Source organism: Cornus florida, unplaced genomic scaffold, assembly GCF_030987335.1.
Source record: "Cornus florida cultivar Cherokee Brave unplaced genomic scaffold, ASM3098733v1 CherokeeBrave_3.0.0_Hap2_Chr05, whole genome shotgun sequence".
Lineage (NCBI taxonomy): Eukaryota > Viridiplantae > Streptophyta > Magnoliopsida > Cornales > Cornaceae > Cornus > Cornus florida.
In genome coordinates, this window is record NW_026775575.1 from 81627204 (window position 1) to 81752564 (window position 125361).

The 125361-nt window shown below is 35.2% G+C and overlaps 9 protein-coding genes across 23 annotated transcripts; 3 read left to right on the forward strand and 6 right to left on the reverse strand.

Moving 5' to 3' along the window:
- Positions 1-9952: 9952 nt before the first annotated feature.
- LOC132309561 (uncharacterized) lies at positions 9953-11357 on the reverse strand. The gene is made up of 3 exons (XM_059807855.1): positions 11300-11357; positions 10881-11210; positions 9953-10260 (listed from the first exon to the last, which is right to left on the reverse strand). The coding sequence occupies exons 1-3, from the start codon at positions 11355-11357 to the stop codon at positions 10070-10072; spliced, it is 579 nt and encodes a 192-aa protein (XP_059663838.1). The 3' UTR covers positions 9953-10069.
- A 968-nt stretch (positions 11358-12325) lies between these two features.
- LOC132307155 (uncharacterized) lies at positions 12326-17622 on the reverse strand. The gene is made up of 3 exons (XM_059804837.1): positions 17155-17622; positions 17031-17073; positions 12326-12863 (listed from the first exon to the last, which is right to left on the reverse strand). The coding sequence occupies exons 1-3, from the start codon at positions 17446-17448 to the stop codon at positions 12694-12696; spliced, it is 507 nt and encodes a 168-aa protein (XP_059660820.1). The 5' UTR covers positions 17449-17622; the 3' UTR covers positions 12326-12693.
- Positions 17623-31881: 14259 nt separating this feature from the next.
- Positions 31882-33215, reverse strand: LOC132309562 (uncharacterized). Its single transcript, XM_059807856.1, has 2 exons — positions 32919-33215; positions 31882-32853 (listed from the first exon to the last, which is right to left on the reverse strand). The coding sequence occupies exons 1-2, from the start codon at positions 33213-33215 to the stop codon at positions 31882-31884; spliced, it is 1269 nt and encodes a 422-aa protein (XP_059663839.1).
- An 11170-nt stretch (positions 33216-44385) lies between these two features.
- Positions 44386-50965, reverse strand: LOC132307156 (tubulin beta-2 chain). Its single transcript, XM_059804838.1, has 3 exons — positions 50463-50965; positions 49617-49886; positions 44386-45226 (listed from the first exon to the last, which is right to left on the reverse strand). Exons 1-3 carry the CDS (start codon positions 50854-50856, stop codon positions 44556-44558), a joined length of 1335 nt encoding a protein of 444 aa, XP_059660821.1. The 5' UTR covers positions 50857-50965; the 3' UTR covers positions 44386-44555.
- A 2410-nt stretch (positions 50966-53375) lies between these two features.
- LOC132307157 (uncharacterized) lies at positions 53376-72921 on the reverse strand. Of its 12 annotated transcripts, none has more exons than XR_009482181.1 (10): positions 72697-72921; positions 70034-70269; positions 69735-69950; positions 66296-69638; positions 65392-66164; positions 65012-65196; positions 64766-64927; positions 64635-64687; positions 61222-61311; positions 53376-57733 (listed from the first exon to the last, which is right to left on the reverse strand). XR_009482181.1 is itself a non-coding variant. In XM_059804839.1 (7 exons), exons 2-7 carry the CDS (start codon positions 70238-70240, stop codon positions 64846-64848), a joined length of 4806 nt encoding a protein of 1601 aa, XP_059660822.1. In that variant the 5' UTR covers positions 70241-70269; positions 72697-72921; the 3' UTR covers positions 64497-64845. The 12 variants fall into 12 exon arrangements, 1 of the variants encoding a protein (XP_059660822.1); XR_009482178.1 differs by having other exon boundaries at positions 64757-64927; XR_009482183.1 differs by lacking the exon at positions 61222-61311.
- An 11855-nt stretch (positions 72922-84776) lies between these two features.
- On the forward strand, positions 84777-95145 carry LOC132307159 (neutral ceramidase 2-like). The gene is made up of 10 exons (XM_059804840.1): positions 84777-84990; positions 86787-87165; positions 87456-87664; positions 89134-89475; positions 90010-90274; positions 90352-90598; positions 90677-90802; positions 92288-92351; positions 93833-94002; positions 94346-95145. Exons 2-10 carry the CDS (start codon positions 86819-86821, stop codon positions 94892-94894), a joined length of 2319 nt encoding a protein of 772 aa, XP_059660823.1. The 5' UTR covers positions 84777-84990; positions 86787-86818; the 3' UTR covers positions 94895-95145.
- Positions 95146-95516: 371 nt separating this feature from the next.
- LOC132307160 (proliferating cell nuclear antigen-like) lies at positions 95517-98028 on the reverse strand. The gene is made up of 4 exons (XM_059804841.1): positions 97597-98028; positions 96381-96533; positions 96177-96274; positions 95517-95988 (listed from the first exon to the last, which is right to left on the reverse strand). The coding sequence occupies exons 1-4, from the start codon at positions 97913-97915 to the stop codon at positions 95764-95766; spliced, it is 795 nt and encodes a 264-aa protein (XP_059660824.1). The 5' UTR covers positions 97916-98028; the 3' UTR covers positions 95517-95763.
- Positions 98029-99513: 1485 nt separating this feature from the next.
- Positions 99514-103229, forward strand: LOC132307161 (protein NRT1/ PTR FAMILY 8.2-like). 3 transcript variants are annotated; one of them, XM_059804844.1, is made up of 5 exons: positions 99514-99625; positions 99908-100127; positions 100229-100446; positions 101185-101738; positions 102217-103229. In XM_059804844.1, the coding sequence occupies exons 2-5, from the start codon at positions 100013-100015 to the stop codon at positions 103046-103048; spliced, it is 1719 nt and encodes a 572-aa protein (XP_059660827.1). In that variant the 5' UTR covers positions 99514-99625; positions 99908-100012; the 3' UTR covers positions 103049-103229. The 3 variants fall into 3 exon arrangements, with proteins under 3 accessions (XP_059660827.1, XP_059660825.1, XP_059660828.1); XM_059804842.1 differs by lacking the exon at positions 99514-99625 and adding an exon at positions 99630-99664; XM_059804845.1 differs by lacking the exon at positions 99514-99625 and adding an exon at positions 99673-99806.
- Positions 103230-113797: 10568 nt separating this feature from the next.
- LOC132307162 (zinc finger CCCH domain-containing protein 49-like) lies at positions 113798-120848 on the forward strand. 2 transcript variants are annotated; one of them, XM_059804847.1, is made up of 5 exons: positions 113798-114068; positions 115624-115848; positions 116046-116315; positions 117434-117657; positions 119849-120848. In XM_059804847.1, the coding sequence occupies exons 2-5, from the start codon at positions 115837-115839 to the stop codon at positions 120681-120683; spliced, it is 1341 nt and encodes a 446-aa protein (XP_059660830.1). In that variant the 5' UTR covers positions 113798-114068; positions 115624-115836; the 3' UTR covers positions 120684-120848. The 2 variants fall into 2 exon arrangements, with proteins under 2 accessions (XP_059660830.1, XP_059660829.1); XM_059804846.1 differs by lacking the exon at positions 115624-115848.
- The last annotated feature ends 4513 nt before the right edge of the window (positions 120849-125361 follow it).

Sequence of the window (125361 nt, forward strand, 5' to 3'; positions counted from 1 at the left end):
ATCCCTGCCTTTCTTTTAGACCTTCGGTGACTGACTTGATCGTCGGAGAGCTCTTGGCAGGCACCACACCTGTGTCGTCAAGCTTCATCGATCTTCTACTCTTTTCTTTACAGGAAAACGGTGCCATATGGGACCATATGGATTTCTCCCTCAACAACTTGTATTAAGGTTCTTTTTGCAGTATGTATTTGATGACTCATTGACTAGTTCAACTGATAATTTGTTTATCAACTCTGAAATGAAGAAAAACAAGCAACATTTTGAAACAATGCAATTGAAGCTGGTGGAGCATAAGTGGAGCATAAGGGGATTTTTGATACCGATGTAAAAGGTCTAATGCCTGAAAGTTTATTATAGTTTTCACAGTAACTAACGTAAGTGTGTTGGGACATATGAAGATGTGTGATTAGCATGGAAAGGTGAAGTAGACTGATGACCTATCTCGTTGGTTGAAGGGAACAATCGAGACAATGCTGGTAGACATTAAAATTTACAAAAAAAAAAAAAAAAAAAAAAAAAAAAAAAAAAAAAAAAAAAGGGTAATCTCCTTGAAGTTGTTTACCCAAAAAAACAAATTTTGAAATTCAAAAAATTAATTTATAATTTTGATATAAAATAAATTTAACGCACGTGCAATACACGTGCAAATTTCTATTTAGCTTAAATGAAGAAATGGCTAATTAAGAAAAAGGCTATATATTTATTTATAATCAAAAGTTTTTTGCATTGTAGGGGAGTTAATGTTGTATGTTAATAACTTTTTAAGAGGTCCTTGCTGCATCATTAAATTCTTATATTCTTGGAAAAACTTTCCAGTCAAATGCCACATCACCCTAGGTCCGCATCGTCACCACTACCTAGGCCTGCCCATTGTCACGCCTACTATTTTATATCAATTGGTACCACGTCTCTTGCTTTATTATCAAGAAAAATTAATAATGCAGATCGCTTACTTGAGTTTCAAATCGCAACTCATAAATTATTACAAAGGTACCCACAGACGGTGCTAGCTGTTGATGCAAGATTTTGTGACATGTAATGATGTCGTGTCTAAAAAAGAAAGAGAAATGTGATCGAGGGGCACCAGTGTGGTACTGGCCTAAAAGCCTCCGACGGTCAAGTTAGTGCTAAATCAGGAAGGTGAAAAGAAGGTGAAATGACTTTCTTAGGGATTTGTGTCTTAACTTTTCCGTTGACCCGAACGCCCTCTTTATAGAGGTGTCAAGTGGCATTAAAATAAGAGTGTTATACCTTTTACTTCTCTAACATGGTAGAGGAACTTATTCGCATCTTTATCCAAGACACTGGAGTTTATCCTGATTTATAGACTTGTACAACGGTAAAACTTCCTGGTAGAAGACTCCTCATCAATATGGTTCTGAATTTTTCATCACGTATCCTTTTGTTTATGATGAATTTTTCATCCTTTATAAAAAGTGGCAGTGTCTAATTTTATTTCAAGAATGCAAATGATGAAACTCACAGTGGTAGCTTAGAATCAAGGGCTCGGCAGTTAAGTACTAGGGGAAGACATTTTCCATATTCACAGAATGGGGTTATCAAGCATCGCCATTTTTTCCTCAGTCCCCTCCCACCAGAAGTTGAAATCGCCTTCTCAATCTTTTTACCCATTCTAAATCAATCTTCAAGTACCTCTCGAAAGGACATGTAAGAAAGTCAAACTAGAAGACTGACACATGCCCCCGACCCTGCCATATGTATATATATATATATATATATGTATATATATATGAAATTTTATAGAAATGTTAGAAATCCCCTAAAATTTTAATTTCTAAAAATATTTGATAATTTTATTTGTTTTTTTCTTTTACTCTTCAAATTCATTTGATTCACATTGCCCTTTTTTTTAGTTAAACCCTAAAAAAAATTTCCTCTCGAAACTCTTTCCTTTTCATATTCTTTCGTTTTTTCTTTATTCTTCTTTTTAAGATTTTTCTTTTTGCACTCATGCATAAGGTATATATCATTTTTTCCCTCTTTCTTCTTATATAATTTTATTATTATAATTTTGTGAACTCAATATGTGTAGTTTTATTTTTGACTTTTTCTTTACTCTAAATTTTGTGAATAATGACCAACTATTTGAATATTAATTAATGCATTGCTATTGGACTTGTATTTTTTGGATTAGTGTCTTGATGCATTGTTAGCTGTCATTTGCTTTTAGAATTGTTTCTGGCATTCTTTTATATTAGATACAGAAGTCATGGTTCAATTTTATAGAATGGCAAGTTTGTAAAGGGCTTCGGACTTGTTTTTGAAGATTAATGCACTAAAAGAATAACTTAAGAAGAAGGTAAGAAGGGCACCCTTATTTCTTGCTTTACTTGTATTGAGGTTATTTTTGTTGTATGTATTTGGTGACTCATTGTCTAGTTCAGCTGAAGATTTGTTTATCAACTTTGAAATGAAGAAAAACAAGCGACATTTTAAAAGAATGCAATTGAAGCTAGTGGAGCATAAGGGTATTTTTGATACTAAGATAGAAGGTCTATTGCCTGAAAGTTTATTTATAGTTTCCACAATAAATAACGTGAGTGTGTTAGGAGACATGAAGATGTTCAGTTAGCATTGAAAGGTGAAGCTAGCTGAAGACCTATCTCATTAGTTGAATGAAACAATTGAGACAATGCTGGTGGACCTTAAACATTACCAAAAAAAAAAAAAAAAAGAGTAGTTAACTGAATTTATTTGATGTTCTAATTAGGACCCCCTTGATTTAAGCATCTCTGCATTGCAATTGGATGGTTTAGAAAAAAAATCAGCCTTACAACTTATCAAGTGCTAACTTTGAGCCATTTTTCTTTTTTCTTTTTTTTTTTTTTTTCTCCTTCTAAATGATTGAAAGTTTTAGTCACCTTGAAATTGTTTACCCAAAAAGATAAATTTTGAAGTTCAAAAAATCAATTTATAATTTTGATATAAAATATTTCTAGTAAGCTTAAATGAAGAATTGGTTAATTAAGAGAAATAGTTATATATTAAATTATAATTAAAAGTGTTTTGCATTACATGGGAGTTGATGTTGGATGTTAACAACTTTTTGAGAGATCCTAGCAGCATCATTAAATTCTTATATTATTGGAGAATTTTTCAGTCAAAATGCTTCTACCGTAGGTCCGCATCATCACCACTACCTAGGCCTTCCCATTGCCATGCCTACTATATCATATCAATTGGGACCACGCATGTTGATTCATTATAAATAAATACAAAATTAGAAGAAAACAAGAAAGGAAGCAAGAGAAGATAGAAAAAATAAAGACATCACGTCATCACCTGCCACATCATAGAGCAATTTCGAGAAATCAGAAGAAAAAAGTGGTTTGAAGTTGGTGGTGGCATCAATAGGGCACATAGGTGTGATTACCTTACATGGGGTTGTGGGTGTGGATGAAGAGAAAATAATAGTGAAAAGGAAATGAGTTTATTTTCTTGTATTATTACTGTTTAATTATTTTTTGTATTTTTTTATTCTCATTAAATGAAAATCAATATTATCTTTATGTTTTATTTTGTTATTAATATGTAAGCTTGAATACCCTTCTCAAGGGAATGATGAAGCCACCATGGCTGAAATATAGATAAATATCTTTTATTTCTTGTATAGCTTAAAGTGACAAAAGAAAATTTGTGGTAGGGAGCTTGTGTAAAAATTCATGAAGTCGTCACCTAACATTGAGTTCATGTATGCTAAGTCATCTTTAAAATAGATTTTTCACAAAATATAAATTTTTAAATATTTTTAAAAATAATTTTTGAAAAGGTTCTCGATGTAAGTCTATATCACCGAGATTTATAAAATCAAGAATTCTATTATATTATGATAAGGTGTTAGGCACCCTTGAAACATCCACAAAACTTTTTGGTTTTACCATAGTGGTATCAGGACCAATTAGGAAGAAAAAAAATAAATTTATTTTAAATTTTTTTAATAAATTGCAATCAAATTTGAAAAATGGTTTTGTTTTTGGAAAACAAATATGATGCACTTGGATTTTTTTTTTTTCTTCCTAAATATGCATTTGGACATTTCAGTGTCTACATAGTGAATTTGACATTAAATAATTTGATATTTAACTAGTATAGTTTTAGATTTTGAAAATCATGAACATTAAGTTTTTGACTTTTAGATATTTTAGGGATGCATGTGTTTTAGAAAAAGAAAAAAATTTGAAAAGATTCGATTAAATGATGAACAAGTTTGAAAAAAAGATAAAATTTTCTAAAGGTCTGAGTAAATGATTTGTGAGTCGTCTTTCTTTTGTCGTCATTGAACTGTTATAATTTTTATGAAAATATGAATAATCCATATATATACTAGTAAAACACACGTGTAATGCATGTGATGAAAACCCCAAACTTTTGTTTCTTAAATATGCATTTGGACATTTAATGTCTAAATAGTCAATTTGACATTAAATAATATGATATTTAACTACTCAGTGATAATAATTTTAGATTTTAAAAATCATGAACATTAAGTTTTTGGCTTTCAGAGATGTAAGTGATGAAAGATCCGATTAAATGGTATGTACGTTTAAAAAAAAAAAAAAAATGGAAATTTCAAAAGGTATAATTAAATGATGTGTGAGTAGTCTTCTTCTCTTTTTTTTCTTTTTTTTTTTTCATCATTGAAGTGGTAATGATTTTTATGAAAATATGAATAATCCACAAAATTGAAGGGCAATAAATAAAAAAAATGTTAACTCACTAGTAGCATGATAATGTAGCATCTTGTTGGGAAAAGACAGTCTGAGTGTAGGAATAAAAAACAAGTCAATATAAATTTGATGTGAAAAAAATAATTAAATAATCAAGGGAAAAAATCACGATGCAAATCGACAAAATTTCACCATGAAAAAAGTGTTATTAAGGAATCCCACTCACGGTGTTTTTGAAATATTAACTAAGTCATCTGAATTATTAATATTCGATATCAATAGAATTCTTGTTTTCTCTCCCCTTGTCTTTCTATTCTCCTTAGAAGACGTACATATATTTATAACTAATTTTATCGCCTATAACCTTCTTTACACGCCATCAATCACCTCTAATGCATTTAATTGAGTCGTAGCGACTTTAATGCATTCTAGTCCATAGACACCATCATACATACTACTACAATATATATTTATTTTCTTTTATGTTCTGTTTTGTACGGAGGAGATAAGGGCCAATTTTCTTTCTTTACGGACGCCTTAATTATGAAAGTCACAGTCTTGTATTGCTCGTTATTTATTATGCTTCCGTAAATTTATAACACCACCTCCCTTTATCCCAATTCCAGTTCAAGAAACTACCACTTCTATTGTTTGAAAAATGTATATATGTTCTCTCTATATCCTAAGTAGTGTTACAAATAAATTTCGATCCTTTTCTAATGTTGATTGATTATTTATGTGTGTTGATGCAAGATTTTACAACTTGGAACGACGTCGTACCTGAAAAAGAAAGAGAAAGGTGATCAAGAGGCACTGGTGTGGTACCGGCCTAAGAGCCTTCAATGATCAAATCAGTACTAGATCAGGAGAGTGGAAAAAAGGTGAAAGGACTTTATTAGGGATTTGTGTTGTACCTTTTTTATTGACCTGAACGTCCTCTTTATAGAGGTGTCAAGTTACATTAAAATAGGAGTATTATACCTCTTACTTCTCCAATACGGAAGGAGAACTTATTCTCTTCTTTATCCGAGAAATTGGAGTTTATCCTGATTTATAAACTTGTATGACGGTTAAACTTCCTGGGTGTAGATTCCTTACTCCCCCCCCCCCCACCCACCCACCCAATTCTCATCTTTGCATGTCGAACGTAGAGAATGTAAATATTTATGTCTTAGAGTTATCCTTTACCCTGACATATTTATTAACTGGGTCAATCAGTAAAGATAGCATATACATATTTTATCTACTGAATAAATACAAATGGGCTCATCAAGCCCATCTGGTTAGCGCTTTTCATTACTATGCTAAAGGTCCCCTCCCTTTAGCACACAAATCTCTTTTTAATTAATGCTGGAATCTAGCAGGAGGAGGCTAATATGTGGCAATGCCGAAAGTTGACAAGTGGCTGCGGAAGCTGGCACTCACTGATCCCGCCTTATTTGGCCCTTTTAATATGAGTTATCCATAAAAATTCACTTTAATACAAGGACGAGAATTACGAGTTTCATTCATCCGGTGCCCTTATAGTACATGTTATTTGAATGTCAATCCCTTATAATACGGGGATACGAATTATGAGATTTATTCAGCCCGGACCCTTATATAATACGGGGCATTTAATGTCAATCCCTTATAATACGGGGATGAGAATTATAGGACTCATTCAACCTGGGCTCTTATAGTACAGGACACTCTAATGTCAATCCCTTATAATACGGGAAAGAGAATTACGAGATTCATTCAGCCCGGATCCTTATAATATGGGGCACTTTAATGTCAATCCCTTATAATACAGATATGAGAATTACGGGATTCATTCAGCCCGAACCCTTATAATACGGGACACTTTAATGTCAATCGAGGATGAGAATTACGGGATTCATTCAGCCCGAACCCTTATAATACGGAGTACTTTAATGGCAATCCCTTATAATACGTGGATGAGAATTATGGGGCACTTTAAAACAATAAAATAAATTTAAATTGAAGACAGACCTTATCAAAAGTCGGTGCAACTAAAATGAACTTTATTAATGGCGAAACTATATTCTAGCCCTAAAGCTAACTAAATATGAAAACATAGCTAGAAACCAATACGAAGCAAGTACTATGCGACACAAAACTAAAGCTAATACTAATATGGAATTTCAATTTTACTAGAACTATTTTCTAAGGTGTTCAACATTGCAGAGGTGATCTAGATGTCTTCTGCCCAGGGTTTCTAACTGGTAGGTTCCCAACTAGGAGTAATTTTCTCCTTATTGGACTCTTTGACATCACGAGTGGTTGACAAGGTCTCCTGGCAGGAACCTTCTTTCCTTCACATGAAAGTTATAATATCGAGACACCACTTACTGGTATGCTGCCTTTTAGTTCTGAGCTTGTTCTCTCCTTTATGGTGAACGTCTCTAGTCTCTATTAAACCTGCAGTACTTATCACTCGCCCTCCTTATTGGATGTGGTTTCAACTTAGATGGCCACTTTAAGGTGGGATCATCCTGGATTTATAGGAGGATCTGACTTATTGGATTGTTCAAGGGAGTGAATTTGGTGTAGCTATCCTGTCCCCTGGGTCTTTGTCACTGGCAGGCTTATTAAACTTAGCGTTTCTTTCATCTTTGAAGCTGGCGGCGAGCCTCTTCTTTGTCTCCTCTCTTATTGCCGGCTTCTTTGTTCTTCCAGTAATTCATGGGGTCTTCAGCATTCATATGTTTTTATGCCTTGACCAGTAATTCTGTCATTGTACCTGGTGGATCCTTTAATAGAGAGAACAAGAATTTGAAGTGTTGTAGTCCTCCCATGAAGGCTGTATGGGCCACTTTGTCATCCACTTCATCAACCTGTAACATCTCTACCAGCATACGACACATCCTTCTGGTGTCGGGGGGTGGGAGTACGCAACTCCCTTTGTTGATCTCCCGTTATGCTATGCTTTACTTTATCAGCATCGTCGTTGCCTTCAGCACGTGCAACGGGGATTGCTATGTGTTGCATAATTGCCGCATTTTGTTGGACCAGTTGATTCATGCCTTAACTAAGGTTTTGAATCTGTTGTTCCAACTCTACGATACGTTCCCCGTCGTTTGAAATACGCCTAGGTGCGTTCTCATGACGGGAAGCATGCACCGACCGATCTCCCCTAGCACGAGATTGGGTACATCGTGACCTGTCCCTCCCACGATGGGATTGGCTATGGTGACCGCCATCATGGTGTGACTTAGTCAAGGCATGAATCAATTGGTCCAACAAAATGCAAATTCTTTCATTTACATGAAAAAAAAGAGTGTGTGAATTTTAGAGAGAGAAATAAATGAGGGTAATTTTATCTTTTAAGTTTGTTAATATTTTGGATTAAAATGAATTAGAAAACTAGGCGTAAAATTATCTTTTCGCATGCTTTTAACGGTGTCAACAACTAAAAAAAATAAAATTGGACCTAAGTGATGATAATTTTTATAAGATATTTCAATATGATATTTGGCCAAACCTCGGGTGTCAATGAAATTAACCCTATTATCAAATTATCCATATAGCATAAAAAAATTTCATACAACTGAAAATTGTTTTTCACTTGCACACAGATGTACTATCAAACCATCCTCTTTATTTATCAATTTTTCTTATATAGGGACAAATTATCATGTAATCGTTAGGTGACACATGAAATTATCAATTTCTTTTTCTTTTTTTCTTTTTTTATAGATAAATTTAAATAAGATAAAAATGACAGTGTCACACAATTTATCTTTGGGTGATTTATTGATTTGTACACTCTAATAATATTATAAGGGAGTAAATTGTCAAAAATTTGAAAGTAAGTCCTAATAATAATTGCAGATAAGGTAGGAAATGACAGTTTTAGATACTCAAACCCTTATCATTCACTTTGGGAGGTAAATGAGATATCACTTTGACCACAAGACCTTGATCATTGACAGGCAGTTGACACCTTGTAAAATTGATGAAGTTGAGATGCGCATGTAAATCTGATCTTGTAATTGAGATGTAGTTGAGATCAAGTTATTTGGGTTTGCATTAATTGGTGGGAAGAAAGCTTCAAAAGAGCCGCTATGAGTTGGGTATGTCAGGAGAGTTGTGCCTCTGGGATTGTCATCTCTCTTCAAACCTTGTTTATTCACAACGTAGGTCCAGTTTTTGTTGCTATCTTCCAACCCTGGAAACTAGACTGCATGAGACCAGGGGTTGAGTGGTGCAGGAGGATGCAGAGCAATCTATGTGTGCTTTAGGTTAGAGGATCCAGAAGGAGAGAGGGTCTTGAACTTTTTACACCTTATTTTAGAAGGCAAGAAAGTATTATTAGGCTACAACATTTAGTAGTCAAGTCAACAAATTAGTAATTTGGGGGTGGGGGTTTGTAAAAAAAAAAAAAAAAACTAGTTTCAGGAAATTAGTGCACAACAAAGATTTGTGTAACACCTTGATTCTCAAGGAGAGTTTAGTACAATTTTCTCAAAAAGAAAACCCTCAACATTCGATCTTCAGACTGAAATCTTTGAAAAAAAAAAAAAAAAAAGAGTAATTGAGAGAGTGGGTGATTATCAATTTGTTCTCATACTTTATAACAACTCAATTATGTGTTACCTTTAAGTTGGACCAAAAAAATGAACATACATTTATTTTCGGTTTTATTATTATTTTATAAATAACTTTTTCACCCTTTTTATGTCTAATTTTGAATATAAATAATTTAGTTTGTTTATTTAACTTTATGTACCATCTTTATAGTTTCTTTGCATCTGGCACCAAATGAATTAACATTAAATACTTTAGGATCCAAGTAATTTCTAAATATTTTAGGATCCAAGTAATTTTTAAAAAACTGATGCTTTTGGACTAACATTGGTTCTAGGAAACAAGTTGTCTTTGGAGTAGGTCAGTTTGTTAGAAAACAAGGTGCGTCTGGACTTGGGTGATCCTAGAAAATAAATTTGTTTTGGGGAAAACTAGTTTTTTTTTTTGGAAAGCAAATGTATAGGAAAGAAGGCTTTTTTTAAAAAAATAATTTCAGAATACATCAAATATGTTAGGTTACTCTGTTTCGCTATTTCATTTTCTTCAATTTTGATGATTTTTTTAGTTGCTAGTTCATACCTTTAATGGGTAAGTGATAAGGCTCCATCAAACCTTAATTGGATTCTGAATTTGCAATAATAATTGACCACAAACACTGGTGATGTATAGAAAGAGAAAATTTTATTTCATATTTAAATTCCTAAAGATATATAATATTACATTGAATCAGCAGCTGTATATAATATGATGGACATACTATTACAATAACTTTTTCTTAGACTTGTATTTATATATATATATATATAATCATGCACAATAGATCAACTAAATTTATATTTGTGACTTGACTAAGATGAAGTTGGAGCACAAGCAAGGGATGCAGATGATTCACTAGAGATGGGACCAGCAGCTTCCCCAGATGCAGGACCAGCAGCTGTGGCAGATGCTGGACCAGAAGCTGCACCAGAACTTAAAAACTCGGTCATTTCACGGCGTGAACTGCTCCGTTGAGCCTTGCAGAATTCCGGCAAAAACACTCCTGTAGACGATGTTACAAACCTTATAACCTTGATGTAAATACCCAATGCATTTTGCTAGAAGGTAAAAAAATAACTTGAGTGCATATATATGCTCATGTATATTAGTAAGGGCAAAAGAAGAATGCTTGAACACAAAAATCTATTTAGTTAGGTGATTTATTTGTGCAATGATTTTATGTTTTTGACTAGATACGTTTAAAAAGTTGTAGTATTGAATATGGAATAAGATCCTTTCGTGACGTTCAGTGCACCAAAGATAGTAAGAATCACCCTAAAGCAGTGTGGAGGCTGATTAGCAACCGTATTGAGTGCACTGGAGAGGATTTTGGTCTATTGAATATGATGAGAGAGATATATTACCACCAAAAGTGTTGCTCAAGTGGTACCTCTTATTTTTTAAAGCTAGAGGGTTAAAGGTTTCTCAACACAATAAATGAATGTGTTTGTAACTTATCTACCTAAATAAAAAATGAGAAAGAAATAGTAATCAATGATGGGCCTGCAATATTAATGATATGGTATCATCAATTGTCTATTTATATTTGGTATGAAAATGGAGAAACTAAAGTCTGAAAATGGTGAGTTTGGATTATAAATTTCAGTGGGAAGCAATACTCACCTTCAGCCAAAGCCAAATTGTAGTAGAGGTCAACAATGTTGGGGCAGTTGTAGTAACACGCCGGCGAGCAGAGGCTGGCGGTGAAGCGAGGGTCGAGAAGGGAGTCCGAAGAGATGCCAAGAGAGAACCTATCAACCCCACAAGCACTCATGCACTCATCACTCTCAATCCATTCAGGCATTTTCTTCACAACCACTTCAGAAGTCTCACAATGGTATTTCATGGCTCCTCCATCGCTCGACGCGGAGGTCTCCAACGCGCATCTCTTCCCAGAAGACGCGATCGAAAATGAGCACATTCCAGCCGGCAGTTCCTCACATACAATCTCACCTACACACAGTTACACAGTACGTCAAAGGAGATGAAAAATAAGTTGGTGAAAAACAGGATCATAATAAGACTTGTTATGGGGTACTTACCAAGAGTTCCTTGTAGGAAGAGAGAGAAAACAAGGAAAATGATCATCAATGATGCCATATTGGAAAAGGTTTGTGTGTGTGTATGAATGAAGAGTGAGTAATGAGTATGTTGGTATGAAATATTTTTGGGTAGAGAAGGTGGTGTTTATATAGAGGAGAGAATAGTGAAAATCAAATAAATGACAATTTAGGAGTATAAAAATTGTTTTGGTAGGTGAAAATCAATACAAATGACACATTTTTAGGAGCATAACGAGTGGTTTTTTGGTGGTAACGAAACCGACTTGGGTTGATTCTTTGTTTTCTGTTTTGTCCAATTTTATAATAATATATGATTTTGGTTTAAATAAAGGGATCATTTAGGGGCACTTGGCAGGCTGAGATTGATTTTGACAGCCGGAGCCAACAAGCCAGGCTGCCCTTTGTTGTTATTATTGAGGCTTCTAGTTCTAACCTGAATGCTGAATTCGTTGGTTTTGTGGTGTTTGATAGGGAAATGTTTGGTTGTTCTAGTGCTAATTACGCTTGAAATTAAAGAACAACGAAATGAAAATAAAAATTGGTCCAGTATTATCCTTTTGATTATGACATGATTGTACATGTAACAACATTCAAAGGTTCAACATGTAACAATATATTCGGTGTATCCAGTGCACTGAGTCATCAGAGCCTTTCGTTCTCACACGTGTTGTGCACCAGGCATATTGAATAGAGTATCTCCTTTTCTTTCAAAATGAAAGGTGAAGAGTCAAACATCGGCATCGTCAAAATGATCCGAATAAGCACTCACAGCATCCTCATCCTCCGACTTTAGAGGATGTAACATTTTTCTGTACATAATATACATACATACAGATAAACACGCTCAAATTGGGAAACTGGACCAACTAAACAATACCCAAAAAAATTAGTCCCACTTCATGTCATCTCATAAATTTTTATTGGTTATTTTCCATTCTTATATATAATTGCTTAACTTGGTAATAGGTATTTATTGATTTCAAATTGAACCACAGGCAGGGGAGATTCTAGCAAATTGCACATCGTTAAATGATTGCCATACCCGGTGACACTTATTGTTACATGCAAGGAAAATGTCCGAGACCAAAAAAAACAATTGTGACTAACGTTTCTCAATCTCAATCTCAATCTCTATTACCTGACAATGCATTCCACATATTTTGCTACAAGTTCACGTCCATTAACAGAACATGAAGATCTTACATAAAGCATAAAAACATCTGGGAACAAAGAACTGTTTCAAAATACCACCTATTGACTAAAATCATGACAAAAATTGCCTCTTGATTGCATCGACCCTCAACCGAAAAGGAAGGAGGACATCAGAGCATGAGAGGCCGTGCAATCAGTACCTGAAGAACAAAGGAAAAGCATCAAGCTTCTTCAACTACTGGTTTTGGGGTGCTTTCTTCTTCTTTCTTCAAGCCTGGGACAACTCCTGGTTTTGGGGTGCTTGCTTCTTTTTTCTCCAAGCCTGGAATATATCTCCAACAGCGCTTGTGAACACCACTTATTTTTTTGGGAGCATCTGCAGCTGGCAAACCTGCATAAACACAGCATCAATTTACCAGGTACCTAAGAAGCACGGATACAGATACGAAACACGAATACGACACGACACCGACACGGCGACATGACAAATCCAAAAAAATTAGGACACGGGCACGACGAATAGTATATATATATATATATATATATATGATGTAATACTTTAAAAATTATTAAATGTTACTATTTTTCATCAACCTCACAATGAAAAAAAAACACAAATCATAACTCATAACTAATAAACTATATAAGAACAATGTTGCAGAGTTATAAAACCAAATAAAAAACAAGACATTAGAATAATAACTAGTATCATTTAATCATCATTGCAACTTTACTCCAAATACAAAAGCATAGACAAAAAGGATTATTAACATTCATGACTGTTTAACATTTAGGACTTTACTGTTAGCACTCAACATTCACAAAAACCTAAAGGCTAGTCCCCAAAAAACGATACAAAAACCAAGTCAGTGTACTATAATCTATTCCCATCCATCATTTGACCTAGGACTTTTACCATTTACAATACCAAAAGGGTAGTACAAAACCAAAAAAAAAAAAGAACATATCAGCATTCAAAAAAAAAAAAAAAATTTCCAGAAGTGTCCGTGCCGTGTCCATGTCCGCGGAGTGTCCGAGTCGTGTCCGAAAATTAAAAATAAAAAATTCCAGACACGTTTTTTGGCGTATCCGACGCGTGTCCGTGTCTGACACGTGTCGGACACAGATTCTTTGCCCATTTTGGAGTGTCCGTGCTTCCTAGCCAGGTACAAAGATCGAAATAACTTATGAGTAGAAAATCTGACCAAACTAGTAAATATGTTTCAGCAATTCTTATAGTTTTAAATACTACCACTGAAACTAGATAAACTCTCTTCTTAAGAAGTAAACCTGACAGACATAAATGACAATGAATAAAAATTAACCACAAATAACCAGCTATGCTCAGCTAGTAATTAGGACATTTTATGTGTTCTATCATAAGATGGACCATAATTATTCTGAGAACAATTTAATTTGGGAAAGTGAGTACCCAATTTAAACCCCTCAACATAGCGTATGATGTGTAAAATTTTCTGGATGCATTTCTATTAAAAATTAATAAAACTGGAAGCAACTTAAGAAGGCATTTTTTCCAATTCTTAAAGAACCAACACATCACAACATTTCGTGGACATTTGTATTCCTACTATAACCAGCTTCTTTTATCAACTACAGAGAGTTTTACATCCAGACTCGCAACCTATTTCTTTACCCTGTTCTATCCAGAGAGACATTTTTCAGCTAAAACCTGGGTGATCAAGATATCTCGTGCTACCACAGCCCAATACCTTTTTGACACCTTTGGTTCCAACTTCCAAACCCTTAAACTTGCACCCATCAGTCTCCTCGGAGTTTTACTCCTTAGTAGAACAGAGAATGTTAATATTGAACCTGACCAAACAATCTCATTACAAATAAGTTCGTTTTGTATCAGATCATTTAGTCTGCATAATTATCTCAACGACCCCATTTTAGCTGAGCTGAATGGACATATATCTCTTGGCTGAATTTCTTCTTCAATTTCAAAATATATCAGTGTGTATAGAATTCATCATCTCCATTATACAGCTCTAATAATATGGACAACTCTTTAATCTCTTGCTGATTTTTCCAACAACATGGACAACACAATGGGGATAGCCTTCCCCCTACCTTAAGCCTCCCGAATCCCATGTCTCACTTCCACGAGTTGAACCTTGGAGCTTTCCTAATGAAGGAAAAAGAAGATAATCTTTAAGCTAGCAGCCAGCGTTTCTTCATTATTATTGGACCAAAATAGTGACATTTCTTGATTCTTTGCAATCAATATTAACTCTCTTTAATTTTCTGTGCATAATTTACAAAGTTTAAATAAATACACAAGACAATTCTGGGTCCCCTTGAACCTACGAAGTTGTCTAGATGTTCTTCTTTGAAGAATGTCCTACCTTCCTTTATAGTTCTTGTTCTTTTCCATCTTACAATGATTTTTATTCCTTGTTAGTAAGCTACTCTAAGTAAAAACTTGCTTTTTCCCATTGCTCCAACGCTCTAAGTCCTTCATACATGTTCTAATTTGTGATGGTAGAATCGCTCGATACTCATATCAGCTCCACAAAACCCCATCATTGCTTTGTTTAGGTATAAACATAATAAGAATATCACAGAGGCTTTTCTAAATTATTATACTTTCCATGGAACCAAGTTGATTTTCTGATATGCTTTATTACTGCCTAGGAATGTACTGAACCACTGTTCAAAATTTAATGCAGGAAACCAAATAAAATGAAATTCACCATTAAGATTTTTCCAGGAGAGCTGTAATAGGGTTATGGACTGATTTCTGTGGCTAAAACCATAATGGAGCATGCTTTGAAGAGTGATTGATTTATGTGGCTAAAACCGTAATAAAGTATGCTATGAAGAGTGAACTATGGATTTTCTCAAAGATGCAAACACGTTCAGTAACTTGGTCATAATTCCTTATCTCATGTCCAGATTGCACGCACAATTTTAGGCTAGCTAGATAGCTAACTAAATAAACCTTCGAAGAACATCGAATTTAACAAATTCAAATACTATGTAACATAGACTAAAGTGATTTTTGTCCTTAACCAGTTAAGTGATGATGCTTCTATTGTCCATGTGTGGTTGCATTCCTATGAGGGTAAATTTACCATGCCATATACCTTCATATGACCCCCACCTTTTGTAGTATTTCTATGATAACATATCTTACAACACAAATTATCTTTCTAGTAGTACAGGGGCACTATAATGCATTTATGTTCTACTAATCTTATATTATTCGAAGGCGTGTCGGTGTTCAAACAACCCACAAACCTTACCGTTATCAATTGTGTTTAATTGGTAGTTTGAACAGGAGCCTTCAACATTAGTACCAAAATAAAATAATACCGAGCCCATTTAATAACTCTCATCCTTCCAAAGCCACCAAAAACACAAATGCACAATATCAAATCTGAAAATAACAGACTCATCCAACTTCCACGGAATTCGAGCAACCAGGATGCATCATCACCATCTCCCATATCCAATCTCAATTGGAACACAATCCAATTAGAAGCACTCCCTATATCAATGTTTCTCGGAAGATCTTCAACTTCAAATGCCTTAAATTTGAGAAACTATCTACAATTTCTGTTGTCACTAAGATCATTGCTAACTCCTATGACCACATCCCCTGGAACAAAATAGCTTCTTGCACCAGCTGAATTCGAAGATCTCATCAAGTGGTAGAAGTTTCAATAATGTCAGATTTTTTGTGTTACTAAGAAATGACTCCTCCTTAAGCAATTTCATTTAACAGACCAAATAGAACCATTGAACCACCAGCTCATTAAACCGACTTGATAGTCTAATAATATAGAGAGCTCCAAAGACTACTCACTCAACATGTTTCTTTTCTTTGTGTTGTTTTAAAAGGGACCAACCAGAGGCCTGATCTAGAGAAGTTCCTTTACTCATTGAACCCACTCGGTAAACTGCTGATCTAGAGAGCTTCCAAGACTATTCGCTCACCATTCAAGTGTGTAGAAGCATTAGAAGAATTCGAGTCTACCAAAGGTCCTGAGAAACCTTTAAAAAGGAAATGACTTTAGCTATAAGTCACAATATGCCTCCAACAAAACTAAACTTTCTTGTATTGTTTGGTTGATACAATTTAATCTGAGCTTGAATACCAAAAAGAAAACAACTAAATTTTCATGCCGTTCTCACTGGCAAACGGTAGAACATTCACACCCAAACATACTGTCTTGCCACATTCATTCCCCAGTTGCTTCTTCATATTGTTTTTAACATGTAGCCTCTGAACCCAGGATCATATATCACAAAGCCTATACAAACCTAATGCTCCGTTCCACAGTCTAGAAAAGTGTATGAAAAGAAAGACAAATGCACACCAAAGTTATCCATTTAGACTACAAAATGTTATTTTAAACTAACCCCTAACAAAACCATTTGGCCTCCATGAGTTGATTTTTCTATTTTTTACTTTTTGCCCCATTATTTTTGGCTTCAATTTCTCTCTTTTTTCGTCCCCATTCTCTCAAAAACCATAAGGTAATCATCAAGGAAGAACACTAAAATTCATAAAATAGGAAATGAAACTCACCATTCTTATGGACCAAACCCCAAGCTTTGCCATGTCTACCGTCCTGCAACACCCCAAAAAATCAACCCAAAAGAAAAATAATAGGTAAATATATGCACAAGTACATAGAGAGATAGTCCGCGACCTTGTAGAGATTGATCTTGACGATCTCATACGAAACACCGGTCCAGTGAGCCTTAGCCATGTGGTATCCAATTCCCCAATTGGGGAGAAAGCTAGCCACCTCGATTAGATTTTTCTTCTTCTTGCGCCTCCGCTTCTTCGTAGCCGTCTCCGCCACAGAAGATGCCGGATTTGTAGAAGTAGAAGCACTGGTTGCAGAGGACGCGCTGAAATTTCTGAGGAAGTTCAACGAAACCCTGAAGAAGTTAGCCGTTTTCTCCATTGGAGCTGCTCTGTTTGCCAGAGTACTCGCCATTTTCAGACTCTCTCTGCCCTCGACTTCAGCTTCCTAATGTGTTGTGTTACAGTGTTACATCTAGGGCTGCTGCAAGTTGTTCTGGCCCAACCCAACCCAACCTCAACCCGAATTCGGATTGGATTGGACCAGCCCGAATTGTACCCAACATGGGTTATGGCCATAATCCGGACTCAGTATTTTGACGGGTCGATCCGGGTTTCACGGCTTGAGGTTTTTTTTTTTTTTTTTAAAAAAAAAAAGGTTGTGAAAGAGAGCTCGCAGAGGACGAAGAAGAGATCGCATCGAATTCTAATCTCGAAATGGCTTTTGATTCCACAAACTCCAAATCTGAGAGAGACTTTACAGAATCATATACAGATTACAGAGCGAGAAAGTAGAGAGAGAGGCCTGGTTGGAGCTAGTGAGTATTTTGGCAGTACTCTCAGTAATTTAGAGAGAGAGAGTGGAGATAGTTTTCATCGGACGACTAAGAACGAAGAAGGAATTAGTGGGGTGATCCAAATCGGATGGGCCCTGGGCTCACTCAGTGATGTCATATTGTCGTGGGTGTGAAAGAGACTTTGCAAACAATTTTTTTAAAAAAACAATAACATGTACTGTACTATTAAAACCAAACGGTTTATGAGCTCAACAGTGAATATTGGGCGTTTGTTGCTTTATTTTTTCTAAGAATAAGTTACATTTACACCCTCTCCAGATTAGGTCATTTTTCACTCAGATGAAAATTTTAATTTTAATTTTTATTCATATTTAAAAGAGTGATTTTTCACTTGGAATGCAAGTGAAATACTTTTTAGGTATAAAATGACTACTCAACCCTTTTGACCATTTGTTGATTTAAAAAAAAAAAAATGTATTTTAATTTTTTCATGACAAAAAACGTTTGCTACATGTAACTATTGCCTTTTGCTATTCTCTCTTTTTTATTACGTTTAAAAGTTTTTTTTTATTTTTTTCCTCCTGACAATGACATTAGCTATTATAATTATTTAATTGCTTAATTAAGAAAGACTCTTATTTCTTTCTTAATTGCTTACATATCTTATTTCTTTTTTAATTGCTTGCATATTAAAATGTAAAATAATTGTTATAATCATATTAGCATCTTGCAAAATTCGAATTTTTTTTTTTTTTTTTTTAACGAAAAACCTCGTTACACCTGTAATACAATTGGCCAACAAATTTTAATTTTAATTGAAAACCTTTAAAACAATTGTAATTTTTTTTTAAACCTCTAAAATTATAACCTGTTGTAGTCCAATTTTTAAAACCTATTAGCGGATTGCAAATTTTTAAAACCCAATTGATAAGCCAAAATATGTGCTATGTCTGTAATCCAATTTTGAAAACATGTTACAGCAACTTAAAGCCTCAAAATATATCAACATATTCCCAACTTAAAGTCTCAAAATACATAAATAATTCCCAACTTAAAGTTGCAAAATATCATAAATACCAAATACCAAAAAATCCCATCTCAATGGTCCATGTTACTTTTCTTCTTCTACTTCCTAGTGTAACATGAAGCCTGAAATGAAACCAAAAATATTTATTATAATACAATTATATACCTGAGAGCTTTGTTTTTTGTTGTTATTAGGATCAATAAATGAACTACGTACCTAAGAGCCTTGTGTTGATGTGCATTGAGTTGCTCTTGTTGCCGCTGCCCTACCTAAAGCCTAATATGAAAACAAAATCATAAATAACATACAATAATGCTGAAGCCAAACAATATTGAGCCACTTCAACATCAATGTTGATATCAGTACAGCCTTTCAACATCTCAAATATGATTATCACATCTTCATCTGCTTTTACCAACATTCTCTGATCAGTTCCAAAAAATTTAAAGAAAAAATTCAATGCCGCACCTTATTGAACATCATTTTTCAGCAACACAATAACATTATTATACAGCATGACATAACTGAACTTGTTTGGATGAACATTCTCTATTACATGTATGTGTCCCTCAAAGTGAATAATGATATCATGCAATCTGTCATATGCCATTTCAACCTAGAATAACACACAACAAACATGTCAGATAATATCTTTTTTAAAATAAAATAAAAAACTTCACTGGAATTAGAAATGAAATGCAGACTCACAGAAAATTATATATATATACTCAATACACTCAAAATTCATTAATTCAATTCAGTATGAGATCAACTGAACATAAAAATTATAACCATAAATAAAAATGGCATATTTTACACGAAAAAAAAAAAAAAAAAAAAAAAAAACAAAACAAAAGGAAACAATTAAATCAGAGGATAAATTGATAGAAAAAAAAAAAAAAAAAAAAAAAGAAAAAAAAAGACTAATTGCAATCATATAATACAAAAAATATATATATACTCAATACACTCAAAATTCATCGATTCAATTTAGTATGAACATAAAAATTATAACTGTTCTAGTAGATTTTCAGAAATAAAAATAGCATATTTTACACACGGAGAAGGAAAAAAAAAAAAGAGTCTAAAACGAGAACTAGAAATTTCATTAAATTACAGTTAATAAACCTTAATTTAAGCAAACCTCCATCAAATTAGGGTTAATAAGAAATGAAATGCAAACATAAACATTTAGGGTATGATCGTACTGAAATTAGGGTTTTTCAACCGTCCAAGATTCAGTCTTTTTCATATAGGAAAACAAGATTCAGGAAGATGATCCGACAGTCCCTGAAGAGAAAGTAGTGGATTAGTTCGATTCTCCGAGCATCTATTAGCAATTGAGTCAGTTGATCTAGTTTGGGATCCTTACCCGAGCATCTATTAGCAGTTGAGTCAGTTGTATGCAACGCTTTTTCCCTCACCGGAACACATTCTGCTTTGATCTTCCCAATCCAGTTGCTTCTTTTCGCCTCTTCGTGTGTCGGTCGGTGGCTAGGTCTATATTTGGTTCGGAGAGAGATGCAGAAAGGGGTGTCGGGTGTTTGTTTGGTGTGTGTCACTTAGTGTGGGTTAGTATATAATGAGAGGGGTAGTTTTGTCTTTTAGAGTTACAGAATTTTTTTATATTAGATTGTATAATAAAAAATTAAGGGTAAAAGGATCAATTCATATGTGTCAGAATCCAAAAAACAAATTGTGGTGTAAGTGAAAGTTAAAACCCAAATATTCATCTGGGTGAAAAATGACCTAACCTCGAGGGATCTAGGTGTAATTTACCCTTTTTTTAAATCACAAATAATTCTTTGAAGGTGTATGACAATATTGAATATCAAATATGCTCGAACGCTTGTAGAATATAATTATAAATATCTTGAATAGTTAATGTTTTATTTCCTGGCAAATATAGTTGGTATGGACACAACAATGATATATTTTAGACACTTTCATTATTCGTAGGGGATTTTGTAATTATTTTATTTTTTAAAATAAAATTCAATGTAATTTAAAATATATTATAGGTTAATTAAAAAATAATATAAAATTTTGCAAAATAAAAATAACAAACATCTAACTCTATATTATTTATATATATAATAATATATATTTTATTGTTATTTTTTAATGTATTTGTACTGTATTCGTATTATTTTTTTATTATTTTAAATTTATCGTATCGTCGTGTTCGTAACATATCCGTGCTTCCTAAATTCCCCACTCTTTTGTATAATGGGTAAATAACATAAATTTTTTCTATGATTTAAAACATAACAATGACCTCTCTTGTGACATCAGCACTTTACATTGACAGATTTTATGATGAGAGAGTTACTCTAACCAAAACTACTATATGAGAGTTCAGTGTTATTTCTAAAATTATAGGACAAGTTTTTGTTATTTAGGCATTCTACCAGTGAGGTTAGTATAATTTATACCCAGAAAAACATATACATAATTTTTTCCCTTCAAAATCTCACTTTTATATATATATATATATAAATAAGTGAAACTTATTAATAGACAACTAATAGGTTATTAGTTCAATGGTATACTCTCCCTTATCCTCAAAGAAGAGATAGAGGGAGAGGTTCAAGCTGTGCGGCAATGCATTAAAAAATTATATAAATATAAAAATTATGGATCGGCAAATATTATAAAAAGTACTATATTTGAATATAAAATAAAATATAAAACAAAACTTATCAATGAGCATTAAGTCGAGATGATACAAATTTTATTCTTTAAAGAGGTGTTTGAGTGACAATATATTGTTGGTTTAAAAAAAAAAAATTTCAAAAATTCGATTACACTTTTAATTCTGCAAAAAATATTTACTTATCTTTGCCTTTCCACCCGACACTGATTGGAAACAAAGACTAGTTAAAGGGTTGTCTAATTCTTTTAGTAGTGGGTACTCTCTAATTTGTCTTTTATATTTGAGTGAAAGGAATTAAGGATTAGATTATTTCTTTTATTAGTGAGACCTCATAAAATGGGTACCCTTTAAGTTGTTTCACTTCGTATGTGTTGACTTTGTCTGCATCAGTTTCTTTTTATTTTTCTATTTGAACGAGAGGAATGGAGTTTCAATGTATCAATAAGTGAGTGGACTAAGGGTATCAAGTTTTTATTTTTTAAAGAGAGGTTAAAAGTTTGAGTCTCAGTAAAGACAGTGTGTGTAAGTATTTAATTAGAAAAAAAAAAAAAAAAAATTGAGTTTCACTGAAATGTACATGTTGCATATTGATTCTAACTTCAAATAAATTACAATTTTTTAATTTTTTATTTTTCGCAAAAAACATTGGAAAGATTTAAAAAACGTAGCACTAAAAAATAGAATACTGATGGAAAATGCAATTCTCATTTGACAAAAATGTGTACAAGAGGACTCGAAATTGATTTTTTGTTTGGTCGCTCGACTAGCTTTTCTATACAAGTGTCTCCACATCATTATTAATAATTTTTTTAAATACAAGTGTCTCCACATCATTATTAACCATTTTTTTAAAAGAATATGTTTTTTATTCCTAATAGCTACTTTTTTATTTATTTTTATTTATTTATTTTATTAGAGAGCAATTTACAGGTGAATAGCATAGTCTAGAGCAATTGCAAATGTGAATAGCATAGTCTAGTTCTATTCTATGTAACACGGATACGAACACGAACATGATATGACATGAATACGTTAGTGTGAACACGACTACATGATAATATAATTTTTTTTATTATTATACATCTATTCAGTAATAATATTATAAAACTTTAATTCATTTATAATTTTTATATGAAGGGGTTGATCTTAAATGAATTAGAAAATGAAATTATGTTATTATTGTAATAATTTTTATATCATATATATTTATTATTTCAGTACTTTATAGGATAGTATTCATATTATTTTTAAGATTATTAAGTAAATTTGTGTTAATTATGTTCGAAAAGTGTCAGCAAAGTGTCAAGGAAGTATCGACGAAATGTCCAGAAAGTATCGGCAAAATGTCCGAAATAATAAAATTAATTTTTATTTATGGACACGTATATGAAGTATCGAACACGTATCTGAGGAGTGTCCGAAAAGTGTCGGTGTCCGATACTAGTACGATACGGGTACGATTCCTTCGTAGAAGTATTTGTATTTCTTAGATTTGTTACTTCAAATTTTTAAGTAAAAGGTGGAAAATTTAAGTTTTAAAAAAATTTGCACAAGTGCTTATAAGTATTAAATAATGACTTGTAAATACTTAGAAGTCAGACTAAACATGTGTTGTCAAAAAAATTTGCACAAATGCTCATAACTATTAAATAATGGCTTAGAAATACTTGAAGTCAAATTAAACATGTGTTGTCCCGAGTGTGACCTTTGTCTTTTTTTTTTTTTTTTTTTGCACAATGAAACTTTGTTTGAAGCCAAATCCTTATGAGATTTGGATTTTGGAAAGGGTAAAGAAATTGGATTGGATTTGAAAATGAAATTCAGTTTGCGCGTTTCAAATAAACTAATCTGAAAATTAAATTTTAGTGATCGAAATTTTAAGTATTTGCTTTATAGTAACCTTAAACTAAATAATAGATAAATAGTAACAAGACTTTAAAAATATGAGTGATCATTTAATTTTAATGTTATATTCCCAACCCTTTATTCGTCTTCTCCAACCCCACCCTCAAAAATATCAAAAACTTGAAAAGTCATAATATTAATTTATTTTGTTATTTATGATACTATTTAGTCAAAATTTCAAAAAATTACTATCAAAATTCACCTATTTAATATATATATTTCATTTTTAGTCCATTTTCTTTAACAGGCTTTTTTTTTTTTTTTTTTTCTCATTCATTTATGTAAGAAGTTAAAAATTTTAAATGAGTATATAAAAATAAGTTACTTTGCTCACAACAAGATATAACCAAGGACTCTTGTAGTCTAATGATATTTATTAGCTTCCAAAGTGAGGTAAGAGTTCAACTTCTCAAAGAAACAAATGAATGTATAATAAGTTTCTGGTCAAGAAAAAAGTAAAAAATATAAATAGAATCAAATTCTGATTAAGTGATAAGTTGATAATTATTAATATTGCACGGAAAAATGTAGGTGCTATTTGAATTAGCAAATCATTGCAAATTCGCTCTCATGGTGAAGGAGTTTTTTTGAGAATATTATTTCTTAAAATATATCTCGGTCTTTCATTTTTAAGATGTATCAAATAAACAACTCCTTTTTTTTATTATTATTATCGAAAAAAAAAAACACCTTTTAAATATTATCCTTAAATTGTGAACACTTCCTAAACTACTAATGTAAACATTTAAATTTTGACAGTTAGGTTTAAATTTCAAGTATGGATGCAATAAATACACATCTTCTTTAAAAATTGAAACTATAAAGAAATAAAACATTTATTTTGAGAAAGAATTGGTATAAGGTTATAAAAAATAAATTTTTTTTTAAAAAAAAAAAGGTCATGTTGAGTAGTCAAAAACTAGTGCAAATTTCAACTACTAGCCAAAAAGGAAGATTATGAAAGGTTGTGAAGTTCACGCTTTGCATGGTTTTGCTAATTTTGAAGTTTCATTGTCTTTGTGACATTCTAAGGATTATATTCTAAATTAGGAGAATCGGAAATTTTCTGGATTTCATGTTTTATTTGTCATAAATTACTTAGAGGTAAAGACCAAACTTCGACTATACAAATCACTCTAATTTACCGTGACTCCAACTATTAGACAAATAAATTTAATAGGTAATATAACACCAGTTCACCACAAAATGATGTGTGAAAGAAAGATAAATAATTTTTTTTTTTTTTTTTTTTACAGTTCATCATTATTATCATCATTCTTACTTGTATTTGGTGTAAATGAGATCGGTCACATGCATAAATTATCTATTCTATCTTAAATCCTAATTTTCTTATAATTCAAACTTGTAATAAGAAAATGTTTCTATAAAAATGTAATTTCTCTAATGACTAGTAGAAGTGACTATAATTGTTAAATTGTTAGAGTTGAATTGAATGATTTAAAATTTGAATTATTAGTAGTTAAGTACTGAATTTAAAGAATCAATATAATGAATATCGCCCTTATTTCAAATTTACGGAATTAATAAAAGTGATAAGTTCCATCCCAAATATTTTTCAGTACTTAAATTTATATTTTTGAATGTAATACACAATTCTAAATCCATAACTTAATACATTACAGTAATTTCAAGTAAATGTACTCCCAAATATTTTTCAGTACTTAAATTTATATTTTTGAATGTAATACACAATTCTAAATTCATAACTTAATACATTATAGTAATTTCAAGTAAATGCACTTTAATCACTCTGCAACCAGATGGATCATACATACAGATATAGATACATTAATTTTTCCACCACACCCCTTCACAAACAAAATCTCATTTTTTTAGGAAGAAAAGGGTGGGAGGAAGTCCACTAACATTCTTGGTTCTCTCTCCTGGCAGCCAGTCTGCCGACTGTCAGTGCCAACCCATGCTTTGACACAGCAATTTGTCAACTTCCAAAAACGTCACCGTTCTTTTATATAAAACAAATAAAAATCTTCATTATTACCATTTTTTTTATTATTATTTTTTACCATACTGTATTATTTTTGTCTAAATTTGTTTTCTTTTATGAAGACTGATTTAAGACAATTTATGGATAGCAACATACAAAGAAGCCGTTTAAAAGAGTCCTCTTTGTTCATTTCTTCCCTCATTACCAATTGCAGACACCAATTTCGTCCCAATACCTCCTGGTATCTCCTTAAAACTATCCGCCTCTATTTTTTTGCAATGAACACCCATACATACATATATATATATGTGTGTGTGTTTTGTTTGTGTTGAACTTGTAGGTGAGGCAGTGGAGAGAAGAAGAAGTTAAACAATGGCGAATAGGGTTGATCACGAGTACGACTATGTATTCAAAATTGTGTTGATTGGGGACTCTGGGATTGTTAAATCCAACATTGTCTCCAGGTTTACCAGAAATGAGTTCTCCTTGGAGTTCAAATCCACCATCGGTGTTGAGTTCGCTTCCAGAACTCTCCAGGTGAATTGCCATTGATTTTCGTCCATTTTGTTTAATTTCAGTGTGGATGTGCGCTTTTGGTAGCTTAATTGCTTTTGGATACTTCAAAGTATAGAATTTTGATGCTAAAGCCAAATATGATCAAACTTTTAGCCAACCAGGTAAAATAGTTGAAGTTTTGATGCTGAATGTCTAGAAAAGAAAATCTATTTCATGGCAGGTTGAGCCATGTAGACGCCACACAAGCGCTGAGAAGTACTATATGGGGTCTGCATGATATATGTGAAGAATTGGGTTCTAGAGTCTACCACATTTGTGTTGAGAATATGGAGTGATGGAGAATTCTAAAACATTGGAGAGGTAGAAGTTGTAGATTGAGGAAGATTCTAAAGATTAGAGAGTTTTGTAGAGATAAATGTACGTGTAGAGATATTTAAGTGGAGAGTTCTAGAGGCTAAATCCATTAGTGGGAAGATGCCAATATATATAGGTAGGAGGAGCTCATTTGTAACTCATATGGAACAAGAAGTTACAAGAGAGTGAAAAGTCACAGTAATGATGGAAATTTGGTTGTGGCATGTTGAGCTATTTTTTTATTTTCTATTTTTTGCCCCATTAATTTTGGCTCGAATTTCTCTCTTTGTTGTCCTCCATTCTCTCAAAAACCATAAGGTAATTATCAGAAGTAAGACTAAAATTCATAAAATAGGAAATGAAAGTCACCGTTCTTATGAACCAAACCCCAAAGCTTTGCCATGTCTACCGTCCTGCAAAAAAAAAATTGATGCCACACTCTTGTTAAATACAATATTGTACGTCATCACGCAACACATTCATTAAGTTTAAAATATGATATTCGTGGTGTAACAGACGTGATAGGAGGGTCCAAACTCCAAACGATGGCTATTTTAAATTTATTTATTTATTTATTTATTGCTAATTATTTTAAGTAAACATAAACTGTAATTCAAAATTTTATTAAAAAAATAAATTAGTCCATGACAGTCTTGTCGATTAAATTTTCTTTTCTTTATTTGATTTTTTTAATGGATATTATTAGTGTTGGTTGTCACATAATAACCTATATTTGGTAGTATAAAATTGGTGTCTTCATACAAGATCAAAGAGACCTGTATCACATCCATTGCACCTTGTAACACAAGTGTGGGCTAACACGTGAGAGTCAGAGACCTGTATAGCCCGAAAACCATGGATGGAAGCCCTCCCTGTGCAAACACATAAAACAAAGGGAAAAGAAAATGCACTCTCCCTACGCAGGCGTTATCTCAGCAGCCAAACGGTTTTATGAAAAGACATGAGGATTCTCTAGAGACGGTCCCGGGAGTCGTTCTTGATATTTTCTGAAGCTCGTGAGTTAAAAAAATACATTTCGATTATTTTATGCATGTTTAAAAGAAGAAAGTGAACAAAAGAAATAAAGAAAAGGATAAAGGGAGAAATAACAATAATAAGTGGGGGAAGTCTGAAAAACAGTTAATGTAGTTTGCAATTTGTGCGAATCATACCATTTTAGTTAGATTTGTTTATATAAATTCATATTAGATATAAAAATATGCAATTAAGCACCTCCGGTGAAAATTGGATGTCAGTTGGTCATGGCATGGCCCATGACCATTTTAAACCCTTCATTTCCAAAATTATCCTTCTTATATTTCTTTACCACCCCTCACCATATATATATATATATATATATATATATATATATATATATATCTATTTGTATATAGTATATATAGGTTTTGAACTTCTGCTTCTTGTAGATTTTGTAGTTGAAAAAAAAAAAAAAAATTCAATATATTGTTGAATTAGGATACAATGTGTTGATGATGGATTCTGCGCAACTTGGATCTGATCTGACTTCCTGAATAAAGAGAAGAAAAAGTGATCCTACGAACACCGGTGTGTTACCGGTGGAGTAGGCTCCGACGAACAAGTCAGTGTGAATGATAATCTCCCTGGAAAAATCAAGAAATTGAGTTAGGGTTTATTACGTACCTCAAAACGTTGATTCCCCCGCCTTTTTTATAGGGCTTAGGTTAAGATGTCACGTAAAATTACCTTATTGTAATCTGTAGACTTAATCCTCATCGTAATCTTTAATCCTTATCACAATCTTTAATCCTTATCGTAATCTGTAAAGCCTATCTCAATCTGTAATCCTTATCGTAATCTGCAGAGCCTATCTCAATAGTGCGTTAATTTAGTAATCTTCCCTTAATTATGGATATTTAAATTATACATCCATCAGTTGCCCCCCGTTTCGGAGGATTGCTTGTCAAACCACTGGAACGTTAATTCCAAAATATCACACAATAATATATAGTTAGAATTGCAGAGCCTTGTCCATTAGCCTAACTTATATTGTCATTTCGCGAATACAGTCGGGGGTCATAGTATCACATTGGCAGCTCGTATATGTGGCAAACTTGTATATTTGTCGTATATTGGCAAGCTTGTATATTTGTCGTAGTGCCACATTGGCAGCTCGTATATGTGGCAAGCTGCCATGCTGGTAGTCTACCGTTATGTGGCAAGCTGCCATGCCATGCTGCCGTGGCAAGCTGTCCTGCTGGCATGCTGCCGTTATTTGTCAAGTTGTCCTGGCAGGCATGCTGCTTTTATTTGGCAAGCTGTCCTGCTGGCATGCTGCCTTTATTTAGCAAGCTGTTATGCTAGCATGCTGCCGTTATTTGACAAGCTGCCCTGCTGGCATGCTGCCTTTATTTGGCAAGCTGCCCTGCTGGCATGCTGCCTTTATTTGACAAGCTGCCCTGCTGCCTTTATTTGGTAAGTTGTCCTGCTGGCATACTGCCTTTATTTGGTAAGCTGTCCTACTGTCATACTGCTGTTATTTGGCAAGCTGCTCTGCTGGCATGCTGCCTTTATTTGGCAAGCTGTCCTACTGGCATGCTGCCGTTATTTTATACTTGATTTTATTGACATCTTTAGTCAGCTCGTCCCTTTAATAAGGAAAGTAGATTAAGACGAGTTTCACGTAACTCGTAATAAGGTAAGTAGATGAATACGAGCTTCACTCAGCTCACCCTTTAACAGGGGAAGTAGATTACTATGAGCTTCACCCAGCTCACCTTTTAACGAGGGAAGTAGATTACTATGAGCTTCACTCATCTCACCCTTTAACAAGGGAAGTAGATTAATACGAGCTTCACCCAGGTCACCCTTTAATAGGGGAAGTAGATTAATACGAGCTTCACCCAGGTCACCCTTTAACAGGGGAAGTAGATTATTATGAGCTTCACTCAGCTCACCCTTTAACAAGGAAAGTAGTTAACCCCTCATCTTTTTACGAGGGAAGTAGATTACTATGAGCTTCACTCAGCTCACCCTTTAACAAGGGAAGTAGCTAACCCCTCATCTTTTTACGAGAGAAGTAGATTACTATGAGCTTCACTTATCTCACCTTTTAACAAAGGAAGTAGATTAATACGAGCTTCACCCAGGTCACCCTTTAACAGGGGAAGTAGATTAATATGAGCTTTACTCAGCTCACCCTTTAACAAGGGAAGTAGTTAACCCCTCATCTTTTTATCGAGGGAAGAAGATGAAGCTGACCCTTCATTCTTTTAAGGGGGAAAGAGGTATGGTCTTGACATGGGAGTCATCTCCTCTGACGGTTGTCTCGGGATGTTGGCAAATCGTTGACACTTGTCGCACTTTTGAACGAAGTCAAGTGCATCTTTCTACATGGTGGGCCAATAGTATCCTAGTCGGATGGCCTTGTTAGCAAGTGACCTACCCCCAGCATGGTTTCCACAAACTCCTAGGTGGATCTCCCTTAAAATGTAGTCAGCTTCCTCGCTAGAAACGCATCGTAAATACGGCATGGAGAAGCTTCTCTTGTTGAGCACCCCTTTGATAAGCGTATACCTAGCTGCCCACATCTTAACCTTTCGAGCTTCTGCTCGGTCTGTTGGTAGCACCCCATCCTTGATATATCTGGTGATAGGATCTGCCCATTCCACACTCAATATCGCTTGTTGCACTTCAATTTGTCTCTCCTGAGATATAAATGGTTCGTCCAAATATTCCAGTGGTATATTCTTATTGATCTCAGGTTCAATGCAGTAGCTAGCCGGGCTAAAGCGTCTGCTTTCCTATTCTCTTCTCGTGGTATTTGATGAATTGAGAATCTTTGGAAGTGATTCTTTAATTCCTTCACCTTTTGTAGGTAACTCTTCATCTTCTCGTCTCGTGCCTCATATTCCGCTTGAACTTGTCCAGCGACCAGCTCGGAGTCGGTGTAATTACTCAACCCCTAGGGCATTTGCCACTTTTAATCCTGCTATCAAGGCTTCGTACTCTGCTTTGTTGTTGGTTGCGTTGAAACCAAACCGAAGTGCGTACTGTATACTTTCTCCCTCTGGGGAGACAAAAACAAGCCCGGCTCCGCTAACCTGAACATTAGATGACCCATCCACGAACAAGTCCCAGACTACTACTGGGCCCATCTGCTCACTTAAACCTGGTTCTGTCAAAAATTGGGGTTGTTTCTCCTCTTCTGGAGGGGTAAACTCAGCTAAGAAATCAGCCAACACCTGAGCCTTTACTGCTGTTCTTGGCTTATACTGAATGTCGAACTCTTCTAACTCTACTGACCACTTCATCAGTCGACCAGAGCTTTCTGGCTTGTGTAGGACCTGTCGAAGGGGTTGATCTGTTAGGACCACTATCGTATACGCTTGAAAGTATGGTCTCAGTTTCCTGGCGGACACAATTAAAGCAAAGGCCAACTGTTCCATCCTTGGATATCTTTCCTCCGCACCCCTAAGTGCTCTGCTCACGAAGTATACTGGCCTTTGGACCCCTTCTTCTTCTCGTATCAGAGCTGAATTGACAGCTGTCATGGAGACTGCAAGGTATATGTATAGTTCCTCTCCCCGTATGGTTTGAGACACTAGTGGGGGAGAACTAAGGTATTGCTTTAGTTCTTTGAACGCCTGCTTACACTCTGGGGTCCATTCCAACGCCTTCCTTAGCACACGAAAGAAAGGTAGACACCTGTCAGTTGACCGAGAGATTAACCTACTCAAGGCAGCAATCTTCCCTGTTAGTCATTGTAGATCCTTGGTTGATCTTGGCGATCTCATGTCAATGACTGCTCGGATCTTCTCTGGATTGGCCTCAATTCCTCTTCTGCTTACCATATATCCTAAGAACTTTCCTGAGGAAACCCCAAAGGCACACTTGCTGGGGTTGAGTTTCATCTTATGCCTCCTAAGTACCTCGAAGGTCTCCTGCAGGTCAGTCAAATGGTCTTCAGCTTTTAAGCTTTTCACCAACATGTCATCAACATATACCTCCATGTTTCTACCAATTTGATGCTTAAACATTGCATTCACTAGCCTTTGGTATGTTGCACCATCGTTCTTGAGCCCAAACGGCATTACTTTGTAACAGTACAAACCTCTATCAGTGATGAAGGCCATTTTTTCTCTATCTGAGGTGTACATAGATATGTGGTTGTATCCAAAATATGCATCCATGAAACTTAATAGTTCGTGTCCAGCCGTTCCCTTAACGAGCATATCGACTCTTGGGAGAGGAAAGCTGTCATTCGGGCAAGCTTTGTTAAGGTCAGTGAAATCCACACATAGCCTCCACTTTCCATTTGCCTTCTTCACTAAGGCCACATTTTCCAGCCAGTCGGGGTAGTACACCTCGTGAACAAAGTCGACTTTTAAGAGCTTTTTCACCTCTTCTGATATAGCCTGATTCCTTTCTGGAACGAAAGTCCTCATCTTTTGTCTGACAGGTTTAAAGTCAGGATTTACATTTAAGCGGTGCTCCATGATAGTTGGGTCTATACCCGGCATGTCTTCATGCAAATACGTCTCAATTCTTCCTGAGGAATTGAGTAAGTTCATCTTTGATACCTGGGGGGAGTAAAGACCCTATACTCACTTTTTTCTCGGGCTCACCATCACCAAGGATGACCTCTTCTAGCTCTTCTGTAGGTTCCGCTCTATGAAAGTCTGGTCTATCTTTCCCTTCCAGCCCTTCAATCGTAAATGCCTCTTGCGATTTTGTTTTCTGAGAGAGGCGACATAACATTCGCGAGCTATTGTTTGGTCCCCTCTTAGCTCTCCCATACCATATTCAGTTGGGAAACGCATCAGGAGATGGTAAGTGGACGTGATTGCTTTCATGGCATTCAATGTTGTCCTCCCCAGGATAAAATTATATGATGATGGGCAGTCCACCACTACAAAGTCCACCATTACAGTGACCTGCTTTGGATTGGCTCCTGCAGTAACTGGAAGGGTAACTACCCCCAGTGGATATACTTTGTCGCCTGAAAATCCCACCAGTGGTGACTTCATGGGTCGGAGCTTCTCTCGGCCAATTTTTAATTTCTCGTACGCCCTAAGAAATAGTATGTTAGCCGAGCTACCATTGTCTATCAGTATTCGTCGAACAGTGAAATTAGCAACGACCATGGAAACTACCAGAGGGTCATCATGGGGCTGGTGAATTCCCTTGTCATCTTCTTCAGAAAAGGTTATGACCGGCTCCTTAACTCGAGGTAATTTTGTTGGAGGACTTGTCATTCCAACTTCATTCACCCCTGAAAAACTCCGAATTCTCCTAGCATGAGCCCTCCGAGCCGAACTTGTCTCACCACCACCAGCAAAGCCACCCGATATAACTTTGATCTCACCCATTGGTTGGTGTTGAGGAGGGCGATCATCTCGGCCCTCCCGGGCTGGGTTGGAGCTTCCTTTTCCATTTCTAGTTGTGAATTTGCGTAAATGACCTTTACGAACAAGGTTCTCGATCTGGTTTTTGAGGTCGAAACAATCTTCTGTGTTATGTCCATGGTCCCGGTGAAACCTACAGTATTTACCTAGAGACCTCTTTGTTGGATCAGCTTTTAGCTTTGGCGGCCATTTCAATGATGCGTCATCTTGAATCTGCAGAAAGACTGGCTCTACAGATGTATTTAGGGGGTATAGTTATTATACCTGCCTGGGCTCACTGGGCGGCGAGACGATCTGTCAGCCTGGTTGTTTGAGAATTTCTTGTACTTCGATTCCTTTTCCTCCCTAGTGTTAGGTGCTGGCCTCTTCTTCTCCGACCTCTTATCTTCACCATCTTTGTTTTTTCGTGCATTCATAGCATCCTCAGCGTTCATGTGCTTCCACGCTCTAACCATCAACTCTGTCATGCTTGTAGGGGCTTCTTTTGATAAGGAAAATAGGAACTTAGAAGTCTGTAGTCCTCCCATAAAGGCTGTGAGGGCAACTTTGCCGTCCACATCTTCTACTTGCAGCATATCAGCGTTAAAACGACTTATGTAACCACAGAGAGGCTTTCCCTTCTGCTGTTTCACATTCAATAAGTGTGTTGCTGTCTCCTATGCCTCTGCCCAGCGATGAAGTGTCCAATGAATTGTTTGCTCAATTCATTAAAGATTTCAATGGAGTCTGGCTTTAATTTATTGAACCAAAGACGAGCCCAACCCTTTAGTGTGGTAGGGAAAGACCTGCACATAATCTCATCCGGTATAACTTGCAAATACATAAGAGCTTTGTAGGTCTCTAAATGATCGAGAAGGTCCCGCGTCCCATCGAAGCTCTCAAGAGTTGGCATCTTAAATTTGCTAGGTAGAGGACAACTCATAACATAACAGCGAGGCTAAATGCTAGGTTGGTCTTCTGCACCAGATCGTTCACTGTGGCCTGGCCCTTCCTTTTCATTGCTTGCATGACGTCTTTGACCCTAGTTCTCAGATCTTGCATCTACAGATTGAAATAAGTGACGTCTTCAGTCTTGTCACCAACACAACCAGAGGTACCTGCACGGAGCCTGGTATTATTCCGTTCAAGAGACCAATGGTAATGGCTTCTCTGTTGACCCCCTATTTGACTAAGCTCAGCGTCGCTGTCAATCCTACGGGAGTCATTATTGGGTACTTCATTATTCTCCACCTCATTAAGGTTGGCTAAGCGTTGTAGAATCATTGAATTTTTCTGGACTAATTGGTTCATTCCCTTATTTAAGGTTTAAACCTATTGTTCTAACGCCGTGACGCGTTCCTGATCGTTTGGGACGGCGGGGGGTTGCCTCGTCGAGTCCCTTTGATCAGAAATTTGCAACGCTTCGTCTTCGCCAGCAACCAGACCAGATCGCAATCGAACCATACTTTATTTAGAGAACTAAAATCGTTCCCACAGACGGTGCCAACTGTTGATGATGGATTCTGCGCAACCTGGATCTGATCTGACTTCCTGAATAAAGAGAAGAAAAAGTGATCCTACGAACACCAGTGTGTTACCGGTGCAGTAGGCTCCGACGAACAAGTTAGTGTGAATGATAATCTCCCTGGAGAAATCGAGAAATTGAGTTAGGGTTTATTGCATACCTCAAAACGTTGATTCCCCCGCCTTTTTTATAGGGCTTAGGTTAAGATGTCACGTAGAATTACCTTATTGTAATCTATAGACTTAATCCTCATCGTAATCTTTAATCCTTATCACAATCTTTAATCCTTATTGTAATCTGTAAAGCCTATCTCAATCTGTAATCCTTATCGTAATCTGCAGAGCCTATCTCAATAGTGCGTTAATTTAGTAATCTTCCCTTAATTATGGATATTTAAATTATACATCCATCACAATGTAAAAGAAGCATAAATGATTCAGGAAGTCAAGATGCCTCTACAACTATTTAAGCAAGCCCTCTACTCAAATGCATCATCATCATCATCATCATCATCGGGAAGGGGCTGACTAGCGGCTGCAGCAAGATCAGCTTCATGCTGTTGCTGTGCAGCCATGCATGTCAATGTGTACTTCTGGAGGAGCGAGAGCAGGAGACTCCACAAAATGGAGGTTGGGATTTGCAGTTACAAAGAGAGAGAGGGTAAATTCAGAGTTGAGAACGAGAATAGAAATGGAGGCGACTGGGGAGGCTGAAATGATTTGCCCTAAAAAAAATTATATAAAAAAGATTATAAAAAATTTCACCAAATATGATTTAGTTTGCAAAACAAGAATTATAAACCTTGATTAGTTGATTTAGAAAAAAAATTAAAACAAAACCCATACACACAAGTTAACAGTTGCAGAGAGAGAGAGGGGAGGGCAAGTTTGAGAGTTGAGAGACAGCGGGCCAGCGGCTGAAGTTTGTGAACTGGAGAATTCGAACTGGAACAGCGGGCGATGAAAACTGAAAGATATGGGTTTCGATTTTTTGAACAATCTGAAATCATATGGGTTTTGATATAAGTAATAGGTTTTGAACTTTTGATTCTTGCATACAGATAGATAAACTGAAATATGTGGGTTATGAACTTCTGATTCTTGTAGATTTTGTAGTTTGCAGTTGGAAAGAGAGAGAGAGAGGCTGGGCAAGTTCAGAATCGAGAACAAGAATAGAGATGGAGTATTGATAGAGGGCTATTTTAGTCTTTTTCCTATTTTTTGTTACTACCTCCGTCCCTTATTAGTTGTCCATCTTTGGTTTTATAACTTTTTAAGGAGACATGCAATTAATGCATTGTCCCTTTTTAAAATTACCAAATTGTCCTTTTTTAATTTAAATATATATAGTTACAAAGTTTGAAATTTTTTAAAGGACAATGATGAAAATATTAAGAAAAGATGATTTGACTTTTCAAAGAGGATAACTAATTTGGGACATGTAAAAAGAGAAAATGGACTACTAATAAGGGACGGAGGGAGTATATTATTATTTTTTAAATCATAAATAGAGGGCTATTTTAGTCTTTTTGTAGCTCCAGTACCGGTCAATAGAGGTCAACGCCCAAAAGCACTAATCCGCACCATTTTTAAAGTATAGGGGAGTTGAAAAAATAATAAGGGGTTATATGCACTATATCGATATCACATAGGTGTAAAGCGCACGCGAGTCTAATAATAATAAATAAGAACAACAACGGTTATAAGTTAACTTTTTGAATTATTAACATTTTGCAGATATACATATTAGACGAAGACGTAAATATGTCATTATTAACTATGAAGATTGCGTTACAAGAAAAACTCCACAGCTTGCAAAAAAAAATCATTGACATTGCAAACCATTTTGCAATATATATATAATCACATTTTTCGACTTAGCTAATCTTTGTTGACTCAAAAGAATTTATATAGTTTCAAGTTGGGATTTTGGACGTTGTTAAAATAAAATGATTTTACTTCAATTTTACATATATATGGAAAGGGAATTCATTCTTATCAATGAGATTACATATGTTGTTCCTTTTGGAGTACCCATCACCCTTAAGTCACGAATTTTTGGGTCAGATTAGAGAAGGGGTCAATGACCTTATAAAACAAAACTATTGTGAGGGTTTGTTTATGGAAATTTTTTATTCCTTCTCTAATATTTATCTTTAGCAGCTAGGTCATACATCCTTCAATCTAGAAGGCATGACCATTGTTATCCGTAATGTTGTTTGTGCTTGGCAGATCACATCAATTTGAGCGAGTGCATGTGATATTTAAAGATTTTGGAGGAAGCCAATTATAAAAATTCTAAATTTTCAGTGCATGTAATATTTAGATTTTTTTTTTTTTTTTTTTGGAGGAAATCAATTATGAAAATTCTAAATCTATTCTCATGATTGTTGTTCTAGTAACTGAGTACAGGACGATATCGATTCAATTTGGTTTTGAAAAAACGTGTAAAATGAAAGAATGGTATTACATATTTTAGAAATAATAATAATAATTCACCACCTTTTATCTACAAAATATTTTTTTATTGACCCTTCAAAAATTCATCAATTCATTAACTACGACACGTAATCTGCATCACCAACAAATAAATACATTAATTTATAGGGATAATTTCACTCACACTCCCTAGGTTTGACCAAATATTAGTCTAAAATATCTTTCGAAAATAACTATCACTCACATTACAAACGTTTGCTCCGTTTTTCACTCACACCCAAAAATTAGTTTACAGACCACTTTTTACATGTAAAAAGACATTCTTACCCTTTGACTTTGGTTTGACCCTTGACTTTGATCTACTCTCATTTTTTTAATTTATTTTTTTTACAAAATATCAGTATTAAAAGACAATATGGCCCCTTAAAAATTTGTAAATTTACAAATTATATTATATATACAGGCAGACATATATATACTCCTATATACACACAGTGAGATATATATATACTCCTATATACACACACAGAGACATATATATTAATATATATATATACACACACACACATACACAAGCACAACACCACCACCGACACCGGCGCAGATTTGTTTTCAATTTATATTTAGACATATATATATATATTTATATATATATATATATTAAATTCAAATAGAGTTCACAATAACAATCATGAGGTGCACATCATAATAGCCTTAAACGGTTAGTTTTTAACAAATTTAGGTATTAATCAGTGTGAAAAATTGACTTAATAGACTAAAAAAATTCTAGATTATTTCAAAATATCGTGGATCTTTTTGAATGTTTTGATGAAATCCACTTAATGAATGATCTAATGACTAAAAAATCTCGAGATGCTATACTTTCAAAATATTTACCAAATTTGAACATTTACCAAATAAAAAAATAACTATATGACACCGCAGCCCAAAAGTCTAGGCATATAATAATTTTACCATATACTATATGAGTCTAGTGTCACGGGTTTAGAGTTTCAGCACCACTCTACCTACTCCCATGTAGCACCAAGATGTTGCTTCTACTCTCACAAGTACTTAGTCAGCCTAACTCCCGTGCCCACCTTAGCCAACGCACTCCGCTCGTGCCCTTACTAGTGTTATAGTGGCCCTTGCCCTCTCCTCACTTGGCTTGTACACTCACACACACTAAGACGCTTAAGTTGGCAAGGAAAGAACACTTCTATTACTTCAAAGAATGCTTTGTACAAGGCTAGCTTTCAAACTCTCTATAAGGCTCTCAAGACTCACTTTATGACTTGTTGGCTACAAAATGAAGTCCTACTTCTATTTATAGGCATCCCGATCCCTAATGAACGGCTAGGATGCATTCTAACCGATGGTGGAAATCGATTCTCTAGAATCTTCTCCCACCTTCTTCATACTTCCATACATATCCACAAGTATCTACAACATTCTAGAACTCTCCATACTACTCCACACAATTCTGGAGAACTCTAGAATATACCACACATATCTAGAATCTTCCACACAACTCTAAACAACTCCAGAAGACTCTAGAAACTCCACTCACCATGCAATTGCCATGTAGCATCCTACTCAGTGCCTGCGTGGCGTAACCTCCATAAGCGGGGCGTGACATTTTCCCCCACCCATTTTCGTGACACCCTCTTCACGGTTTCTTCAACTGACCCAGCCTCTCGCAGGTCATCAGCACTTGCGCATATATCCTTGGCCCAAACGTACGCGTGCCCTTTGGGAGATGTGAGGTCCTCACGAGCTCCATCGTGTTGACTGCCAACTCTGGACTCTCCTTCTTGCCCACGAGAAGCACCATGCATGCGGCTTTGCCTTCCTCGCCTCCAAGTATCATCAACGCACCAAGGCATGGTAGTGACGCGGCGTTGTTTCTGTCCATGAACTCCAGCCCCAGCACCATATCGTGGTCGACCATCTCCACAACCTGGAAGTCGACCTTGCCCTTCCACCCTTACATGCATAGCTCCACCTCCTTGCACACTCTGTTAATACGTGCCTCCTCAGAGTTGACGACCTTAATCCAGCCTTCCGTCTTGCGCATCTCCAAGCCAAGTCGCTGCGCCTACTTTAGGATAATGAAGTTGTGTGTAGCGCCTGTGTCCACCAATGCTTGCACGGTTTTGCCACCAACCTGCACATCGATATAGCACACCCCAGCTACCTTCTTCGTCTTGCCCTTCTTTTTGGTGTCATGCGCCATGCTACTCAGCATCTGCATAGCCCCCATACACCTGTCTTTGTCGCTGCCGCATCGTCCACCTTACCCTTGCCCTTATCCTTCACAAGGGCGCTCATGATCTTCTTATTGCAGTAGTGTCGCAATATGTGCGACCCTTCTTACAAGTAGCACTTCGGCGGCTCCCACTTGCCCTTGTCGCAGCACTCCCCTTTTCCACTAGGCTTGGACGTCTCTCCATGGTCCTTGCCCTTGTCATGACGTGAACGTCTCTTCTCATCGCTATGATCTCATCACTGGACTTGAGCGAGCCCTCTTTCTTGAAGCACCGGTCTCCCCCACCTTTGCTGTGGTCCCTCCTGGGAGACGTGGCCCTCTTGTCATCACGCCTAAAGTCTTCAAGGCATTCCGCTATAGCCATTGCGGATGCCAAGTCTCTAGGCTCCCTCCTTCTAAGCTCCGTGGCCACCCAAGATTGCAGCCTATTTATGAACAAGCACACGCGTTGCCACTCCGGCATCTCTGGGATCTCTAGCATCAAATTGGCGTACTCCTTCACATACTCCCTTATACTGCCCTTCTGCTTTGGGCGCCTTAAGTTAATCATGGTGAGGTCCTCAACGCACTCAGGGTAGAACTGCCTCTTGAGCTGTCTCTTAAACTCCTCCCATGTGTCAACCGCTCTTGCGCTTCTACCAGTGAAACGCTGCCTCCACCATAGAGCGGCAGTGTCCATGAGGTACATGGTGCCTGTCTGCACCTTTTCCTCATCGTCCTCGATCTCCATACACTCGAAGTTCCACTCCATGTGCTAGAAGAAGTTGTCAATATGGTGCGCATTCCTTGACCCATCATACTCCTTGGGCTTTGGTGCCTTCTTTTTCCTTGGCTTCATCGCGACCTCGCGTGCCTGGGAGAAAAACTTCTTGCACTCGACAATCTCCACGCGCAAGTCGTCTACCCGATCATGCAAGTCCCTTTCCTTCTCTCGCGCCTTAATAGCCATGTTGTCGATTAGCTCATAGAGCTCTCCAATCTTTCTCTCGAGCCGGTTGAACTTAGTCTCCGTGTAGACCTAGTGTGTGGCGAGCTTCTCCTCCAAGCTCTGCTTCAAGATATGGACTTGGTGGTCTCCTACGTTAGCCATGTCTACTCTAACAAAGCTCCTTTGACGAACCTACTCTGATACCAATTATCACAAGCTTAGAGTTTTAGCACCACTCTAGCAATTCCCGTGCGGCACAAGATGTTGCTTCTACTCTCGCAAGTACTTGGTTAGCCTAACTCCCGTGCCCACCTTAGCCAACGCAGTTCGCTCGTGCGCTTACTAGTGTTGTAGTGGCCCTCGCCCTCTCTTCACTTGGCTTACACACTCACACACACTAAGATGCTTAAGTTGGCAAGGAAAGAACACTTCTATTACTTCAAAGAATGTTTTGTACAAAGCTAGCTCTCAAACTCTCTACAAGGCTCTCAAGACTCGCTCTAGGACTTGTTGGCTACAAAATGAAGTCCTACTCCTATTTATAGGCATGTCCATCCCAAATGGAAGGCTAGGATGCATTCTAACCAACGGTGGAGATCAATTCTCTAGAATCTTCTCCCACCTTCTTCATACTTCCATACATATCCACAAGTATCTACAACATTTTAGAATTCTCCATACTATTCCACACAATTCTGGAGAACTTTAGAATATACTACACATATCTAGAATCTTCCACACAACTCTAGACAACTCCAGAAGACTCTAGAAAATTCACTCTCCATGCAGTTGCCATGCAGCATCCTACTCAGCGCCTGCATGTCGCCTGCGTGGCGTAACCTCCATAGACGGGGCGTGACACTAGACTTCCTTAATAAGGCCAATTTAATAAGGTTGATTAATTCTGTGAAAATATCATAGTTTGCAGAGAAATTATTAGATACCAAATATACTTTCAATTATAAATGTCTTATTATATAATAGTACTCTGATTTTATTAGATACCAAATAGACTTTCAATTATAAAAATTCAAATTTTAATAGTACTCTGATTTTAGTAATTTTATCATATGGTAACTATACCCCTAATTTTAGTTTCATATAGTATATGGTAAATTACTATATGCCGCCGCAGCCCAAAAGTAGTCTCACCTCCGTCTCTTTCTGTTCCCGTCGGCCTCTGCAATTGGGTGAATTATATGCCGCCGCAGCCCAAAAGTAATCTCACCTCCGTCTCTTTCTGTTCCCGTCAGCCTCTGCAATTGGGTGAATATATATATATATATATATATATATATATATATATATATATATATCGTCGCCTCCCTCACCCTCTACCTCCCAGACCGGTCTCTCTCCACCACCACCGTTCCTCTCTCTCCACCACCACCATCACCTTCCTCTCTCTCCACCACCACAACATCGTTCCTCTCTCTCCCTACCACCACCATAACCACCGATTCTATAACCCAACCACCAAAATTAAAACAGGAAGATGCCATCACAGCCTTCGACTTTGTTTTGTGAAATTAGGTTCAATTAGTGAAAAAAAAAAAAAAAAAAAAAAAAAAAAAAAAAAAAAAAAAAAATTAGGTTCAATCAAACACATTGAAGCTTTGTTAACAGTAACGTTGAAGCTTCAACTTCCAAAATTAGTTTCAATCAAACACATTGAAGCTTAATCTTCCAGAATTTGCAGAAGCTTCATTAACAGTAACCCTTGATTTTCTCTGAACGGCGGCCCTTTCGTTTCTCAGATAAAGCATCACTCAAAGCCCTAATTCGAAGTCCAAACCAGTTCAATTCGTTTCAATTTTGCTTAAACATTTTTTTTTCATTCATTTTATTCAATTCCAAGCGCTATCGAATTCGAATACCGAATTGGTGTGGACAATTCTGGAAAATTTAAAGCGTTAGATTCGTTGATTGTGTATGGGCATGGGAAGGGTTTACAGAGAAACCTCCAAGCCCTCGTTGTCTTCATCGTCTCCGGCACCAAAGGTGACGACTTCGACGTCAGTCATTGAAACTGTGAAATGGTTCGCATTATTTCGACATCACAACCACCAAACCCATAACCACCACTGTTCTTGCTGCACAACCACCACTCACCCCACAACCATTACCGCACTGATCATCTCTCCGCGAGGAAGTTACGGATTTTATTTGTGGAATAATTGTCAGGGGTATAATTGTCTTTTAACTATTCTAATATTTTGAAATAAATGTTATTTAAAAAATAGGGGCAAATTTGTCTTTTCTAATGCTTTTAACGGAAACTATGACGAAAAAATAAAAATGGACCTAACTAATAATTATTTTCAAAAGATATTTTAAACTGATATTTGGTCAAATCTTAGGAATGTCCGTGAAATTAATCCTAATTTATAATATAACCTCAAAACAAGTGAGCATTTTATGCCCCCCCGGGGCGGCGGCGGGCGATAAACTAATGCCACCTCTGATAAACCAATATATCTCACACAGTCACCCATGTCACCATCGTTTCATCCACCACCAAACCACCTCTCAATTTCAAACCCCATACAAATCCACCGAACAAGGTCACCAAGCTAATGATGAACCTTTTTTTTTTTTTCTTTAAATGTTAATGATGAACTTCTTGAAGAAGAACGAAATCAAGAAGATGAATATATAATGCAATCATTCATTTAATAATAATAAAGTCAATATATTCAACCCAAAAAACCAACTGTAGAACAGAAAGGCCGAAGCCCAAAGAGCACAAGGCCCAGCAGCACATTCCGTGTTAGAGCTTACTCTTATTTTAGTATAAATTTATAATGTCTATTGAACAACTTTGTTGACTCTTATATTGTATTCACAACACTTCACTGAACATACTTCTACTAATCCAAAATAAATAAATAAATAAATTTGATAAAAAAAAAAAAAACTTTATCCTTCCGTTCATAATATATATACTCCCCCCCAAATTTGACGTCGCCTCCGATAATAGTGACTCACAACAATTTTGGGACGGAGAGAGTATTGTTTTGCTAAAGGAATCACCTCACAACTTGCTTCCCTTTTGAAAAAAAAAATCATTCTTTTTTTTAAAAAAAAATTTTATGTTTAAGCTCGGTCATACAATTTTCGAACCAAAAAGGCATGAACTTAGTGTGATTAGTCATTCCATTATGTGCTGTGATTTCTGTTTGATATAAGAAGACTAATTAAAACATGTAGTTTATAGTGTATTTCCTATTACCTTGAAATAAGAGTAACAATTAAAGAAAAGTAAAAATATTATGTTGAATTGTTATTTATTTTCTTCATTCGTTCATCTGATAGTTAAGATTTTGGAGGAAACCAAATTGTTGTGAATATATCGTGGATGTTGATGCCACACACTGTCATAGAGAGATAGTCCGCGAGCTTGAAGAGATTGATCTTGACGATCTCATAAGAAACACCATTACAGTGAGCCTTAGCCATGTGGTATCCAATTCCCCAGTTGGGGAGAAAGCTAGCCGGGTCAATCAGATTTTTCTCATAGGGTTTGTAGAAGAAGCAGCATTGGTTGCAGAAAACGCCCGAAATTTCTGAGGAAGTTCAACCGTACCCTGAAGAAGCTAGCCGTTTTCTTCATTGGAGCTGCTCTGTTTTCGAGAGTACTCACCATTTTCAGATTGAAATTATTCTCTACCATAAAAATTGCAGTCATCCACAAAACGGTGTCGTGTTAGGAGAACCAGAGCCATTTTCAGATTGAAATTATTCTCTACCATAAAAATTGCAGTCATCCACAAAACTGTGTCGTGTTAGGAGAACCAGAAATTAGAATGCAAATAAATATTACATACACGTGGAAAAAATCAACATTTACTTAAAAAGAGCCCGTAATCAACAATGGATATTAAAGGCAAATTCAAAGCTTTAAAGTTTTAGTATCAATTATTATTATTATCATCCTTCCCTTCTATTTAATACAAATGGGTCCACAAAATAGATTCACTTTTTTTCTTCCATCTTTTATATTATAAAATCATCTCTTACTATTATTTAATTTTTGTAAATCATATCTTATTACTTCTTGATCAACAAAGCATAACTCTATTCTTTCTTGGTTTCTCACTATTTTTTTATGTTAAGAAATGCCAAGCCACATTGAGGAAATGACATGATTCAGACCAACTTGATCTAGGCAACCAGATTAAGTTGTCCGAAGAACATGTTATGAAAATTTGGGCATTGAACTGGCAAACACATTTCAGTACATGGGGCATTGAAATGCCAAGCACAAAATTGTTCTAATATACGGAAGATGCCAAGCAAATTGTGGTAGTGACATCCAGATTAAATTTTTATTTTTTATTTTCGAATCAGATTAAGTTGTTTAAAGCATAACATGTTGTGAAATTTGGGCATTGATTATAGATAGTCAAAGAATATTGGAAAGTGTCGTGAAAATCAACAATTGGCAGCATCATCATGCAACATCTATTTGAATGTTCTATGGTTGCTGCTAATCGAACCAAATATGATCAACAATTGGCAGCATCATCATGCAACATCAATTTGAATGTTCTATGGTTGCTGCTAATCGAACCAAATATGATCAACAAGTTTACCACCCAGAATCTTAAGGGAAAAAAAATATAGAAAACACTATAGAAAATCATATTTCAGTCATAGAAGGTAAAATAACATAGTTGTTCGATTGACCAATCGAATCCTACAATCTGTATAAACTGGTAGTTGAGGTTACAACCACAGTAACAGCAAGTTTCCAAATTAGCATATGCTCAGGCATCACTCCTGATATTCCTCTTCATCCTCATACTCTCCCTCTTCATCAGCTGTTGCATCTTGATACTGCTGGTACTCAGAAACCAGATCATTCATGTTGCTCTCAGCCTCTGTGAACTCCATCTCATCCATTCCTTCACCTGTGTACCAATGCAAGAACGCCTTCCTCCTAAACATAGCCGTAAATTGCTCGCTCACACGCCTAAACATTTCCTGAATTGATGTTGAGTTGCCAATGAATGTCGCCGCCATTTTAAGCCCAGTAGGCGGGATGTCGCATTGAGTGGACTTGACATTGTTGGGAATCCACTCAACAAAGTAGGAAGAGTTCTTGTTCTGGACATTCAGCATCTGCTCATCTACCTCTTTTGTGCTCATCTTTCCACGGAACATAGCCGATGCTGTCAAATAACGGCCATGGCGTGGGTCAGCTGCACACATCATGTTCTTTGAGTCCCACATTTGCTGGGTGAGCTCGGGGACTGTCAAGGACTGGTACGATTGAGAACCGCGCGAGGTGAGAGGAGCAAAACCCACCATGAAGAAGTGAAGGCGAGGAAATGGAATGAGGTTCACCGCAAGTTTGCGAAGATCAGAGTTGAGCTGGCCAGGGAATCTTAGGCAACATGTAACCCCAGACATGGTTGCAGATATTAAATGATTTAGATCACCAACTGTAACAATATGAGAGGGAAAATATATGTTAATAATAAGAGCAAGGAAAAACATGATAATTGATAATGATGAAACTTACACAAAAGAAACAACTTGCATAGAACTCCAAATTACATAATACTTCAACTCAAGCACATTAGATAATAATATAAAAATTATCAGGAAATTGAACACCAACTTATTTGAACTAAGTCCATACGAAATAATGCAATAAAAAAATTAATGAGATAAATGATAGTCTTTTGGATTCAATGTACACGTGACCATCATTCTCTCATTAATCTCAAAGCCACTCATATTTACTTGTAAACTTTTGGTGCAAAGATCAATTTGTAAGGAATACAGTTTCCCCTAGTCCAAAGCAAACACAAACTTGTAAACGTTTGGTGCAAAGATCAATTTGCAAGGACAGTTTCCCCTAGACCAAAGGAAACACAACTCGAGCTCCTGTAGTATTGCAGAAGTTCACAGTTTACTTTACAGATGATTATACAACCCAATGAAAAGGGCATGACAGTTCAAAACATGAGAAATCGAAAATTAACGGCGTTAAGTAAAAAGCACTCCATATCTTAGTAGCTCTACATATATAAAAGCAAAAGTAAACAGTTGTAAAGAGCAAACAGAATAGTAAGTACTCAAAGTTGACAATTGGCATCATTATCATACTCCAGCAAAAAGTAAAGTAAACAGTTTAACTTAACGTATATGTATCACATCCCAGTAAAGATTCTGTGCATTATATCTCAACAATTTATTTCACTAATATAATTAAGTATCTTTATTACTCTTTGGAGTAAGAAAGAAAAATAGAATTTTCTTCTCAGTTGGCAGTAACTCGTGTTGATAACGTGTTACAATCATGTAAGAAATATATTATCAATTGAACAGAGAACAAACTATAGAATTACAAAAAAACAAGATAAGAAAGCATGTGGGAATGGAATATAACAATTATTGTACTGACATAATGCATTAAAAGTGTGAACCACGCTCATCTATAACAATTATGCACAATACACTTGATCTTATAGGCAAAAGTTTCACCGCCTTAGATTACTGACCTCATTTGCCACAATGCACCATACTAACACAATACATTTAAAGTGTGGACCCCATTCATATATATATATATATATATATATATATATATATATATATATATAACAATTATTAGTTAAGCTGTTTACTAGTCTGTTTAGTTAGCCTTGAGCCGTTCTACTTTTTACTGATTGCTCTTTACTTTTCTATTTATTTATAAATATACAAGTGGGGTTCACACTTTAAATGCATTGTGTCATTATAGTGCATTGGCAAAGTTTCACAGCCTTTTTCCTTCTTTTTTTTCATTGGCAAGAAACACTCACACATCAAAATTTGCACCACCTTCTATTTTGGAAGGCAATGAAGAACCAATAGGTTATATAGCCCTAGGTTTCACCATTTGAGTTTGCTGACCTCGTTTGCTCACTGTACTAACACGATGCGTATAATACTACTCACCCTTGAAGACAATCACCATGGTCCCAGGGCAAACTCCTTCTTCCTTCTGCAAGCTTTTGCTCCACCCACAAAGACTTCACTCTTATGTCCCTTAAAAACCTTCAAGCCTTATGTGGGAGCGTCCACGAGTATTCAAGACCCCATTCAATAAATAGTGTATGAGAGAGATGAATTCTCTAGATCTCCTTCCTTTGTAAGACAAAGATGTATTTCAATTCTCTTACCCTAAAATGGTTATAGGGATCTTATATATGAAAACCCTTGAAGACAATCAACATGATCCTAGGGCAAACTCTTTTTTCTTCCTTTTAAAAGCTTTTGTTCCACCCTCAAATAGTTCACTTTTATCAGTTTATGTTCCTTAGAAACCTTCAAATCCTTCTTATGTGGGAGCCTCCATGAGTGCTTAAGACCTTATTCAATAAATAGTGCATGAGAGAAATGACTTCTCTACATCTCCTTCCTTTGCAAGACAAAGATGTCTTTCAATTCTCTTACCCTAAAATGGTTATAAGGATCTTATATATGAAACAACTTTGGAGTGTTAATAGCATTCCCCATTCAAGTATTAGGGTAAATTCCACACCCATTGGGCTTATATTTCTTTTGTGAGCTAAAAGTGAGGATCTAAGAGGGCCCAATTCATAAGACACCTCAATCCATCTTATGAATTGATCGATACACATATTACTCACCAAAAATATGTAAAATTATTTTAACCACAAATTCCATTCATTCGGTTAACGAATCATTGACTTTGGAACACACCCTCAAGATTATATCTATATGGGTATTTAATTTTACGACGCGGTAAATCTAAGCACTTGGTGATTTTGTTATATGAGTAAATGGAACTAGTCAAGGAGAACAATTGAAGTTTAATTATGCATTTGAAATGATGACATTATATTAATCATTTGCTAAGTAGTTGCTTGTATTTATTGTGTAAATTAACAAGGTGGTTTAACCTTTCTTGAATTGGAGTTCAATCACTATTGTATGGTGATATTAATCTTGACATGGGTTGAATCAATTTTTGTGTCATGAAATGACTGGGCTAAAATTGTTGAAGTCCATTCTAGCCCTAAGAGGAATTGGGCCTACTTAGATCTTCACTCTTAGTCCACAAAAGAAATATAAGACCAATGATATAGAATTAGTGTGAAATTGTAGGAACTACTAAGGACAGACTAATACTTGAATGAGGAATGCTATTAGCACTCCAAAGTGGTTTCATATATAAAATCATTTTAGGATAAGAGAATTGAGAGACATCATCTTATAACGGAAGGAGAAAAAGTGTAGAGATTTCATCTATCTCATATACTCTTATTGAAACCTCATTCTTGAACATACTCATGAAGGCTCCCACATAGCAAGGGCTTGAAGGTTTATAAGGAACATAAAAGTTAAGTCTTTGAGGATGAAGTAAAAGCTTGCAAAAGGAAGGAGGAGTTTGCCCTAGGAATCACCTTGGTAAGGTGATTGTCTTTAAGAGTGAGTATTCTAATATCATATACATGTTCATTTCTTCATACATTCATTCATATTTTTTAAAGAACTTGAATCAAACCTCTACACACTAATCTTGGTTGGGAAATATTTTCAAAACCCATTTGCTTTCCAATGGTATCATTAGTTTTGAGCACTTTACTTTTTACTGTTTGCTCTTTATTTTTTCTATTAACTTATAAATATATAAGTGTAGTCTATACTTTAAATGCATTGTTTCTATGAACAGTATGCTTGGATTTTAAATTAAATTATTCCAAACTTGGCCCCCAAATATATTAACCCAACCCAATTACACTAAACATTTAGTTAGTTAATATTATCCCAATCCAATAACCAAAAAATATCACCCTTCTTGTAAGTCCAATCCAATAGCTCTTGTAATATAATATTTGCCCAATAAAAATATCAGCCAAAAACATGATTGCAACAATCCAAAAGCTTGTATATGAATTCTTGCAATGAGATTTCGACGGTGGGGTCCAAAGATATAGATTAAATATGTAAGTTCATTCTCTCTCCTAATTCTCTTTCACCTAGACCTATCAATGGTTCGGATGTTGATATGAATTCGATCCGATTATCCGGATATGGATTGAATAAAAAATTTGATAACCCAATAATAATCTAAATCCAATAGCCGATAGTGATTCAATACGATTAAAATTATATATTTATTACATTACAATATAATATATTAATTATCTACCATTAAATTTATATGTATTAATTATCTACTATTAGATTCATTTGCTTGCATAGTTAACAACTCTCCAGTCCACCTAACCTTATAACTAGACACATCAATTAATCAAATTTTGATCATAATCCAAACCCGATCCGAATCCGAGCCAAATAATTAGGATATGGGATGGAACATTCAATTCGATAATCCGTGAGCTAAACAAATTAGATATGAATTATAGTCAATCTGGTCCGAATCTAATCTGTTTACAACCCTACATTCACCTAAACAATTAGGATAAATTTTTGTATGCATATATAAAGAATGGAATGCTTTCAATTTTTAAATAGTATTGTATTAGATCTTCTCATGTATGGTAAAATCAAACATACAAAGTATTCAATTTTTTTCATGGATTTCACAACCACGCTTTGTCACCATGAACTACAATGCTCAAACATTAAGAAATTTTCTCATGAGGCACAACTACTGGCAATATAATCTGAGACCCAGCTATCTAGCTTTAAACATATATATGTACAATATATAGGTCTGTTTTAAACTCGGACAAAAAGTCTACAATATTGTCATGAATTAGCCAAGAATTGAACATACACTAAAAATGGCACTATCCACATAAGCAAAAAGAAGAATAAGGGAAATATGATGCAAAAAATAGAAAAACTTACAGCTTGGGGTTGTGAGCTTCAATGTCCTAAAGCAAATATCATATAAGGCCTCATTGTCAAGAACCATGCACTCATCTGCATTTTCAACAAGCTGGTGAACAGACAATGTGGCATTGTAAGGCTCCACAACTGTATCCGAGACCTTGGGTGATGGAAACACAGAGAAAGTCAGCATCATCCTATCTGGGTATTCTTCCCTAATCTTCGATATCAAAAGGGTCCCCATTCCAGACCCCGTCCCACCTCCTAGAGAATGGCACACCTGAAACCCTGCATACCAAATAACATAACATCTATGCTTGTAGATCAAACATATGTGTATACATATATATACTTATATACACAGTAATGCTATTCAAATCAATAGACAAAAACAGATTAGATAAATTTATGGGTTCATACATACATCATATATCTCCTGGTCACAATCTATACATGCTAATGAAACATGTGTACCCACCAAGCAGTCACAATCTATACATGTAATTTGTAAATCAAATATGTGAGCAAAAATACATATATAATTATATATACACTAATGCTATACAAATCAAAATACTAAAACAGATTAGATACATTTAAGGGTTCATACATATATCATATATCCAGCAAGTAATCTATACATGTAAGTTGAATATGTGTGCACCTATTCAAATCAAAATACCAACTCAGATTAGATACATTTAGGGGTTCATACATATATCATATATCCAGCAAGAAATCTAGACATGTAAATTGAATATGTGTGCACATATCCGCGCACGCGCGCACATATATAATTATATCTACAACCAAAAGACAAACGGATTGGATACATTTATGGGCTCATACATATAACATATATACCTTGCAAGCAATCACAATTCTCTGCCTCCTTCCTAACAACATCAAGAACAGAGTCGATCAACTCTGCTCCTTCAGTATAGTGCCCTTTAGCCCAATTGTTTCCGGCACCAGACTGGCCAAAAACAAAGTTATCTGGACGGAAAACCTGACCAAAAGGCCCAGATCTGAGACTATCCATAGTCCCGGGTTCCAGATCCATGAGCACGGCCCGAGGAACGAAGCGGCCACCGCTGGCCTCGTTGAAATAGACATTGATCCTCTCTAGCTGAATATCAGTGTCGCCATGGTACCGTCCGGTGGCGTCTATGCCGTGCTCGGCGCAGACCACTTCCCAGAACTTGGCCCCGATTTGGTTGCCACATTGGCCTCCCTGAATGTGAAGAATTTCACGCATTTTCTTGGTGGAAAAAGAAGCGGAGAGAGAGAGATTGAGGAAAGAAAAGAGAGGGTCAAAGAGAGATGTAAATAAGCAAACCCTACCTATGTGTATGGGTTGTTTATAGCAAGTGTGCGTGTGTTTTTAACTTATGCCAATCTAATTTTGGTTTGAATTTTGAATTTCAGTCTAAAATTTCAACGGCCAGGATGTATCTAATCGAGCGATTGCGAGGATTTCAAGGGATTGAAAACCAACTGTCCAATTGAATTGTGAATTTTTGAATTTAAAGCGTTCTTGGTAAAGCCCGTTTGATAAATACAATTGTTTATTATTATTTTTTTTTGCTTTTTTCGGGTTCTTGTTGCATTTGTGAATTTATCAAATCCAACATATTAGTAAAATACGGTACGAAAAAAATATGAGTACAAAAACGTACGAATATAATTCGATATTTTTTTTAAAATACGTTTAAAAAATTTGGCAAAACAATACGAAGACGTAAAAATATAAATACGGATACATACGTGTATAATACGTTATATATTCTAAAAATTCTGGATAAAAAATTCGACTATACACATCTTATTATTTTCTTATATATATATATTTGTAAGGACAATAAAGAATATGTAACAAATAATGAAATAAATATATTACAATTGACACAATCACAATAATCATAAAAAAAAATTCATAAATATATAATTTGATATTCTACATTTACAAACTTCTAAAATAATAATAATAATAATAAAGATATTAACGAAATTTAAAAGATCTCACTACAAAACAAAAAATCTATAAATATTTACAAATATCAATAAAAACTTATGATTCTTCAAGATTATAGTGTTCCACAATATATATATATATATATATATATATATATATATCATTATTTTGATTAAAGATCATAATTGGAGTAACAACAATAAAAGATTGCACAACAAATAACATTATTTTGATGGCTTGAAAGATAATGGCTGTACCAAGTAAAAGAAGGTAGAAAATACAATAGTTTGCACAACAAATAACATTATTTTAATGGTTTAAAAAATAATGGTTATACCAAGCAAAAGAGGGAAGAAACGACAATAGTTTGTGTTTCAGTAAAATAGTTCGTAAACGAAAAAAAATAATAATTAGATTACAAATTAACCGGAGCAACCAAAACGAATAAACGCGTTAGATACAGGGTGATGGAAAAAAAAAACGCGTATTTTATCGTATCTTTGAACTCTGATCGACAAACGAAAATATTTTCTCAAAATTCGTACATACGCGTTTAATTCGCGAATTAACTAACTAGGATTTCAGCTACTTTAGATTTGAATCCTTTTCGTATCAAAATGACCTTCTACTCCTTTTCACTTTTACTTGTGGGTACTCGCATTTCGATAAAAATGTGAAATTTTGGACTTTTTGTAAAATAATAATAATAAATAAATAAGTGCTTACAATGTGCTTTAAATTTTGAAGAATTTTCTACTCAGTTGAGGGGGCGATCTCACATATTCAACAATCCGCTTCAACAGTTACTACATTGCATCCAAATAAAGTTACTGCATTTCAGTCAAGTGATAAATTTTCATTCTGTTACTAACAAATTTGGACAAAATTGTACGAATTACATTTGAAAAACCAAATTGGTGTTTGTGAAATTAAAATTAAAATTAATTAATTTTAATTTTAATTTTCTCCAATTCTAAATTGCTGGTAAATATATTAAATTCCCTATTCCTTAAACAAAAAAAAAACCCACTTTAATTTCCATTCAAGCTGCCAAGGTGAACTAGGACTTGTTCATTTAATTTTTTTTCCATTTTACTTTTTCTTTTAAGAAAGTAAATAATCTCGCTTTTACCATTTGAACTTTGAACTCATTTGCTCAATTAAAAAAAAAAAAAAAACCCTAATGACTATGCACAAAAAGATGAAGAATGTTTCACCCGGGCAAACTTAAGAGATAAAATCAAGTGGACTTGAAAAAATTATTTACCTAGGACTACTACTACGAACTTTAAGTGAATTTTTTTTTTTTTTCATTTAAGTGATATTGTTTGGAGTGATAAGAAATGTGTTCAACTTGAAATAAAAAATATTAAAAAATGACAAAACAATATTTTCATTGTTTACACCATCCTCCCTTCATACCTTGTACTCAAGGACCGAAGGATGACGATCATAAATAACAGCTCATGTCAAGAGAGAACGAGCAAACTCCTCAATTTGCAATTCTTCTCTCTCCACTTTCCGATACCCCGGTAAATTTCAAATTCAAAATAACAAGCCAAAAATGCATTGTTAAATGCTCAACGCTTGGAACAAAAAACAGCAGCTATAATCTTTTTGACGAAGTGGCACAAGGCCACCATTACGACAAAATACACACATTACTCAAAAATTGATTGTGGTTCACGAGAAGAAAATTTCAACTCTATTTTTTACAAGGAAAAAGAAACAAATACTATTTTTTACAATTTTAAATTGTTAGACACAAAAACTTAAAAGGACTAAGAAATTACATATAAGTACAAACACACTATATATATATATATATATATATATATATATATATATATATATATATATATTACAAAAAAAAAAAAAAACGAAAAAGCACCCAAGTGCAAGCTAGCAGCATAACATGAAGACTAATGATGAAGACAGAACCTATAAAACCAGGCGAGGACCCTCTTCTATAAACAAAAAGTAGCATCAGACTCTCAAGCAATTTTCCAATCCGATGAACAGGAGGGGATATGTTCCCGTAATCAAAGACGCGGTAAATGATCCCACAAGTGTAACTTTGGAATGGAGATCTTATGATATGGCATTCCCTTGCAGACACAACAAGAAACTTCAAGGAAAATTAGAGCATTCATAAAAACATAGCATTCCCAATAAGGTTTAGAAAGACAATGTCTCAAACTTGCCATCTACACAAGCACTCAACATTCGATGGTCTCCATCCACATTTACTTCTAATAGGTTTGACAACTAAGAAAATTAAGCAAGTTTACTACCTATGTAAGCATAACTTTAATTCCTTTAGCCCACAAAAATAAACAAATATTAAAAAGTCGAAAAGGTAATGTAAATAAACAAAAAGCCAATATGACCGCCTCATCTAGCCTAAGGGGAGAGCTTAATCCAAACATACATGAAAGTCTACTAATAGAAACCTTCTAACCTCCAGCATATCATTTGAACCTACATTTCTTTCAAAAAAACATGAAGTAAAAGTTTTGATTAAACATATAGATTTCCAACATGTCTTAGCACCTCCTCACGAAGCAGATAAAAATCCCAATCATACAGCAATGAAAAAATCACAAATTTCACTGAATTCGATTCTAGTAAAAACAGCTGTAAACATAGTCAAAAATTCCAACTTGACGTATTGAAACCAAACTTCAACAATGTTATGAAACTTAAATACCATTGCTATTTTATCCCCAAGTAGTTATTATAGTTCTCTAAACAATCGTAAAAGCATTTGCCTCCAATGAGTTTTTATTTGACATCCAATGTGCATAATGAACAGACAAATCTTAACTACCTCATTATAAACTTTTCGTGCAACTATTCTCAGTTTTTTTTTACATATATAATAAGCTTTATACATAGAGATGAGTAGAGCAAACCAAAATTATGGTAGTTTGCACGTATGATCCGAAGTGCCTCACAAATTTACATTCAACAAGAAGCTATACATAGAGATATCAATGGTGTGACACTACTTAAAATTCTCTCAAAAACGAAAGTGATTGCACATAAGAGTCAATTATTAAAGCTTTAAAAAGGGAGAGACTCTAAAGTGTTTCAGCTGTGACAAAAAGTCTCAATTTTAATTTAAGATGCAAATAGACATATCATTAGAATCATCCTTTGCAGCATTCAAACATCTAAATATTTGCTCTATCTGACCCAATGAACAATAACGCACCCATGTTTACATAGCCGAGGCTGAGTAATTAATACTTATGACTGACTATAAAGCTCCCACATATACTCAACGATTACAGGTGATTTGGAGGGAATCAAAAGAAGTATAATATTTCATCCCAACAACACAAGCACTTTGAAAATGGCACAAGCAATCCCATATGAAGCCACATGCATCTATCTACATGGAAGACATCCACCTCAGATACTAAATGGATGAAATTTTTGAAGTTTTTTCTTCTTCAGTTCTCTTATCGCTCCAATTCTCTTATTTCAACTACATTCTCCCCTGTTCTCCTTTTAATAATCCATTTGAATAAGTAGGAGGAGAGAAAGGAAAGGATAATATTAGTCTTTTAGGGAGGGAAAGGAAAGAAAATACTTCCATTATGTTCTGAAATGACAGTGGGGAGGAATAAAGAAAAGTTTGAGTGAAAATGACAAAATTGGAATTGACTTGTTATAAATAAAAAATAACAGCTAAAATCCACCCAATTTTGAGAGATGGCAAGGAATTGATATGCCCAGAGCAACGGCCGCTATTTTAGAGGTCAACAAATCCCTTAACACTCCAATTTCTTGCCTATTTTTCTCCTATTTAAACCAAACACAATATACGCTACCCCCTTCTCCTGTACTTTTTATTTAACTCCACCGATCCAAACACACTATAAGGAACCAAACAGTTCAACAAGTGGATCTTCTAATAACAGATTGGTAATGGGGAATTATGGGACTTCTAAAATCAGTCGAGAAAGAAAGGCCCAGGTGAATAGGCAAGTCAACCTGGACTAGAATTGTACCTTGATAACAAAGCAACGCTATAATTTTTTTGCCAGTCAACCACAACTATCTCTTCCATTCTTAAAATCCAATTTTACACTTTCTGCTTCCATTTAAATTCATACTAAACTCATCCATCACCAATCCAGGCTCTTATTTGTATGTTTTAAAGTGCCAGATTTGCCAAAATCCCTAAATTCAAGAACACAGAGACAAAACTAAATTTCATATTTATAATACTCTTTCTGTAAGGTCACTTGTGTTAAAGAAATAAATTAAAGATGTAACCAAATCAGAGAGTTCTATGTACTAGCATTGAATTATCAGGTACGTTCGCCAAGTGTACAGATCTATACATATCATTCAGTAGGGAATTCAAAACAAACTATACAGATCTATATCAATAAGGTTCTATGTACTCATATTTAGTGTCAAAAAGAAGACAATCAGGATAATACATGAGCGATTGTACAAAAGCATTTATTTATAAAGACGCCATAATCACAAATGCTCTTAGGTGAATTACAACAAATAAGCCAGATTGTTTATCGAAGGTTATCTGATGAAGAGGAAGATGAGATAGAAGGGAGTCAATAATAATAAAAAATGGTGAAAACATACTTCTGAAAAAGGTACCATGAATTGTTGGATGTAATGTTTTAGTTGGAATACGGAAGTAAGTGCACCATGAGTTGTCGAACTTAATAACTAATGGAAGTGCATGAAAAAACAAACAGACAGCTTGGTTTAGAAGAGCATTAGACACAATCTTGTTGATACTTGTTTGAATTTTAATAGTTCGGTGTTCAATTTCAAATGAAGTCGCCTATGGGAATAAATCATTTTAAGTTGTATCTAGTGCTAAATTTGAGTTGCCAAACCCAAGTGAAAACACAACAAATTTTATACCCCCCAACGTTTTAGAAGTTTCTAAGCATAGATCCAAATTATAGTTGACATTGCTGCATGTGCCCTTAGCTTAAAAAAATATTTTTACAACCTAAGCTAAGCTGAATTTCAAGTGCTATTTATAATTTGAGAATTTATTTGAAACTCTTTGTAAAAAATTAAGTATTTAGTGTTTAGTGATAAGTCGCCCACACTCAAAATGTTTTCCCATTTTAAGTGACATGTACTTCAAGTGCTACAAGAGCCAAGGGGAGATGTACCACAACCTAAACAGAAAAGCCAAAATTGATATAAAATTTTATCAAGTCATTGATCATATATGTTAAAAGAGGTATATTTAAGTATAATTTTATAGAAATTAGACTTCCTCTAGCACCAAAGGGTTCTATTTTGCTCCTTCCAAATAAACCACACAAAAGGCATAGAAGGCTAGCTGCAAAGAAAGACAAACGAACAACATGGGCCAAAAATCACTAGATTCCAAGTATTAACCAAGATGTAGAAGTGAGCAAAACTAATGCTGTTGAAAGAGAAACCCTACACATAATAAGAAGTAACCAACAATATTAATTCCTAGGAACATGATTTCTAGTAGGCATGGCTAATGTACTTAAATATATATTTATATTGCATTCTGCCATTGAATTTTCACAATTAGAATCACGATAAAAATGAAGTTCAAAAGTACTAATATAGTAACCGACACACCTTACCTCTTATAAAGAGATGCAATCTTAGTACACTAAAACTTGTAGATTGACTCAAACATTTGTTTTTTTATTTTTATCTCTAACAGCACAAATGTAAAATAGAAACAGAGATTTCTAACTCGTGACACTAAAAATAAGAGAGATGTTTTAGAAAAATGAAGCTTAAAACTGACTACAATCAAAGCGATACAAACTGCTTCAAAGACCCGATATAGATTTGTATTTTATTATTATTATTATTCATTTTTTATTTATTTGCATTGAGCTCTTTAAAAAAATTAATAAGCTAGTCTGCCATATTTATTGTTGACAGACAAGGAGATGGCTCAATGTTCTCTAATTCATTACGATGTGTTTCACAAAAGGATTATCATGCCTAGATCCATAAAAGTTGAATAAAATCTCTACTGCTCTACTTAAAAATAAAAAATTGTAACCTTCACACACCTTGGATCTGCTCTTCATAGAAAAACACGGGAGTTGCAATCCGAGGTAAGACCAGTTCAAGATCAGGGGATCCTTTTCTATCATCAGATAGGATGCTGTTGCACAAAACACACCTCTAAGTAACTGCCCCATAGATCCTATATCTATCTATAAAAAGAAGAAATTATATGGTCTTTTATTTTTAGCTCAGCTGGGTGGGATAGCTGAGCTATTCCACATTAATTATGAATCCAGGCTGGTCAAAACCAATAAAGAAACAAATCCATTAAACGACCAAAAGAAGGGAGGGAAATTTGAACACTCATAAATAAGTGTATTTGAGGTTAAATACCCAAATAGCCATCACAAAACCGTTAAGTGCCCAGACCATCTATAAACTTGTGGTCTTTACTGCCAGAATATAATTGGTTCCAAGCAGTAACAAAACCAACCGTTGCCGGTCAAAAGCTTTCACGTAAAAACTAAGGGCAATTTTCAGAGTCATGTTAGAACCAAAACTCGAAATAATTTCATCAAGTAATCAGCTAACAATAATTTGTCATATTAACCAATTTGCATTTGGTTTTAGATCAAATCATAATCCCACCACATATGGTAAATTTAATCCAATGGATCAAACTCGTCAACTAATGTTAATATCACGTTGAAAGTGGGACATCCTAAACATCAGTAGTGTAACAATTTGAAATTAGCGCACGCGCTTATACAAAAATTTATAAATAATAAATAGAAATACTGATTCGGAACTAACAAGGTAATATACAACAATCCACCCCGTCTCAACAAGCCTTGATCAACAATTTGGGTGTTAACTAAATATAAGGACTTTGTAGAGACATATCCTCAGTTAAATTCAAAGCAATCGTATCATTTCTCACGGCCTCAAGTCACATCTTTTGGCCTTCCTCTTGTCCTTCGGACACCTTTTAGTGGAATCAAATCACTATTTAATACAAGTGCTTTAGATGATCTGAACTGCATATGGTCAATCAGTTTTAAATAATTCTCTCATTTTAACTCAATTTACATCACCTTAACTTCTATTTTCAACCAAGCACCTCACAGAAGTATTATATTTCATATTTAAATTGATATTTCCAATGTGATTAGTTAAGGCTTAATTTGGTTAGATGGAAATAGCAAGAAAGAAAAAGAAATGGGAATTTTTCATTTTTTTAGGAGTTTGGTCAGCAAGAAAAGAAAATTTTTGTGGAAAGTAACTTTACAAAAAACACATGAAAATTTTACTTTCTTGAGAAAACTGTATGAAATTCCAATTATACCCCTTTTCCACTTTCTAAAATAAATTGTCTTTATGCATTATATTTTGTAAGAATATTACAATATTTCTCTCTCCATTTATCTGACAAAAGTTTATTATTTAGATTCTTATATTACTTCTATTTTTAAAAAAATATAAATATTTATTAAATATAAATTTATTTAGACCTATTGTCATATTGAATAATAAAAAATGGACAATTTAGGTAGATCATAACAAATTTCATGCTAACCAAGTGACTCCTAGAAAATTTATTTTCTTTACCTTCATTTCACTTTCTTTCCCTTTCACTTCCTAACATTGGTTTCCATCTAACCAAACGGACCTAATTTAAAAGTAGACCAAAAAAAAAAAAAAAATTGCCTCAGGCATTCACGCCAAGACTCAAAAAGAAATGCCAGATTCACGCTTATGCCTTCAGAAAATGATACACCAGATCATACTTACATGTGATAAACAGTAAACAATTTCAGGCAGGTCATTCCGTACCCAACCCATTGACTGTGAGCAGAACTACACAGCATATTTCAGTTCAGATTGACAGGTCAATGAAACAGCAAAGCCAACTCTATGATAGAGGTGCACCCTCATTCCCTTGCTACAAAAAACCAGCCTGTTTACAATCCAATTATTTCGAAGAGCTGGAAAATGTTGTTTATGAATCCAGGGAAATCAAATCAAGATGAGCCTTTGGTAGTTCAAGCTCAAGTTCATTTCCATTCAAATTGAGCCCGACTAAAGTATATCAACTGCATGAATTGACTTTGCATATAGACAGAGATCAGTTTTGCTTAATTAATGTTTTCCTAGCACAAGTTACTGGTTTTTCAGTGAACTACTATTGGAATAAAAATCTTGTGCCAAACTACTCACTCAGACCAGACACCAAGTCGGACTTGAAAGCAAAAGGACTGAAAGATGACAAAAGACCTGTAAAAAGATAAACCCTCACATTTCATTCTACATCACGCACACAAAAAGAGGATAAGAGGACTGAATAATGACAAATACCCCACTCACAGCTTATTTAATGCTACCCAACTCTTACCCATCTAACAGCAGCCATTCAGAGGATAAACTTTACTTTCCTCACCTGTGTGGACATCATCATCATAATCCATGCATTTATCCCCATATGAATCCACATGAATTCTCCTTTTCCATTCTTTCTTATTACACACCATGTCTTCTCCTAAATTTAATTTTCTGGAATCGTTTTTAATTACTTTATCCTACGTAAGCTGTAGTTGGCCACTTAGACGTTTGCCTTCTAGGCAAACAACTCTTCCTCTTTTAACAGGTGCATCGACGGGTCTATGTTGAATATCACATATCATCTAAGTGAGCCTACTTTCCCTTATTTTATCATTTATAAGCACTATACTTAATGTTCTGCTCACGTTAATTATTTATCTTTATCTCTTTTTGTTATTCCTATCATCCAAAGTAGCATCCTCATTTCTGCTACATGAATGAGTTGAATTTCTGTCATTTTCCACGCCCAACACTCCGTTCCATAAAATATTATTTCCCTAATAACCGTTTTATAGAATTTTCTTTTTAATTTACTTGGTATTTGTTTGTCAAAAAGGATACCACTAACTTGCCTCCTATTTGGCCACCCCACTCCAAAACTACTTCTTACCACATTGCCATCTATCCTCCCCCATCTTTTTGTAATATTGATCCTAGGTAACAAAATATATATTTTGAGTAATTCTTTGGTCTTGGTCTTGAATTGATTTATATTGTCATCGTTGTCTACTTTATCAAATTTACATTCCATATATTCTGTCTTAGTTTTACTAATTTTTAGGCCTGTTATTTCTGAAGTCTTTCCCCATGTTCCTAATTTTGTTGCTAAGGCTTCCTTAGAAGTATTTATTAATACTATGTCATCTGTAAACATTATTTGAAGGAAAAACCAGGTACCAGTGTGTGAATTTTTTTCTCAGGGTAGGAAGCATTACAGTTTTTACCATAAACGTGAATCTTACACAATTCAATATTCATTACAGTTCAATATTCATCCTATCAGCTAACCTATATTGTGTTGCAGCATAGACAATTTGGCATGCATCCATAAAGCAAAAATGATTTACATAAATTTACCAAGACCTAAAAAATTACACTAGACATTTTAATATTCAACTAAATTATCAAAATGTCAGAAAAAATTTGCAAATTTTCAAAGGGATAGATGCATCAGACAAAAATAATTCCCAAATAAATCTCATAGGCACAGAACTACAAAGAGAACTTTACTAATAAATAAAATTGGTGCACTGAACATATCCTTACCACATAAAAGTTTGAGTTAAACTTTCTGCTGAACTTTCAGCCATTTGGTTGTCTGCTTCGCCGAAAAAAGACAGGTTGAATGGAAAAGATCTATTATAGAAAAAAATTCAACCAAAAAATAAAAAACTACTTCAAAAAACTGACCTCAAAAATTTCAATCGATTGCCATAGGTTACATAGCACACCTTAATTCAGTATGATTATGATAAGAGGAAAAGAGGAATTTTTAAGGAAACAACTAATAAGCAACTTTTTTAGTAAATTGAACATAAAACCAGTAATGGATAATCTCCTGAGGGAAAAACTAAAAAAAAAAAAGACCATAATCCTAGCCAGAAGATATTCCAAATTATCCGGTGTCAAGCTACTGGTAACAGAAGTACCCTAAAAGCATCTCAGTTTCTAAGACACGTGTAACATATAATGGCATGAGCTGCAACAGCACTCCAAGTAGAATGATCGATCTACTCTATAATCAGTCAACTACTCTAGTAAATTTAAAAATCAAAAACATCACTCTACTACCATTTTACCATGATTAAGCATGTACAGTAGCATACTCTCCAAGGATTCTTCCTCCTCTCCTCATATACCACCTTTTATTTATTGGTGTAAGGGGTTCTAGTAACCTACTCACAGAGAAAGCTTATACATTTTAATTTTGTCATGAAGTTCACATATTTATAACATATTTCCACCTTTTAACAGATTTGAATGGATATGCGGACTTACTTTTTCCAATTAGATGCAAAAAGTTGACTGCCGTCAGATGTGGACCATGTCATTATTTTGCTTCAATGCCAAAATCACCGTAGATGGTTATCCATCAACTCATAATTCAATGGCTAATTTTTCCAGTTCCTTTTTGGCGTTTTAAGTTCACTGGGATCAACAAGAAATATACTCCTTCACAAGTAACACAAGCGATATATGGAAGGTAACAAATGAAACAACACAATTTTAACAACTATTTAGGTCGCCTACATTACTCATGTTTCACCACTGTTTTCTATCTACAACAATTTCACAGTTGAATCCAACCCGACTATAACATTCCACACTATCATAACACATGTTAAATTTCCTCTTCCTCCTTCCTTTGCAATATAATCGATGTGGACCATGTTACTTGTCCTCAATAGTGCAGTTACTAGTCTTCCTCGCGGTGACCAATCCATCCTAGACAATTTTCTCTCATTTTATTTCTGATGGTGCTACTTCAACCATTTCATGAACATCTTCATTATAAAAATGTCCTTTTTTATTGTTCCATGCATCCAACTAATATCTGTATTTTATTTATTTATTTTTACAAGTAAGATTTCATAAGTTCGCTTCATGAACATGTTATTAGCCAACCAGCATTCTATTCCATAAAATATTAGCTGCTTTTTTAACTATTTTAGTATATGAGTCACGAAAAAGCTTGGAGCACTTCTCCAAGTAATTTATCATGCTTTAAGTCAATGAATAACATCAGCTGCAATCTCCCCATTTTTGGAATAAACAAGCCTAGGCAACAGAACTGTTCACCTATTCATGTATAGTTTTTGCCACACCTCAAGCAATTTCCTAGTTAATAATATAGTTTTTGCCCAGCTCAAGCATTTTCCTAGTTATGGTCTAATCAAACGATTTTGTTAACCAAGACATGCCACCATCATCTAAACACTCCAAGCTTCAACCTTCCCTCTTGCAGTCATATTCAATGCATGTTTTTGCTCAATCATCTTTAATTTAGGGGAAAAAGGATCATATAATTAAAATATCATTCCATAAACAGCTATCAAAACGACCACTAGAATATTAAAATATGATGAGAAGGAACAAAAATATTCCATAAACACAATCCAAAGCGATTTTCATTAAAACACTAAAATATGATGAGAAGCAACAAAAACAGTTTTTAGTTCTGGCGAAGGAGCCCATGCATCAGGAATACAAACTCCTAACACAGATGCCACCAAACAAAGCCAAAAGGACAAACAAAATCAATACATTCATTATTCATCAATTATGCATTAGTTAGTTCAACCCCCTTTATTCTAGTAGAGAGTAATTATCAAAATTGCCTTCCTAGTTTAAGTTCACTTCAACGTTATACTCCCTCATCAGCAAGGTTACAGTCATCACTCAGTGTCAAATGCAACTAAAATTTTACCAAAAATGGAGGTTCTTCTAAAATGCGCACTAAGACCCTGTTATCAAAGTTGCGAGTTGCTCTTGAAAACCACACAAACGAGTGCTCAAAAGCGAATAGTCAATTATATAAAGGCCCCTAGCCCTAGGTACCGAAGCAACTTACAAGTAAAAAGGAAAAGGTAAAATCTTTCAATTGCACGGCCCAATACAACCTACCAAAAAAGTGACCAGAGAGGTACAAGGCAACCAATGGTCATAACCCAGTTGCTCCTGTGAATAATCAGAATTGTCCAGTCTTGTCAAATCCAGCTGTTTACTAATTTGTGCCAACCAAACCAATTAGTTACACCATTGTGGCAAATGAGTTCGGATACCACCCATCAAAATTAGAGCAGCAACCTACTACCCAATATATTTGAGATCCCAACAAAAGGAAGAATGTAACATTACCAAAATAGTTGAATGTCTAAAAAGTAATAAATAACCGACTTAATTGAACTTTTAGGTTGATGTGGTTGAATGACCATTTGACCCAACTCCATTATAATTAGGTCAACCAAGGGTTCAGATCCACGAAACAACACTCCCTTTCACTTGAGTAGTTCACCAGCTCTATGCCTTGCGCTTTACAATCAGCCACAGAGCATAATCCATGCAAGAAATTTCGGACCAAGAGTAGTATGCCTGAGAAGGACGAGTTGCATATAGATTTTTCTAAGTCTATTTTCCGGGAGTAACACTGATTGAGAATAACAGTAGGAAAATCCAAGCTTTCTTGAAATTTAACTTCATTTTGTGGTGCTATTTGGTAAATGAGAATTTCAAACAAGTAATTTACCCAAATTCCTAAACAGAACACCAAAACAAAAACAAAAAAATAATAATAACAAGATTTTTTTTTTGCTGGGGGGTGGGGGTGGCAAAAAACCTGGTCCATTAGTGGCACCAGAGACAGACCACACACAGAGAAATACGTAGTTAAGCAAAGTGGGAAACCAATATTGAACAAGACGGAATATTTATAGGTCAAAGTCACCTAAATCCAATATGCAGATCCCATTAAACTCAACAGCATAATAAAAAATTAAAAATTAAAAATTAAAAAAAAAACATTACATAATCGAACCAGCAAAAATCTAAATAGCCATCAAGTATCCATAGATGAAAAGAACAAAATGAAGATCTTTAAACTGATAGTGCAGTATCACATTTCACTAAAAATGCTAATTTGACAGAGAAAATGTCAAAATCATGAACAAAACAAACTTAACTGCCACTGAAACTTCAGTTCCAAAAAAACCATCTCCAAAAACAGGGCAGCAACCTGAAATGACAAAACTAGCATAAACCACCCAGAAAGCATAGAAGAGATAGAGAAGGGTGAATCACCTACATTACTAACTCTTAAAAAACTGAAGACTACTGTGAGCCCATGTCGGTAATTGATCACTTCAGCTCATTTTCCAGCATAACTACCAAGACTTAAGGCCTTTTCCCACGACCCTCATAACCAGCACTTCTAGACTTGCTTGCCTCTTCAAATGAAGAATGATCATTGGACGTTCTAGAAGAATAAACCAAAAAGGGCGTTAGAGGCTTCTGAACTGATAAATAAGCAATTTTAATAAACTGATGATTACATACATACCTCTGTTTCTTTGCATTCTGCTGCTTTATGCTTAGTACCATATCCATAGCCATCTTCTGGTGTTCCCTTGTTTGTGAATGCATGTCTAGACCTTCCACCGTTTCACAATCAAATTTACAAATGCGGCACCATCCCATGCTCATTGGCTTCCTCTTTCTTGAGTTGTCGAAGGAATTTATGCCACCCTAGATGCAATCAAAAAGATATATTTAACAAATACAATAGCATAAAAAATCGTACAAGAAAAGTGCACTCTCTTCGAAATATTGTATTATATATAATTAACGCTATATCAACCATCAGTTACACTGTCAAAGAATTCAAAGAAAACATGGGAAAAAATTGAATAACAGAGAAACTAACAAGATATAAACACTTACTGTGTAAAATCCACCATCATTTGGAAATCCTTGCAGGGAATAACTGCTTCTAAATCCAGGTTCACCAAGACGTGGATGACTTGACTTGTTGCCGCGAAGTGATTCACCAAGGGGTAGATGATGAGCAAGGTCCCCCATACGTGCAGGATCAGGAAAAACACCAAACTCACCAGGCTCTCCCAAATGCAAATGAGCTGGTAAGTTCCGGGGACCCATAAATTCACCCCTCCGTGAATGGCCAGGCAGAATATCTCGCCCAATCAAGTCACCACCGCGCGAACCAATTGGACCATCAAACTCACCTCTTCGCAAGTGGCTGGGTAAAATAGGAAACCGACTCTCATGAAATGAATTGCCAGCTCGATCTGAAGGTAAATTGAAGGATCTGGATCCTTCGCCAAATGCGCGTGGTTCCCTGCCATCAATATCATCCAGGCCTGACTTGTTAGTTGACATGCCAGAAAGACCTCCAAATCCCGGAGCTGAAATGCCAGGATACTCTCTACCCGGACTTCTAGGAGTTAAACGGTCCATATGATGCCGACCAAATCCAGGTCCACGAAAATCTGGATGAGTACGAGAGATATCTGCTCTCCCAATGTTATCATCAGGACCAACCGGGTGTGTTCTTTCTAGAGTATCACCCGAGTGAAATGTACCAGCGGGATGATAAGGAGGTAAGAACCTTGTAGGAGCACCACCAGCACTGGGATCCAACTTCAATCCAGCATCAGAATTGATACCAACAGTTGCCTTGTCATGTCGCTCTGGTGCTGCATCCACAACAAACCACAAGGAACATTATTACCAGATATTGACAAAGAAAAGTAACTACCAAACTTTAGAGCACGCCAAGTGCCCAAATGAGAACACCGAGGGAACAGTTTAAGATCTTTGAACTCACCTCGATCAAGGTGCCGACCTGGTTCCAATGGGAAGGGATTTAAACGCCCGTCTGTTCGTGCAGATGAAAAATCATGACCTGGGCCCCCACCCATTCTCAACGTATTTGATTCTAAACCAGAGGGTGGCCTAAAGGGACTCATTCCCAAAGTCCCAGGCAGATGGGATTCAGGTTGTCTGCCATCAAAGGGACGGGACTTCTGATGTGGAAAGGTTTCAGTCTCCAACGGATTAATAGGATGCTGCTTACCAAAATGACCTTCAGGGCCATGCGGTGGTGCTCTTCCCATTATCCCACCAAATGAATCAAATGAGCCCGGAGGAACCACACCTTGTGGTGCCCCTCCACCAGGAAGTTCACCTTGGGAAATCCTAGGGAGCGCAGCATGTTGAGTAGGAACAAGACCTTGATTATAATGTCCTTGAGGAGCACTAGCTTGCAGAGGAAGGCCAGCATGATTAGGTCCCCTCCCAAATAAAGAGCCAGGACCTGGGATTCCATCCAAGGGTACTTCAGGATGAAAAGAACCATAAGGCTGCTTCAAAGGTGGCCGCAAATGCTCAGGTGGATTTAAAGTTTGTCCTGGCTGAGGTAAAATTCCAGGTCCTTGAGGCCTTAGTGGTTGCCCTGGCACTTGTGCATGATACGGGGGTCCTGGAGGTGGTCCTGTCGGAGGCACTGACTGTAACATTGAAGGTGCAGCAGGCCTTTGTTGATGAGTGGAAGCCCCATAGTGCATCTGCGGTTGCTGAAGCCTTCCTTGATCGGTGAGTGGAACAGGATGGGAAGGATGCATGAATCCCTTGCCCTGCACCTGACCATTTGGCGGGAAGCCCCTATATTCATCAACCCCAGGAACTTGATGTGTATGTTCGGATTGACTCGAATTTCGGTCCGGATAACCATGTTGCGAAGGATCCCTACCAACAAGAGGAGTCTGAGAATTACCCAGAGGGACAACTTTCTGAATTGAATTATCAGATGTAGAAGCAGATGACGGAGGAAGAGCTTGTGAACCTTTTTCAGCCCCAGTGGAAACTGGTACACTTGCATCCACTACATCTTTCAGCAACTTCCCACGTTCCTCAAGAGCTTCTGCTTTTTGCATCGATGCATCATCTACGAAAGACTGCTCCACTTGTTTAGGGACATCAGCATCCTTGTGCTCCTCAGCTACAGTTTGAGTAGACTTGCCACCAGGTGAAGGCTCCAACATACCATCAGTACCCTCTTTCTTCACCATAGGCTTAATTGCAGGATCTCCTGGACCATTTTCTGCGGTATATGAGGCCAAGTCTGTAGCCTTGCCAAGAGTGTCAAACTGACTAGCATTATTCGCATCATAACCCATGGGTTTCTGTTCACCAATCATGGATTTCACATCTGTTTCAGATTTATGAGTTCTTCCTTCAACTGAATCAGCTCCAAGACCAGATGTCAGAACCAAACCATTTGCTTCTGTTTTGGCAGTTTTCTGAGAGGGTGATTCAACTCCTCGCTCGGCTACATTCTTATTGGACATATGATCGCCTGAAATTGTTTGCAGTTGGTTGCTGGTCCTAAGTGAATTAGTCTGATTCACAGAAGGCGGATTTGTAGCAAGCTGCATCGGCCTAACTTGAGGTGCACCAACAAACCCACCAGGGGCTTGCTGAAATTGTGCCCCATGATTTGGCATCATAGGTCTTCCCATATAATTTTGAGATTGGTGAGGTTGCATGCCAAGTGCAATTTGCTGTGACTGCTGATAGGCATGAGAATTTTGTTGCACTGGATGAGGCTGACTCTGAGGACGCAACTGGGACTGCATAAGCTGCTGCTGATGAGGTGCAAAATGACCCTGCTGATGTAATTGACTCTGAACCGGACCCGATGTTTGTCCTGGAATAGGATGTTGCTGCACATATTGATGGGATGCTGGTTGTTGAATTGGCTGCATAACAGGAAGGTGATGAATTGGATGACCAGGTTGCTGAGTGTGTGGGAGAACTGACTGCTGTTGTGCAGGAGGGATGCTAGGGACTTGCCCCTGAGATGGCACCAAAACTGGCTGTTGCTGGTTAGGAATTGGAGCATGAGATTGGGGTGGACGCATCTGAGAAGATTGCTGAGGGAACTGACCATGCATTTGGGAAGGATGCTGAGGCAGAGGCCCACTATGGGGATGCATATGCATAAGGTGCTGTTGTGAGCCTCCTGATTGCATTTGCGGGAGACCATGAGATTGTGGATAGGAGTGATGGCCCGTCACTGCAAGGGTCGAGGGATGCTGAGTCTGAAGCTGGGCATTTGGATTTGGCATCTGATTGGACTGAGGAGGGTGGGGCTGGGGAAGAGGATTGGGATGATGTTGAATCTGTGTGGGTGGCTGAGCTTGTGGTTGAGGTTGAGAATGGGAATGTTGCTGGGGGTGAACCTGTGAATGAGGCTGAGACTGAATTTGTGGCTGTGGATGTTGCATCTGAGAATGAGGCTGTTGATACTGAGGCATCTGCATGTGCTGTTGTGGATGAGACTGAATGGGCTGGGGCTGGGGCTGGGGCTGGGGCTGAGGGTATGGCTGAGCCTGGGGGTATGGCTGAGACTGGGGGTATGGCTGAGACTGGGGGTACAGGTGGCCGTGCAGAGGTGGTTGAGTCTGTAATTGCATTTGAGTGCTAGGCTGCACTGCAGGGTGGAGTTGTGGCTGTGGATTGACTAGAGCTTTATTCTGATTTTGGACAGGAGCCGGAGCTTGGACATGCTGATGCGGTTGAGGCTGTGATTGAGGTTGAGATTGAGGCTGTGGTTGAGCTGGAGGTTGAGATTGAGGCTGTGGTTGAGCTGGAGGTTGAGGTTGAGGTTGAGGTTGAGGTTGAGGTTGAGGTTGGGGCTGGCCCTGAGCCTGCACCTGGGGTTGAGGCTGAGGATGAGGTTGAGATGGGGGTTGGGCCTGAGGCTGCCCTTGCACGTGTTGAGGATGCTGCTGGTATTGCTGGATGGCCTGTTGTTGATACGGATAGTAATTTTGATAAGTCTGCTGGTAGGGGTCATATCCAGGATACTGCTGGTAGTACTGTTGATATTGTTGCTGATACCACTGTTCTGGAGTTGGCACAGCAGACGGAGCTAGAGCCTGAGCCTGAGCCTGAGCCTGAGCCTGAGCCTGAGCCTGAGTATTTGCACTTGTTTGTTGATTAGATTCATGTCCAGTTGGTGGGACAGTTGTCGTTTGTGAAGTCTGGGCCTGTGAAGTTGGTGGTCCAGATAGATTACCAGTCTGGCCCTGGTCAGCAGAAGCTGCTGAGCCTGTGGCTGCAGTGTCCTGGCCACCCTGTGATTGCTGTGCTTGAGGCTGCACACCCTGTTTTTCAGTAATACAAGAAATAACTAATTCGTCAAGAAAATAATAGTATAATCATATACATATCTATACATGGGTACACCTTATTGTACTCACAGGACAGTTTTGTGCATGCTCCTGTACTTGACGATGCACAATTTGGATTCCACACCTGTTGCATACCACTGGAGAATTTCCAAAGGCACACCCAGAGCAATGCGAAGTGCACTCAGTTAAAGGACCTTGCCATGTGCACCCACTCCTATGATAGAGACAATGAACTACTATTTTCCCTATGGTTTCTGCCAGTGCTTTGTTTGATTCTATTAGCGGCTGTAAGAAAGGATTATATAAAAAATTATAAAAATATAACAAGAAACTTAATTGCAGTATAATCCATAATAGAGTGAGAGAACCTTAGAATCCGCCTCTGTCACCAAGTATCCATCATACGGGCAAGCCCGGGTAGTTCCCACAACGTATGTCAAACAAGGCTTGCAATATAGATGGGTGCACTGTGACTGTAGCGCTTCACTTGGGTAAACAAGCAGGCGACACACGGGACAGAAGTACTCTCCGGCAAGAGACTGAATGTTCAATATACACTCGTTATCGAAACCCATGTCGACACAGATTTATGCCTTAACTCCCACTGTACATCAATGCAATGATCCCAAAACTTAATGGATTATATAAGCTGCACTAGGCAAAATGGACAACTTCTGACAGAACATGCTTTGAACAGCCATGTAATTAGTAAAATAATATTCTCATGAAGATCATTCACATCATGTGACATTAAAAAAAAATTGAAGGAACAAAAAAAAAAGAGTCAAAAACAAACTTAGAGGATGCCTATATCATCTAATGATTTTCTGGCTGCATCTAAATTTTATCTTGCTTGCAAACCAAAACTAATACAGAGAAAGAAAGAAGACAATCACCAAGACAGCTTGTGTTGCATAAGCGACGGCTGAAATTCATCAAATCAACTATTAGACACTCAGAGGCACACCAAGTGTCAAGGTCTCTAGAAGACTAGCACAGGGCAAAATGTAAGGCACGAGCGTGATCAAGTAAAGCATGAGTAATAAAACGAATACAAAATATAGGTATAAAAAAATATAGAATGTGACACAAACAAAACAACACAAAAATAACGGAATTTTTCAGCATATCAATTCAAAGGACTAGCTTAATCAATATGCATGTATATATATATACACACCTTTTCAGTTTGCATATGAATTCAATTATATCAATGCACAACAGAACAATTCAATATATGGAAGTAATCAAAAGTTCTTTAAAAATGGAATTCATTACATAAAAATTAAAAGGACCAAGCAAATTAATGAGTAAATTAATGAGCAAAAAACATTTCAATATGCATTAATTAAATAAAATACCATTAAAATAGCAAAAATAAAAGGTAACAATCACAGAAATTTTGAACATATATTATATTAACGTAAAACTTCTAAATCATGCATCAAACACGATTAATGTATTGTGAGAAGTCAACCACGAGCTTATGAATTCCATCAAATCATTATCATCGACATCGTCATCCTTGCCTTAATCCCATATTGAACAAAATGATCCAATTAATGTGACAATGATGTCATGTAAAATATGTAAATTCAACGCATTTAAAAAATCAATATAATGAATGATTTAAAAAATAGAAGTGCTTTATTGAGTATGGAGTTAGGTGACAGGCCCCTTATTCCTACTTTTGCAGCTATAGGTTTGCACTTTAACCCGATATGGGAAGCTGCAACCATTGAATGGTTATACAATTGTGGCCTTGTGAGCTAATGGTTCTACACTTCTTACTTGGTGTAGCTTGTTACATGTGCTGGCTCGGAAAAAACAAGAAATAACCCATCAGTGTGCAAAATTATATAAGATGTCCTTTAAGATCAAAACAATTCCATCAAATTGAGTGTGATTTTATGCGAGATAGCATTGGGACACTCCAGCTGAGCCTTGATGAGCCTGCAGCTTTTTTGGAGGCACAACCACTTAAAACTATGTATGCTAAAACCGATAATTCAAAAAAAAATCAATATGACCCATGGCAAAGCAGATAGTAATAACAAAAGGTTAAAACAAACCATAACAGTAGTCAACATTTCCCATAAGTGATTCGACTAAAACCAATCACAGAGAAGTATTCCCACACAACAAATAAGTGATTTGAAGCCATTTTCAATTTACATAACTTCCTTATGAATGTAGAAAGAAAACACAAAAATGAAACATTAAACCAAAATCATTTCTCATTACCCAATATATAATAACAAGCCAAATCTAAAAACCCAAATGAGCCTTCTTTCACTTTAGGACGGGAGGTTAGCCCATTAATAATGCAGATATTATTCATATTTATTTAGGCATATATATATATTGCATTGGTCTATAGGGGTCATTGCTGCCTATGACGGTAAAATTGGGCTGTCAGTTGTGAAACAAGAGTTTCAGTATAAGAGCACTCCTCTCATTACCCCTACAATAACCCTCGACCAATTCAGACATCAGTATATACAAACATTAAAACTTTGACTCACAGTGATACCGTAAAATCTGAAATAAAGTAATTAAATCCTAAAATTTCCACAAATGGCATAAATATGATACAGATACATTATGCAACCAACCTTACGGGAAAAGAGAGAAAGCGAGAGAGAGATTATACAACCAAACTAACATACACTCAAGAAGGCAGATACATAAAAACCCTAAGAATTAACTTCTGTCACTGTTCAGTACTCAGATATAAGTAACCGCTCACTCTTGTTCCGTTAAAGCCACAAAAAAAAAAAAAAAAAAAAAAAACCCCTAATAAACGATAAGATGCAAGAATCTCAAGACCAAAAAGGGTAGCAAATTCAGAGATCTTCATAGATGACGAGACACCAAACAAATTCATTCATAAAAAATCAAAAATCAATGGAAACAATAAATAGATCAGCCAAACCCAACAAAATTCAATTATATGCGATAAAATTATCAGCACAGAGAACAACCTATAGATTAAAAATCTAGATTTTTGCTGTATTAATAGATCTCGCACCTGAAATATTGCTCATATATGATTCAGGATTGTAAACCCTACGCCCGAGGGAGTAGGTGAATAGAAGTAAGGATTTCTAGGGTTTTCGAGAGACAAAACAGTGACAACAATTTAACAAACTGTCGAGTGTATCGAGTCTGGTTAGTGATTGAAAAATGAAATTTATAGAGAGAGAGAGACACAGAGGGGCAAATGGGAAAGAGAGCTGAGCAAAGCGGTGTTTATAAGGGGATGATGGAATGGCTTTGGTCTCGTTTAGATTCTTTTCAGAGAGAGGTCACGGCGTTAATGGATTTTACCCTAACGGCTGGCTACTCACGGCGGACGTTAGAATTTGGACACTGTATTTTTAATATAATTGGAAATCTTGAAAATTGAAATGCTTTTAAGAAAGAAAAAAGCTTTTTTAAAGCTCCAAATACTTTAGCATAAGGGTCGGTAAAAATTTATGACACTTGGTTATACAGAGATTAAAAGAGTCATCTTATAGTGAATATTTCAATTAGAAAAAAATAACACATTTGGATATACTTATAAAAAAATATTAAAGATTATTTTCAATATATATTTATATATAATCTATGCGTATACATACTTTTGCAATTTTTTTTTATAATTAATTTCCATCCATTAACAAGTAAAAAATGTTATAGGGTACCTCCCTATAGTAGGGGACAAGTTGTAACATTTTGGGTAGCCACGGATTTGATCGAATTAGCCACCAATCATAATACGATTCGCTTTCAATTGATTGATTTTTTTTTAATTCGTCACCGATTTGTGAGATAACGAATCGAATTGGATTCGTTGAATGACAGTTTGTATCGGATCAGATCCACATATTATATTTTTTTCTAAATAGTTCAATATTATTTATTTTTCATATATTTAAATGATCACTAACTAATATATTTTTGAAGTTTATTAAATGATCATTTACTAATAAAATTATTTGAATATATATATACATGTATATATCTTACGAATCAGACTCACGAATCAAATTTTAGCAGCCTATTACATGATTCGATCCGTAAGTTACGGATTCGGTTTTTTCGAATCCGCCACCGATTTGTGAGTATAGCAATTAAACTAGGTATTTGCTTGCATTAAAATAAATGAATATTAATTTAACTATCCTTTAATTAATTTTTTTTTTTTTTTTTGTGAACATTTTCTTAAATGAACATTTCTATATAATAATTGGCCAAAATTTGTGCACTCTGACTATTTGAAACTAATATTTTTGGTGTTTTAACTAGATTAATTGGATTTAATCTAAATATACACATCCTTTACATGAAATGGCCATGTGTATAACAGAAATAACACAGCCTTATAGTATTTTTTTTTTTTTTAATAAACTTTAGATAGCTAAATAAAAAATAACTATTTATTACACAATTCGTCCAATGATTTTAAACACTAGAGAAATTAAAAGGTATATTGGATACAATTGTAAAATTCTCCTTGTGAATGGATATTTGAATTACTTTAAATCTTTTGAATTTTTGTTTTTTTTTTGAAAGATAATCTTTTGAATTTTCATAACAAGATAATTGTAGACAATCAAATTGAAAATGCATAACCAATTATAATTTCAACTACTTTATAAAAAATTTGAATAAAAGTTTTTTCGGTAAAGAAGTATACCAATAAAAAAAAAAATATTACATATTTACTTGGATACCCCAAGGCCCATACAAAGGTAGGCCAACAGGCCCACTAGGCAACAAAAAACCAACTGTAACAATCCAAACCAAGGAAATAAACATTTCAAACTCATCCAGAACCAGTATATACAATCAGGCCCAATGAAGCCCATTTGAGTTGTTATATAACAATTCGTATCAATAAATACGTTCATTTATTTTTTTAGCTTTCATTTTTAGCATAAGTAAACTTTGTCACCTTTCAAAGCAAAAAGTTGAAGGGTTGAAGTCCCACAGGGAGGTGTAGGCGTGTGAGTGGTATCTTGCCCACATGTGTTTAAGCCCACGGGTGTTGATAACCACTAGTCCGAACAAATATCCTATTAGTATTATTGGGTTACTCCGAAAAAAGACCCAATTGTAATTGGGCTGCACCCTGAAGGATCTTTCTTTTACTGTTCAGAAATGGGGTTTTAACATTTTTATATATGGCCTGGGCCTAGTACACTTTTATGTGATAATGCATGAGCACGGAGGAACACAGAATGGCCCAAGTACAGAAACATTAAAGTTCTAAATGTCGTGTGCTTTAACAACTTTGTTTTATATGTGGTTGATATGGACGACTTGGAGAGCCCTTCCCTTTGAGGATCCCTTATGGACTCCTTTTTTGGTAGCATTGATCATCCATTCCCGGTCTTGGATATTTATTGATGATCAAGTCCATTATACTGAAGTTGCTTAAAAACTAGAATGCTTGGTGTATGTTATTTGGATCACATCCTAGCGGTCGGAACGAATGTTTTACGTTACTCATTGTTTTGTAGACTTTGTTATGTTTGCGAGGGAAAAAAAAAAAATTGTATCTTGCCATAAAAAATAATAATAATAAAAATTAAAAAGTAAATTTCCATGAATTTCAACCATCAACTTCAATTAATTCTTTATTTTCATAACAATACAATTGCAAAAATAAATAAATAAATGGATGGAACCATTAGTGTGACTTTTAAAATTTTGCAATGAACATTGAAATTAAAGAATGAAAATGTTAGTAATTTAACTACATTTTCAAAATTTTGTTGCAAATGACCTTCGACAAACATTGAATATCGTGCATCTAACTTGCACTCACAGTAATCACAAACCACAACTAAATCGACTTAGGCTTCATTTTTTTTTTTTTTTGGGCGTAAAATGTTTGTTGGGAAAAGGTTTTTTTTTTTTCATCATTTTTGGGTATTTAGTTGTCCAAGAAAAATGTTTACAAGTAGAATGTTTTACCAAGTTTCTTCAAAAACCATTTTCCCAAATATTTTGGTGTAAAAGATTCCATCATTGCTTTTTATTTGGGATGCAAAATAATCTCACTATTGAATTTTTTGGAATGGACATCCAAATTAATTTAACCATCTTATAAATTAATGTGAAGGGGTGATTGTGAATAATTTAATTATATTTTCAACTACCATTTAAATATTTGTAGTTACTTAATCACTTATTTCAATAGCCTCAACTACATATATTAAAAAAATTAATGTTCATTGGTCATCAAGGAAAATTATATTTTGGTGACCAAAATTAAACATAATTGGTGTAAAGTGACCATAAAGTCAAGAAAAGGTAAATAGTCACCAAACCTAAAACTTAATTAGTAATAAGTGACCATTTGATAGTTTATTACCTAAATGACCTTCTTATAATATATTATTATGTAAGTTGACAAATTTACCCTGTACATTAAGTTAAATAAACACTTACTTAAATTGACTAACAAAGAGAAGACACATTATCGGGGTGGGTCTCTGAAGAGAAGACCAAGATGGGAGAGAACTGAGGACAGATGTTCTACATCGTTTTCTTCAAGGTTCTAAGAGGCAAGACAAACTTAACATATTGAATTGATCTAATACTAGTTATATCGCCAAAACATACAACAAGATGGTCACAAACCCGTCCTTGAGGGAAGGCACTAAAACAAGGCTCACAGCCCCTTAACCTTTCTCTTTCAAATGACAAAAATGAGTAATCCACAACCCTAGTTTAACTAAATAGCCTTAACCACATCTTGTAGCCGTAACCTTAGAATCATTCAGAAAAAGATGATATATTAAAGCAACAAAGTGAGAAGGGACCCACCTCTATAAATATTCTATAAAGAGCATTTTGGGATGAAACTTCTTTTTTTGATTTGCCAGTGTAAATATTATGTTTTGCGATCATAGTGGAGAGCCTTGGAAAAGAGAGAAGGGTAGAAAAAGAGATAATGTTCATAAAGAAACCCTAATTTTTTAAATTGGTAAATTGGAAGCTAAAAAGGAAAAAAGAAAACATTGGATGAGAGAGAGAGAGTACGAGGATGAATTCAATGAGTTATTATTTGTATTGGATGACAATTTTGTCATCTAAAATTTATTTTTAAAATGTTTATCAAACCTTCAGGTGCTTTTGACCAAATTATCCTTAAATGGTCACTTAATATCAATTAAGTTTCAACATTGGCCACTAGACATCTTTTCTTGACTTTAAAGTCACTACGGAGCAATTATGTTTCATTTTGGTCACCAAAATATAATTTTCCTTTCTATTATCAATAACTTAAAACCACAATTTGATTTTTGGGTGAGTCTATAGTCTATACTAAAATAAATTATAAACTTCCACCATTGACTTTGATGAGTTTTAAACTTCTTATGATAAGAAAACTGCATAACATTGAAATAAATTGATGAAAATTTAACTTAATTACCTTTTAAATATTTTTCCCGTGAATATTGAAATTAACCAATTAGAACATTAATTTAACTTCCTTTTAAATTTTTTATGTGAACGAACGATCTTCAATAAATTTGAAATTACTACTATATGACTTTCGAAAATAAATCTCAAAACTATCGTTTGATTTATATTATTTGAATTCTAAATTGCTCTAAACCATCTTTATGCAATAATTTTGGCCAATATTTGTGTGCACTATGACCACTTGAAAGTAATATTAATTGATGTTATCAAAGGACCAAATGGCCCAGCAGTATCACCCCTTCTTCCCCAAATGAGAGGTCGGGGTTGAATCTCAGTGGAGGTAGGATGTGTGCGTTAATTGCTTTAACTTCCAAATAATATTAATAATAATAATTGATGTTTAAACTAAAAAACTTGATTTTATAAATAAATAAGTACATTAACTTTAATCCTCAAAGCATATTTTGCCGATGTGTAAACCAGACATAAAGATTCAACCAGTGACTAAGGATGGCAAAATACCTCGCCCCTTAGGGTAACCGTCCCATTTAGAATAGTTATAAGGGTGGTTAAATGGTTTTGGGGTGGGAATAGGTGTTAGGATTGAAAACCCGCATGGATGGGATGGGGATGTGAAAAGGTCACTTGCTGCGCCACGCCCCGTTTATAGTGATAAATTACAATTTTTTTTTTTTTTTTTTTGGGCCGGGATTGAGGGTTAGGATTGAAAACCCGCATGGTTATGGGACAGGGATGGGAAAAGGTCACCCGCCGCGCCCCACCCCGTTTATAATGTTAAATTACAATTTTTTCCTTATACTTTATTTTATATTTAATAATATTAGGTATATAATAAACAAATCCTAATTTATTCTATTTTAACCACTAAATATTATTTTGTATTATTCTTATTTGAAAATTTCTATATATTATTTTGATGTTTCAACAATAATTTGTCTTGAGTTTTAATTGAGAAGTTGAATCTTATTTTTATCAGCATAAGAGAACGAAAATTATTATCATAATTGAAAATTTGTTTTATCATTTACTTTCGTTAGATTCGTATTACAATTACTAAAATACTATACAAAACTCGTCCTTACCCCATCCCTATCAGCCCAGTTTAATAAACGGTTTTGGGGCGGGATAGAGATAGCTATTCTAAGCAGGGATAGGGATAAGGATGGGGATGGGAATGTTTCCTGTCCTAAACCGTTCCATTGCCATTCTTAGTAATGACTATCATTGATAATAGCATGCATTAACTAAGATGGGATACTAAATGCAAACTCAGGTAAGATTTTGGACAAAAACCAAGCGTGCCCTAAAAGCAAAAGCCTCTGAAACAGACGGGTAAGCACGGATCTATAGTGGGGGCATCTGCCCCCCACTGAAATTTTTTGTTTTTGCATTTTACGCCTCTAAATTTGTACTTTTTTGTATTTATGCAAATAAAATTTTGAAATTGCCCATATTGAAATATTATTAAAAAAAAAACCATTTTATATAAATTTGTCCCCCTCATATGAATTTCTAAATCCGTCTCTGCCGATGGGTCTCTAGGCTGTTTTCAATTTTGCATCCATGAGTTCTTGACATCTAAATCACAATGAAACAATTTTACCATTGCAATAAGGCCCACCCTTGGACATCACTAGCTTCACATGTTGGACGTCACTAGCTTCACATTGTGATCTATAATTTTTTTATTTTTTCTATTTTCTACACAAAATAACTAAACAAACCAATACTATACAAAGGCATATGACAAATACTAAAACAAACCGCCGTAAAATAAGATATGGGTCCAAAGACTTTGCCACCATAAAAGTATTTCACGTTTCGCCCAAACTAAGACCCACAGTCAATTAGTCATTAATAATTGCGGGCCACAAATATAAATTACCAGACCATGCCAGCGATATCGGCAGCCAAACCATTAACAACCACATCAATATTTTACTATTTTCATTCAATATATATATATATATATATATATAGTCTGCAACACCAGCTCTTAAAATCATTAATTAATACTACTCATTCCACCATTACCTGAACCATCACTTGTTGAAGGCCATAAAACACTGATACTACCCTACGTAATGTGCTAAATTGACCAAAACTTCGAACCAAAGACACAAGCATTCCAAACATTCCACAAGTACCAATGAACACATCTGGCAATTTTCACCAATTTTTTTTTTTATTTAATCCTGGCAAGAGAACCGCCATGCCATACGACATCTACAAGACAAGAACAGAAGTCCATACACAAAGAAACACATACACAAACAACAATCCAAAGCAAAACTAACTCCCACATATGTCAAGATCACAGCCTTGACAACACCATAAATCTAGAAGGCGTTAGCATAGCCAAGGACCGGGCCCACCAGCAATGAAAATAGAACCTCGAAACTATCATGCCCAAACGTCAGCCATGATGTCATTGGTGGACCCATCGAAAAAGCCACAGAACGGCCACAGAACGATCGCCGGAGATGACCTAAAGAGGATTGAACACACCAGCACAAGCATTAGATACGGCAGACACTGGCAAAGTGCGTAGATGCATAAGATTCACTCCCATCGCAAAATTGCAAAAAGCTCCAAAAAGGATTAGGCAATAGACCCATCTCCGGCGATGCAGTAACCATCCACCCTTGGATACGGCGCAGATCAAGAGATCTGGAACAAAAACTCACGATGAAATGTGAGAGATGCTGCTCACAGCGAACCTCGACGACGGCGAGGAGAGAAAAAACAGGATGAAGGAACCTGTGGGAGGCAAAACGGCACCTCCCCACTCCCATAGAAGGGAGCAGGGAGAAAAAACAAAAGGGGAAAAGGGGTGTTGCAGAGAGAAAGATAGAGAGAGAATTTTCACCAATTTCAGTAGATATAGATATATGTATATACATATTTAACTGCAACAAGAATGAAGAAACTCACGCACGCAGTTTTTATTCCTATGAGTAATCAAGCTGGAGCCTAACCCAAAATCCAAAATAATAATAATAATAATAATAATAATAAACAATTTTGAATTATAGCGTGAAGACAAGGCATATAGTCACACAATATTTTCAGTTAAGATCATGAAGACAAGGCAACATTTATTGTCATAGACTTTTCTGAAACAATTTTGGTTTTTTAGTTAAGAGTACGAAGACAATGCAACATTTATTGTCATGGAATTTTCTGAAACAATTTTGGTAATCATCAAATCTTAGACATCTTAAGTTATTAAGGAATGGATCCAATAATGCATATAAACCACTCACATAGGTCTGAAGTTAGAATTTCTTGTGACACCATCACATTATAAAATTTGATAACCCATCATCTTTCTTAATTTGATAATAAAATCTGTCTACGCAGTGTTGCCATGACGGCACAGACAAAAGTGTATTAACAACTAATCTATAACTTGACGACATTTGGTTCATTAACATTCTCTGACAATTACGTCACGCGTATAAATAATAGATTAGAATGGCCTAACAACTCTTCTATCTCATATTTGTACATGGTGTCTTTATGTAAAAAGTCCGAAAGGGTAAGTAATTGAGTACTTATGCTCATGCATTATAAGTAGTAATTTTATTTTTTCATCTGGCTGATTTTGTAATGCCCCTCGTTGTGACTCGGGCCATGCTGTTTATCCGGGATAAAGACACAGATGCCCTTTGGGCAAGAGGCTTGGCGGTCAAACATTGAGTCTGGTTTTGATACTAACGTTAACGGGTGGGCGCTTGCCTATTTATTCAAAAGATTAAATTATTGAGTAGTGCTGTATACTCATACATTTATATTCATTTATTTTTCCATCCGGATTCGATGTGGGACAAACTCCCTTTCGTAACACTTTAAGTCTAATTTGTGTTTGGAATGTACAAATAAAATCTAATTAGAGGTATTCAAGCCCTGCTTGTTGGAAGAATAAGGTACGAAAAACATTGAAGGACCCTGCGATGACATGCAAAAAACTGTGGTTATGAACTTCCAACTTCAGTGTATACAGTTGGAGGATCATTTATCCTTGGTGATGCCAAAATAATAGGGTTAGGTGGTTAATTTGTTGTTGCATAAATAGTGTGGTGAATATTGTTATAATGACTTGAGGTTGGCCCAGCTGTATGACCAATGCAACCACCCAATTTTGTGATGGAATCCAAGATATTAAATTTAAGGAGCTGAAGATTTATGTTGCTTTATTCCATATGATTGTCATTTTTTTTTTTTTTTTTTTTTTGTACCCTTCAATCTTTTTCATTAAGGTTCTATTTGATTGGATGTAAAATATTTTATTTAAAAAATATTTTTCTTATTTCAGGTAAAATATTTTATTTTATTTTATTTCTAATTTTTGATATTTAGCAAAGGTTGAGTCTTTTAAACAAAATAACTTTTCAAAAACTGATAAATAAGTTATTTTTGTTTGGTTTTAATATTTTTTTCTTCATAAATATTTTACGATAACCATACACCAAAAAAAACAAAAAACATTTTTCAAAAAACATTTTACGTTCAAACAAACGGAGCCATGTCATTTCTTGAAAAACCCTTAAATTAAGGTAGGAAAGACTCCAATACGAGCACATCCGTTCGGAGACCTAAACGCTCTATCAATTAACCCACTTAATAATACCCTAATTACAGATAAATTTACATACTACCTTTTAACTCATTATTATTTCTCACTTGAAAAGTGTTACTAAAATTTAATACCATCTTGAAAAGAAAAAATTTCTGACTTATATAAGATAATATTTGTCTACTCAGAGGTTTGGTTTTAATCAGAAATGCACGCATTATCTATAATTATAAAACCAAAAAAGAAATGAATATTGAAATTAGAGAAGAGTATTGCCCATAATAGAATATTTCTTTAAACATTAATGATTAAATGAGTTGAGTTCGAAATTGGACGAATTTGAATTAATAAGAATAACTTCACTAGCAGAGATAAACATCATAAAATAATTTTTGTAATTTCTATCTTGAATCATACGGTGATATGTAGTTCGCTATATTAATTTTCTCTTTTAAAAGATTAATTTCTTTTATTCAAAAGGACCACTTTAAAATTAGTTTAATTACTTATCCCCCACTTGCTCTTTCCCATTCAAGATAAAGATAAATATGATGATGGTGTGTATATTTTCATACTTCCATATATACGTGTAATAGTTGGAGAGGAGAGGTAAGGTCCGTATGGGTTAAAATTGACATCGACCACCAACCAAATTATCTGTGACGTGGTACAAGTGGGTCCCACTGGAGTTTCATTGCTATTTCCATTTATTATGACATGTTTGGATGAATGCTGGTGCTGTGTTTGCGCTCAAGTTTGAACAGCTAGCAGCCCTTGGCCACACAACACCGTACGCTATAAAATGCCAGATCAAAAACATGATGCCACGCTGACAAAAATTGAATGGGAACACACTTTTGTGACCCTTACCCAATTAGCACCACCATGTGACGCAATGATGAAGAATTGAATTGAAACCTAAATTCACATTGCGTGGCATGACTTGAAGTTGAAATAATTATATCACAAAACTTACTATCTAAGTATTTCACTATTCACTGCTTAGTTGGATCCGAAACATGATCCATTTGGGAACCCACTTGGATATGGTAAGAATCAGTAACTTGAGTTTTATTAATAGAGTTAGATTAAATTAAATTAAATTAAATTAAATTCGGATGAAGGTTCTGTTTGTTTATATGTAAAATATTTTTAAATTCGGATGGAGGTTCTGTTTGTTTGTATGTAAAATATTTTTAAAAAAATATTTTTCTATTTTTTTTGTATTTTGTTGTCGTAAATATTTATGAAGAAATTTTTTATTAAAACTTAACAAAAAAAAAAAAACTTGTTTATTAATTTTAGGCAAGTTATTTTAAACGCTCTATCCGCTGAATTTCACCTCAACTTCGGCCTCCACCTTTGCTAAATACCCAAAAAAAAAATTATATACATTTTACCTTAAGGTGAAACAAATGAAGCTTAAGTTCAATATTTGTTTTAGGATTTGGATTCGATTGTCTCAATTAAATTTTGCATCATTATATGTTTTATGGTTCATTTTACTTTTTTTACTTTTTAAAGTAAAATATAGTGGGTTGAGTAATAATAATAATAATAATAAAAAATGAGATATTAGCTGTCGGCAGCGCAGTCATTAGCTTGAAGAATTCAATTGAAACCTATAAAAAAATGAGATATTAGCACATTGTGTGGCATGACTTGAAATTGAAATAATGCTATCACAAACCTTACCATCTAAGTGTTCGGTATTCACTGCTGGGTTGGATCCGAAACACGATCCATTTGGGAGCCCATTTGGATGTGCCAAGAGTCAGTAATTTGAGTTTTATCAACAGAGTTGGATTAATTTTAACCAAAAAAAAAAAAAAAAAAAAAAAACAGAGTTAGATTAGATTAAATTAAATTTGGATTAAGACTCCGTTTGTTTGTATGTATTATTTTGTATTCAGTTGTCTTAAATATTTATGAAGAAATTTTTTATTAAAACTTACAGAATAAGTTTTTTTATTTATTAAAACTTACCAAAAAATACTTATTCATTAATTTTAGATAAATTATTTTACACGCTCAATCTCGAATATATATATATATATATATATATATATATATATATATATATATATATATATTAGCTGAACATCAAAACAAATGAAGCATAAGTTCAATATTTGTTTTAGAATTTGATTCGACTGTCTCAATTAAAATTTGCTTCATTACATGTTTTATGGTTCATTTGACCTTTGTCACTGTTTAAAGTAAAAGACGGAAGGTTGAGTAATAATAAAAAATATATGAGATATTAGTTGTCCGATTGTGGCAGCGCAGTCATTAGTTTAAGGTTAGCTCTTTCTTTACCTTTATTTCAATTCTGTTTATTTTCATTCATTCATGAATAATGTAAATATCACAATCGAGAACAATTTAATAAGAGCAACAATTTAAACCTATAACCTCTTGCTGTCTGTGAATGAGAGTGAAATGATAATCATTTGAAATGATAAGATAATAAAATAGTGATTATAAAAAAATGATAAATTCAACATAAATAAATATGTCTCTGAATTCTTAGAGATTATGCTGACATAATTCAGCTTCCACTAGTCGAATAGTCAAAGTTAATTGTTTCACCTATCACTTTTGATTAATCATCTTTATTAAATATAAGAAATTGAAAAAATTACTTCTTTATATTTTACATACATAACCAATTAAAACTTATTATTGATCAAATAAATCACTTTAATTAACATAAAATAATAATAATTTTCCTTTCAATTTTCATGTAAGGTAATATTTTTTTTTTTCTTTCACATGTAAGAGTAATTAGTTTTGTTTACCTTGATGCAGTTTGGGGAACATAAATGTCGGGAAGCAAGCTTGATAAAAATCTCAAGTCCCACACACAATAAAAAATTACTAGGTTTTAACGCTTTGTTTGCTTTCTGTTGGAGCAGTTTGGGGAACATAAATGCTGCTAGCTTACTCGATATATCCCCACCACAGACACATCACAAAAAAAAACCCCTTTTCTTCTGGTAGGATCCGGATCCTATTAATCTCACCAGGACTGTATGATAAATTCCATGCACTCATCAAAACCCGCCAGAGTGGATCCAAAATATTAGCTTCGAGCTATAAAAACGAACAGTCTTGGCTTCTCAGCTACTACTAATTCGTTTTCTTCCTCCCGAGTCTTGACTCCACTAAGAAGCGTTGTTAGCCTTCTTCTCTTATACCACTCATCTACCCCTCTCTCTCTATATATATATAGCTTCCGGAGGCGATTGGATCAGCATATGCTGTGATAGGATTGAATATCTATGGAGTGCCACTAAGGTACATGATTTAATTCCGTCAAAATTGCTGTTCATTATCTTGTTATTTTTTGGTCTAGGGTTCTATTTTTGGCTCCGTGTATATACATAGACTCTGTTTGTGTGTATATATGTTGTGTTTTGATGTCTGAAGAAATTTCAACATCTGTTTCAATATTTCATTCTGTTTGTCTTGGCATTTCTTCATAGTTCTGTTTGTGTGTATAATTTGATTGGTTTTTAAATCTTATTTTGTTTGTCTGTGGGCAGAATTTGCTTTTTTTCTGGTCAACAGTTGAAAAGAAGGGATTTTTTCTTTTTCTTTTTATTTTTTATCCTGACAAACTAGGGGGAGGGGGACTCAAACACGGCAGACCGGCTCAGGGAGCTGGACGTTTTACCAACTAGGAGGCCACTGGGTAATGCCCGAAAGGAAGAGTTTTTTCAAAGAGGAAATATTGTTAACCAATAACTTTTTGAACGGCCTAGTGAGATGCTAGTTGAAACTACTTGAAAGTAATATTTATCCCATTTTAAGTGAAAATTATTATTTTAAGTAATAATTAAATGGAGTTATCAAATGTGTTCATTTGGATAAGCATTTAATTTTTTCATAAATCAAGCATTGAATTTGGTTTACAAAAAGATAAGGATCAAAATTTTCAAATTTATCCTTAAATTTTGTTTCATCAATTTGGTTGGTTCATTCATGTATGATAACAAAAATATTTGTTCATGAATCCCACAATTTAGTATACTTTTGTGTCCGAGTTCCTGGAAAATAAATAAAATGTTGTAGTTATATTTATTATTTTTAAATTTGATGGATCATTCAAAGCTATTTTAGGCACTGAAACTATTAAAAATCGCACATGCCATACAATAGGCATAGTTATGTCTTTTTGTACATAGCTATTTGAAAAAAAAAAAAAAAAAAAAAATTGTGTCTATAAAAACCAGTAAAAGTGCACATGCAATACACATATTAAAAAATCTTAATTGCAGCAAATCTAAAATTAACCATCCTGGCTTATTGCTCAACCATAACTTTTAAAAGTCCTTATGTAACATAAGTGTACAAAAATTACAAGTTTATAAACTTTTTATGATAATGAATTTCAGTGCAACTAAACAATAATAGCAAAAATTAACATAAGCATGAATTTATGATAAAAAAAATACCAAAATATAAATAGATACAATCAAAGTAAGTTTTTAATTGAAAAGGTATGACATCACCTTATCTGTATGCGACTTTCTAAATGACCTGCCAAATTACAAAAAAGACATCGTCAAAAAAAAAAAAAAAAACGAAAAAATGAAGAAGAAACAGAGAAGAGTATCCACTTTGATAATATCTACATGTTTATATCACACAGGAATGAAAGAGGAAAGTCTCAGTGAAGGTAGACTCCAACCTCTATAAGAAATGCGTGTTTACGTTTTTTTTTTTTTTTTTTGGTTATGTTTTAGGCACTTCAAACATTGTGGATGTATAGAGAAAGCGATGAGTATTGAGATTTGATGTAATATTAGTTGTGAATTTTCAGAATTCAGCGACAAACTTGACTTCTGAATAAATGAATGAATTCAAATTTTCATTAAAAAATGTATATAAAAAGTAAAAAACCTCTAGACATTTATATAATACAATAGTAGTATAGATTTTGGTAAAACAAGAAGATTGTTAATTGTCAATTTTGTAAACCATGTCTTGCAATACATAGTGGCAACTGATATGCCTCATTTAAGATTCATTTTAAGAAATTGATGAAGTTTTATATTTATGTTTGTTTTCTGCTGACTATATATTGACAGATTGAGCTCAACTGCGCCAACTTGGTGGAGCAATGATGAAGTTTTTTTCTACTTTGACTCTTAATGCTCGGAGACCACATGCAATAATATGGTTTTGGTTTTCACTGCTACTCTTGCTACTGTATAATAGAGGAGTACTCACAGCTTCCAATTACTTAATTGGGCTTGGAAGCTATGACATTACAGGACCTGCGGCTGATGTCAACATGATGGGATATGCTAACACAGATCAGACAGCTTCTGGCGTTCATTTCCGGTTGCGAGCTCGGTCCTTTATTGTGGCAGAGCCGCAGGGGAACCGTGTAGTATTTGTGAATCTTGATGCTTGCATGGCCTCACAACTTGTGACAATTAAAGTGCTTGAGAGGTTGAAGGCAAGGTAATCATTATATCAATAAATTGTGCTAATGTGTATTTGATCCACTATTTATTACTCTTTCGTTAAACAAATTGTCAAAAAGAAAAAGAAAAAGAAAAAAAAAAGGAAGGAGAGAAAAGAAAAAGGAAAAAGTGCAAATGCTTTACAAGAACTCCTAACAATTTGATACGAGGGGCGTTTGGAATAATGAATTGGATATATTCTTGCTCATGGCTTACGATTGGATTTTGATAGTGTGTTTTATATGTCCTAGACTTCAACTGAAATAATTGATGATATTACTTTTGCAGATATGGGAACCTATATACTGAAAAGAATGTTGCTATAAGTGGTATTCACACCCATGCTGGTCCTGGGGGATATCTACAATATGTTGTTTATATTGTTACATCTCTTGGATTTGTCCGCCAATCATTTGATGCCATTGTTGATGGCATTGAGCAAAGTATCATACAAGCTCATGATAATCTCCGTCCGGGATCAATTTTTGTGAATACTGGTAACGCAAAGGCACTCTTTACTCTCCCCAACTTGTTTAATGCATGATAAAATGACTGAGTCTATAATAGATGTAGAAATCTGCACATTTATGCATAATGAGGCGATAAAGAAGAAAAAGGATTGCTTGGTTTTTGTTTTTGTTTGTTGAATTCAGTTATCTTGATGAGTGGAGTAAGTTTGAGACAATTTGTGAACAACTAAAACTTCGAAGGTATCCTTTTTTTTTTGTCTTCTTCTCTTCCTTTCCTCTATCATACATGATGCCAACGGATGTTCTCTTTAAAAGTCTTGAGCTCCTGTATTTTCTAGCTATTGCTCACATAAATTAAAGATCCTGAGGCGTTACTTTTCTAGAATATGGACTTCTTGCGGTTATTGAAATTTGACCAGTAAAAAGATAATTGATGCTTGAACTCTAGGCTCACCTCAGTTAGTGTTAAAATGCTCAAAAGTCATAACCATGTGCTTCATTTGTCAAAATGTGACTGAGTTTGTTTTTCCCAATCTGGTTTTTCCTTTGGGGTATGTGCTTCATATAGTTAGTCAGAAATGCCTGACCTGATTAACTTTTTTCTGGGGGTTCTTTAAAGGAAAAAAATTCTTTTATTCTTCAAACTTATAGTTTCTACCGTCTTTCCCTTTTTAGCAAAAAAATCACAAATCAAATCATTTATGATTGGAATTGTGAAACACAACCAGATTCTCTTATCTGTTTCAATTTTAAAACCTTGTGATCACATTAAATATTTGCTGGGTGATGATTTGGGAATTGATGGCAGATGCCACTGATCAGCAACACAATTTCCATATATTTAAATTATGTCTCATAATCTGTTAGAACTTCTCATATATGTCAAAAAAATGCCAAAAGTTAGGTCTCTATCTAGCATGTCAATTAACGGGGACCACACTGGGTAATGACCCTTTATGCTCTTTTTTGTTGTTGGAAATTTTAACAATATTGGCCTTTTTCTTGCCTCCAATATATATATATATATATATATATATATATAAATATTTGTTTATGTATATATTTTTTAATGTGTATTTTAAAAAGTGGATGCTCTGCCCTAACTCGAGGTTTATCCCGGTGCATTAGTTGGCTGAATTGCTTGTGGTCATTTGACTTACCAATCTTCATGTGGCCATAGTATCTGAATTTAAACTGACAGAGCTTTTCGTATCTCCATAGCAGTAGGTCTTGATTTTTCCTTTAATTTGTTACACATCTAATTTTCTGGTTTCATGCAGTTTTATTAGATTTATAGATTGCTTTAGGAAAGATACTTAAAAGGTCACTAGGGAATGTTTTCTAGAACTCAACTTCGTATCTGATTGCACTATAATACATAGGTACCATGTCATCTTGCTGTGGACTATACTTCATCTATGCTCTTATAATTTTGAAATTTGCACTATATTAGAATTTGCTTTTACTTATCATGATTTTTGGCTTCCAACTTACAGGAGAACTTTTAGATGCTGGTATAAATCGAAGTCCCAGTGCTTATCTCAATAATCCTGCAGCTGAACGCAGTAAATTCAAGTATGATGTTGATAAGGAGATGACCCTTCTGAAGTTTGTGGATGATGAATGGGGTCCAGTGGGTAGCTTCAACTGGTTTGCAACTCATGGAACTTCTATGAGTCGTACAAACTCATTGATTAGTGGGGACAATAAAGGAGCTGCTGCACGGTTTATGGAAGACTGGTTTGATCATAATGGTATTGAAAGCACATCAGATAAATCTGAAGCCAATGATATCCCGCGAAGAGTCTCAACCATAATTCCGAGTGTTCATGAAAATTGTAAGTCATAGCTCCTCTTCCTCAATATCAGTATATCAAAACAGAATTAGAAAATGTCTGGAACTTTTGGTTATTAAAGTGATTCGCTGCATATTATGCCATAGAAATGAAAATTATATTTTCTATGATTGTACTGTTGCTGGTGCTTTTTATGGCTTTAAAACAACATCGAACCACGATCCTTGTAAAACCGGAAGCATACCTCTGTTGACAGGAAAAAATCCAACATCATTCATGTGGAATTGGAGTTGCAAAAATTGGTCTCACTGAGACCTAACTGTATACAATATATATGATTAAAATGATTTCAAAAATAAATTTAATATACTTATTTAGAAATATTTAATCACATTGTAGAAACAACAATAGTATTGCTCAGAGCATTCAAATCTACCTTGTACCAATGCCATTTTTGAGTTGACGAAGGTACAAGGTGTATTTGAAGGATCTAAGCAATGTGATTATGGTATAATGAGAAGAAAAGGGAAAAAGTTTTTGTCCTTTACTAAAATATTTGACATTGACTTAATGCAGACCACGTGTTACTAGAGCTTGCTGCTTCTTTTCAATCTTCTTCCGGGAAACCAGCTACTAGGCTTTTGAGCGTTGCAAGACGTGTCAGGAATGCTCTCCGATTGGCTGATAAGCCTAGATTTGTATCTGCATTTTGTCAATCAAACTGCGGTGACGTTAGCCCAAATGTGCTTGGTGCATTCTGCATAGATACTGGGCTATCATGCGACTTTAATCACAGTACTTGCGGTGGAAAGAATGAGTTGTGCTATGGTCGGGGACCAGGGTATGCATTATTCACCATGCTAAGATTATCTGACCTTATTGCTGTGAAACTAATCTTATCTCTGGCTTTTCTTGCAGTTACCCGGATGAATTTGAGAGTACTCGTATCATTGGAGAAAGGCAATTCAGAAAGGCTGTGGATCTTTTCACTAAAGCGTCTGAGCAGTTGAAAGGGAAGATTGACTATCGTCACACTTATTTGAATTTCTCCAATCTTGAGGTGCAAGGAAAAGGTAAAACATGTCCTGCTGCAATGGGTTTTGCATTTGCCGCAGGTACAACTGATGGACCTGGAGCTTTTGATTTTAAGCAAGGCGACGACCAGGTAACATAATTTTACTCTCTCTATATCATGATGCCTGTCTACTTGAAGTGGCTATAATGTTTATTGATTTCTCTTCAGGGGAATGCATTTTGGAGGTTGGTTGGCAGCTTACTCAAAGCACCTAACAAGGAGCAAATTGATTGTCAACGTCCAAAGCCTATTTTGCTTGATACTGGTGAAATGAAGGAGCCGTATGATTGGGCGGTGAGTTGCAATCCTTGGACTTTTTCTTATAATGGGCTTACAATTTATTTACTTTTAGAGTTTCCAATTATGAAGGGTTCATCAATGGTGCTTTCTGAACTCAAGATGAATAACTTAACAGTTACTTCAGTTTTGATAGTACAACCCAAGTATTGGTTACCAAATGCATCCACTGAGATTTAGATGAGAAAACATTTAACCATTTTTATGCCTAGTTAAAGATTCTAGTCTTCTAGAGGGCTAGTGCTGAGCTATATGGATCTAGAATTTTATCGGTACCACTCCTTGATGCATTCCCTGAAATTTACATTTGAAAGCCTTTGGTTTTTATAGAAGTTGAGTGGACTTAGAAAAGATGAAATGTTCTATATAACTATATTTCCGTTGGATACAAACAATTTTGTAACCGTATTAATAATAAAATTTTGCTGGTGTCATTCCTTAATCTAGTCTCTGAGATATACATTTGAATGCCTTTAGTTTTTATGCAACTCATGTGGGCCCAGGAAAGATGATTTTTTTTTTTTTTTCATGTCTCCTCTGAGATAAGTCTGGTATGAGTTAAAGGTGAGTTTCTTTTAGGGATTTGGTGGATTATTCCATTCTAATATGTCCACAAAGCTGCAGAGAAGTTAAATGGTTTGAATAAGGTGCATCAGTATATCCAATAGGTTAAAAAGGAAAATTCTACTTAACAGTCATTAAGCCAACTATCATATAAAGAGTCCAAGTGTTGGGTGTTAAAAAATATACAAGAAATATTGAGATGAATTATCAAAGTGACTAGAAGAGAAGGTTGAAAAATTAGGAGTGAAGCCATTTACTGATAAAATAAGAAAAACAAGTATGGACATACACAATGTAACCCGCGGATGCAATTAGTTTTGTATAGAAGGTAAAAGAGGCTGATTGAAACTAACACGGCATGAAGTAATTAAATATGACTAGAAAAAATAGAATATAATAGGAAAATTGGATTGTAATAGAAAAAATGGAAAAAGAGAATTCATGTGACTTGACTATTCATATATGATAAAGGCAAGAATGGTGATGGTAAATATCCCCATAAATGTGGCATTTGTATAAAAAAATAATGTAATGGTATGTTATTGTGGATTTCTTAAAGAAAAGAGAGATCTGAATGGAAGAGTCTAGTCATCTGATATAATAAACCTTTTCTGATGTCAAAACCCTTTGCCATTTAATGTTGTTCTGATGTGTTTGTTTTTGGGAAAGGAGGTTGAGTCAAATGACTTTTTTTATTTATTTATCTGAAACCATGTCTATGTTGTGTTATTGATAACGAAATAGAGAATATTCGCGTTCGTGTAATGGGGACCATTCTTGACTCCATCCTGCTTGCACCTTATTCTCATTCGTCTGCGACTGTAAAATAGACTGTTCAGACACCTCCGATCACCAGTCTATTCATTATTTCCACTAAGTCTACTGATGTATTTATTTAACGTATCATATTTTTTGCAGCCTTCAATACTCCCCATTCAAATTCTCCGGGTAGGGCAGCTAGTTATTCTCAGTGTACCTGGAGGTATGTGGCTTTCCTGGTTCTTCTTCTTCCCTCATTGCTTCAAGGTTAATGGTGCTGTTTTAGATATTTATGTCTTGATTCCCGGTTGAATGTTATTTTAAGTTAATTAGATGAAGAAGTAAATGCTTTCTCTTCATATATAGGTTATAGAACACAGCCTTTTCAACTGAAATGTTGAAGAGTGACTTTGTCTCTATTGCCATAGGTGCAAGTTGGGCTCTGTTGCACTTGGCTGAGGTCAGCCCTCAGATTTGTGGATAGGTCAAGTTTTGCTGGCTTCAATTCCAGTGAAATTTTAATTTAAGATAGCAGAATGGATTCATCTAAAATGCTTGAACTTTACTTGTACTGGAGATGGAGAAATTCAAAACAAAAACTTTGGCTTACTAAACTTAACCAACTAATTTTTATCAAAATTCAAATTATTATGATTTAATATAGAGGTATTTTACCTCAACACACTCTCCTGGTCAGGTTTTAGGTCAACTTCAACCCTGATCCAGGACATGAATTAGGTCGATGTGTACCATACCAATTAGCACCGTTAGTTACCATTGCTATTGGGTTGTTCTCAATGAAACAAACACATCCTAATAGTAATTTTGCTACGGGTTGCTTGTTGCAAGTTCTTTTTATTTTTTTAGTTATCGAGCCTCAAGCTCAAGTGGTATATCATCCTCCTTCCAAATGGAAGAGTGAGGGTTCAAGTTCTCTTATGGGCAATAGTGGGTGCATGAGTAGCCTACCTACCCAAAGAAAGTAAGAGAAAAAGAATAACCCTTTTTTTCCTTTCCGTTCTGCTCTCATTTTATGACTGATACATTTTGGTTGGCCAGGGAGTAATTTTAGTTGGGTCAGAGGGTTTTACTCTATACTCCTTCCACGTTTCCTTTAGGTTCTCCCTTCTATACACCAAATGCAGTAAGCTATCTTCATCTTTCCTTCCCCGCCTTCTCCTTCCTCCCAGCTTGATCTTCTACCAAACAGAATATAAATGTTTTTTCAAGTTATCAGATTACATTATACTTTAATTATGATGAGTACTGTTTCCATGTTGCCTGTTTTTTCGATAGAAATAAAATAGAGCAATTAGAGTTGTCAGAGTTAAATATTCTACTTTGGTAGCGTGCCTAAGTTCTATTTTTTTCTGTTCATTTCTCTTTTTCAAAAACCATTTTAATGGCTACTAGAAACCAATTTTTACCTTGAAGTGAACTCACCTTCAGCGTATTGTTTTTTTCTTTGGTTTTGTTTCTTGGCACTGCCAATCTATTGGCTTCATCCAGAACCAACTCATGACCATCCATTCCTCTGGCAGCTTTTTCTGCTGCAATGGAACTGAATTCCCCAATTTGGTACATGGAACCCAATTTTTGATTGGTGTTGTGGTTTTCCAGTAGAGCTATGGGCATTTCACGATTAATATGGTTCTCATAACTCGTGAATTTATTGTTTCTTCGCTCTCTTTTTGTGTCTGACAGAATTTACAACAATGGCTGGGAGGCGTCTCCGAGATGCTGTGAAGATGGCTCTCACGAGCGGAGGACATGGAGAATTCAGTAGCAACACGCATGTTGTAATAGCTGGGTTGACTAACACGTATTCACAATACGTCACTACCTTTGAAGAGTACGATATGCAGAGATACGAGGTCAGTAGTCAGATAATATTCTCAAAATGAGGAGTCATGTTTGAGACATATTTCTTCTTAGGTAGCCTACCAGAGTGTTGTTTCTTTAACCTGAATCTTTAATTCACACACTCCATATCAGAAGCACATTTCTCATTTTAAGGCTGTAAACCTCGGACTTGTTTACTGTGTTTCTATTAATGAGGACCGTGCTATGAACTATAGTGACATCAATTCATATATCCTTGATCTGCTATCACTGTTCTGGTCAAATCCTGCTGCAGTATGATACTCAAATTAACCCAAAAAGATATATTAAGCTATGTTGGAGTGCCTTCGGTGACTTTTTTTTTAAACTTCTCAGGGTGCTTCCACTCTATTTGGTCCACACACTCTCAGTGCCTACATTCAGGAGTTCAAGAAACTTGCAACGGCTCTGATCAGTGGCCAATCTGTCGGACCAGGCCCACAACCCCCAGATCTTCTTGACAAGCAAATAAGCTTGCTAACTCCAGTTGTTATGGACACGACCCCTCCGGGTATAAAATTTGGGGACGTCAGCACTGATGTCCCCAGTAATTCCACTTTCAAGAGGGGTGACATGGTGTCCGTCGTTTTCTGGTCAGCTTGCCCCAGAAACGACCTCATGACTGAGGGTACATTTGCTCTTGTGGAGATTCTCCAAGGAAAGGACTCTTGGGTTCCAGCATACGACGATGATGATTTCTGCCTACGCTTTAAGTGGGCAAGACCTGCTAAACTCAGTGCTCGAAGTCAGGCTACCATAGAATGGAGGATCCCAGAATCCGCAACTCCAGGTGTATATAGAATAAGGCATTTTGGTGCCTCGAAGGCCCTTTTGTCGTCAATTCGCCATTTTACTGGTACTTCTAGAGCTTTTGTCGTGGCATAACAAAGCTTGTGATGTTTGTTGATGTATTTGCTTCCAGGGTTTTATAATGTATTTCTTGTACTTCCACGATTTGGCTAGTAGGGGTTCTAACTTGTGCTCAATGTATTGAAATTTTGGATTTATATGTTTAGGCTCATACTGCCAACAGTTGGTGGTTAAAATGAATGACAGTTTAACTGTCGTGTAATCGAACCATATCACACACTAGATTATCACATGCTGTAATAAAAAGTAGTTTTTTAGTTGATTTATGCAATAATCTTATGCTGCATTTACAAGAATTGTGTATATAGTGAATATAGTGAAGGTACCTCCTGAGATGACTAACTGAGAATTGGTTTCTTCACTATTTTACCACCACCTGAATTTCGATCTCTGTAGCTGACAATGCTTTAGTGTCCCTCAGTAACTATCATTATCCTTTTATCCAAAAGTCTCACATCAAAATAACACAGAAATTGAACCAACTGGTAATTTTCCCGTTGGTGTTACGCGAACACTCCTCCATCTTAGAAAGGCTCATACATTTTCATTGCATACAAAATGATGATATCCAGGTTCAGCCAAGGCAGCTTGAGGAAGGCTGCTAATTCTCATATTTTAAAATCCATAAAACTCAATATTATGAAAGATTCTGCAAATACTAAAAATTAAAACAAAACAAGCATTCATACAAAGTCAAGGCATACAAGCAAAAAAAAAAAGAAAAAAAAAGGCTCATCTAGATTACTACTTTCTTTAGAGGTGAAAGCCTCTGGAAAGTGAAAATGTATGAGAAATGTCCTATAAAATTTCAGCAAGCAAGCTAATTTGAAGAGAAATGGACATAAAGATTGTAAGCTGAGCTAAACAAAGTGGAACAATTTGACTTAAGACTTGTCATCATCACCATCCTCCTCTATCTTAGGAGCCAAATAGAACCTGATATAACCCATCTCAGCAATCTTATACTCAACCACGACGGGCAGCTCTGAGGACAAGCTTATTGTGACTGTACTGGACAATGGAGTTGCCTTTGTGAAGGAGTTCATATATCTCAATGCAAATGTTAACGACACCGGTTCATTCATCTCTATAATTGTAGCTTCCTCTGGCTGTAAATTATAAAACAAAGTATCCATGTCAACTGTCTATTGTATTAAATTCAAGTCACGCACGACATATCTATATCTGAATTTCCATCGCTCGACATTTCATTTTAAAATTTGACCACTGATGAAGGATCTATAATTAGATTTTTGTAACAATAGCATACGGAATATAAAAATTATATTAAACATACCTTGTCTACTGTGCTATTCTGCCTGCAAACAACATTTGCAGTCCCAATATCACCTCTTGTAGAGAACTTCACACCTTCTTTGGTCACAGAGATCACAACTACAAAGCCAAACCAAAGTCTCTCAAATTTTACAACTATATGCAAAATTACGTAGAAAATATCAATAAATCATTAATTATAACAATGAATAGATTAAAACTTCACCAGTGTCACCAATACTGCTAAGATCTTTACAGATCCTAGCATATTCAGCTGAAGGCATTCTAACAATAGCATGGTACTCTGCTTCTGGGATTCCAAGGTGCTCACTATCGATGTCCATCAATTTCATCTCAAAGTCGGCAATCTTGTCTTGAGCTTTAATCCATTACCCATAAGCAGAAGCAAACCCGCATCAAATGGCAAACGAAATAAAGTCCAATTGGTGAAATTGATACTAACATTTACATGGAGTCAGAAACCTCTGAATCCAAAACATGAAAAAAGAGTGAAAAAGGGAAATGAATCTTAAGCCCCCAAGAAAGAAACAAGTGTAAAATTAGACTTCAATTGCTTATCAGAAATATTATGAGTAATAGTGATTATTGGGAAAATTTGAATGGAAGTAAAGGAAAAATATAATACTTCTCTATTTTGTTTGCAACAAAGTAACTTGAAAATATAACTATATAACTCTCCTGTTATGCATAATCCTACACTCTATATAATTTGAGTGGAATATATTTCTCACAACAAAAAGTTATTGGTGGAACAAACACATTCCTGCAACAACATGGATCAGAAAGATGAAAAACAAATTTGTTTGGTCCTTTCTATGCAATCTATGTTTGGAACGACGGGCTCTGACAAGAATTGAAATTTAAAATGGGATGTAAAATTTGCAGTTTACCCAACTCTAACTCTATTCTAGCCTCTCAATTCCAGTTTACCCAAACACAAAAATGGGATTTTATTTCAAATCCTTTCAATTCATTTACCATTTCTAAACTCCAATTTCTCAACAATTTTGATTCCAAACAGAGTGCCACTCGAACTTTCTCAAATCACATATAATGAACAAAAAGAGAATATATATAATACATTTAACATTTTTTTTTCTTTCTTCTACTTGGGCATTCTGAAAACAGATCTAATCATCTAAGCTATGGATTGACTTATTTTACTTTTAGCCATATTTCTAGGTGCAATTTATCATTTTCTAACAAGAGACATACATAAGATCATCACATAACAATCATTCATGAATTATAGAGTAAATAATATCAAAGAGAGAGAGAGAGAGGAAAAAAAAAAAAAAAATTCACAAACAAACTAATAAATAAAAACTAGGTTTTTTTTTATAAAAAAACTAATAAATTAAAACCCTTACTTTTTTTTAGACAAATTTAGTAGGGAAACGAAATTAATGATTAAAGCTTACTGGGGCTTTCAAACATGAAAGTGACAGTGTCACTGCCATCATCGGCCTTGAGGGTGATGATATCGTCGTTACCGGCGCACTTGAGCATCTTGGCCATGTTGTTGAGGTTCATGCCCATCGATATGTTGCGGTCGCACCGGTAGTGCTCAAAGCCCTCCGATCTGAGGAGGAGCGACACCAGGGCCACATGGCTCGAGTCCATGGCCTGGAGTGAGAAGCCCGTGGAAGAACAGTCGAAGTTTGCATCGTTCACCAAGTCCTTGATTGATTCCATAACCTTCTTCAGCAGACTCCCCTGCACAAGCCTCAGCTCCAACATTTTTCTTCTCTGGTTTTTCCAGGAAATTTTGGGTTTTCCGGGAAAATTAGGGTTAGGGCTTTGGAAGAAAGGGATGGGAAAGAGGAAAGTGAATATGTTGGTTCATTTTCATACATGGCGGGACTAGGAAACGGGTTAATAATTTAATTCCCGCCACATTTTTGGAGATTTGGAGGATCATGTGATAATGGGTTGGGATTGGGCCTGGCCCAGAGAATTCTGAACCTGTAATCTGGACTATTTGTTAGAGGTTTTGTCTTAAGTCGGATCCAGATTATATGAGCTTAGATGGTTAGGTATGCAACATTATATGGGATCCAGATTATATGGGCTTAGATAGTTAGTAATGCAACATTTCCTAATAGCTTAAAATTTTTGATTGGCTGATTAACGTCAGGCTAGTTACGAGTGATATTAGAGCTAGACTCAATTTTTGATCTAGTTTCACCGACTTTCACGCCAAGCGCCACTCAAGAGGTGTTCATGTTCGCACTGAGCAGGCCGGAGGGGCCAATTACAAGTGGTATTAGAGCAAGTCAATTCTTGATCAATGTCACGCCAAGAAGTGTTCAGATCCGTGCCGCGTAGGTAGGGTGGTCTGACTCCTTCTGGTGGGACTGGAGGGAAGGGGGAGAGTGAAAATGTTAGATAAACGTTCTTAGTGTGTGTGTTTTTTTATTTACTTATTATTTTTAAATTTTTTTTTAAATTTTAAAAAAAATTAAAAAATCTCTTTGTTTTCAAAAACAAAAACAAAAACAAAAACTTTCATTTTTTAAAGAGATTTATCCATGTTGTTCTTTTGGGGGAGAATTCAACTTGCCGTAGCTTGCCCATAATGTTATTTATTTATTTTATTATACTCATTCATGGTAATTATAACTTCCAATATACAAAAGCTGTTCACATTGATTGACGCTTAGTTTAATCTATATATTCTATCAATATCAGCCGAACCCTACTCATATTCTAAAACCATTATTGCATTAATCTCTATTATGATTTGTATAAATATATTTTCTTACTAGAAAACACTGCTTTATTGAAAGGTAATAGGACATGCAAGGACAAGCACGACAGACTTGAATGTCACAATCTTTTCTTAATTTTCCAAATAGCAAAAACCAAAAAACTCTGAACCTAAATTGTGTGATACCAAAACCAAGAAATAACAGTATCCTATATAGGGACTAAAAAATAATTTTTTTAGTTGAGCGGGCAATAAAAATATTTTATGGATATATATTTGAAAATACCAAATTAATAAGGGTATTTTATTATTAAAAAAAAAATCATGATGTAGGTCCGTGCCTGATCCTATATTCACCGTCCTCCTCTCCTCCACTCAATCAAAAGATAAAGATAAAAAGGGAAGAAGAAGAAAACAAAGCAATGGTCATTTTACTTGCCCAAATAAATAAATTAACAAACAGACAAAACAAAGGTCATTTTATGCGTGTCAAAGTCGTACAATTTAACAAAATGATGGGCACACACACTATTTTTTGGAAGTGACAGATATTTTCAAATGTGAAAATAATTGGATATGTTACAAGGGAATGGCTCTTGTTGATGGCCTCACATTTATATATCAACAAGAGCCATTCCCTTGTAACATATCCAATTATTTTCACATTATATATATATATATATTGAGAGAGAGATAGAAACGCTCCCTGCATATATGGGGATCGCTATCGGGCGAAAGAGGTAAGATTGTGCATGCTGTTACTATGTATACTGAGTTCAGTGAGTTCTCTCTCTCCATCTGGAGTGATGAGCTCACATATATGAACTTAATTTATACACATTTAATTGTTTATAACTTCAGTGTCCAATATCATAATTCTTCAACACAAGCACATTAATCTTGAAAGAGAACTTATTTAATGTACAGTGCTTGCCATTGTTTTGTTATTCAATATATCATGTTTTATTGAGTTATTGCCTTTGTGCTGATTTTGTGCCAACACTTTTCTTTATATACTGCAGTTTGTAGCACAAATTCAAGTTCTTCTCTTGCTTGGTAGTCTCGGGAGTAAATCCGCGAGCAAGGTTCTAAATCAAGCATATATATTACACTGGACTGGTTTAGCAATGGCAGAAGATCAATTACTAGATTTATACACTAAAGATGGGACGGTAGATTACCGTAATAATCCTGCAAAAAAGAAGGAAACAGGAACATGGAAGGCATGTCCTTATATCCTAGGTATATATTTTGCTTAATTTTCACTTTTTTTATGTTAGCAGAATTTGAAATTTTTTAATTAATTATACGAGATGTTGATGGATTTTTATGTTTCTTGTCAGGAAATGAATGCTGTGAAAGATTGGCATACTATGGGATGAGCTCCAATCTGGTTCTCTATTTCAAGCATCATCTAAACCAGCAAAGTTCTACGGCTTCTAAGAATATCTCAAATTGGTCAGGAACATGCTACCTCACGCCTTTGATAGGAGCATTTCTCGCCGATGCCTATCTAGGAAGATATTGGACAATTGCTAGCTTCTCTATTATCTATGTCATTGTAAGTTTGTTTGTTCTTCTCCTTGAAAATTGACTTTTTTTTTTAGTACATAATTGGTTATTAACATGGTATTAGAGTATAAAATCTGTGCATGTTTGGTAAATCATATTTTAGAAAACCCAAAGATTTTGAAGATTTTTTGCAGAAAATTAAGAGGATGAGGACTTATTATGAAAAACATACAGCATCAAGAAATAATAAGAGAATGTTAAAAAACAAAAAAAGTGGACTTTATGATAACATATTTCTATATTTTGTGTTTCAATATGTGTCTTTTTCTTGCCATGAGTCATTAGAATTTCAATTTCATTCATATTCCCTTTTTCATATTAACCTATAAAGGGATTGGTTGTCAACTTGTCATATAAGTTGTTCTATTTATGAATAGCGATATCAATCTACATATTTTTGTTGTAATTGACATCACTTTCTTTCAATTGTGTGGAAAAAAAACTCCAGGCTCATGCTAAATGGATTTTTAAATTGATATAGACTGTCTGTGTGTCAAAAACAAAGTAGAACGGCTATGAACTGTTAAAAAATGAAAGAAAGAAAAGTGATAAAACAATTATTTTCAAATGCCTAGTTCATTTGCTAATGAATTAAGTCCTGCCCAATTTATTCATTGCAAAAAGATATTTTGTCTTGTGTACTCTTTGAGTGTTTAAAAACATGTTTGGTTGAATTGTACATTTTTGCTGTGAAAACACTGAAAATTAAGATAACAAATTCGTGTAGGGAATGACACTGTTGACAATGTCAGCAACAATTCCCGGCCTAAAGCCGACCTGTTATGCTAAAGACGTTTGCTACGCAACAGAGACACAGAGTGCTGTGTGCTTCCTAGCACTATACCTGATAGCTCTTGGGACTGGAGGGATTAAACCTTGTGTCTCAGCCTATGGAGCAGATCAGTTTGATGATGCTGACGAGGCAGAGAAGAAACACAAGAGTTCTTTCTTCAACTGGTTTTATTTTGCAATCAATGTTGGCGCGCTTGTCTCTACAGTGCTGATTTGGGTACAAGATAATGTGGGTTGGGGATTGGGATTCGGCATTCCAGCCGCGACCATGGCAATTGCAGTTGTGAGTTTCTTTTCGGGTACTAGGTTGTATCGGTACCAGAAACCTGGAGGCAGCCCTTTGACGCGAATCTGTCAAGTGGTGGTGGCATCTGTGAGGAAATATCGAGTTGAAGTGCCTCTGGACAACTCTCTTTTATACGAGACTGCAGATGCAGAGCACTCTCCAATCAAAGGAAGTCGCAAGCTTGATCATACCAAAGATCTTAGGTTAGTACTTAAATCAATAAATTTGGCTAGCTAGTTGTTTATACTCAAAATGCAAGTAGATGGAAAATGGTTCATATGTTTAGATTATGTTTCATTCTATCTAAATCTATTGAACAATCCAATTTCATTTACTGAATAACGAATCATTCTGTGTCATGAGAACATGTAGTGATCTCTTGTGTTCCATAGCTGCATGAATCAATTAATATTTTTTTACTTGCATACATTATTTCATGGATAATATAGAGAATTGAAATTAGAAACTTAAATAAATCAAACTCATTGCAAAAATTAATGATAATATCATTGTTTTGATTCCAGAAGCAACGACCATATTTGAAAATTTCTACACTGCTCACCAAGTGAAGTGTTCAATTTATTTTCCCCCTTTTCCATTTGTGTATAGCATTTGTCTATGCCTAAGCTACCTATCATGGTGATCAACTCTCGGTCTCTAACTCAGTGTTGTTAAATGCAGTTTCTTTGACAAGGCAGCAGTGGAGATACAATCAGATCAGATAAAGGGAGCAAATCCATGGAGACTTTGCACGGTGACACAAGTCGAGGAGCTGAAGGCCATTGTACGGTTGCTTCCTATATGGGCCACTGGCATCATCTTTTCTGCTGCCTACAATCAAATGGGCAACTTATTTACATTGCAAGGCGAGAGAATGAACACTCGTGTTGGCAACTCCAGCTTCAAGATCCCACCACCAACACTAGGCATTTTCGATGTCCTCAGTGTCATCTTCTGGGTGCCATTCTACGATCGAATCATTGTCCCCATTGCCAGAAGATTCACAGGGCACAAGAATGGCTTGACTCAACTCCAGCGAATGGGCATTGGCTTCATCATAATCATCTTCTCCATGATATTCGCAGGGGTTCTGGAGTTCATTAGACTCGGAATTGTGAGAAGACACAACTACTATGACCGTGATGAGATGCCCATGTCGATATTTTGGCAGGTCCCTCAATATTTCATAATCGGGTGTGCAGAGGTTTTCACATTCATAGGACAGTTGGAGTTCTTCTACGAGCAAGCACCCGATGGCATGAGAAGTATGTGCACTGCTCTCTCACTCACCACTGGTGGACTAGGGAGCTACTTGAACACAATTCTAGTGACTATTGTTGTGAAAGTTAGTACTAGGAATGGTAGTGTTGGTTGGATACCAGACAATTTGAACTATGGTCACCTAGATTACTTCTTCTGGCTCTTGGCTGTGTTGAGTGTGCTCAATTTGGGAGCTTTTCTCTTGATAGCTAAGTGGTACACATATAAGAGGCAAGTGGGGACTCTTGATTGATAACCATAAAAGGAGTGATATATATCTCAGATTTTAGCTTTCACAGTGAACTTGTAAAGAAGTGTACACCCTGCTATTTTATGATGTAAAGCAGAATCAAGTAAAGTTACAGGATTTGGATACTCTGCTATTGAGGATCTGTGTTGTATTTATGTTATACATCTTTTCATGTGTTTTAACATTTTATAAGTTTAAATCCGTGTTGAATTAAGTGTATACAATTCTATAAATAATGTGTTGAAATAACGAATTAAGTGTGTTGAATTCTAAAAATAATTTATTGGAATGACGAACTGAGTGTGTTGAGTTCAAATTTTCACTTTTACAAACTCTATCTATTAAATCTGTTTGAATCTATGTACATATTTATATAAACTGGGATCTGAAATTGATGGAATTTGAAACATCATTTTTAGAATTTTATGGGATTTCAGAGGCGGGTAACATATGCTTTACTTACATACCTGTGAACAATGAACCGTCTTAGTATGCAAGAAAATGTATGCATAATTGCCTACTTCAAATATTAACCACTTACAGCAATCAAAAAATACTACTACTGGTTAGTTGCAAGATGACTTTGTTCTAAGTCAAAATTGTGACTCTTTGGATGTTGAAAAATATGATCCGGTGATGGGAAGGGTTTATTTGTAACCTTTTATATAGTTCAGGTTTGATTTACAATTTGAGATAGTCCATAATTATTTTCCAATTTCTTATACTGGATTTGATGGGATTTGGATTTGGAAACAGGATTTACTTTGTTTAGTATCATCGGATTATAAATGGGATCTAAAAATGATGGGATTTCAAATGCCGTTTTTAACCCGTTCCAAATCTCATCTAAAAAGCCAGGATTTGACGGGATTTGGAAGATAAATATTGTTTTAAGATGATATTTTCGTAATTAACCTTGTTAAATATTACTTAACCTATTACAATCTCCCTATTAACTCTAACCTATTAAATATCATTCTAATATATATATATCTCTTCAGGAAGGCTCTCGGTCCAAAACAATGGACTTTTCAACAGACCAAAAGTTAATTAGGAAAATTACACTTTATTTGTGATGTTTCCATTTTTCGCTATTTTTTCATTTTATCGAAATTTTTGTCGTTGCATGGGCATTTTTCGTCTTTCGCCGTTTCGCGTATCGGATACCGTGAGGTGTGCTGGATGTGTTGGTGAGTTGTTGGGGCATTTCACTGGGTTCAGAACTCTTTGAAATGCAAGGTTGGTCCTTTTCGCAATTTTTTTTCGTTCTTCGTGTGGGACGGTTCCGTGTGGGGCCCTGTAATACTTCTAGTTTTAAAAATGATATAATTGAAATTTTATTATTTATTTTATTGTTTGTAGGTGCTACGTGGCTATGTGTTTAGATGGTTTCGTGTTTTATGTTTAGATGAATTAAGTATTGTGTAAATTTATTTGTTAATTGATTTTGATGATTTAGGTGTTTAATTGAAAGTATTATTATTAATGTATTAAAGAATGGAATTTAATGTTTAAAACTTAATGGTTTAAATTAAAGTATTTACTTTTATTAAGGATGGAATGGGTATGGTAATACCTATGGATGTATATACATGGATAGATAGGTATATGTGTATATGTGGAGTAATTTAATTATTAATTAATCATTAATAATTGATTGTGGTATTTTAGTCATCATTTAATGTATAAATAATTTTAGGGTTTTATTTATACTTTTGATATCTTCTGCCGCCGCGGGGGGGGGGGGGGGGGGGGGTGGGGGGTTAGGTTGCCGACTTGTATACATATAGTTGGTATATATTATATTTTCTTTGTTTTCGTTAGGTAAATAGATTTAGGTTACAAAATAGATTTTGCCTATAAATATTTGTAGTTTGTCTGCCTAGGGTTTTAGAACCCTATTCACGGCACAGTGAAGGCAGAGAGTCATAACAGAGAGTTGTGAGGAAAACAGAGAGAACTGGTTAGGATTATGGCCGTGGATCAAAGGTCGGACCAAGGAAGAAGGAAGGGATTTCTTGTGAGATTGAACCAGAGCATAGGAGGTTTGATGGTGGTCGATGGTCGTTGGAAAATTCAGAGACGACGTTGAAAGGTTTCAAACCAAAACCTAAAAACAAGTTCTATTTCTTGCTTCTTCTCTTTGATCCGTGTTATGTGCATGCTAGATGATCTCCAGGACTCATTCAAACGTTAAAATAGAACTTGTATGATTTTAATTCAGTGTTTTAAATGGATTTTCTGTTTTTGAATCAAAACTGGTTATCACGCAAACTGTTATTTTCTTTGTTACTCTGAACTGTGGTTGTTATTGCATGCTTTGTTTAATTGTTCTGGAATAGTTTCGGGCATAAATTGAACTCCTACGAACAATACTAAAAACTTACAGAGGTGCTTTTACACGCCGGTGACAGGGACGAAATGGTAGAACAAGAGGAATGGGCGACAGGGCTTTCAGAGGGGGAGAGAGTCGGCTCCATGGAAGTGGGAGCCGGCTCCCCTTTGTGTAGAGCCGGCTCCAGGTGATTGGGAGCCGGCTCCATGTGTTTTGTGAGCCTACTCTCCAGTTTTGAGAGCAGGCTCTCTTGTTTCAGTGCGTTCTAGGATTTCTGGGTACTGTATGGATGTGTTGAGATTGCAGAATTGTTTTTGGATATTAAAAGGGTTCTAAACATTAATTTACGATGTATTGAAATCACCAGGATGCATAATTTGAACTATATGCTAGAGATCTTGAACAGTATAGAGTTTAGAATAAGTTGTATACTGTTAACAGACAGGGAGAATTAAATTGCTTAATTTGATGTAGCAGTTTAAATGACTGAATTATGATTGGTAAATCTATATAGGATGCATAATAGGGTCATTTATCTGTCAGACTTTATTGGTGCCTAGGTTGGTTTTTAATCAGGGAACTATTAAATTATATTCCGTTAATTAAATGGAGGTTGTTCTATATTTTAAATTGTTGAACTACTCTATCTGATTCATCAATTATTCGTTAGATTTATGGATAAAATAAGCATGTTGACTCATGAAATTTATATTGTGCTTATTAGGAATTAATTGATGCTTACATACTCTATATGTATAGTTAATTATATGGACATTGTTGGAGTAGCATCAGATAAGCATGTTAACTTATATCCATTGTTATACTTATTCTAGAACTATTGCTATTTATATTTAATATTTTTAGTATCAATTGTTAGATTTATGGATTGGTTGATATTTATATACATTGGCTGTATGGGTAACTGTTGGATTTTGGATTTTAAATTGACGAACTATTAAACGTTGTCTCGTCAATTACATGGATTTTATTATAGATTGTTAGTTGATGAATGTTTAAATTCTGTATTTATCAACTATATGGATTATGTGGACTTTATTTAATGTACTGCTTAAAATGTTGCATCATTTACAGATCATATACATTATATGTACCGGTATGGGACGGTGGCATATGGAGGGAAGGATTAGATCAAAACGCTAACTCCTACCCATTCATACATATGGAATGGATTAACTAAAACAGTTAAATCCTACATGATTTCATGTCTTGTCAACTAAAACAGTTGAACGACATATTGGATAGTTGTTTATATTTCTGTATTAGGAAGGATAAGGATTTAATTAAAACATTTAAATCCTAATTATATGTCGTGTCTGGACGACGAACAGTTGATCGACAAATTGTTGTATTTGGATGAAATTTATATATATAATTTATGGTACCGCAATATAAGCTTGAGTTTCAGGATCGTTGATTAGGGAGCGTATATGCAGTAGGATGCATAGCTGGCTATGTTGGTTGAAGTATACGCTATTAGGCTTAGGTAGTCATGCCCACTCAGGTGCGTTTTGCATGTTACCTTCTATTCAGGTTGAAACCCTCATCATAGTCCAGTGAGAGTCCTGTAGTGTGGATATATATATATATATATATATATATATATATATATATATATATATATATATATATACGGACTATATAAATATGGTTGAGACATCTAGGGTGTATCTGCGTATTGGGTCTCTGTTTGGATTGTAGTTAGAATAGAACTTGTTCGTGGGTCTGACCCACTATTATTTTTCAGGTAACAAACGGTTCCAGGTCTTAGAGCTTATTCGTGCTGAATAGAGACGGCTACTCATTCTTCCGACAACGTAGGAATTTCTTTATGGTTTTTCTTCAGTTGTTGTTTTTAATGTTGGAGTTTTATTAGGGGTCCACCAGATGAATTCCCGAATTGTATTAGAAATGGAGAAGTTAAATGTATCAGAAGAATTTCTTATTTATAAAATTTATTCTGAGGCTTCAGTTTCTGAATTATCATTTTAGTTTCTTTTCAGCATTTTATTTATTCCTGCTTATCTTAATTGTATTTTGTGTTCGTTTATTGCTAATTGGTTTGATATCCTCGGGTAATTAGGCGTGGGCTTGGCTAACCCGTATCCGAAAATCCGGGAGTATTACAGGCCCGCTATCGGAATTGTTGTATACGGGGATTTTGGTTGGGTCTATTTGCATCATATTTATTTTATTTAATGTGTTATATAAGGTGTGGAATTATATAATGTGTGTGTATATATATATATATGGTGTAAGATGAAAATAAAAGAGAAAATAAATTAAAAATTTTGGTGGTGGGACCCACCACCACATTAAAAGACCAAGCGGCTTATTTTTGGCCTCATCTTCTCTTTTCTTTCTCTCACTCCCGCAGGTCTTCTCTCTCTCTCATTTTCTCTTCTTTTTCTTTTTCTTTTTGCACCAAAACTTTAAGTTTTGATTTCTTCCTCAATACTTAGTATTTTTAGAAGCCGTTTGCGGCAATTCGAAGATCGCGGAGTGATTTACGAGTTGATCGGAGCAATTTTGTGTTTGGTGCACTCTAGGAGATTCAAGATTTAGGGCATTAATTTGGGATTTTTTTGCATAAATTGAGGTAGGGGTTTCTAATCCATGAAATTCTTGTTCCCTTGTGAATTTTTCTTTGTTAATTATAGCTAAGCATGCTTAATTTGAGATGATTGCCTCTAAAATGATTTAGTTGTTGTATATAAAGTTCATGATTATGTATATAAGTTGATTTGTGTAAAAAAAAACATGTTTAATTGTTGATTTTATATGCTTATGTGTTTGATAACTTGTTAGAACTTGCTATATGGATACATGTTGATGATATGAAATTGTGAAGCTCCTTATTGTCATAACATTGAAAAGTATGTGATAATCATGCATAGCATTGGGCATGAAAAAGGGCAAAAGGATTCGAAACAAATGGAAAAGAGATTTTTGGGAAAATATTTTGATTAAAGTAGTTTTGAGAAAACCCGGTCGCCGTGGAGTCACCAAAGGGCTGGTATGTTAATGTAACATAGAGGGAATTAGGGAGATTGCCCTAGCGTGGTTAAGCTATCTGGGCTCCAAATGACACCGCGGATGTACCAAGGGTCAGGGACAGTAGCCAATCCTTTTCTCGTGTCACTGCAGAGTCACCAAAGGACGGGTTATATTAACGGTTTGTGAAGTGACGGATGTTTTTCTGAAAATGGGGAGTGACATGCATGACATTGCATTCATGGCACGACATTTACTTGTTTGAATTTGGAATTGATATTGTGTTTTCCCCGGCTTAGCATGACCCCGTTTCCTATTGTCCCATTCATTGTTTGGATTCACGGGATTATAAGAGGTGTGTCTTAGGCGCCACCTACTGAATAAATTGCTCACTCCACTTTATTTAATATTTTTCAGGGCCGGGAAAGGAGGTAGTGGATGCCGACCCCTCACAAGCTTAAAGAGGACTAGGAAATTATTTTTGCTATCTTTTGTATATTTACTATACTTTTGTAAAGCCATAAAACTGTAGTGAAATGTATTCTTTTTGCAAGCCATGGCCATATATTGTAAACTATTGCTTATGTTGGTATTTTAAAGGGAATTGTGACTATGTAAACACTTGTTGACGAATGGGTTAAAATGTTATATTTTGATCTATTGTTGAGGCCATTTAATTGTGTAAAACCATATTTTGTTGCCGTGAATTCGGAATTTAACTGTATAATAGGTCCAGTATAGGTTGTGTATGTGTAGCTTAGCCAGAATGCCATTCCAGTGAGTTCAGGGTTCAGGGGCCTTGTTTCGGCCGGCTGACCTGTGATACTCCTCGAATTCGAGACATAGGTTGATCAGGCCCAAGCCCAAATCCGAAGGATACCAAACAATCAATATGTAAATGAACACAGATTTCAAAATGAATTAAGAAATAAATAATTAAAGTCTGAAAGAATTCTAAATTAAAAATTCTTAAAAATTAAAAACTTAATATCCAATAATCCAAAACCTCCATTAAATTAATAACTCGAGAATCCATCATGTGGACCCCTAATAATATCCCAAATTGAAACTGAAACAATTGAAATAAAATCTAAAGCCAAACATGGAAAGTAGTCATACGTAGTTGAAGGAATGAGTGTCTGTATCTGCTTTGCACGACCAACCTCTAACCCTGGAACTGACGAACACTTGAAAAATAAGAGAGTGGGTCAGGCCCACATGCAAGTTCTATTCTACTATGATCCATACAGAAACCCGATATGCAGATACATCCTAGATAGCTCAACAATAACTAGAGTAGTCCATATATGTATAAGTACACACTCTAGGACGCTTACTAGTCCAATAGGTCTGTCTCAACCTAAGTAGAGATACCATGCAAATCGCACATAATGTGGTCAAGTGTACCTAGACCTACCAGGGAACAACAATTACTGTCCAGTTATCTATCCTAAGCGATATACGCACCCTAACCATGGTCCTGAGACTCAAACTCATACCAATTTTGTATACTCCTAATAGAAAATATCATCCATCTGGTATAGTGGTCTGATATATGTATAACAATCCATCCAGAAACCAAAGTAGGTCATTCAATTATTTTATTGACATGACACAAATATGAGTAGGACTTAACCTTTATGGTTAATTCATATTTCAATCCATAATAGATAGGACTTAGTGTTTGAACTAATCCATCCCTAGTATGCTACCGTCCCATACCGGTGCATACAATCTTTCAAATAGTATAGTTAATAAAACAACACTATATATTCATTAACTTTTCTCCAAAATATGCATCATTATAAATTAATACATATATAACGATATTAGGCATTCATTATAGAACCTAAAAATCATGTTTCAACTATGTAAATTGCTAAAATAGATCTAAGCATTTACATCCTTCAAATTATCCATAAACTGATATAGTTAAAAGTAGGTAAATATCAATTTGTTCCAAAACAAGCATGATCAATTTCAAGTAATCCATGATACTTATAACCCTGTTTAAGTATGATTAGTCAATATATAATCACATATAAACAAATCTCCAAGTTCCAATGTACAAATTGATTGACAATCAAAGTGCAACATGTAGGATTTTTCCCTAATTTTACACTGTCCATTCCCTAATCCATTTATGAATTATTGTTTCCCTATATTTTACAGGTCTATGGGAATCATACACATCAGTTTAAATAGTTTAAACAAATTAAAAACACCCTGCACAGTCCAAACCACGACTTAAAACCAACAATGTGCAATTCTGGGTGAGAGCAGGCTCTCACAACTTGAGAGCCTGTTTCTTTGGCATAGGAGCCGGCTCCCTAACTTAGGGAGCCTGCTCTATGCAGCTAGGAGCTGGCTCCATACTCCTCGGAGCCGGCTCCATTGATGAGGGAGCTGGCTCCTACCTTTTGGGAGCCCTCTCTCTCACTCTTTGAAGTCTTTCTACGTTTTTTGCTTCGTCTTCCTTGCCTCCGGCAATACCCAGGCCTCTGTAATTCTGTTAATCACTTGTTCTAATGTTTAATCAATGTCCCAGAACAGTTATAAAGCATCGTCATGCATCAACGACATCAATTAAACTCAAACAAAGCATGCATCAGTTAACAGAACTGTAAGAACTTGCAACCCAGTTTAATTCAACAAAATTAAATATAGTTAAAACATGCATAAACGACTTGTTTTAACATTAATTAAACCCCTGGAGTCTACCTAGGCATGCACAGAACACAGGTTTAGGGGAAAGAGTTAGAACAAAACTTGCCTCTGATTTCAGTTTAGAAATCTTAAATCGTCGTCTCTAGCAACTTCGGTGACCTTAGTTGTTTTTACTGACCTCTACTACTCCTAGTTCAACCCACGAGCATACGTCAATGACTCCCCCTTGATTCAATCTTAGTATAAGCCAAACCCTAGCCTTCCTTTCTCCGTTTATCTCTGTTTCTCTCTGTCTCTCAATACTCTCTGTTCGTGGTTTATGTCATAAACCCTAGACAGACATCATATATATATATATAGGTTTCTTTAGAGATTGAAAACCCTAAGTTAAATTCTAGTCGGCCACAAACATAACAGAATAATACAATCCTAATTAAATCCAATTAACTTATTTAAGTAATTAAACAATTACAATAATTTAATTAAAAAATAATAATAATAAAAGAAAACAATTAAATTAATTAATTCACGTAATTCAAATAATAATAATTAATTCAATTAATTTATACAAACAAGCAATTAAGTAATTAAACCAATCAAAATGAAATTAAATAAGTAATTAAAATACCAGGACTATTATTTTAAAATTAGGGGTATTACATGACCCTCACCATCAACCGATCGAAACCTCTGGTTCGGTCGACCGAACCCCCTCCATCAGCCGACAGATGGTTCTACAGTGAAAGTCCTGAGAGCTTGTATTTTTCCTCATCGTTTCAGCCGCCCGACCCTGTAGGTCAGCCGATTGAACTTGTTTTGTCAGCCGGCTAATGAAGGGCCATTAGCCGGTTGGTCCTTCCTTTTCCACCAGTACCACTTAGACCCCTCTGTAGGGCTGTTTTCCTAAAGTATTTTGAGACTTGGATCGGCTAGTAGGACGGCCATGGACACAAGAAATGAGTGTATGACCTAGTTGACCTCGGGTAAGGGCAAGGACCTGGTTAACGGTCCGAACCCACGGGTTTGGGTCGTTACATTATTACTTTATCAGACTTAACCATAGTTAATTTACCATAATTGTATTTGTGACATAAAATTTGAGGGAAAATGTAATGCCTGAATTTAGAGATTTTTCTTATTTCTGTCTTAGTATTGAGCTATAGAGTTCCAGAAAATCCAAATTTAGAGACATTTTATTGTTTTCATGGCAGGATTAAACAATATATGCTTTCTGTTTGTGACTCCATTATTGGAAGTTGTGCTTATTCACAAGCCCTAAAAAATTGGTATCCTTTGAACAAAAAAAAAAAAAACTTATTTACGAAGTATGGAATAATGGGTCGACGAAAAAACTAAAAAATAAAAAATAAAAAAGAGAGCAACAATCAAGCCATCAAGGTAAAAAAAAAAAAAAAAAAAAATAGAGCAAAAAAAAAAAAAAATTAAATAAATCAAAGTGCAAAAAGAAGAGAGAGAAAGAGATAATGACCTGGATCCGGTTTTGGAGAATGAATATGGTAGTTGTGTTATGGCTGTAGTGGTGAATATGGTGGCTGTAATGGTGTGGATATGACGGTAATGGTTGAGATTATAAAGACGATGGAAGAGATTAAGGGGAGAGAGAGATTAAATAAATGTATTGGTTAATTATGGTAAATTAACTATGGTTAGGTCTAATAAAGTAATAAAGTGTAATTTTCCTAATTGACTTTTGATCTGTTGAAAAGTTCGTTGTTTCAAACCGCATGAGAGCCTTCGTGTATATATCTTTATCTCCGAGTCTTGAGAATATAAACACATAGAAGTTAGTATCAAATATTATCATTTTATAACCAAAAAACATACAATCCAATTATTCATAATTCACAACGTGCAACAAAACTTATATTTACATAGTACATATTGAATGAATAAAGATTACACTAAAGATTACACTTTTATAAGCCAAGTTCATAAGCCTTTTATATAACAAATAAATAAATATATTAATAATTAAAAATTTAATCTATAAGCAAAAGTATAGTTATCAATTAATATACTTATTTTAGTATATATATATTGTTGTGTATCAATTTTTAAGTGGCATACTTTTTAATTACTAGTAATTTGCTGAGTAATTTATATAATAATCAGTTATCAATATATACTTATATAAACTTTTGTTAATATACATATTATTTTTGTTACAAAGTAATTAATATACTTTAATAAGCATGTTTAGTATTTAATAAATGAACTTATTTAAAATATTAATTAAATCAATGCTTAGACTTAGGTTTACATTTTAGTTTTCTTTTTTCAAATATGTCGGTTTAAGTATGTTGGTGATGGTAATTGAATAACTTAGTTTTGTTTTTTGTAATTAATAAATAATTGTTCATTTTTAATTGATTTGCTAAATAAATTTTATGTTTCAGTTCTATCATGTAGTCATCCACGTTGTTTGTCTATTTAATGTAATTTTGAAATATATTTTATAATAAAATAAATATATCATTTATCATTTAAATAAGGGCAAAAATGGTATAGTATTATTTGTATTTTAAATCCCATTTCAAATCCAATTTTAAATTCAATTTGTTCCTAACATATAAATGGAAATTCATTTTAATTCCTATTCCAATTCCAATTCCTATTCCAATTCCTATTCCTATTCCAATTCCCAAAATAATTGGTTCCAAACAAAGCCCTATTATAGCCCTATTTTCCAAACACAGCCTTAAAAGATAAACCGACCCAATATTCCTACGCAATTGTGTGTTGCGTTTTGGCACTGGAGACTCTTCAGCCCTATTTTCCAAACACAGCCAAAAGATAAACCGACCCGATATTCCTAATTCTGTGTGTTGCGTTTAGGCATTGGGGACGACACTGAGAGAGTGAATTGGCTCAAGACGGAAAATTATGGCACATAGGTTATTGAGAAATGTGGAAGCCGATGGTTGGGAACGCTCGGACTTCCCAATCATATGCGAGTCGTGTCTCGGAGACAACCCCTACGTTCGAATGGTAATCCTCTTTTAATCTCTCCTTTTATCAATGTTTGAACTACCAGACATTGAAATTGAACTTCTTTGCTTGTTTAGTAACCCTAATTTTGCTTTTGGGCTCTAACATGAGTGCATATATCATTTGTTAGTAATTTGATACCAATCTAATAATTTAAATGAGTCTAATTCTAAAGCAACTTGGGGTGTTTTTGCATGGATTTGGAGTGTTTGGAATTGAAATTGGCATTAGATTACCAAATATTGTATATGCTAGTGTTGAGTCATAGCCTCCTTTGCTGTCAGAATTAATTGCATATTTCGGTGGCCTCCATATTTGCAAATTTGGTCTATATATTTGTCAAATATTGTATGTATTAGTGTTTGAGGTTTGGACAAAATGGAGGCAAGCTAGTGGAATTTTATGTGATAAAAGAATAACACATAGGTTACAATGAAATTTTATAGGACCATTATTAGACCAATGATGTCATACTGGGCCCTAAAAATGAAACAAGAACAACCCCATCATGTAGCAGAAATGAGAATGTTAAAGATGGATGGGTGGAGTGATTAGAAGAAATAGGGTCACCAATGTAGGTGTGAGTGGAAAATTAGTTGTAGCACCCATTGGTGAGAAAATTCCAGAGAGTAGACTTAGATGGTTTGGACATATGCACTGGAGACCTAGTGACGCGCCAGAGCTGTGGTCACCGAAATATGCAACTAATTTTGGCGGCCAAGAGGCAACTCTAATTTTATGTTTTTTGGGTTTTACTGATATACGTATAAATTTGGAATTCGTTTAGAAATCTACATTGCAGAATTCCACAACTATAATTCCAGAAGTTGAATGAGATTTTTTATTTCCAAATTAACTTGGATTTTGGAGTTTTTTCAAGCTCGAGCCTAATCTGTTAAGTTTAGACACTACAATGAAATACAAGATTAATTAAGACTCACTGGCTCTTGATTATAAAATGACCAAATCTTATTTTCACACGAACTTTGAAATTTATGTAGACATTTATATTTGTACACACATGTATGTATTTGTTTATATAAATATTTACACGTACACTTATATACATGTGTTTGTATATGTACATTTAAATGTTTATGTATTAATATGCCTAAATACGTTTATATGCGTTCATATATAAACATATGTACGTATATATACACATGTATGTACTTATAAAAATATATGCATATATGTACATATTATATTTATATGTGTACAGGATCGTTAGACATGTTGACAAATTTTCGAAAGAATATGGAGAACAAAAAAACATTAAAAAAATTCAAAATTCGTTGGTGGATTTTTCTTTAAAAACTTAATAGAGTTAGAGAAGGTCCAATTTCAGAGAGAACTGTTTTATGGTTTCACTGTACCTATCTTTCTACATTGACTAATTATAAAGTGGTGCAAACATAGATGATAATTCTAAAGAAATCTAAAGTTTCTTTGGGAGAAAATTATACGTAGAATGATTCTAAGATAAGAAAGTTGTTAGCACTTTCCTTTTACATTTCTTGTTTACGTCTTCTTTTATATGCATGTATGAGTGCAGGCTGCAGCTGTGGTCGACCTTATATATTCTTGTGATTGGTTCAAAAGGAGTGTATTGTGTCAATCCCTGGAAATTTGCAGAGTTTCGAACACGTATTTGCGGCACAGATTTTTAATCAGAGGACACACTGTTTAAAATTTCTTCTGTCCACGGATCTCAGCCTTAACTGTATTTATAGTTGTACACTTTTACTGCTATCCTAGCCTCTTGCAGATGTTAAAGAAGGTCAATTTTTTATATATTATATACAAAACTTCATATTATATTTTAGATAAAATTTAATGCTTATGTTGTTCTGTAGTAGATTGATTCTTAAACGATTTCCAATTTCTAGTTTATTTCAATTATAGTTAGTCCTCCTTTTTGTTGGTATAACTTGTAACAATTTTTTTGGTATTTGTGTCATGTATGTTTTAATGAAGACAAAAGCAGATTATGATAAAGAGTGCAAGATTTGCACACGGCCGTTCACAGTTTTCAGATGGAGGCCTGGTCGTGATGCAAGACATAAAAAATCTGAGGTTTGCCAGACTTGCAGTAAGTTGAAAAATGTTTGTCAAGTTTGTCTTTTGGATCTCGAATATGGATTGCCAGTTCAGGTTCGGGACACTGCTCTCAACGTCAATTCGAATGAAGCAATTCCAAAGAGTGATGTAAACAGGGAATTCTTTGCAGAGGAGCATGATCGCAAGGTATGCTTTTTAATCTACCATATTTACTTTAGCTGCTAACTTGTTACCAATAAAGTATGTCCCTCTCTCCTTCTCACCTCCCAATGTAGGAAAAAAGAAGAGAGAGAGAGAGAGAGAGAGAGAGAGATTGTAATATATAATCTGTTTATTAATTTATACTACCAACAAATGCTTTACATAGTCAAGCCCAAATCTTTACCGGAACAACTGAAACTTGCCCAAACAAAAGAAATAATTGCTAAATCTAAACAAAATAAGATAATCGTAAGACGAAGGATGCAAAATAATATAATCCCTAAAATAAGAAAATAACCATAAACCTATCCCTAGAACACATGGATTCATCATGAATTCAATTTTCTTAAAAAAATTAGAGATTGCAACTTGACTCTGTTTATTGTAATCATTTGAAAAGTTATACTATAATCAGTCTACATGATTAACTTCTTGTGTTTAGGAGCTGCTTAACCTTTTGTGGGAGCAGCTTTCATATTCTGATATATGTTGTTATGTATGTTTAATATGATCCATTCAGCATTTCAATTCAATCCTATTGATCCTAAGCTGAGTGCTTTTGTTTATGCCCATTTGGGTGCTTGCAATGCTGTTTTGGGCACTATGCCATTATATATATATATATATTTATATAACCTGAATGAATCTAGAAAATGGGAAACCTCTCAAATATTTTTTTTTACAATGCACATCAAAGATTCTATGTAATTTATTTATTCCAGACCCATCTATTTTTGATGCCTTGGTATAATATGTTCACTTAAATGCAGACTCTCATTTGGAAACTTTTGTTCTGAATATGTCATCCTAAAGCCCTCTTTGAGTATTGGTGCCCATCTTTGAATTTGCCGATAATTTTTGTTTTCACAGCCTGTGAATATGAAATTGATCACAAGTAGTCTGTTAATTTTGACACCGAGACCTGTATTTGTTTGGGAAATATATAGAGTTTGGTCTGTGCGATAAACTTTTCTCATGTGATTTGAATTCTTTCCCTTAATCATGTTTTCCTTTTCTTTCCTCCTTAAATTTATTAAATGTCTGTAGCTTTTTATTCCCTTCCGATGGAACTTTTAGATGATTAGAAATACTTTTATATGCAGGCTAGAGCTGGTATAGACTATGAATCTTCATATGGAAAGGTACGCTCAAACGATACTATTCTGAAGCTTCAGAGGACAACACCATATTACAAGAGAAACCGAGCACATGTTTGCAGCTTCTACGTACGGGGTGAATGCACAAGAGGTGCTGAGTGCCCTTATCGGCATGAAATGCCCTTAACTGGGGAGTTGTCCCAACAAAATATTAAAGATCGTTACTATGGGTATGTCCAATGTTAAGGGTTCCATTTTTGCATTATAAGTGGGCATTTCTAAATTCTCCACCTTCCTTATATACACATGCAGTTACAAACATATACATGTTAATTTTCTCTAATTCACACCTATCTTTATGCAAGTATTCATGCATGCATATAATGACCACACTTTATTGACATTAAATGCTATGGTAATGAATACTAGGACCCTAATTGGGTGTGAGAGATCAACCTTTACCTCAAAAACATATATTCATGTGTTCTATGTACTTGTATGTAGACTGACATATTACGCTAATGCATGCATGCAAACACAATTAATTTCACGTGATCGATGATATAACAATCCCACCCACTTTTGTCGTCTTGCCGGAAAAAAAATAAAAAAATAAAAAAAGATGAAAAGAACTAAAAAAGAATCAACTGGCAAGATTGGAAAATAACTCATTGTTCATGTCCGTGATAGAATACATATTATTTTAATTTTTTTTATTTATAAAAGTGTAAGGAACTATTAGTATTTAGTAATAATATATATAACATGACACAATTATTATTTTAAATTTATACATATATACATATCTGCATAAATACAATATATATTGTTGGGTTCTTGCTGTATCCATATGCTATTTTTAAGAATTTGTTATATTGCCATATTCATATTGTGTCTTGTCTGTATCCAGTATCCATGTCCGTGCTTTATAACATACAAATTAACAATCAAGTGGTGTCCCTGCTGTTTGGGCATTTTGAATTTGTCCTTGGGTTTAGTTAGTTTATGCCAAGTCTAATATAAACAACACTTTGAAGCTCTGTCATATCTTGAGGTTGCTTAAGGGAGCTCTATGAGAAGGTCTAGCGTTTTATCCTTCTGGTTTGCTTGGTGTTATCGCCTATTTTAGTGCAGACTAAGCTGGTAATCAATTACATGGGAGATCAGTTTCTTAATATTGCACATTTGTTGGTGGTAACTTATTTACGTGGAAGAACAAGAAATGGAACGTTGTGGCAACATCAAAGGCGGAAGTGAAGTATTGAGCTGCTGCACATACAACAATTGAGAGTATTTTGGTTAGTTGATTTTTGCAAGAGAGAGCATATCCTAGTGACACCTATGCCATTATTGTTTTATGACAATCAAGCTGCTATATATATTGTTCCTACGTATTTTGTGAGATAACCAAACACATAAAGGTAGGTCACTTTGTGTGAGATACGGTGATGGGAAAGAAGGTCATTACTGCTTGTATAGAGTTGAAGATTGATTGGGTTATATGTTTATTGCAGCTTTTGGAAATCATTGTTTTCTTGAGCAATGGATGTTATTGATATTTATGCTCTAGCTTGTGGAGTGAGAAATTTTGTAATATGTAGTAAAGAGAATTTTGTACTTTTGAGTTTTCTAGGGATATAGGTAGAGGAGACAACTTTCCTAAGCTTTAGCCCCTTGGTTGCAGAGTCTTTTGATTTATGCATCTATACAACACATCTTAACCCAAAAAATCAAAAATCAAAAAAAAAAAGGTAGGAAGTTGAATATATATCCTCCTCGAAGAAAGCTGCATCAAGTGGAAACTGTACCCGAGTTATATCAGGAACCAGGTCACCAACTCTGTTGAGTGGGGTGCTTGTAGAATTTTCTTACAAGTGCCAATTTTCTTTTAATTTATGTGCTGAGTAATCTTCTTCTGATGTTTGTTGCTCTTGAAAATAGTTTAACCTCTAGTTCATTATGTGCATATGTCAAACTTTTGGGTGGATGATTCTATTTTGTTTGGTTGTATCTATTTTTACCAAATGTCGTCTTCTTCGCATGAGCATTACTGCATTTACAGTAGAAATATTGATCCCGTACAGTGATACCACTCCGATCTCAAGATGTAGCCTGTGAAATTACTTAACACTTGGAGCTGGCACCTAATTTAAAGCCAGTGTTTTGAAGATGCATTAGTTTTGTACTTATATTTGTTTCATCTTCTACCGAGTGTAGTACCTGTACCAATGATTTCATATGTATTGTAACATTCATTATGATTAGTGATTATTGAATTTACCCACCCATACCATCTTTGCAACCCACCACTTAAGCATGCCCGCAGCCACATATGCAAACTCACACTTCGTACTCATGCACCGTGATGTTTGGATCTTTCAGTTTTATTAATCTGTATTGCTCTTTTCTAAACTGTCGCAGAGTGAATGATCCGGTGGCATTGAAGCTACTAAACAAGGCAGGTGAAATGCCTTCACTGGAACCCCCCGAGGATGGGAGCATTAAAACCCTTTATGTGGGTGGGCTTGACGCAAGAATCACTGAGCAGGACCTGAGGGATCACTTCTACGCCCATGGTGAAATTGAGTCCGTAAGGATGGTGCTGCAACGAGCTTGCGCTTTTGTAACCTACACGACAAGAGAAGGGGCAGAGAAAGCAGCTGAAGAACTCTCAAACAAGCTGGTTATAAAGGGGCTGAGGCTGAAGCTGATGTGGGGTAGACCGCAAGCACCAAAACCGGAGGCTGATGGCTCAGACGAAGCAAGACAGCAGGCAGCAGTTGCACATAGTGGGATGTTGCCGAGAGCAGTTATATCCCAGCAGCAGAACCAACCACTTCAACCACCTGGCACTCAGGACCAACCCCCAGCAGTGCACTACTTTAATATTCCACCACCCCCACAGCAGGAGAGGACATTTTACCCGTCGATGGATCCTCAAAGAATGGGTGCCCTTATTCCATCTCAAGAAGGCACTTCTAGTGGGCCCACGGGGTCAGGTGAGAACAAAACCAGCACAGAGCAGCAGCAACCAGGGCAGCAATATGCCTTTAAATCTCAAGGTCTCTTTCACCAGCCCTTTTATCCACCATTCGGGTATATTCCACCTCCACATCCACAGTATCAGCAATACCCTCCACTTTATCACTCTACAATGCCCTCAGGGACACTGCCGCCACCGCTGCCGCCACCACCACCACCACCAGTGATTCAGCAGTATCAGAATAACACACCGTCAGGGTCGTCACAACAGTGATACATACGGTCTTGTCATATCGCAGTCTTCTAACTGGCATGTACTGATTCATTTTGTTTGAAGTCATTATAGTGTGTTTAAAAGATCTTCTTTGCTTCTGTTTGTCTGCAAATACCCTGGAGCTTAATCTTATAATATAATGTTTGGCTTTTGTGCATTTTATGATGGATTTGCACTTGGGATTTTGGATTACTATCTTTTAATTTTGCAAGGATTTTGTGCTTCTGTTGTCCTAATGAACTTTATAATCTCTCATGTGGCGATGGTTGATCACTTATGTAGTTGTTTGATTAATTTCTTCTTCCTATGTATTTATGTCGAAAGTTGGAAATCTAACCGCAAAAGAGAACTTGAGAACAATATCATATGATATAAGAATATCACTGATTTTTCACGCTTAAAATTACTTTTCAGCAGCTAACAAGGTTTTAAGAGAGAGCAATATAATTTTGTAATAACATGACTCCATCCTTGATCATTTAAAAAAAGAAAAAAAAAAAAAAAAGGGAAGACTTAATAATTTTTTAAAAAAATATTTTTGAAGGCACAATGGACCAACTCGTGAGCTGCTTAAGCCGCAGCTGATTCCACCGCCTCAAATCCTGGAAACCCTCTTCGGTAATTTCACATTGAAGAACCCTAACCCAAACCCCCTCTCATTCGTCTTTCACTATTAAGACATTCTTTTCGCTTTCCAGAGTTCTAAAGGAGGGCGTTTAGTTAAATGATAATTGTGCGCACTTATTTATTTATTTTTATACACACACACGATATCTCTAGTTTTACTTCTAATTCTAATTCAATAAACAGAAAGAGTAACACAATTGTTAAAATTTAATTAAATGTCTAATTTTGTTATTTTATTTTAATTGTAATAGGAAATATAAGTTTTCAAAATTAATTATAAGAAAGCTAATTAAATATTGTCTATTGGATTAAATCATACTATTAGGATTGAAAGTGAGTATACTATTCCTTGTACGTCAAGGAACAATTGAAATATATATATATATATATATATATATATATATATATATAAAGTGAGAGAATCATCAATCATCTTCAACGTACTCAAGTGTTCGTTCTTTTTTTTAGGGTCCAATTGAGTGCTTGTTTTTGAGATATATATGAATGTAATTATATGTATAATTTTGATTTGTTAGATTTTATATGATTTGATGATTGATAGAGCTTTCTTAATTTAACTAGAGTTCTGGAATCTTTTAATAATTTTTTAGTTGCCTGTGAATTAAACTGTGGTTAATAGTGAGTTTGATTAATATAGGGGAATTGCATTAAACCCCTTGACGGTGGATTAAACGGTCTTTTAATTTTTATTTATTTATATTTTTAGTTAAAATCTTCCCCCAATTAACCCCGTGATTATTTTATTGATTTATCCTCAAAAATATCTCTACCAAGTCAAAGGAATTTTATATATAATTGGGGAAATTGCATTGACTCTCTCTTGATTTGGTGGGGTATTTTAGTAAAGTAATCCCTCCATTAGTTGGATTGTTGGAGGGTTTTTTTTGTTCAAAAAAAGAAAAAAATTTAAAAGAAAGTTTATTGCGAAACCCTAAGATTTTATGCAATTCACACATTAATATATGATGATTTGATGTTCTTTTGTGATTGGATTTAGATTTTAAGATGATTTGGATTTCATGATTTATTGTAGTGTTGATAAATTGTTTTATCATGTGGACCCAAAAACTCTCACTGGGGGCTTATCAAACTAGTAGAGTGAAATTTGAAAATAAAGTTCAACGAAATTTGTAAAAGATTAATTACTTTTTTACAATAAAAGTTTATAAAAAAAAATGTAAAGTATAATTATTATTATTTTTAATAGAGAAGAAATTTACCAAAACAAAATAGAAATCTGAGTATATATTTTCATATAAAAGTTCTAAAATTTATCTACAAACCAAAAGTACTTCATAACTTTTGGGGTGTTTAAATTGAGAAAAAAGGGTTACTGTGAACTTTTAAAAATTAGGCAAACCATCACCGTCATAATCAGCATGCTATCCTTTATCTCATATGGATGTGCCATAAATTATTTTTTTCTAATCTTTTGTATTATATACAGCGTCTTTTTTTAAATTTATTTTTTAAAGGAGTATTTTTTATTAGCCTCTTTGTTATTTGTCTTCTAATCAAACAACTCTTCGTCTTTAAAACTATTACCATCATCGGATCTACATTAAATATGATCATACTACCTAAGTCTACTTTTATCAAATTTTTTTAATAATTTATAGGCGCTATACCTACTGTTCCCCTAAATCATTCATTATCCATCTTATCTCTTCAATTTATTCTTATATTCAACTTAACATCCTCATTTCCGTTACATGAATTCATTGTATTTGTGCCTGTTTCAAAACCCACTCCATAAAACATTACTCCGGTTGTATAAAAATTAGGAACATGGGAACCCAAATTAAGGTTTCTCTAGCTTTTGGGGCCACAAATTAATCTCTGTCACAGCCACTTTGCCTCCATTGAAGTCGTTTATATGAATTCATTCTTTTTTTTTTTTTTCTTCAATGTGGTGATATGAATTCATTATTTTTCACACACACACACACACACAAGCACAAACACCAATTAATTATAATGTGTCCCCATCCTTTCACAAGTGATACCTGCAATCAAATTTTCATATACCACCTTTCAATTATAAGCCACATTTAAAATCTTTTTACCTCTTTTCTTCTAGTGTTTATGTTGTCTATGCCATCTACATAACCATATTCTCTAATATTTCACTAATAGGTTCAATTAATAAGTATTTTTTTATCACTCTAATCATCCATCTGAGCATAATTTTTTTTTTTTTTATAGTTATCATTAATTGTTTTTGTTATTATTTTGGCATTCAGCAGCTTCAATAATCCGTGATTTTCATTGTTATTTGATTTGTTTTATATAGTCCATTGCTTGAAATGTTCAAGTGACTTGCGTTTATTTTTTTGCCCAGTGTTTTTATATCTTCACAAGTGTTGTGATGTTATATCACTACTAAGTTTTTTAATTTTTTTTTTGGTAAATGTTTTTGCAGATGTCAAACTCTGGAAGACTAAGGTGCGTTTTACATTTGGCTGCTCATTTTGTATCTAAGACTGTGGTTTTCTTTCTCGTAATTGTTTGCTTACATTTGCATTAATTCTTTAGGTATTCTCGGCATTCTAGTGGAAGAAGGTTGGTTTCGAGGTCCCCTTCAAGGAGACGACGGTCAAGGTGTTGCCGCAAAGTCGAACCAAATGTTTCTGTTTGTGTTCATTTGAGCTTGAAGGTGTTTGATTTAGTTATTTATTTTTATTGACTTATTTTGTGTTAATAGTATTAATTTATATCTGAATTAAATGTTCGTTAATCTTTTGCTGCTCTTATTGGATTCATCTAATTTCATGTTTTTGTATTCTCTGTGTAGCAGGGTAGGAGGCACAGAAGTCGAAGATCCTCTCCTGGAAGCTATATTGGACAGAAAACAATTCATGGTAAGATGGGTATTCACTGTTCTCCAAATTGCTAGATATATGTACATTTTGATTGCCCTAGTCTTATTATTGTGGTTTCTAATTTGCTTTCTCCTTTGTTTTGTTGATACAGTGTGTTGTCATTCTCCTAGATACTCTCCTTACCATCAGAGCTGTTCTTATTATTCAGCTGAGAGAGATAGGGGCAAATCATACTCTCCTCGTGAAAGGTCATACTCTCTTTACAACCATACATACTACTCACCTAATGAATACCAATGTGAAATGGCCTCCCTTTCCCACCCCCGTCGCAGCCCCAACCTTACCCCCATCCGCCGCTGCCGCCGCAGCCCCATCCAGCGTAGCCCCAACCCAAGCCCCATCCGCCGCAGCCCCATTAGCCTCAACCTTAGCCCCAGCCCAAACCTAAGCCCCAACCCCATTCGCCGCCTCCTCAGCCACAACCTCAGCCCCAGCCCAAGCCCTATCCAGCCCCAGCCCCAGCCCCAGCCCCAGCCCCAGCCCCATCCACTGCAGCCCCAACCCCATCATCCATTGCCTCAGTCTCAACCTCAGCCACAGCTACAGCCCAAGCCCCATTCGCCCCAGCGTCAACTTCAGCCCTAGCCCCCGCCACACCCCCAGCCCCAGCCCCAGCCCCAGCTCCTGCCCAGCCTCAGCCCTAGCCCCCGCCGCGCCCCCAGCCCAAGCCCCCGCTCCCGCTCCCAGAGCACTTTACTTCCTATGAGGAGCTCGAGGCATCACTCACGCCGTGTCCCCCGGAGGGCAAGGAGGAGTCATGAGAGGAGGATCAGACCACGTTACCTTAAGTGTGCAAGGATCAACTCAGGCTCAAGCTCCAGCTCCAGCTCCAACTCCAGCTCCAGCTCCAGCTCCAGCTCCAGTTCCAGCTCTAGCTCCAGCTCCAACTCCAGCTCCCGCTCCCGCTCTGACTCCAGCTCCAGCTCCCGTTCCCGCTCCCGCAACACTTCACCTTCTGCGAAGAAATGGAGGCGCCATTCACATCTTGACCTCCGAAAAGCAAGGAGAAGTTGTAGGAAACCAAGGAGGATTTGATCACATTCCCCTGTCTTGTAAAGCCTTGAACCTACGATATTTCTCCAAGTCCAAGCTGGTCAGGACTAAGCTACTCCACTATCCTGTCATTTGGGAGATGGCCAAGTGACTCT

Bases quoted from the DNA above. Each gene is read 5' to 3' on its own strand.
- LOC132307156 (XM_059804838.1), bottom strand. From the start codon at position 50,856: ATGCGTGAAATTCTTCACATTCAGGGAGGCCAATGTGGCAACCAAATC. The intron at 49,887-50,462 runs GTATATATGTTA...TTTGGTATGCAG, and splicing joins GAATTGTGATTGCTTGCAAG to GGTTTCAGGTGTGCCATTCT. The intron at 45,227-49,616 runs GTAAGTTTTTCT...ATATTGTTACAG, and splicing joins GAAGCTCACAACCCCAAGCT to TTGGTGATCTAAATCATTTA.
- LOC132307155 (XM_059804837.1), bottom strand. From the start codon at position 17,448: ATGGCGAGTACTCTGGCAAACAGAGCAGCTCCAATGGAGAAAACGGCT. The intron at 17,074-17,154 runs GTCGCGGACTAT...GGGGTGTTGCAG, and splicing joins TCAAGATCAATCTCTACAAG to GACGGTAGACATGGCAAAGC. The intron at 12,864-17,030 runs GTGAGTTTCATT...GTGTTTATGCAG, and splicing joins GGGTTTGGTCCATAAGAATG to GTTTGCCAGCTGCAGATGCT.
- LOC132309562 (XM_059807856.1), bottom strand. From the start codon at position 33,215: ATGCTGCAAGTAGAAGATGTGGACGGCAAAGTTGCCCTCACAGCCTTT. The intron at 32,854-32,918 runs GTGAGCCCAGGC...GTCTTTCTGCAG, and splicing joins ACAGATCGTCTCGCCGCCCA to ATTCAAGATGACGCATCATT.
- LOC132307160 (XM_059804841.1), bottom strand. From the start codon at position 97,915: ATGTTGGAGCTGAGGCTTGTGCAGGGGAGTCTGCTGAAGAAGGTTATG. The intron at 96,534-97,596 runs GTAAGCTTTAAT...AATGGATTAAAG, and splicing joins TTTCATGTTTGAAAGCCCCA to CTCAAGACAAGATTGCCGAC. The intron at 95,989-96,176 runs GTATGTTTAATA...TATAATTTACAG, and splicing joins AGAATAGCACAGTAGACAAG to CCAGAGGAAGCTACAATTAT.
- LOC132307162 (XM_059804846.1), top strand. From the start codon at position 113,964: ATGGCACATAGGTTATTGAGAAATGTGGAAGCCGATGGTTGGGAACGC. The intron at 114,069-116,045 runs GTAATCCTCTTT...GTTTTAATGAAG, and splicing joins ACAACCCCTACGTTCGAATG to ACAAAAGCAGATTATGATAA. The intron at 116,316-117,433 runs GTATGCTTTTTA...TTTTATATGCAG, and splicing joins CAGAGGAGCATGATCGCAAG to GCTAGAGCTGGTATAGACTA.
- LOC132307159 (XM_059804840.1), top strand. From the start codon at position 86,819: ATGATGAAGTTTTTTTCTACTTTGACTCTTAATGCTCGGAGACCACAT. The intron at 87,665-89,133 runs GTAACGCAAAGG...TCCAACTTACAG, and splicing joins ATCAATTTTTGTGAATACTG to GAGAACTTTTAGATGCTGGT. The intron at 90,275-90,351 runs GTATGCATTATT...CTTTTCTTGCAG, and splicing joins TGCTATGGTCGGGGACCAGG to TTACCCGGATGAATTTGAGA.
- LOC132307161 (XM_059804842.1), top strand. From the start codon at position 99,638: ATGCTGTTACTATGTATACTGAGTTCA. The intron at 99,665-99,907 runs GTGAGTTCTCTC...TATATACTGCAG, and splicing joins TACTATGTATACTGAGTTCA to TTTGTAGCACAAATTCAAGT. The intron at 101,739-102,216 runs GTTAGTACTTAA...TGTTAAATGCAG, and splicing joins GATCATACCAAAGATCTTAG to TTTCTTTGACAAGGCAGCAG.
- LOC132309561 (XM_059807855.1), bottom strand. From the start codon at position 11,357: ATGGCATCATTGATGATCATTTTCCTTGTTTTCTCTCTCTTCCTACAA. The intron at 11,211-11,299 runs GTAAGTACCCCA...AACTGTGTGTAG, and splicing joins CTTCCTACAAGGAACTCTTG to GTGAGATTGTATGTGAGGAA. The intron at 10,261-10,880 runs GTGAGTATTGCT...CATCGTCTACAG, and splicing joins CAATTTGGCTTTGGCTGAAG to GAGTGTTTTTGCCGGAATTC.
- LOC132307157 (XM_059804839.1), bottom strand. From the start codon at position 70,240: ATGGGTTTCGATAACGAGTGTATATTGAACATTCAGTCTCTTGCCGGA. The intron at 69,639-69,734 runs GTGAGTACAATA...ACTGAAAAACAG, and splicing joins AGCATGCACAAAACTGTCCT to GGTGTGCAGCCTCAAGCACA. The intron at 66,165-66,295 runs GTGAGTTCAAAG...TTGTGGATGCAG, and splicing joins AGGTCGGCACCTTGATCGAG to CACCAGAGCGACATGACAAG.